We start from the raw sequence: 107,965 nt of genomic DNA on the forward strand, positions 1-107,965 counted from the left end.
TTCCACCTCTGCAGTCCAGGTCCTGAGAAGAGACTGACAGGTTTCCAGTAAGCTGGGAAGAGCAGAGAACAGGTGCAGGGGCGCCTCTGGGTGCCTGTCTGGGCCCCCCTCCGAGGACGGACAGAGCCTGGGCTACCCCGAGGCCCTACCCTCCACCGGATCTTGGCGTCCCACTGCGCCCCTAGCTGCCCGCTACGCGAGGCCCGACGCCCTCCGGGCCAGGCTACAGGGGGAGGGGCGAAAGGCCAGGGCGTCCTGGAGTGGGGGCAGAAAGGAAAGCGAAACCGCCCGCCCAGACTTTCGCTTTCGCCGCCTCCGCGCGCCAGCCAGGTGTCCCCGCGATCCCCTTTCGCGCTGGGGTCCAGTCGCCGCGCCCGAGACCTGGCCCCCGGCGCATTACGTCCCCGATGGCCGGCGACCCCTGGCGGAGAGAGGAAGGGAAGGTCCCCGACGGCAGGCGACGCAAGGTGGGGGCCAGGGGTCCCCTGCGCCTCCGCGACTGGCTGGTGGCGCAGATCGAGAGCGGGCACTACGAGGGGTTGCGCTGGGAGGACGAGGGCAAGACCCTCTTCCGCATCCCCTGGAAGCACGCAGCCAAGCAGGGCTACCGGGCGCAGCAGGACGCGGCGCTCTTCAGGGTAAGGGGGCGGGGGACGCCCCGGGAGGGCTCTGGATGCGCATGGTCCCAGCGCCCGGACTGACCGACGCGCTGTGTGACCTCGGCCACTCGCTCGGCCCTTGAACTCAGTTGTCTCTAGGTTGAGGGTAGTGCTCTCCTAATGCGGGAGACCCTCAGACACCCTCTTAAAACGGAATCACCATGGCTGCGTGACCTGCACCATCCCCACCTCTCAGGGGGCCTCTGCTCCCTCTCCACGGGGAGATCAGAAGCCACCCATGGGAATTCCCTCCACTTCCCCGCCCCAAACCACCAAGCCCGGCAACTTGGGGACATTTTCTGTGCTTCCCAACACCAGCCCTTCTCAGGGACCTCCTCCAGGGATGCCTTCCCTTCCTCAGTCATCATTAACTTCCTCCAAACTGGCGCTCTCCCATCGACGTTTAAACTCTGAAGTCTCTCTGCTGAGCAATAAGGAACCAATCGCATAGCAGGCCGCTGCCACACCCCAAACACTGCAGCGCCTCCAGCTCCTGCTTCTCCCGCCTGCTCTCTCCTTTCACAGGGTGGAGCACCTGGAAAGGGTCTTGGTTATCAACTCCCTCACTCATAGCCCCCCAATTCCTTCTCCCTACCACCACCCCTAGTCTGGCTTCTGTCCTTCCTGCAAATGTCTCTAGTTGCCAAATCCAAGGATGCCGTCACCGTCTCCATCTTCTTTGACCTCTTGGTGGGTCTGGGCCTGGTGGACGTTCCTTCTTCATTGAAACATCTCACTCGTTTCCAGAATCTCTGCTTCCCACCCCATCCCCCACATTGCCCCCCATTTTCCTCCTACCTCCCTGGCCCCTGCTTCTCAGCCTCCACTCCGTCCCCTCCTCTTTTGCAGCTCACTCCTGGACCTCCCTCCTCATGTCCCACTCTCCCCTTTCACCACTTCAGCATGGAGCCCCAAGCCTGCTGGTCTGGCGGCCCCCAGACCCCGCAAACTCAGCACACCCTCAATACCACACTCATTAGCTCGCCCCTACAAACGTCTGTATTTCCCAAAGTAGAAGATGGCACCAGTTGCCACCCAGACCCCAGAGCCAAGCACCTGAACCCTGGCTGCTCGCCTCTCTTCCAGTCTCATTCTACTCCATCACCAAGGCCTGCTGGCTCTTCCTGTGGATTTTATCTTCAGTCCATCTACTTGGACCCATTTCCACCATCTCTCACCAGGACAGCTGCAGGGACCTCACTGAGATTCCTGCTTCCCCCGTCCCTTAGCTCTCCCCTCAGTCCTCTGGAGGGATCTTTCTAAGTGTAAATCTTGCCGTGACCCTCCACTGCTCAGAATCCTTCCATGGCTCCCCATTGCCCTTGTGATAAAGTCCTGACTCAAAGTCCTGCGTGAACTGCCCCTCGGTGGCTTCGTCTCTCTCCACTCCCTCTCCTCCCCAACTTTAGGCCTGGCCTGATAGTGCTTCCAGTTTCTAAATGCTTCATGTCTCCCGCACCATTAGACCTTTGCACATGCTCTTCCCCTGCCTGGGACACCCTCTTCTCTTCACTTTCACCTAGCCAACTCCCATCGTGCTCAGCTTAAACATCTCCTCCTCAAGAGAGCCTTCCCTGATGCATTCATTTGTTTAGTGCATTTATTAAACTCTACCTCAGTGCTTCTCGCAAGTCATCCCTGATCTTTCTGCTTCCTGCATTGGAACAACTTTCCCGATGAATTTTAACTGCCTTGTATGTCTCCATCAGCAGACTCCCTCCTGCTGCTCGAGGGTGGTGACAATGAGCACAGTGTTGAACAGATGGTTGCGTGGCCTGTCTCTTAAGACTATGTGCTGTTTGGAGGAGGGAGATTCTGGGGGCTGGCCCTCCTCATCCCTCTGGCTGCTTTCACCCATCCCTCAACCCACCACTGACGCACACATGTGACTTCCTGGCTTCACACCCTCGGTGCCCTAAAGCCCATGGGGTAAAGCTTGGCCTTCGAGGACGTTCATGATCCAGCTTCAGTCTGTCTCATCTTCCTTAATTCCTCTTCTCCTTTCCCCCACCACAGACAGTTGATCCTCATTATTCATGGATTCCATATTTGCAAATTTGCTTACTTGCTAAAATTTGTAATCCCCAAATCAATACTCAAGGCACCTTTGCAGCCATTCACAGACATGTTCAGAATGGCAAGAACTTTGAGTCACTGGACGTGCACATTCCTAGCTGGGGCTGAACGAGGTGATGCTCTGCCTTCTAGTTTTAGCTCTCCTACTGTAAACAAGGGTCCTTTTCACAGTCTATTTAGTGCCATGTTTTTAATATTTTTGTGCGCTTTTTTTGATGATTTCACTGTTTAAAATGGCCCCAAGCATAGTGCTGAAGCACTGTCTAGTGTTCATAAGCACAAGAAGGCTGTGATGTGCCTTGCACATCAGAGAACACACGTGTGTTAGATAAGCTTCGTTCAGATGTGAGTTACGCTGCTGCTGGCTGTGAGTTCAGTATGAATGAATCAACGGTTTATATTAAATCAGGTGTCCTTAAACAGAAACACACACAAAACAAGGTTATGTACTGATCTGTTGATGAAAATGGTGTAACCAGAGGATCACAGGAACCCAGTCCTGTATTTTCCCTGGGACAATGGTTCAGTATTCACCAGTTCAGTGTTTGTGTAGATTTTATAGCAAGAATAAGACGAATTGACTGTCCACATACCCTCGGACACACATACCCAGCTCCGGCAACACCAGGCTGCTCACCATGCCCTGAATGCACCATGCCCTTTCACACCTCCAGGCCTTTGATCAAGCTGTTCCCCGACCAGGAACGCCACTCCACCTGGCAACTTCCTACTCACCCGTCAAGGCCCAGCTCAAGTCAGTCCACAAATATTTATTGAGCGTCTCCCGTGTGCTAGGCACCACTCCAGGTGCTTGGTGACACGGCAGGGAAAAAACAAAGATCCCTCTGTCATCATGGTGATGGCATCCTGTGCCCGGCGCCCAGGTTACCTTTGAGTTAGAGTATCCTTAGTATAATGCATAGGTACTGCAATAAATAAGCACTGACTATGTACCAGGCGCTGCGCTAGGCACTTTACATAGACAGCTCACCTTACCCTCACCACAACCACATGAGGTTAGGCATTATCAGCACTTTACAGACAACAGCAAGCCTGAAGGGTCTCATCACTGGCAAGTGGTACCAGCATAGGAACTGTGGCTTTTCTGTTTGGTTTCCCACCAGGCCTGGAATCTCTGAGGGTAATGACTAAATGTGATTCATCACTGCAATCCCCCCCAGCCCTGAATGTGATCAATGCAAGCAGCACATCTCCTACTGCCCTCCCCTTTGACCGCTCAACTCTAGCCACACTGGCCTTCCTGGAATCTATCCATCTCTTCCCGCCTCAGGACCTTTGCACTTGCTATTCCTTCTACCTAGAACACCCTTCCCCCAGCTCTCTGTCAGATTCCATCCTTTTCATTCAGGCTTCAGCTCAAACGCCACTTCCTCCAAGAAGCCTTTTCTGATCACCTTCTCTAAAGTAGTCTCTCCTATTTCTTATGTATTTAGTCCCTCTACAACCACAAGCAGTCATTCTAATGTATTTAATGAATATCTTTGGTTTTCTTGCAAAGTGGGCATTGCTGTTTTGTGTGCGTTCTTATCTCTTGCACATCATATTGTCTGCAGATCTCCTGTGGGAGTCTTACTTTTTTTCACTCAGGATCATGCTCTGAAGATCTGTTCTTGTTCTCTGCACATCTAATTTGTTGCTCCTAGATGCTTCTACACGCTGCATAGGCTCTGCAGTGGGCATCCATTATACACACACTCCCACCCACTTTCCCACGGATGGACACAAGTTTGCTTTTCAGCACAAGTAATGCTGCTGTGGGGATCCTTGCCCTCGGCCCCTCAGGAGCCTCTGTGAGAATTCCTTTGGAATTGGCATTTCTGCTCATGGGGTATGTTTATACTTAATTTGACTAGGTGTGCCAGATTACTACCCAGAGGCTCTGCCCCCATTCCACGCCCCTAACAGTGTCCACATCCCCATCAACCCTTGGCATTATCCACTAGTTAAATTCTGCCTGCTTACAGGTGATATCCCATATTTTTATTTGCATTTCTCTGACACTAATGAGTTTAAGGACTTCCTCATATGCTCATGGGCTTCTGGTTTCCTCTTCTGTAAACCACCCATTCTTGTCGTTTGATAAGATTTTTTTCTTTAGAAGATACTCTCTGTTTCTTGATGATTTGCAGAAGTTCCTTGTATGTTCTAGACCTTAGCCTCTTGCGAATTTCAGACGTGATTTTTTTTGCCTTATAGTTCATGCCTTTGAAGTTTTGTTTAAGAAGGATTCTCTGCCCCTAGAAGATTTTCTCCTATATTATCTTCTTTTAATTTTACAGTTTTACCTCTTAGTTTGGTTTTTTTAATCATCTGGACTCCACTTTGTATGCGGCAATAGGTAGGGATTGAGTTTTATGGTTCTCCAGACAGCAAATCACTGCCATTATTTTATATCCCATCATCCTATTTATTTTTTATCACAATCCATAATTTGGAATATAGTTATTTCCGTTCAGCTGTTTGCAGCTGTATTCTCCCATTAGATTTGAGTTCCTTGAGAGCAGGGCCATGTCTGTCTTGTTCCCAATTCAATCCCTAGCTTGGGACTGGCACATAGCAGGAACTCAAGGTATATGTGTTGGATGGAAGGAGGGCGGAAGAGAAGGAAGGATGGAGGGGCGGAGGGGCAGAGGGGCAGAGGGGCAGAGAGGCAGAGAGCAAGGTGGGAGGCAAGGCAGGCCCTCACCCCTTTGCAGAGCACCAGCCCCCTCTCCCGGGCTTCTCCTCCCCAAGTCCCCCTGCTCATCCCCAGGCCTGGGCCATATACAAGGGCAAGCACATAGAGGGCATTGACAAGGAGGACCCCTCCACCTGGAAGACACGGCTCCGCTGTGCCCTCAACAAGAGTGCCGACTTCTGTGAGGTGCATGCGCGCAGCCAGCTGGACATCTCCAACCCCTACAAGGTCTACCGGATTGTGTCCGTCGGTGCCCATGGCCCAGGTACCATCCTGCCCCTGGAGGTATTGGCCAAGGATGGCTCTCTGGGCAACAAGGACCTCACTTTGCCCATCTGTAAAATGGGAAATGGTGGACTTACTGAGCTTAAACTCAGGGGCTGGTAAACAGAGGACACTTAGACCACCCAGGTTATCTCCCCACTTGAAAAGGAGGAGACTGAGGCCCAGAGAGAGGTGGGCCTTGCCTGCGATCACGCAGTAAGCTGGGGTACTCTTGTCTAGGACCATCTTGGTTGAGGGGGTTCCCCTTGGGGCCCAGGAAACAACAGGCTTTCTCTTGCTCCATCCAGTTACCAAGGCTTCTGCTCCCCCTGAAGAGAAAGGCATTGTGCAGAGCCAGGAGGAGCCCCCTGGAGAAGTGACGGAGCCGGCCTGCAGGACAGACCAGGTCAGTGTGTCCTTCCAGCCCCTGCAGCCTTGCCAGCTTGCTTACCTCTCACCCAAACCACCCTTTCTATGATCTCCAGCACATTTATCTCAACCCCACCATCAGCTCCTGCTCCCCTGTCCCCATCCCTCCCATCAGCTCCACTTCTTACCTCCACTCCATCTCCGCCACCATTTTCAGCTCCATCATTCTATTCCCTTCACCCCCATCATCTCTGTCTCCCTCACTGTTCCCATCACCTCCATCATCTTCAGCTCCATCACTCTGTCTGCATCAGCTCTATTTTCTCCAAATTCACCCCCTCTCCCCTCTCATCGCTGGGTCCATCACTCTGTCCTCACTCACCCTGTCAGATCCAGTTCCATCACTGTATTCCCTTCATCTTCATCACCCCCCTCATCTCTATCTCCATCGCTCTGTCTGTATCACCCTTATTATCTCCACCCCATCACCTCTCCCCCATCATCAATGGTGCATTGCTCTGTGCCTGTCTACCCATCAGCCTGGTCCATTCCACTGTCCCCAGTGCCCCCATCAGCATCTGTTCCATTGCTCTGTCCCCCATCTCTATCACCTCTGTTTCCCATCTCCTCATTCACTCCCAGCACTTCTCTCCCTATCACAGGAACTTCATCTCTGACACCATCACCTCCAACAACCCCATCAACTCTCTCTTTACCTCTATGGGGGGAAGAGTCTTGAGCTCTGAAACCTCGAAACCCCTATCAACCCTCAGCTGGCCTTCAGTCTGTCCAGACATCCCCCCGCCCCAGTGCGGACAGTCTGGGAACTCCTGTGGCCCACAGGTCTCCTCTCCCACCCTCACGACCCTCTCTCCCAATGCTCAGGATGGCTCCGGATTAGCCACAGAGGATAAGGACAAGGAGCAGCCCCCCAGGCTGGCCCAGCAGGGATCCCTGCCACCAGCCACCCTGCTCCTGAGCCCTTTGGCTGACCACAGTAAGGACTGGGTCTCCTCACCCACCCCTGCCTCCTCCCCAGCCTCCTCTGGGACCTTAGTCCTGGGTGGAGGGACCTAGGGTGAGGTGGCACCTGACTACTCCCCCTCCTTCCCCAGGGTACCAGGCACAGGACCCGGCACACCCCTGGAGCCCCTCGCCCCCTGAGGACTTCAGCAACCCCGGTAAGAAATCTGAAGGCCTTCCCCTCTGACCACTGTGCATCCCAGGGTTGGGGCTGGCTAGCCTCTGTCTCCCCCACAGAGCCCCAGACTCCCAAAAACAACAACAGCCAACATTTGTTGAGGACTTAGTTTACGCCAAGCATCGTTCTAAGCTCTCCCCATAGCCCTGTGAGATAGATACTGTCATTATCCCCCTTTTCCAGATGCAGAAAATGGACATGGATGTTTGTTAAGAACGTTGTCCAAGGTCACTCAGCTAGTTACCCTAGGAAAGTTATTAATAGGTCACAGGTCCTAAGTGGCAGAGAGAGATTAGAATTCAAGGGCCTAGCTGCAGAGCCCACTGCCCTATCCATTGAGCATGGTACTGGCTCTTCATGCGGGAGGCTGCTGTGTTGTTGTTGTTGTCATTGTTATTATTATTATTTCTACCAGCATTAAAATATTTGCTGAGAAGAAGCTCCTAAAATCCCAGAAGCTGGGGCTGGGAGGGCCTCAGTGTCAGGCCCCCATTGCACAGATGGCTCCCAACCTTATGCTTTTGAAGCTCAACTACCACTTCGTTTATACTGGAAGCTGCTACTATTTACCATTACTACCACCACCACCACCACCACTACTACTAGAACCATTACTATCAATTATTGTGAGGGAGCGCCAAAAATTCCCTAGGTGGGGCCTGGAGGACCTCGGGGTCCCCTGCCCTGTTGTTGGGGGAGGGGGGAGCGGGTGCCGCCAACGCCTGGCGCACGGGCCTGGTCTCCCCTTTCCGCAGATTGCTGGCTGCACGTGCGGCTGTTCTACGGTGCTGAGCTGGTGCGCGAAGCCACCGCGCGCACCGCCGAGGGCTGCCGCCTGAGCCCGCGGGCAGCCGCCGCCGCCGCCGAGCGCCTGCTGGGGCCGCCACCGCGCATCGCGCAGGTTCGCTTCCCCGAGCCGCCGCCCGGCGCCCGCGTGCTGCAGCGCCTGCTGCCGCACCTGGAGCGCGGCGTGCTGCTGTGGGTGGCGCCCGAGGGCGTATTCGCCAAGCGCCTGTGCCAAGGCCGCGTGTACTGGCGCGGCCCGCTCGCCCCGCACCGCGCGCAGCCCAACAAACTGGAGCGCGAGCGCACCTGCCAGCTGCTCGACACGCGCCGCTTCCTCGCGGGTAAGAGCGCGACGGTGGGGCCGCTGGGGGCGCGGGGCAGGGTGGCCTACAAGGGTGGGCAAAGGGACGTGGATAGAGGACAGTGGGCACACGAGATGTGGGCGCAGGGGAACGGACTTAAGGATGCTGGGCATGGGGTGGATATCAAAACAAAGGACACGACACAGAAGCACCGGGAGTGGGAACGAATATGGGCATCAGGAGGGCTGGACACAGATATGGACATAGGCATATGGGAGGTGTAGGCACGAGGCAGGCTTGGGGCATTGGGTGTGGGGCATAAGCATAGGACTTGGGCACGTGTTGTCATAGGGTGCTAAGCATGGGGTTGACATCAGAGGCACTGGGCACAAGGTGGGCATAGGTGAGTGGCAGTGGGCATGGGGTGAGCATCAAGGCGTGATAGTGAGCATAGGGGCACAAGGCGAGGGGCATGAGCACTGGAAGTGGGCACAGATGTGGGACATGAGACAGGCATCGGGACATGGAAGTGGGCACAGGGCATGGGTACACAATGAGGGGTGGGCTTACAGGACGTGGGCATGGGATATGAGCACAAGGGGGGTACCGGGTGGGATGCCCCGTCTTGGCCCAGCCCCCACAGTCTCGGTGCCCGTAGAACTACGCGCCCACCTGCAGGATGGTCGCCCGGAGCCTGAGTACCAGATCCGTCTGTGCTTTGGCGAGGAGTACCCAGGGCCCCCAGACCAGCCGGAGGAGCGGCTCATCATGGCCCACGTGAGTCACCGCCCACTCCAGAGGATAACCACACCCTCCAGTCCCCTCTGAACGGCCCCTCACTGCTCCCTCAGTCCCAGCTCCGCCCCTGACCTGCTGTACGACCTCTGGTCTGTATGACCCTGTATGTAAAATGCGTGTGGGGAGGCGGCGGTCACTAGGGCTGTGACTTCCCACCAGAACATAGAGGGCGCGTAACGGAGATGGTTGGCTCATTGCCCGCCACCCCCCGTCCCCCATGCCCCCCGCAGGTGGAGCCAGTCTTCGCCCGGGAGCTCGTCCTGCACTCGAAGCGCCACGGCCACGGGGCCCGGGCGGCGGGTCCCCAGCCGCGCATCCCCCGCAGCGTCACTCACCGGCTGACGCAGCTGAGTCAGCCCTAAGCGGCCGCTTCCTTTTCTCGTACCCTCTATAAAGTCAGCCCCCTACAGGGTGCAGACCGCACCCCGGCCCTGCCCAAACTGAGCCAGAGGACTTGGGGCCTCCCCCCACCCATCGCCCAGGTGGGTTGGGACAGCGGAAGCCGACGGCGTCCTTCAGCCTCAGCCGCGGAGATGGAGCCCTGGAACGCGGCGCGCGGGCGGGCGGCCGGGCAGCTGGGCCTGGGGCGTCAGGCGGTAACCGAGCGCGACCTTGAGGTTCCGGGAACAGCGATGAGGTCAGAAACAAGACTTCGTCTCTCTGCTGAGAGCCCAGCATGCCTATAGCGGTTTCCTTAAAGCAGACCTTACCTGTGGTTGATGGTAAGGTTTGCTTAAAGCTGAGTTTACCAGTAATTAGATCCTCAGGGTTCTTCAGAGTGGGGCTAGCCAGTGACAGAACTGTCCCGCCTCTGAGGGGCTCTGAGTTTCCAGACCTTCCTCCCACCTGCCACTCGTCTCTCTTCTTCTTGGGTGTGTGGTGGGGGTGGGGTCCTAAGACAGAAGACGGCGGCAACCTGGGCCTGTGGATGCTAACCACTGAACCACCAGCACTGGTAGATACTGTCATTGGAGAAACTGAGGCAGGCCCCCAAACAGGGCCCTAAGGCAGAAGCCAAGTTGGGAACCAAGAGTCCAACCATCCCCAAGCCCCGCCCATCTTTGCAAACCATACGTTGAGGGAGTCCTTGAGACTTGGGAGGGAGCACCTCCACCAGGAAGGCAGTTGACCCTGCCTTGTCAGGAGAGTCACTGTTTTCCACTCCAGAAATCAGACCTTTTTTCCTTTTCTGATTTCTGACTTTATTTATAAGAATCCTCTTACAGATGGCAGCTTAATAAATCTTTTAGTGATACAATAATAAGCCACTTTTATGGGGGGAAACTGTATGATTCAACAAAGACCAGAAGTCAATCAGATCACTGTTCTTTTAATTTGTTCAACAACTGTTTATTGAGCATCTGCTCTGTTCCAGGCCAATGCTGGACACTGAACTTAGAGCAAAACAGCGTGGTCCCTACTCTCTTGGGGCTCACAGCCTGTTTTCCAGTGGGGGCCCAGTGACTGTTCTCTACCCCTGCCCCTCACAGAAAGGGTGGTGGTAAGGAGTTACAGACTCCTGGGTTGAAATCTCAGCTTTGTCACTCACTAGCTGTGTGACCTCAGGCAAGTCACTTAACTTCTCTGAGCCTCAAATTTCTCATCCATTCAAAAGAAGCTGTGAAGGCCTCTGGAGCAGGATTAGTCTGAGAAGTAAATGTAGGGAGGGGATGGGAGCTGGCCTGGCATGGAGAGTAGCACACGGTAGGTGCCCACTGACTTGGTTACTTGTGGGTTCGAGAGCATGGAGGAGGCTGCCCCATCCTTCAGAAGGTCTGACTGTCTGCCCTGGGCTTCGCTGCACCCCTAGCCCACGGCTTCAGCTGGCGGGGGGGGGGGGGGCTCAGTTCAGAGTGACAGTCCAAACCCCTAGTCTGTGCTAGGGAATCTGCGGCTCAGCCAGGGTCAGGGCCTCACTTGAGACGCGTCTCGTGAGGATGGATGCCTCTGCCTAGATGTCTATCCTCCCCACACCAGTCACTAGAGGGCGCTGGGGGCTCAGCAGACCGAGTGTGGGCGCCCTCATCACCATCCCAGGCACCCCTCCCAGCTTACACACTTACATCCCAGGCCTAGGAGGGCAGGAATAGTGTGACCTCGAGGGCTTTGCACTGCGAGGAGGAGAAAGTAGACCGGAGGCCTGGGAGGAGGAGAAGGGGAGGAACAGGGAACTAGAGGTGGGGACTGAAGAGGTCCCTGGGGCCTTTCTCACGGGGACTCCCAGTTCCCCAGCTCAGCCACTTAGAGTCCACCCCTCGTGAGTGTGTCTCTCTGCCCTCTCTTGTGTCTGTATCTGTGTCTCTCTATCTCCCTCTTTCTCTCTGTCTCTGTAGATTTCATTTCTCTCTTTCAGTGAGTCTAACTTTTTCTGTGTGTGTGTGTGTGTGTGTGTATCTGGGTGCTGTGTGTCTCTATTTTTTCTGTCTCTGTCTTATTTTTGTCTCTCTCTCTCCCTCTCTCCCTCTCTCTCTCTCTCTGTTCCTATCTCTCTTGTTATGTCTCTACCTCTCTCTGTCTCTGTCTCTCTGTCTTTTTTTCACTGCCTCTTTCTCTTTACATCTCTGCCACTGTCTCTTTTTGTTTCTGTCTCTGTCTCGCTCGGTTTCACATCCTGTCACTCCCTAGCCACCACCACCCAGCACATGTGGGCTGAGGGTCTCAGTCCCTTCCCTCCCATCTCCTCACCCCTGGCAGCTGCTCACAGCTTCCCAATCCTGGCCTCTCCTGCCCGCCCCTCTTGGGCCTTGGAGGAGGGGGGCAAAGGAGGAAGGGAGGGCAGCCTGGTGGGCCCACCCCTTTTTGCCTTTCCAGGCTGGGAGGCTGGGCCAGTGGGCCTTTTAACCAGCCCTGGCAGGCTGTGCCGGACACCAGCCCTGGACGCCGTGCCTGGCCCCTGTGGTCCCGCCAGCCCGGCCAGCCCGGCCAGCATGCAGCAGCAGCCCCCACCCGGGCCCCTGGCCCCTGCTGCCGAGCCGACCAAGCCGCCCTACAGCTACATAGCCCTGATAGCCATGGCCATCCAGAGCTCCCCGGGGCAGCGGGCCACCCTCAGCGGCATCTACCGCTACATCATGGGCCGCTTTGCCTTCTACCGCCACAACCGGCCCGGCTGGCAGAACAGCATCCGCCACAACCTGTCGCTCAACGAGTGCTTTGTCAAGGTGCCCCGCGATGACCGAAAGCCAGGCAAGGGCAGCTACTGGACGCTGGACCCCGACTGCCACGACATGTTCGAGCACGGCAGCTTCCTGCGCCGCCGCCGCCGCTTCACCCGGCGGGCAGGTGCCGAGGGCGCCAAGGGCCCCGCCAAGGCACGCCGTGGACCCCTCAGAGTGACAAACCAGGACCCAGGAGTCCCCGACGCCACGACTGGCAGGCAGTGCCCGTTCCCGCCAGAGCTGCCAGAGCCCAAGGGCCTAAGCTTTGGGGGGATGGTGGGGGCCTTGCCAGCCAGCATGTGCCCGGCAATGACCGATGCCAGGCCTCGGCCACCCGCGGAGCCCAAAGAGATGCTCACACCCAAGCCTGCCGGCCCAGGGGAGTTCCCCGTGGCCACCTCGTCTTCCCCATGCCCAGCATTTGGCTTTCCTGCTGGCTTCTCTGAGGCTGAGGGTTTTAGCAAGGCTCCTACGCCCATCTTGCCCCCCGAGGCGGGCATTGGGAGCAGCTACCAGTGCCGGCTGCAGGCACTGAATTTCTGCATGGGGCCTGACTCAGGCCTTGAGCACCTCTTGGCCTCAGCGGCCCCCTCCCCTGCACCACCCACCCCTCCAGCCTCACTCCGGGCCCCACTGCCCCTGCCGGCTGACCCCAAGGAACCCTGGGTTGCAGGCAGCTTCCCTGTCCAGGGAGGATCTGGCTACCCGTTGGGGCTGACCCCCTGCCTATACCGGACACCAGGAATGTTCTTCTTTGAGTGAAGCCAGCCGGACCTCGGGCATCCCTGCAGGGCGCCTGCCAACTACACCCTCCAGGCTGAGCCTGCCTCTAGGATCTGGGGAGCTCTCACAGGACCCAGGCCTACAAGCCAATGACAGCTGGAACAGGAAGCCAAGACTGGAGTGATGAACATTCGGCCAACCCCCAGGGCCTCCGGACAGACTTGGGGGTGAGGGGATGCGGAGCCCACTTGAGATTTAGCATGTGGCTCTCGGGGCCAATAAAGCCAGTGTGATGATGAGGGTCAGCTTGCTGGATGGTTGGGGGCTGAGGGCCGCAAGCCTGGTTCTGTGTGGGGTGGCTGTGGCTGTGGGGTTGTGTGGCAGGGGTGGAGGACCCCGGATGGAAGTGTCCCCATGAGGCCTCCTCCTGCTGGGGACTTTCTTAGGGAGTTTCCCAAGAAGGCAGAGGAATGGGGGAGAGAGGAGGATGCAGCCAAGAGAGACACCAGGCAGAGGGTGAGGCTGGGCTGGCTGGAGGGGCTGACTCTGTGACCCAGCAGTCCCCGGTAGGAGCAGTCGTAGTAACTGGGATCATGCATGGCATTTATTCTGTCCTGGGCTTGTAGATATCCACTCACTGAGTCCTGTGTGATGCAGAATGTTATCCCCGTTTTACAGTGGTGGAAACTGAGGCTCAGAGAGTTTGGGGTCCCCTAGCTCCAACTCCAGATGGCGGGTGACTGGCAGAGAGGAAATCAGAACCAGGTCTGTGTGGCTCTACCCCCGGCCCCAGCCCTGCAGTTTGAGTGAGGGTGCAGGGGAGACACACAGAGTAGGAGCGGAGCTGGTGGTGACCCCCAGAGGGGGCGGGCTTTTTTGGAATCCTGGAATTCGTCACCCCTACACAGACCGAGAACCCAAGGCTGGAAAGGCAGGCACCAATCCCCTTGTCTGGATTTCCCACACAGAACAGGGACCTCCCTGAGCCCCCAGCTCTCTGAGGTCTCCTGGTGACTCTTGAAGAGAGCATATCTCTCACAGGGGAAGGGGGGTGGCTGTCCTGGGTACAGATCAGAAGTGACTGAGCCCTGACCTTTGGCCTCCTCTAGCTCCCCCCTGGATGGAAGCAGGAGAAATGGGTGTATTCATGGCCTCCATCAGAGGAACAGACTTAGGGACCTGAAACCTCACTGTCCTTGCACCTTCCAGTGCCAGAATTGCTGAGGCAAATGGCTTCGTTCTGGAGCCTCGGTCCCCCCATCTGGATCATATATATAGGGAGAGAAGAGAGGGGCCAGTGACACTGGGGGAACCCCCTTTCTTGTCTTTGGTGTGGGGACCTGGAGGGTCTTATGTCCTACAAGGTGACACCCAGGGGGCTGGAGACCCCTTTGTCAGGCAGGCAGCCCAGTCCCTCCAGAGGCCCTCCTTCGGGCAGGCGGCCACACTGACTTCAGTCTCTGCTGCTCCCTCCTCCCTCGGCACGTCCCCTGGGGCCTGGGAGGAAGCGAGCCCGGCTGGACAGCCCCAACTAACTGTCTGGTTCCCACAGACTCCAGAGCCGGGGTGGAGGGGGGACCTGCAGGGTGGGGGCTCACTGTGGCCGGAAGGGGTTGGGAAAATGCCTGACCAGCTGTGGGGCCCCTCCCCACTACACCCTCCGGACCCCGGCCTGGAACCCATGGAGCGATGGGGAGAAGGAGAGAGGGTCTGTCCTGTGGTGTCCGGGCAGCCTCCCTGGTGAAGGGGGCGGAGAAAGGCGTGGGGGCGGGGGCAGGGGCCAGGAGAGGAAAGGAGGTGACTGTGTGGGTCAGTATGTCTCTGGTGTGTGTGTGTGTATGTGTGTGTGTGTGTGTGTGTGTGTGATGCAGGGAGACAGACAGAGAGTTGTAGAGACAGGGACAAACAGATTCAGGGGGTTTGGGTTCTTTCTTAGTTGGGTCAGGGAAAGAGGCCTTTGCTGGGCACAGTTCCCTGTGGTGCATTCCTGTGGCGACCTGGTGACCTCGGTCCTTTCCCAGCCTGTGTCCTGAGCTAGTAGGAGGATGGGGAGGCTGGCTTGCTTGGGGGAGCCCAGGCCTCTGCATCCTGCCCCGCCCACCCCTTGAGGAGGCTTAGCATCTGAACTGGGCAGGGGGCTTGGGGAGAAGAAAGCTGCATCCCCTGCCCACCTTCCACTCTGGGGGAACATGCAAAAGGGTCAACCACACCCAGGTGCACAGATTCAGCTCTGGGCATGAGACCCCTCTCCATGTCCCTCTCTGGCCCCCAACATGGCTGAGAAGTGAAGACAGGCCCCCTCAGCTCCAATCCCCAAGCAGGACACTGGGCGCAGTGCCTGCCTTGGACTTGCACTATGAGCCTGGACCAGTGCCCATGTCTCTGGGCCCTGATTTCACTCTCTTTGCCCAGTGGGAGGTGGGCAGCTTGACTCTCTGAGTCTGGGTCCTAGGGGAGGGTCTGACCTGGGGGACGGCCTGGAGGAGATCCCATCCTCAGAGGTGCTGGACCAGGAGGCCCAGACACTATGATCTCACATTGCCCTGTGCTCTCTGCCCAGCCCGGGGACCCCACCCACTGGGCCTCCTGCCCTCACATTCTTTCCATGGCCAACCGACACCCTCTGGCTCCTGCCTGGCCACCCCAATCTGGGGGGTGGGGGTGGTGGACAGTGCTTAGCAAGGATTCAGAGTGCTTAAACTGGGCCAACCCAGAGAGAGCGCCTTGGCACAGATGGAGAGACCAAGGGCAGAGAAGGTAAGTGAGGTCACACAGCCCAAGGTCACAGAGTCAGGCAGGAGCAGGTACCCCCTTTGCTGCCTTAACTCTATAGGTTTTAGGGGACAGTGGCCATCCCATCTGACTCTACCTCAGGGACCCTCCTCACTGAAGACTTGTCTGTCTCCACAAGGGGATCCCAGCACCCACTCCTCCTCCTCAGCAGGTTAGAGTGAAAAAGGGTGTTGAGTCGCCTTGTAGAGTTAGGCTAAATCAAAATCTAAAATGGTAGAATTGGTGTTATTTCAGAATATTCCAGAACTTTTAATCACAGCAGCTCAGATTCTTGGAATATCCGAGTTGAAAGGGCGTCTCCTGCCCGATGTCTGAATCCCCTCTACACCAAGTAGTGCCCGTCACGTGGGGCTCCAGGAACGAGGAGCCGCCTTCAGAGGAGGCCCCTTCCCACCCCAGTTTGGCAGCTCTGAGGGACCGTCAGGAAGTTCTTCACCTGCCGCTCCTTTGGTGTCTGCTCTCCCTGCCCCCCAGGAGGCCACCCCCACCCACAGGGCTGGGCCTTCCTCCGAGGCTCCTCCACCCTCCACATCTTATCTCCCCACTCTCCCGCCCACCCGCTTCCTTCCCTGGTTTATGGCATTCCACTGCCCAGAGTTCAACACTCCTTCCCACACCCCAGACAGAGCATGCGCCAGGGGTGGGGAGACCCTCTCCTGCGGAGGGTGGGGCACTCCAAGGCCGCCACGGTGATGAGGAAGAAGGGGGAGGTTTTGTCAGCCAGCCTGGCATGTCCGCCTGCAGATAGCGTACAGAACCCAGGAAACCAGGGCTCGGCCAGAACATCCCCTCCCCACACAGGCTCTCAGCACTCCTGAAGGCCAGGCTGCCAGAGGCAGTAGGTACAACGGCTATGAGCAGGAGCTCTGGAGCCCAACTGCCTGGGTTCAGATCCCAGCTCTGTCACTTCCTAGCTGTGTGACCTTGGGCAAGTTGCTTCCCCTCTCTGTGTTTTCCTCATCTATAAAATATGGACACTACCAGCACCTACCCCCGTGGGGTTGTTGTGAGGATTACATGAGTTAATATTTGCAAAGTGCTTAGAACAGGGTCTGGCACATGGAAACTGCAATAGAAGTGTTTGTTAAGCAAAATAAAAAGATATTTGGGTGCTGGAGGCATATCCCCTTAACCTGATTTACCCCCAGGGGAAGGTCCAGCTGCTGTGGAGGTAGGGAGTGCAGGGGGAGGGAAGATTGTTATATAGACAGGCTTTGGAGTCAATTCTGGCATCTCCACTTCCTTGCTGTGTAAGCTTGAGCAAGTGGATTCACCTCTCTGGGTACTGGTTTCTTCATCTGTAAAATGTGGGCAAAGATTTCAGCCCCCAGGACTCACAGAAACCTGTCCTGCATACTTCATGTACAGTTCAGTCAACGAGAATGAAATTGGAGCATGAAACAGCCCCCCAGAGGGTGTCATACCCTCAGCCCAGTCCTGTCTGTCCCTTCCTTCACACGTGGCAGAACCTCCATGCCGCAGGTCCAGAGGAGCCTAACTCCCGTTCCTGCCGTGCTGGTAACTGGGTGGTGACTCAGGGAGGCAACTGGTGGGGCCAAGGAAGTGGTTCCAGGCTAAAAACAGGCCGGAGGCCCATTTGGTCACACAGTCTGCCAGACCCTGCCTGGGGCCCCTTGGAGAGCCCTCCTGACCACAGCTCTCAGGGTGCCCTGAGCTCTCTTGGATACAAATGAGAGGCTGCCCTCCTGCTCTGAGTGAAGACAGCCGACTCCCTCTTTTCCACCTCCAGGCCTTTCTTCCCTGCTGTTCCCTCTGCCCAGAATCCTCACTCCCCACGGCTGACTTCTCAACATCACCTCCTCAGGGAAGCTCCCCTCAACCCCTTATCTGATTAGATGCTCTAGATTACTCTCCATCTCTGCGCCCTGTTTGTTTCCTCCACGCGGCACCTGCTGCAATGTGGAATTATGCATTTCCACGTGTCTTCCCTTTTTATTGTGTCTTTGCCTTAGAATGTAAGCTTCAGGGGGCAGGGTCGGGTCTGCCTTACTCATTTTATCCACTTCCCTAGCGGATGACCAGCACCTAGCAGGTCCTCAGTAAAGGCTTGCTGAGTGGACAGATGGAGTCGTGGTCCCCATTCCTCCTTTCACCATGGATTAAATCTCAGAGAACCCCTAGGGCTCCCTGGCTCCCTGGCTTCGTCCCCTCCTGCCCTCCCCTCACTCACTCCAAATAGCCTTGCAGGTCCTCGTCCTTCTGCCTGGAACAGTCTTCCACTAACACCCTCAGGGCTCCCTCCATCACGTCCTTCAGTCCTGTCCAAACGTCCTCAGAGAAGCCCTCCCGACCGCCGTGGCCCCCTTCTGCCCACCAACAGTCTGAATTCGTTATTGCTGCTCAGTCTGTCTCCCCCGATAGAATGAAGTCCACGAGGCTGGGGATTTTTGTCTACTGGCTGCTCATCCCTAGCACCTGGAACAGTGTCTGGTACACAGTAGGAGCTGAGGAAATAGTTGTGGAACAAACACAAGCTCAGCGACCTGTGCCAGGAGCTCTATCTGCGTGTCTCATGGAACTTTGCACTGGCCCTGGGAGGCAGGTGCTGTTACTACCCCATCTTACAGACAGGAAACTGAGGCTCAAAGAGGGCAGATAAGGAGATTTGAACTCTATTCTGTTTGCTTGCACCCAGTCTCTCTGTCATCAGCCTGTCTCCCCAGAGCTGTGTGAGATCTGTGTCTCTCTCCTCCGGTCCCTGCAGTTCTCACAGCCTCTCCAGCAGACACGGCCCAGCCTCCCTCTGGTCTCCCTGCCTCCGGTCTCTCTCTCTCCCACCCACTTCCCTGGCTGCAGGGATCCTTCTAAACCACAGATCTGACCATGTCCCTCCTTTGCTCAAAACCCTTCCATGGCTCCCTATGGCCCTTATTCAGCCTGGCATTTGGGGGCCCTGCCAACTTCTCCAGACTTATTTCCTGCTACATCCTATGTCAAAGCCCCACTGGAATGCTCCAAGATAAGCTTGTTCTCAGCTCCAAGTCTTCGGACATGCGATCCCCTCTGCCTGGAACACCCTTCTCGCTCTATCTGGAAACGGTCTGCTCTTATTTGCTCTGGGCTTGGATGTCACTCCCACTGGAGAGAAGAGAATAGGGGTTAATGTCTTCTTCCATGTCCTTCCAGTTTCACCCTGATCCCCAACCTCCCCACCCTCTGGGACTCCAGAGGCCATGAGCTCCCTGAAGGCGGGACCATGACTTACTCGTCTCCAGCCCTAGATTGGGGCCAGGCCCAGAGCAGGGACTCAACAACTAGCTGTGAAGTGATTGGATGTGTCAGAAGTCAGACTACCTGCTTTGCACCCTGACTCCCCTGCTTACTGGCTGGGAACTTGTGGACTTGTCCATCAACTCCCTGTGCCTCAGTTTCCTCATCTGTGAAATGCTGGTGATGCAGGTACCCACCCTTCGGGCAGGGATGAGTTCACACAGAGGAATCACTTGGTACCGTGCCAGGTGCTCAGTGACTAACACCCAGTGGCGTCAAGGAAGGAACAGGTGTGTGGGTAGCTGCATGAAAGGGAGCGTGGTCCAGGTGGCCACATCCTTCAGGACAACCCCAGCTGCTTCACGCCCTCCAGGCAGCCCTGTCACTGGCTGCATCTTTTCCCACCGCTGCCCTGCTGGGCCCAAGGTGGCCAGTGGAATTCGAGGCCACTGGACGCAGACAGGAAAAGGCAGCGTCACCAGCCCTGGTGTAATCCAAACCAGATGCGGCCTCGGACCCATGGGGGTGGTCACTGCAGGCCTGGCCGAGGCCCAGAGGCAGGAAATAGTCTTGGAGGAACGCTCTCTGGGCTGGGACCAGCCAGAAGGAGTTGTCCCATTGAGAGTGTTAACCCTTCTTAGCCCACAGCGGGGCCCAGGATACCGTGCAGAGCATACCCACGCGGCACAGAGCACCTGGCAGGGCAGGTCACAGCGTTGTCATTGTGATGTGCACCATGCAGGAGGAGCCCACAACAACTCAGGAGGAGGTATTGAGGCAGGCAGGGCACCCCCAGCAAGGGGCAGGGGACGCTCACAGCCTGGCCCTGGGACTTGCAGAACCCCACACCCAGAACCTTGGCCCTGGCCCCCGCAGAGCCCAGCTGGCAGGCCCAAACCCGCTGAGGATTCACTCCCTCCATCAGGGTGGCTCCTAGGGTGAAAAAGCTTTTTCCCCCGAGGCTGCTGGGTGTGCGAGCTCTAGTGAAAGGGAGGGGCTGGGCCCAGGCCTGCAGAGAGGCAGACTCGGTCCCACACCAGGGCTGCCATCCCAGCTTTTCCTGGGTGTGCTCTGTGGCCTTTGGAGGGAGCAAAATCTCTCTGAACCCCTATTTCCTCATTCATATTATTCCCTCCAGGGACCAGTGGAGGCCCAAAGGAGGCACCTGATGAATCAAAAAGAACTTTCTACATGGTGCTCCTGGGAGGGATGGGGGCAGAGGCAGTGATCAGCCTTGTTCCACGGTTCTGGGTGGGCTTCCTGCCCAGGACATGTTAATTTGCTGCATGGCCTTGGGCAAGTCACTTTCCTCTCTGAACCTGATTCCTCACCTGTGAAACATGGTGAATGGGCACCCTGTTCCACTCTCGATTGTTACAGTGGCCCTACAAGTGGCGGAGGAGAGCAGAGCTGAGGTGGTCATTTTCATATGATAGAGGAGGAAATTGAGGCTTGTCCTGGACGGCGGGAGTCCTGGGTTCTAGTCCCAGCTGTGCGGTCTCTGCTGAGGGGCTTTCCTCATTTTGGCCTCGGTTTCCCCTGCTGGATCCAGGCCCTGGATCTCTGCTCTCACTGGACCTCATTTTCTCCCCCAACCACGGTGGTGACTCATCCCTCATCATCACGCTGTGTGGCCGAGGCTCAGCCTGGGTGGGGGCCAGCGAGGCCACGAGAACTCAGAGGAAACCACAGGCCCGGCCCAGCTGGCAGGTGGCGGGCGGGCGGGCAGGCGAGCAGGGATCCACGGCCCTGGGGGCCTTGCCCGTAAGCACATCTCCCGCCAGGAGCCCAACAGGCTCCCCAGGCCCCAGCCCTGCTGGCTCTGACCCCAGAGTCCCCACAATCCAGCCCATGTGGCACCTGCGGCAGCAGGACTCTGCACACACGTGCTGGAAGAGGGCAGGGTGGGGGTGAATACCCTGACCTCGCCCTCCAGCCAGTGTTCAAGGAGGCAGGGAGGGGCGGGATGAACCGTCAAGGTCTCGGTTGGTGGGCAACCCTTAGGCCAGTCCCCCTTCTGACTCCGTTGTCCTCACAGCCAGAAAGGCTGCACCCTGTTAGGGTTAAGCTCTCTTGCCCTGCTCCTCCAGGAGCACCCTGCCTCTGCATCGCAGGCCTGGGGTGAGGCGGGCTGTGGCCAGCGAGAAACAGCAGAGAACAGCTCTGTGCCTGCAAGCCTCCTGGGAGACCCCACCACTGCAGGCCCAGCAAAGGTGTCACAGACTCAGAGACTCTGCTTTCTGCTTACACCTTGTTCTGGCGAGCAGCAGGGTGGGCTCGTGGGCAGAGCCTTGCTCTGGGAGACAGAAGAGCTCATTTCAAGCCTCAGTTTCTGACTTGTTGAGTAGCCTTCAAGTTCCTTCCCCTCTCTGAGCCTCAGTTTTCCCCTCTGTAAAATAGGAATAATAAGAATATCCACCTCAACCTTTCTGTGAGGAGTAAATGAGTTAATATACATACAAGTGCTTAAATAGAGCCTGGCACACAGTAATCACTCAATAAATGTTGGCTGGTGCTCTGACCTCCCTCTCACGATGAGGAAACTGAGGCACAAAGTAGGGAAGCCACTTGCCCAGATCACGCACTGGGCAGTCTGGCTGCTGAGGCCGCATCGGTCACCACCATACCGCATACTGACGGGCGTCACTGAAGTGCCTGGCACGCAGCAGTGCTCAGGGAACAGCGGTCATCTGGGACTCCACCCAAGGGTGTGCACACGGAGGGAAGGAGACCACGTCCAACCTGTACATTTATTTACAAGGCAAGAGCTGAGAGCAGATTGGGGGCTGCCCAACGGCCTTCCCACTCCTCCTGGGCCTGCTGACCCCATCATCTGAGGCCGTGGGGGACCCCTGGGAGGGGGGCCTGGAGTGGTGGGTTGGGCCGGCCTGGCCCTTAGGCAAGCTCGGGGGTGGTCTCCCGTGTCCCCCAGGCCCCTCCCCTCCCCCTCCGGCAGGCCTGGGCTGGGCGTCCTCTCTCTCACAGAGAGTTCCTGTGTGTTGGTGGTCGCAAGGAAGGTGGGCGGGGGGCCGGGCCTGGGCCAGATGGTGTGTGCTAGGCCTTATCTGCCGGGAGTGGGGAGGCGGGCAGGGGCATGGAGGTCCTCTTTCACAAAGCCTGCTCTGTCTCCCCTGGCAGCTGGGCCTCGGGAGCCGGCCTCACTGCTTTCCTGCCCCACCGAGAGCCTCCTGTCCACAACCGCAGAAACCCCACACACTGGGACCCCCAGCCCTCCCACTCCAGCTAGGAGCAAGCCCAGGCCAGGGATGCCCCAGTGGGGCCAAGCAGGGGTCACCAGGGCAGCAGTTCCAAGAGGAGGAGCTGGGCAGGGAACAAGGGGCCCCTGCGTCTGGGCTGTGGCTGGTGGGCAGAGCCCTGTCCGGGGAGGCATTAGCAGGATGGAGTCAGGCCACATCCGAGCGGCTCACGTCGGGGAAGCAGTCGCTGCGCGGGGGCGTGGGGAGCCCCGAGCCTCCCAGCCTGGTGCAGCCTTGTCCCGGCCAGCCCGCCCTGGGGATCTGGCCTGTCTGCTCGGGCCTTCTGGGCTGTGTGGCCTCAGCCCTGGCCGCTGTGCGGCTGCGTCCAGGCCTCAGCCGCTCCCGGGGCTCAGACCCCCAGAGCCATCAGTGCCCCCGAGCTGCTGATCTTCTTGAAGCGGTTGGCAGCACTGACGGCAATGAAGTTTTTCTGGGGGATGAGGGAGAGGGGTCCCAGTCAGCACCAGGGCAGGGGAGAAGCTGTGAGACAGCTGAGCATCTCCTAAGGTCCCCTTCGTTCCAGGAGGGCCAGAGGCCAGGGAGGGTGGAATGCCCAAAATGGCCACAGGAGGCACCATGGCACTGCACCCTCCAGGATTCCTTCATTCAACAGATAGGTCAGCCAGACCTGAGTACCCCTCTGCTCAAGATGCTCCAATGGCTCCTATTTCCTTCCAAGTATAAGATAAACCCCTCGCCATGGTCAACAAGTCCCTTCTCGCCCTGCCTTCCGCTCCTCTCCGACCTCATCTCCCCTGCCCCCTTGCTCATTCCACTCTAGCTGTACTGGCCTCCTACCTGTTCCTCACACTCATCAACTGTGCTTCTGCCTCAGGGCCTTTGCACTGGCTGTTCCCTCTGCCAGGGACACTCTTCCCTCCCAGTCCCGGAATGGCTCACCCCTCAGCTCCCTCAGGTCTTTGTTCACACGCTCCTTCTCAGGGAGCCCTCCCTGACCACCCCCACTTAGAAGTACGACCTCTCCCCTGGCACTCTTGACCATCCTTATATTTTTCTAGAGCCCTTCCTTAATCCCTTTTAATTTTTTTTTTAATTTTATTTATTTTTTTTTCCCCCAAAGCCCCAGTAGACAGTTGTATGTCGTAGCTGCACATCCTTCTAGTTGCTGTATGTGGGACACGGCCTCAGCATGGCCGGAGAAGCGGTGCGTTGGTGCGTGCCCGGGATCCGAACCCGGGCCGCCAGCAGCGGAGCGCGCGCACTTACCGCTAAGCCACGGGGCTGGCCCCTTTTAACCCCTTTTAATAACTCCCCTCCACCTACCAAAAGTAAGTCCACAAAGACTGAAATCCTTATCTTTTTGTCCACTAGTGCATCCCCAGTGCCTAGAAGTGGTGCATGCCCAATAAATATTTGTAAAATGAAGGGAGGAGGCCTGGGATGGGGTCAGAGACCTTTTCCTGAGCCCAAGCCCCAGATGGACGCCCCTCCCTAGGGTGGAGGGGGCGGGTGGAGGGTCAGGAGACAGCCCAGGACAAAGAGAGAAAGCCAACCCTGTTTTCCAGACAGGGCCAGGCCTGGTCGACAGAATCTGCCAAGGCAGGGCTGGTGGGGCCCGGGACCTGGCGCCAGGAGCTCGGCCCGCCTTGCAGCCCCTCCCTCCTCCCCACCCCCCGTCCAGCAGTACCTTCCAGCGCCTCTTCATGAGGTATTTCTTAAGCAAGATCTGGGACTTGAGGCGTCGGTTACAGCGCTTGGCTTTCTCCGCCAGGTTGTTGAGCCAGGGGTGGGCGAGGCACTGGGCAGCGCTCATGCGGCCCCTGTGGGGAGGGTGAGGGTGGGCGGCATGTCCTTAGGGAACCGGAGCCCAGCCAGCCTCCTGGCCCTGTTCCCGCCCTGACGGCACCCACATGCACTGGGCTCGCACACACGGGGTTCGCGTCCTGTGGGGAGCCTCACCTCTGGTCCTTGACAATGAGGTTGGAGACAAAGTCTTTGGCCTCATCTGACACGGCCTCGAAGGTCTCCTCGTCAAAGTACCAGTTGCCAGATAGAACATTGTTTAGGGTCTCTGTGTCGTCATCTCCCAGGAAGGGGGAGAGGCCGCTCAGTCTGGAGGGAGGGAATGGCAGGGGGCAGGGAGGTGAGATTGGAGATGCTGAGTCACCTTTGGGGGATCAGGGGATGGGGGCAGATCCTAAGAGGCAGCACCATGTGCTGAAAAGACCCCCAGCCTTTCCAGTGGGACAGACCTGGGTTTCAATCTGGCTGGGTGACCTTTGGCAAGTCACTTCCCCTTTCTGAGCCTCATTCTTCTCATCTGTAAAATGGGCATAATCATCCCAGCTTCCCAGGGTTACAATGAAGAAGAGGAATGATGAATGCACAAAAAATGCCCACTACCCCTCTGCCCCTACCCTGGGTCATAAAGATCTGCTGTCCAGAGCCCTGGGCTGGGATGGTATGCCTTTAGGAGCCTTGGTTTCTCTGTCTATAAAATGGCTCCAAAGTTCACCTTTCCTGGTTCTCCCTAGCACTCCCAACCCCAGCAAACCCCTGACTGAGAGAGCGGGAAAGTGGGTCCACCTCACGGAGACCCGAGGCCAATCTTGGCCTCAGCTGCCCACGCATGTGCCCCAACCCTGTGAACAGCGTGCTCCCTCAGGGCTCACAGCATGTAGGTGATGACCCCCATACTCCACATGTCTGTCTTATCCGAAATGTGGTCGTAATTCACCACCTCAGGCGACAGGAACTCCGGGGTCCCAAAATTCACCTTCAGCTTCTCTTTGGGGTTGTACCTGGGGATGAGACCAAGAGCTCAGAGCACAGCTCCCAGCCCGTCCCCAGGTGCCCTCTACCCCTCCCCTGCCCCCGGCCCACCTCAGAGGCTCACTCTGCCCTCCCCACCCACCAGGTGGTACCTCCGTGCCAGGCCGAAGTCAATGATCTTCACCAAATGGCCCGTGGTGTTGACGCACAGGATGTTCTCTGGCTGAGGAGAGGGGGGTGGCTGGCATTGGCCTCTGACCCAGCTCCCCCTCCCTCCCCGTCCAGGTCCACCCAAGTCCCAGGCTCCCTGAACAGAGGCCCAAGCCACCAGAACAGACAGCCATTGGAGACCCTGGGACCTGCCGGCTCCAGGCACAGATGAGGATCCCGAGGCCCCCAGAGGGACTCGTACAAGTCCTGCAGCACAAGGCTTCTGAGGGGGGAATTTCCTTCATTTAAGGCCATGAAAGAACAACAATGTTCTAGCAATTCTGAGGATGGAGAAACTGAAGGCTGCAGAGGAGAGCTGTGCCCCAGGTGGGAGGCCAGTTCAGGGCCAGAGCTCCAGAGACCAGAGACCAGAGAAAGAAACCACCAGCTCCGGGCTCCCAGAGGAAGCCCCTGGGAACAGAGGGCTTCACACTGCTCCGTGTGCACTCTCGGCTGTGCTACTCCTTCCTCCCAGTTAGAGATGAGGACACCTACAAACGTCAGGCCCGGGTCAATCACTTTCTGCTTGTTAGCTCATCAGTCCTCTCAACAGCTTTAGGAGGCAGGTGCTGTCACCATCCATCCCCATTTCACAGTTGAGAAAACCGAGGCTCAGACACAGAAGGGACTTGGCCACAGTCACCCAGTAAGTAAGTGGCAGAGCCAGGACTTGACCCCAGGACCGTCTGACTCTAGCACTGGTCTCCTGACATCACTCTGCCTGCCACCGGGCAACAACCCACAGTGCACTCCGTGGTGTGGGGGTGGGGTGGACAGGCCGCAAGTGGGCTGGCTCTTTCAGGACAGGGATCGTCTTCTCCCAGCCTCTTTGCTCCCCACCCTCAGTGTCCAACAAAGGCGCCCCCTAGGTATTCAGCCAAGGCTCCCAGGAATCCTGGGCCCAAGCACAGGTGAGCGTGTGAATGGACTTACTACGAGGCTGGTCCCTCCCCGCTCTGGGCCTCCATTTTCTCTTCATAGAACACAAGGACACAGGACTAATCTGAGGTTGCAGGGCAGAAACACTTTAAACAGTTAACAATGGTTAAAAGGCAGGAGATTTCACACAAAACCCCTGATTTCCTGATTTCCAGCACCTCCTGGAACACCGGAAGCCCCAGCCACACGGCCACACACTGCTTGGAGTGAGTTGCTGCTGACCCCTGAGACAGAGCAAAAGTCCTCCGGTCCCCGGGGGCCGCCACCACCCCGACCTGGCCCTTGCACACGGTTTTGTTATTTTCGGGGCTCTGTGGGCATTTGAGTCAAGGCCTCTAAGGAAAGGCTGTCTGAAGGCCCTTGTTGAACTGCTGCCTTCAGTCAGAGCAGGACACTGATGACTTAATAGCTCGACCTGACCTCCCACCAAAACAGGGAAGAAAGAAAGGTCCCAGGGTACATCGTCTGGGGAAACGAGGCAGACTCAGACCTCCTTTCGGAGGACACGGGACTTCCTGAGAAGCTTTGCGTCCAGGAGGCCTGGAAAATGGCTCACCCAACTTCCTTGACTGTGAAAACCCCTTTTCTGATTTAAAAAAAAAAACATTGCTATCCTGAAAAAAACACATTTTAGGATACAGAGGTTTAAGGCTGAGCTTCTTCCCAGGGCACTGCATTTTAATCGGGGACCCGGCTCTACTCCCAAAGACAGTGGCTTTCATGGGGGAATGGCAGGCCTCCAATACCACAACACAGGCACCGGCTCCGCCCAGAAACTCAGGAGGCCCCCTTCCTCTTTCCTTCCCTAACCCCCACCCCATCCAAACGTCAGATCTGCTCTGTTTCCAGAAGGCGTCCATCATCTGGCTACTCCCCTTCCTCCCTACTGCCCCTCTGGCTCCAGCCCCTACCACCTACCTCTCTCCTGGCTCATTACAACAGCCCCCTAACTTCCCTGCTGCCACGTTGGCCCCATTGAAAGCCATCTCCTTACCGCCTCACTTCCTCACTTGTCAGTGGGGATGATACTAGCACACCTGTCCCAGCGGGCTGTTGGGAGGAGTCCGCACTCTGTGCAGCTCTGACCCCTCAGAAGCACGGTGTGGGGTTAGCCCACAGCAGCAGCGTCTCCCTGGCCTGCTTTAGACCTCCAAGCTCTGCCCCTTGCCTGCTTCTCCAAGTTCACCTTACACGTCTCCCCGTTGCTCACATGTACTTCATCACACTTTCAACCTTTTAAAATGACCTATTTATTTGGTTATTATTTTATACGTCTGTTTCCCCCACTAGCCTGTAGACTCCGTTAAACAGGGGTGTGTTCTTTGTCGTGCCTACAGTAACGCCTGTGCCCAGCACAACGCACGAGAGCACAGGAGCAGGTACTCGGTACATGTTTATCAAATGAATGAATGAAAGCACTGTCCACTTAGCTGATGGGTGCTAACCCACCCCAGTGTTCACATTTCATCTCCCCCACTGGCCTTGCCACTTACCCTACAGACATTAACACTCGCCATAAGGACGCTGCTCCCACCTACTCCACACCATGGCTGACGTCACTAAGCTCCAGGCAGCCACTACCAGTTGATAGGAGCTGTTGTGACACATAAAACCTATTTGCTCTCCCTGACCTGCTACATGCAAGGTACTGAGCAGAGCCACAAGAGGGATAGAAATATTCTTTCATTAAACATTTTCGTTAGCGCCTATCACATGGGTATTGCTGCGCTGACACTATACTTATTGATTTGTTTTTCTGACTCCCCTTTGAGAGCCTAAGCTCCAGGAGGGCAGGCATTTTTTATCTATTTTGTTCATCACTGGGTCTCCATCACCTAGAACACTGCCTGGCATACCATGGGCCCTCAACAAATACTTGTTGAATAAATGAACATTCTCAGTGCCTCTCGGGGGCCAGCACTGAGGCAGGTGCTTGTGCAACACCTACTAGCAAGTTCTATGTGTGAGACACCCAGCTGGGGGCTCACGGGACTGCAAGACCCTGTCAACAAGTACTTAGCACTGGACTAGGAGTCCTGAGAGCTAGGACTAAGTCTTTTTTTGCTCTCTGTTGTATCCCCGGCTCCTGGTACTTAGTAAGTGCTCAATAAACCCTTTTTGAATCTACAGATGGAAGGATGGATGGAGGAAGAGAAGGAAGGATGGGAGGATGGAGGGATGGCTGGTTGCAACACTGATTTCAGGTGGTCGGATGCTGCTCCCGACCCCTCCTGGGAGGCCCCAGCCCCAGTACCTTGAGGTCCAGGTGTAGAACCCTCATCTTGTGCATGAAGAGGATCCCGTCGCAGATCTGCCTGACAAACACCATGGTGTCCACCTCAGTCAGATGGTAGTCCTCATCCACAATCCTCTCGAAGAGCTCGCCGCCCTCGATGCTGTGTGCACAGACCCCTCTACAGGCTTGCTTCTGGGCCCACTGGCACCCTCACCCGGCCCCCACTCCCACTGCCGGCACTCACTATTCCATGAACAGGACAATCTCGTGCGAGGTCTCGATGGCCGCATATAGCTGGATCAGATTGCGGTGGTTCAGCTGGTTCATAACCTCAATCTCCAGCTTCACCATTTCCTGGGAACCAGGGGAGACAAGGCTGCCATGCAAGCATCATCACTCCCTGCCCTCTACCCGCCATACCTGCGCCCTAGACCAGACCTCTCAGGCCTTGCCTCGACCACTGCTAGCCTCCTCCCCTCTGGCTCCTTGCCTCCCATCTCCCCACCTCCAAGCCTGTGTGCTCACCACACTCAGTCATTCCTGGTGGGACACCTTTCCTTTGCTGGTTTCCTCTCCTCTTCCTGAGTGAATATCAGGGCACCCAAGGGCCCAGTCCTCCCCGCTCATCCCTCCCCTCTCTACAGTCTCCCTGTCCCATGACTTGACATTCCATCCCAACATGATTGACTCCCAAATACATCTCTCCACCTCCAAGTGCTCTCTTGAACTCCAGACACCCACATCTCCATCTGCCGAACTGCCATTCCCCTGGGATGTCTATAGGCATCTCAAATCTACCATGTCCAACATTAAACCCTTGGTACCTCTTCCCCACAGTTGAGTTGCCCATCAGCAGAAGGACAGCACTCTTCACCCAGGTGGGCAGGACACAAAGTTAGGAGCTATCCCAGATTCCTCTCTTATCCTCGCTTCCTCACACCCCACATCAGTAAATCCTTTCACACTACCTTCAAAATGGATTACAAATCCAGTAATTTCTCACCTCCTCCACCTCTGCCTTCCAAGTCTAAGCCATCATTATTTGTCACTTTCAGAAACTTTGCAAGCCAGTTGTCACATTGGTAGCTTGAAATCAGCCATGGTGGGAATATTTACACCCGGGAAATTGGCAAATACTACAAATCAAGGCTCTCCCAACCCGTTCCCCTAGAGCATCCTGTTGCTGCTCCTTTTCTCCCATTATTCCATTGCTTCGTTCATAGCTCATCTTCCATGCCACTTCCCTGGAGAGGCCTGACCTCACCACCCTATCAGAACGGCCCCATCGGCCCCACACTCCCTATACCTTACCTGGCTTTATTTTTCTTCCTGGCACTTCTCTGTTCCTGACACTCTGCTTTTTGCTTTGTTTGTTTTTTAACTCTCTCCCTCCTCTGAAGCATGTCAGCCTATGAGGACACGGACTTTTTTTAATTCACTACCATTTCCCTAGCACCCGGCAGGGTGAATGGCATGGAAAAAGTGCTCAGTAATTATTTAACCAATAGCTGACTCCAATCAGTGTAGACAGCCCATATGTCTTGAGCATCTATGCTGAGCCAGGTCCATGATAGAGACCTGGGAACCCAGCAGTCAATAACACAAGTCCAGGCGATGTCAAGCGGAAGAGGCAGAGAAAGACAGAGCCACAGAAAATACAGGCCTTCCAGATGTGCTTAGTGCTCTGATGGGAAGTCAGGGCTGCAGCACTCTGGAGCTGTTTCTCAGGCTCTTTCTGGGCTCCGGGCCACTGCCCGTGCTGCGGTCTCTGCCTGGAGTGCCCGTAACCTCACTCCTGGGCTCTCCCCGCCTCAGCTCAAGGGTTCCCAGCAGGTACCTGCTGTTCTAGCCCTCAGGCCTTTCCTCCCACAGTCCCCTCTGCTTGAAACTCTCCTTCCCACCTTCTCCACTGGAAAATAGTTCTTCCTTCTTCAAAGCCTTCGTTCAGCAGACAGCCCGTCCAGGAAGCTCCCCTGACCCCACAGACTGTGTCAGGAGCCTCCTCTGCCCACCTCCTGACCCCCGCCCCAGCTTTCCTGTTACAGCTCTCACCAGACCAGGTTCTAGGTTGTCATCACCTCCTCACACACCCGGTTCCCTCACTCCATGTGAGCCTCTGCTTTTATTCATTCATTCATTCTTTAAACAGACGTTGCTCTCAGCCTCCTCTGAATGACTCCCAGGCTGGGTGCTGGAGGCAGAGCCCTGGACTGGGCCTGTGTACCCAGGGCGGGGTCCACGTTCCCTCCACTTTGGGACCCCCAGTGCCCAGCCTGGGGCCTGGCCCAGACCCCACACTTATCAGTGTTTGCTGAATTGAACCAAACAGAGAGCATGACTATCCCTTGCCTAGAAGGGGAAGTCCCCAGGATAAGTTCACTAACTGAGGTGTCCGGTTTATGGTGAGGGGTGTCAGGCCTGTGGCAGGGCTGTCTGTCTGTTCATGTGTCTATCCATGTGACATCTCTGGGGCATCAGGGTTGGCACACAAGAGCCCTAGTGCAGACACGTGGGCAGAGGGAGGCAAGAGGCACCCACTCCAAGGATCCCTTCCCCTTTCTGTGGAGCCAGCCCCACTACCTTGTCTTTGGGCGTCTGTTTCTTGATAACCTTGGCTGCCAACTTGAGGCCTGTGGATTTCTCTGTGCAGGTACAGACTGCTCCAAACTTGCCGCTGAAGAGAGAAGAGGCTGGGAGCGAGGGGGTCGCAAGGGGCACAGGGCTGCAGGGGACCTGTGCTCTGTTCCCGTCTGGATCCCTGATGTGAGATGCGGGCACTCGCCCCAGCCAGCCATGACTCGCTCCTGAAGCTCTGAGCTCTACTGCAGGGACAATGGCTGAACCACACAAACCATGGGCACAAGAAGGGTAGGCTCATCTGAAGGACGGCCCCTGATGTGACAGCTCACAGGCTTGTGGCCGACAGGGGCCTTGGGGCTCTGGGCCCCCGGGGAGGGCACCTTCAGGGCTTTTTACCAAGCAGGAATCACCTTGAGGGGGTCAGTGTGGTGCCTGAAACTGAGACAGACAGGAAAACACTGTGCGTTTCCTATGGAAAACACTGAGTGACCGATGGTGTGTCTGTGTGAGTGACAGTGACATGAGTGTATATCAGCCTGTGTGACAGCAAGCACATGGTGGGTGTGACCACCTAGAAGAATTATGTCCACATGTCCAATTGGGGTGTGTCTGGGTCTTGCACAGAGAAGATGTGAGGCCCCGGGGGCTCGATGCCCTCCTACCCGTGGGCCGGGGGCTCGGGGTCCCAGCTCTCACCCGCCCAGCGCCTCCTTGGAGTTCAGGCTGAATTGACTGCTGACATTCCCGGGCCTCAGCTCCACGATGCGGTGGGGGAAGGGGGCCGGGGGTGGCGGGCAATCATCTGAGGATGCAGAGCAGTACCATCACAGTCAGTGCTGGGGGCTGTTGAGGATTCACCCTGGCACCACCCCCTCCTGCCTGGCCTGGGTCTCATCCAGGGAAGTTCACTGAGTGATACCTGGGGGACAGCTGGCTCCAGAACAGGGCTAAGGGGCCCAGTTTCCAATTTCAGCTCTGCGACCAACACACAAAATGGCCTTGGGAGGCCTCTGCCTCCGTCAGAGCGGGGCTCAGCTTCTCCCAGCACAACAATGGGGATGGCTGATTGGACTTCTCCGACCCTCTTGCATTATAAGGTATGAAGACCCCATCCCAAGCTATCTGTATTTCCATTAAAGAAAAAAAAAGCAGCTATAATGGTGGAGTGTCAGATCGGGGTTACTAGGTCTGAATGATGCGGTAGGTGGTGGGATCTGCCTACCGTCCTCTCGAACACCACCCACAAGTTGGCCCGACCTGTGGAACGGGTGTCCAACCTGGGCCCCGGGGAGGAGACAGGGACGGAGATGTTTAGTAGGGAGTGGCTGCCACCTAGTGGCAACCATGGGGAACAGCGGTTCCTGGCTGCCGACAGGCTGAGTCATCGGGAATGGAAACCTCTTTATAAATAGCAAGAGGCTGCAGGGAAGCCGGGATGGTGATAAATCAGACGGCTCTTGGAGGTTGTTCAGGTCCTGTTACCCCGAGGATGTGATTTCTGGGCGGGGCGGAGCGGGGCGGAGGTCTCTGCCGCTGCTCAGGGGAGGAGGCAGGGCTCCTGGCTGCCTCCCAGCCGCCAGGCCCTCCCACCCTGTCTGGGTGGCTCTGTGCCGCTCACCAGGCAGGCTGGCGGGGCTCCCAGGGCACCTCAGCCTGGAGAAGGGGGGGTGTCAGGACATTCTGGGCTCTCCTGACCCCATCTCACCCCACCCCCAACCCTGCCACCCCCCTGCCCAGGCCTCTCCCTATTCACCTGTTGGCCAACTCAGTCATGCTCAATGGCTCCCTGCTGTCGGCTGAAAAATCTACCGGCTCCTTGTCTGACCGTCAGTTAAGGCCACTCCACAGTCCTGCCCTATCTCAAGTGCCCAGCTTCCCTGGTCACTGCTCCCACACACAGACACCTGCGCTCCTCAGCTCATGAGCCCTCTATGGCTCCCTTGACCCTCCTCACCCCCTCCAGAATGTAGTTTAAGGACCAAAGCCTGGCATTGGAGCCCTTCTACAGACTGACTTCATATTCCACTGTCGAGAGAGTTGGTGTTGCTCCAGTACCTGACTGATTTTCTTCAAAACCCCATTGTGGACAAAGGAGAAGAAAGTCAAAAGTGAGTCTAGAGTCAGGCTTGTTCCAACAGGTTCAAATCCTGTCCTAGCTATGGATTTTTGAGCCCTCACTCCATTTCCCCTTCTCTGAGCCTCTGTTTCCTCATCTAGCAAAAAGGAACAGGAAGTCGTACTTCCTGGGGTTGTGGACACTTGGATGAATGTGCCTGGGTGAGGCGTGGCTCAGAGCAGTTCAGTCCTCCAAACAGGGAGACATGGGGAGACGTGGAGCCCCTTTCCCTCCTCCCTGGGCCCCAGGGAGCCCCAGCGCCCCCCTGCCCCTGGCCTACCCAAAATCTGGAAGCAGTCTTCCTCCCTGGCTGTGGGACAGAGGGCCTGCCCCACCTCTGATCGCTCCGAGGGAACAGCCTGGAACTCGATCCCCCTCGAGGTGTCCTCTTGCTCTTGAGCTTCACCAGCCTGGTCTGGGGCCTTCTCTCCTGCTTCCTTCTGGCTGCCTTCCAGGATGCTCTTCCCTCCTGCTGCTGCATTGGCTAGCCCAGGATCTGTGGGGCCAGGGGTCTCCGGCACCCCTTCAAAGATGAGCTCCAATGCCTCATCTGGGGGCTTCTCGGCCAGTAGCTTCTTAGAGCTGGAAGGTGAGAACACGGAGGTGATGCCCTTAGCAGCCACAGCCCCGCTGCGGCCTCCAGCAGGTCTCGATGCTTCCAGATCCTCATCTGCAATCTGGGGTTAATACAACCATGCCCCTCTCCCCAAACACATGGGGTAATGCATCTGAAGTCACTTTATTGCAAAATCAAGAGACATTAATAATACCATAAATGTCTGTGGTCATTATCTTGACTACCAAAGCATTAATAAATATTAGTAGGAATGTTGATTTGGTTAATCATTATGTAGACTCAATTAGGGAGATTACGTAGCTCTTGATTCATAAAAACTGTGGCGATACAACTGATATTAGTACATAAATCAAACTGATACAGTGTGTTATTATTGTGGTTTACAATATATCACTAATAACCTCATTAATATGATTAGCATTCAGGTAAGTATAACTGATTGCATCATAAGACTGGTGCTATATTATGGTTATGCAAGTGTTAGTAATGATCTACCAATCCCATTATTAGTCATCTTTCCACATAATACTGATAATTATATTAAGAAGGGTTTTCCTTTCCTCCTGACATCTCAGCCCTGCCCTGGCTAGACCCAAGTTCATGGAGTAAGGGGAAGTCTGAACTCCAGATGCCCAGAAAAGAGGTCTTTGAGGACATCTCCCGTGTGACATTTTGGGCTTCTTTGAATTATCACAAAGTCCTGGTTTCTGCAGGGGGACAAGGAGGTCAGGCCAATGCCCAGAACAGAGGAAGTGATTGTCAGAACTACCCAATCCAGCACTGAATGTGATGACAATGATGCCCAAGACAGAGGAGCTAAGCACAGCCCCTGGGGACAGAGCCACAGGACACCTCTCCGCTCCCAGGCAGGGGGTCTTCACCTTGAGATAGCAGCAGGGCAGCTGGGACTGTGCAGAAAGGCAGGTGAGCCCCTCCTGGCCGCTGCTTGGCCCTCTGCCTCCTTCTTGCGCACCTGGGGCTCTCCGGGGTCCTGGCTGCCTGAGGTCCCCTGCTCGGCATTGGGCTTCCTGACACCAGCCTCGGCTGTTACAGTCTGCTGGGGCAGGGCTGCAGGCTGCCCAGCACTGCCCTCCGCAGGCCCCCCACCCAGGTCGCCTTCTCCCTCAGGGCCCTGGCTGCTAGTTGAGGGCTGGGCCAGGGCACCTCCTCCCTTCTCTAGGGTGGGGGCTTTGGCATCTTTCTTCAGGGGGAGTGGATCAGCTTCTTTCTTTGCGTCTGAGGGGCCAGGTTCTTCCTTTGAGTCTGGGGGGCCAGGTTCTTCCTTTGAGTCTGGGGGGCCAGGTTCTTTCTTTGAGTCTGGGGGGCCAGGTTCTTTCTTTGCGTCTGGGGGACCAGGTTCTTCCTTTGAGTCTGGGGGGCCAGGTTCTTTCTTTGCATCTGGGGGCCCAGGATCCTTCTCTGGGTCTGGAGGAGCAGGGTCTTTCTCTGGAGCTGGGAGTCCTTCGCCTGCTGCCCCTTCGCCAGGTGCCTTGTCTGCAAAAGTGGTGAGACACCAGTCAGGATCCACCCTTCTGCCCCTCCTTCCCCAGCCAGGCTGGCCAGAGACCAGCTCTGGGCCCAGGTCCCCACCCCGGCAACAATTTGCAAATGCTTGTCCCACGGAGCCTCTGGGGCCACCTGATGGGCTCTAGAAATGGGCTGCCGGGACATTGGAGGCCTCGTGTGGGAGGCCTCTGGTCCTCTGGTGGGCCTTGACGCCCCCCCACCCCACCCCATCCCTTGTTCTGAGTGGTTAGGTACCATCCATGGGGGCTTCACATTTTCCCAGTCTCTCAGGGAGGGCTTCATGTAGGCCCTTGAACCAGCCCAACCCTACCTAGAGGTAATTCTAATTTCTGGGTCCCCCATGTGCCATACAAAGAGGCCTCAGGCACAGAACTCCCACTGAAGACCTGGCCCAACCCAGGATTCAAACACCCCTTCCCAAGCCCCTCCCTCCGTCCCCTGCCCCAGCTTGGCACCTGTTGATGGGCTCTGGATTCCCAGCTCGACTGCTCCGTTTTCTGTCGCCATGAGGTAGGGAGGCGTGTGCTTCTGCTTGTCTAACTCAAGTCTTTCTAGCTGCAGAAAGAAGAGTGAGGTATGTCCGGCTGTTGGATTCCTCCTCTTACCTGGCCAAGAGGAGGCCAGGGCTAGCTGACTGAGGGGAGAGACGTACCTGGAGCAGAGAAGGGCAACCTGGTGGCCGTCTGTCTTGCAGCGGCTACCCGGGAGCAGTCCTGGGGCAGTTGTAAAGGATTGGGCCGGGTGGGCAGAGGCGGAGGCAGGGGCGCAGGCAGGGGAGGCGGGGCCGGGGGAGAGGATCTCTTACACCAGGGGCCATGCAGCTCCGACTGCCACCACCTGTCACTCTTGGCCCCCGTTCAGAGGACACAGCATTCTTCCCATGGACCGACTGGGGAGAGAGTGGTGTTGGAACAAGCAGGAAGAGAAAAGGGAGGGGGCACCTGGGGCCCTGGGGGAGCAGCCTTTTCCCAGGCCTTGCTGGGTATCACTGGTTGGACAGGGTCAGGGAGGGGGCCTGCAAGAAGAGGGGCTCCCGGGCAGGGCTGACAGGCCAGACTCTGCCCAGGCTGGGCCCTGGCTCTGCCCACCTGCATGCCACATCTCCTGGGGTCTCCCAGAACCTGATTAGAGCCACGCAGGCCCAGGGATAATCACCCTGGCCCCAGTGCCCGGCTCTGTGCCCATGAGCCCTGGCCCTGGCATCGGACCTCCTTGGAGCATCTTTGGGTAAGAAATTGTCTTGGGGGCACTTGCTCAACATGTCCAAAAGCCTTTTCTTTTGAAAATGTCTGTTTTTGGTCTCCTGGGGGGATGGAGCTTGCCCCAAGCAGCTGTGGGAGATGGTCAGTGCTCTTATGCCCCTCTGCGGAGCTGGGCCAGGTCTCTCCAATGGCCCACCTGGAAGTAGGGAGCTGATGGAGTCTTTTCCAAGGATCCTCCACAACACTGGTGACCCGGGGGCCGCTCCAGCCTGAGGTGTACAACCTGAGATGGGCCAGGGTGAGGTATGATGCAAAGGGCCTTCCATCACCCAGGGGCTCTCCGCCCAGACCTTTTCTCTGAGGGGGACTTTGAAAACTAGCCTGAGCCCAGTGCATTGGAATAGCTCTGGAATGGGCGTCTGGGTTCGGGTCCTGACTGTGACAAGCCTCAGCCCCTCTAAGTATCAAATGGAGGAAACAACCCCTGCCCTCCGAGGGGAGAAGGGGGGGTGGGAAATGACTTAAGAATGCAGCACGTCTAAGTGATGGGAAATTAGGTTGCTGTAAAAAAGAGTGAGGAACCTGTGAATGAACTGATATGAGGCAACCTCCAAAGTGGAAAAAAAAAAAAGTAAAGCCAGGTGCAGAATAGCATGTAGAGTATGTTATCATTTGGGCAAAAGGGGGTAAAATATATAATATTTGACGTTATTATATACGTAATAATATATAAATTTTCACTTTATATGCATAAGAATTTCTTTGGCAGGATAAGCAAGACACTGGGGACCAGGGGTGGGAGGGAGACGTCACTACATACACTTTTACTTCTTTATTTGAACCATGAACTATGTGATTATTCAAAATGAGTGATTTTTTTTTACGTAAGCAATTGTTGGGCGTGTTGGTGCAGGCTAGCAATGACCAGAGTTGGAGCTCCTTCCTCAGTCTTGTCCACTTTTGCTCTGCCTGGCCGTCCTCTCCTGACCTGTCCCTCCCCTCCTCCATTTCTCTCCTTCAAGGTCTAGTTGACAGCCTGCCTCCTCCAGGAAGCCAAAATATTTACTAATGCCTGTAGAGCACTTGCCAGGCCCCTCCTTGAGTGCTCTTATGTAGCTTCACTCATGTGATCTTCACAGCAACCTCATGAGGTAGGCACGATTACAGATGGGGAAACTGAGGCACAGAGAGGTTAGGTAACTTACCCAGAGCCATTCAGCTTGTAAGGGACTGAGCCAGGATCTGAACCCAGGCTCTCCGAAGGGAAGGGAGCTCCTGTTTTCTGAGTGCCTGCTGTTAGATTTATTATGCTTTCCTAAAACATCGTCTTGGTAATAACCTGGTGGGGCGCTTTCCTCCTATTTTCTAGGTGAAGATGGGGAGGATCCAAATGGTGGGTAACGTGCCCAGACCTCCACAAGGAAGAGAGTTGAGCCAGAAAGGTCTGTCTTTTTTCCCTGAAATTTCCCAGCCTGTGCCTCGCCCCCTCTCCCCGCTAGGTACCTCTTTTATGGGTCTCATAGCATTCTGAAGGTTGAAATGCTTTCTGAGCCTATTATCCAGACCCCCTGGCCCTCTATTTGGTCGTCACAACATATTCTGGTTTAGCTTGAAATGTCGGACTCCCCTCCTCTGGCCTCCTTCAGCTCCAGGTTGATCCCACCACTGACACTGTCTGGGAGCCTCTCTAGGGCAGGAGCTGTTCAACGATGCCCACGTGTGTCCCCAGCCAATCAGTGTTTGGTGAGTAAATAACTGAGTGACCAGCAACGCTGTGGACTGGGTTTGTGGGATTTCTCTACCGTGACGGCCCTGGCTGACGTCCCTTTGTTACTGTGGTTGTCAATACCGATCGTTTATTGAGTGAGTGCGCCGCTAAGGGCCGTGCCTGGCTCTGCCGAGGGCTTTATCCAGCGCATTGGATCTTCACACGGGACTTTAGGGGCCAAGTGTTAGATCATTTTTTTTGTGTGTGTGAGGAAGATCAGCCCTGAGCTAACATCCATGACAGTCCTCCTCTTTTTGCTGAGGAAGACTGGCCCTGGGCTAACATCTGTGCCTATCTTCCTCCACTTTATGTGGGACGCCGCCACAGCACGGCCTGACAAGCGGTGCGTCAGTGCACGCCTGGGATCCGAACCCGGGTCGCCAGCAGCAGAGCGCGAGCACTTAACCGCTACTCCACGGGGCCGGCCCCTTAGATCATTTTAAAGGTGCAGAAACTGATGCTGAGAGAGGGTAAAAGGCTTGTCCCTAAAGTTGCACAGCTATCGAACAGCCTCAAACTACCCAAGTTTAAATCCAGAGCCACCTCCCAATGAGACCAAAATCCAGGCTGGGACAACGTAAGGGGCTTTATTTGCTACATGTGTTACTGTTATGATTCCCAAATAATAACTAGCATTTCTTGAACTTTTACTAAATGGGCCAGGCCCTGGGGTAAGCGACTTCATGAGTGTCCTCCATTCAATCCTTACAACAGTCCTACCGAGGAGTGGTTAAGGAGCTCTCTGGGTGAAGCTCTGAGACTAATAACTGTGAGGCTCAGGCAAATGCCTTCACTTGTCTCCTCATCTGTAGGGCAAGACCCTCCTCACAGGGGGAGGTATATAAAGCATTTAGAACAGTGCATGGGTACTTAGTAAGTGCTGTATAAATGTCAGCTATTTCATCCCCATTTCACAGATGTGACAGGAAAACTGAGTCACAGGGCAAAGTCACAGAGTTGGATGTGAACCATCTAACCCAAGGCTCAGCTCATAACCACTCTGCCTGGTTGCCTCTCTCCTAGGGCTGCTGGGAGCATTTAGTGAGCACATGTACCGTAGAGTGCTTGGCAGTACCCACGGCACCGTGGGATCTCAAATATTGTGGACACCCCGGATAGAGGGCTCAACCTGTCCCTACAGGCTCCTCCACAGTCCCTCCCACTGGGATGAGACGCTGGCCTGGTTCCGCATCCACACAACTGCCTGCAGCTTGCTTGCCCTCCCAGGCTGAGCTCAGCTCCACCAGCTGCTCCCTGGGCATCCCCGAGCTTCTTCTCAGCGGTCCCTTGGAGGCACAGGGGTGGGGCACAGGGAAACCTCCTCCACCCAGCTGGGGGCTGCCAGAGCCCCTGCCCACCCTTAAGAAGGGGCTTTCCCTTCCTGCACCAGCTGTGCAGCCACCCTCCTTGCCTCTACAGGGGCAGGGCAGGAAATTGGGCAATGCCAGGACCAATTAAAGCCGCCAGGGGAATTAAGGTCAGCAGGATGCAATTATGCTGTTGGATTTAACAAGACCAGAGGGAAGGTTTCTCCAGCCAGAGTTCGCGGCTCCTTAGGCCTCTTGCCCTGGATGGCTCTGCATTCCAGAAGCCTGCGCTCCCAGGCTCACCCATCTCTGAGAGAATTCCTTGGGAGTGGAGGAGTTAACTCCACCCTGGCACTGCTTCCCTGGCTCCTGGGAGGAAATTGATCCAGCCAAGAGGCTTTAAAAGGACCTGTTCAGAGGAGACATTTCCCAGCCTGACCCTCTCCCATTCGTCTGTGATGGAAAATCCAGGGAGTTGAGCAACGACCTTTCTGACTCCAGAGAGCAGCCAGCCAGCTCCCCTCACAACTTTCCTCTGGTGCTGATATGGGAGCCTCTCAGGGCTGTTTTCTCCTGCCCTCTCCCACCTTGGGCCCCGAAGCCCGGGGCTTTGGCAAACCCTCCTGGGTCTCTGGGAAAGCCCTGGGTAAGGCTGCTTCCTTACAGCAGACCCAAGGCCACTAAGCAGAGGTCTGTGGTCAACTCTGTGTGACAAGTTGGATGCTGATTTCTCTGGGAGCTCAAATGACACATTGTTTTGTCCCAGAATTGTAGAGTTTTATTGCTAAGATTGTTTACAGAATGCTCTACTCTGTGGCAACGACTAAACTGGTCACTTTAGGGACACAAGAGATGAAGTTGAGGACAAGCTATAGAATCATCACATAGTGCATTTTATTTTTTTTATTTTATAATTTTTTATTTATTTTTTCCCCCAAAGCCCCAGTAGACAGTTGTATGCCATAGCTGCACATCCTTCCAGTTGCTGTACATGGGATGCGGCCTCAGCATGGCCGTAGAAGTGGTGCGTCAGTGCGCGCCGGGGATCCGAACCCGGGCCGCCAGCAGCGGAGCACGCGCACTTAACCACTAAGCCACAGGGCCGGCCCTACATAGTGCATTTTAGGTGAAAAAGATTGTAAAATCATTCATGAAGTAGGATCCTTTAACAAAAACATTTATAGACCAGGCTGTCCCGTGGCTTAGCGGTTAAGTGCACACGCTCCGCTACTGACGGCCTGGGTTTGGATCCCGGGCGTGCACCGACGGACCACTTCTCTGGCCATGTTGAGGCCGCGTCCCACATACAGCAACTAGAAGGATCAGCAACTATGACATACAACTATCTACTGGGGCTTTGGGGTGGGGGGGAAAGGAGGAGGATTGGCAATAGATGTTAGCTCAGAGCTGGTCTTCCTCAGCAAAGAGGATTAGCATGGATGTTAACTCAGGGCTGATCTTCCTCACACACACACACAAAAAAAACATTTATAGAGAAAATGTCTGAAGGGATATAAATATACATATTAACGGGTGTGGGAGTGGAGATGATTTTTATTCTTTGGATTTTCCAATTTTTTTGAAATGACCATTTGTAACTCTGAGCAGATTGATAAATAATTAGAAACATATCAATATGGACACAGATTTCTACAATTCGAGACAGAAAGTGCTAAGAGCTTATATGAGATATAAAATACTAAGGGATTTCAGAGGCGGAGTCTTTGGGACTGATAGTCAGGGATGACTTCTCAGCTGAAGGCATGGCTATGGCAGGCTTCCTCAATGCCTAGGCCCCAGAGTTTGTTTAAAATGATCCTTGGAATCCTCCTTGGAATGGGGCTCCCGGAATCTACCTCTATAACCAGCATTTCAGGTGGTTTTCATGCACACCCACGTCTGAGAACCCCCGAGTCAGAGGGGCAGCTTTGAGGCACTCCTGATGGAGTCCCGCCTGTGCAGCCGGCAGAGTACTTCCGGGTCACGTATCCCTCTAGAGCCCAGGCCATGCTTCTCAAGCCTGACGCACATGAGAAATGCCTGGAGAGCTTTTACAACTTGGGAAGGCTGAGCCCCTCCTGAGCTCAGACCAATTAACTCAGAACATTTGGAGGTGGGGCCCAGAATGTTGGTATTTTTTAAATCTCCCCAGAAGATTCTGGTGTGCAGTCAGGGTTGAGAGGCACTGCTCTGAGGCTCTCCCAGGACAGGAACCTCACCTTGTTTCCCTGGAATGCCCCCACAGGTTAGGGTAAAGCAGTGCACATGGCAGGTATTGTGTTCTGTTCTGACCTGCTGTATTGACTGTGCGCATTGTCCCAGTATCTGGGGCTCTAGAGATCCAGATGCCAGCTCAGAACAGAGACCATGTCGGTCAACTTTGTATCCCAAGGACCTAGTACAAAAAGTGGTGCTGCTGTCAATAGTAATAGCCACTAGTATTTATTGTGTATTTACTATGTGCCAGACAGATATTAACTCCTTTAATCTTCATAGCAACCTAATGAGGTAGATACTATTATCATTCCCATTTCCAAGAGGAAACTGAGGCACAGAGAAGTAACTTGCCCAAGGTTTCAGAGATAGTATTCCAGTGGGACTGGAATTCAAACCCAAGCCGTCTGGCTCCAGAGCCCTCATGCTTAATTACTACTCCATACCACAAAGTAAATGCCCACTGAAAAGGAACTCATGAGTGAATACTTAGACTATGACATCAACTTCATAGCGCCAGGGCCTGACATTCAGTAGGTGCTGTATAAATGCTGAAGAATAAATGCTCCTACTTGGGTAGGGCCCTGGGACAATGGGAAACCAAGACCAGCATCTCCTTCACTTTCTGTCTCTCCCCCATCCCAGCCCAACTTCTCTGCAGCATAAACAGAGAAGCCAAAAATAGCTATCTAATGACGTCAGAGGAACAAGGTCATCTGAAAATTGCCCACGGCCACTGGACACCTCCCTATAGGATCAAGTAGCAGGAGGGTACCCCAGGCTGGTGCAGCTGTTCCAAGAACAGGAAACGTCCCAGGAACAGACTTGGAAGCACCACCTCAGGAAGGCAGTGCCACTGGGGGCAGGAGACAAATGCAAACACATAAAAAAGCAAAAGCAAGACCCAAGTACAGAGCACAGACCCCAGAGTTGGGAGTAATCGACTTAATCTGCACAAGAAGTCACTCCTGTCACACGATCCCAGGAAACGGCTCAAAAAACAGGGAATGTATGTTCTGTCCTGTTGCACAGGACAGCTTCCTGGCCTACCATTGCGCTATTTATAAAACTTCAGGTCCGTTTGCTAAACTGGGTTACCATAAGAACCAGAGGGTGCATGGCGAGCTCTGAGTGGCTGCTGGGAGAAGAGGGTCCTGTCTGGGATGGTGGGGGGGGCGTCCTAATTAAAGGATGAGGAGTGGGCCAGGGCGAAGCAACTCCTGGCTGCAGTTACTTGGCCCTTTGACCACCTTGGCTATCATTCAGGCCTGCCGAGGCTTGTGACTTAATTGGCTGGCAGCTGCCGCATCTCTGACAGGAACCCAAGCATCCGGCACGGTCTGAGGAGATGCCTGCTGTGTGCAATGGAGGAGAGGATCTGCCTCCCAGCCTCGGGAAAGCTTAGCCGAGGTTCCCATAGCAAGGTCAAGAGTTCATTGAGGCTCCAGCCCAAACTGCAACCTTCACAAGACACTTGCTCCAAAGTCCCGAGTTGCTGGCCCTGTAGGGTGACAGAAACAATCTTTTCTTCATCCAGGGGTCTTTGATGGAGTGTCACTCAGTTCCAAAAAGAGCCAGGAGCTCTTGAGAATGCCCATCCCTTACAGCTGGTTCCACTCAGGGATGCAACTGGTGTGCTGGAAAGGGCACCTGAGGGCAGACAGACCTGGATCCAAATTCTGACTCTGCCACTTACTAGCAGTGTGACTTTGGGAAAGTAACTTAAACTCTGAGCCTCAGTTTCCTCATCTGTCATATGACTTGTTGGAAGGACATACGGAAAAGTATTCTTCCCTCCATCTTCATTCTGGTAGTGGAGTCTTGGCTAAGGAGATAAATACCTACTCAACAAACTCAGCAGCTCTCCCGTGTAACATGAACAGACTGCACAAAGATGACTCCCCAGGGAGCTCTGGTGGGGAGGAGTGTTCTGGCCCTCCAGATCAGCTCCTGTTTGTCCTGGGCACTGACGGTCACAGAACAAGATGGCTGCTGGCTCCCCTGAGTTGGGAGACCTGTTGTCCCTCAGGACCTGTAGGTCCCTCTTCCGGCACAGTGGTCCTCACACTTGGGCATGCATCGCAGTCCCCTGGAGGGCTTCTTAAAACACCCATTGCTGGGCCCCACATCCAGAGTGTCTGACTCAGGAGGTCTGGAGTGGGGCTGGAGAATTTGCATTTCTAGTCCTGGTAATGCTGATCTGCAGACCATACTCTGAGGACCACTGTCCTAGAAAAAACTCCCCTAGCCCAAGTTGCTGAGCTGCCAGCCTGCTGATTCCTTACAATTTTCATGAGGCCTCTGGGTAGTAGGAGTGTTTTGGCATATGTAAGAGGAAAACACAGAAATACTTAGACTCAATCAGTACAGCTAGTGTTTCAAGTTAAGCTGTTTAGTGAAGGGGGAGGGTACCGGCAGCCCCTTCCAGCTCCAATCTGACTAGCTGCTTGCTCTGAGTTGCTTCCTGTATTAGTTTTCTATTGCTGCAGTAACAAATTACCACAAATGAGAGAAAAAGGCTAAGGAGCGAATAAGAATCAGTGAGCCTACAGCATAGACATCAACCTCCAGCCAGTAAGAATGAGATTTCTACAAGCACAACCTGAATCCCTTGCCTTTCTTGCTTGCACAAGCTCTTGTGGAGCCTCCTCCCTGAGAAGCCTCCCTGATCCTTTCACAGGTTGTTAACTAGCACCTGCTGGCCCTGTCCTGTCCGGTTGTTAGCTTTGGGTAAACAGAAGGGGCTTTTGGCAACCCCTGGTGACATATACCCATTGTCAATACTGAATATATGACTCAAGCGTGGTCACACTGACCAACAGGAATGAATAAGTGCTGCACGGAGTGCCTTTGGACCATGTTAAAGCTGGGAGCAAATTCTCATCCAGAGAGCTGGAGGAAACGTCCTTTCGGAAACCGTTCTAACTTCTAACATGAGGAAATTGAGCCTAGAGATTTCAAATGACATGTTCAAGGTCACAAAGCCAGAAGCCAGCCACTCTCCCAATTCCCAATCTAGGGCTCATTCCACTAAATAATTTTGTGTTCCTCCTAAACCCCATGACAATGATCCCAAAACAATCCAAGTCCCTTTGACCACAAACATTGTAAAAACTGAATTGTGGTGAAGAGAAAAAGAAGAGCAGCAAGGCAAGGTTTTACTGTGATGTCCTTAAACTGCCTCCAACAATAGAAGAACCATGACTAGACAGCCTCACATCCTGGAAAAGCCAAGGATGGGAGGGACTTCCTTGCACTGTCTGTAAGAATTCATTGAACATTCTGTGCAGTCTTTAACCGGTTCCAAGGTCAAGAGAAACATTAGAAAATATGTCTGTGTGTCAGAGGACATTATTCAGGGATTAGTCCCCTGGAGTGATCTGGGCTAGATTTCCGCTTCCAGAACAACCCTTGGAAAGTCCTCAACGAGATACCACACCGGTCTCCAACATACTTCATTGAAGTTCAAATGGCAATCCAGGGGCAGAAGAGCTTGCTAGAGGTGCCCTCTTGCAGTGATTGAGCAGCTGGCTACAGAAAAATATAAATATGCCTGGTATGGCATATTTATATTTATAGAAAAATTTCTTCAAATATTCAAGCTGGAAAGAGCCTTATTAATCTTTCTAGTTCAGTCTCCTCATTTGACAGATATGGCAACTGAGGTCCAGGAAAGGGGAGTGACTTGTTACAGCTCACCCAGTGTGTTAGTGACAGAAGCAAGATTATATTCTCTTTCCCTGGTAGTCCCAAAAGACACATCACAGCCCCAGATAGAGTTAAAAAAGACAAAGGGCTCCCAAATCTGATCTGAAGGCTTCGAGACAATAATGCATGTGTAAGTCTGTCTGAAAATGTAGGGTTCCAAGACTTTAAGATAACATAACTAGAGTTCTCTCCAGAAAGGCTTTGCTAAAGGCCAATAAACGAATTTTTTCATTGGGCATGAGTGACAGTAACATTGACATCACATTAGCCAAAAGGAGCTTTCCATTTTGCAAATGTGTATGCCAGAATGTCATTAACTCTGCTTTTGAGGGGCTTATATATCCTTTTAATATTTTAATTACACAGATTGACTGATAAATGGTTTGAAACAGCCATTTAAAGTTTAGAGGCAGACATGATATATTAGGGGGATGAACAAATCTGTCCTATAAATAGAGTCTAGAAAAATCCTTTGCAAAACAAGCATTTTCAACAGGGAGAAGCAAACTCAGAACAATGGAATAGTATGCTGCTATTAAAATTGGTATTTACAAAGTATGCAGTAATGTAGGAAAAATATTTGAGTTACTACTATGCTAAGTGAAAAAAGCAAAACATATATATATACAGAAAAACCCTACAATGTAGAAAAACAGGCTGAAGTTTAATACAAGAAAAAAATAGATTATACAAAGAAGCACCAGTGTTCAAGGTGGGTGATGGATGTTTTTTCTTTCTTTCTATTACCAGGTATTTTCTGAACTGTATATAATTAACAATAAGTCCCAATTTAAAAGCTGAAAACAAGCATATTGCAAAACCCAGTTGAGATTTTTGCATGGAGCAAATTCAAAGTCACTTTCTAGTCACTTAGTCGGTTATCTGTATGACTGAGTGTGCGTCTATGCTCTTGAGGGGGAGTATGGCAGTGTCAGCCTAGAGACTTTTCATCTCTCCTTACCACCAAGCAAGCTTGAACAATGCTGCCCCAAACTGCTTACAATATCACAATTTACAACCATTGACTATTTAGTACCTTGACCCACTGAAAACTACGTCTCCCACCCTTACTCCTGAAAGACCTGAGAACACCATCAGTGCCAAAACCAGCTGGGCAACAGCACCTGGCTACAATTCTTAGCCCCTTCACATGCCCACCTGTGATATTTTGGGACAGCAGTCCCATAACTACGTGGGTCTCAGCAGAATAGACAGGCCGGTTTTTATTTCCTTTCTGTCTAATAAAATTTTAAGAAAAAGGGAGAGAGCAATTGATGCCTTTAGGTCAGGCTTAGTCTGGTGAAATTTCCTGATAAAACCTAGTATTTTCCTAAACCTTTTTTACCCCTGCCCCTCCAACTATGGTTTCTCCAAGTGGAATGTCAGCATTTGTCAAGCCCTTTCAGGAAGCTGATACCTTCAGTACATATAAGCCATGCTTTGACCTGAGCCCAGCCTCTTATTCTCTTGCAAGAAAGAGAGGAGCAAATACCATCAGACATTTTCAATGTCAGTAACCTTCACTAAGCACTAGAAAACAGATTGGATATGCAAGAAAACAAAAGAAACAAGGAAAAAATATGTTTCTGTCCTTGGGCTTCTTTTTTGTAGCAACTATACTGGCTTCAGATGGACAACAAATTGTCCTGGAATTCTTGGCGTTGGAGCAAACACGTCAGCTCCCTGGTTACGCCTTCGTCACTGCTCAAAGTACCATGCCCTTTAACCTTCCTGCTCTTTCCATAGGCCTGGGTTTGTCTCGTGTCCAGGAAACTTTATATGTTGTCTAAACTGAGCATCCCAGCAGGCTGCAAGGCAGATGGCAGCTCAGGATTCAGAATGTTGACCAATTCCTACCTGGATCCAAACCACGAAGCTGTAACTCAGCCTGCCAGTGCAGAAATAGGAGCACAGCCACGTGGCTAACAGCTTTTTTAACTGCTACTCTCAGCAATGAGGAACCTCCTAAGCAGACAAGATTAGGGAGAGAACTGAAAAGGAAGCAATGTCAAGATTTATCTAAGGGGATACACAGGTTTAACAAGAGAGTCAAGCCAATAAGCCCCCAACGCTCAGCTAAGCCAGGAGGAGCTAAAAGACCAGGTGTTGCTGACCTGTCCTGAGTCCTTGGGACCTCAGGTCACTAGCCCAGGATTTCATGTGGAGGAACTAGACCCCACTACAGGTCTCCCTCCACGTCACTAGATTCTCATAAGAGGCTTCACACTTCAGTCAGGGAGGAAGCCAGAACATGCCCAAGGTAGCACCTGAACCACATCATTCAATGCAGAACACATATGAAACGAGCAAGGTACAGAGAGTAAAGATGACACTATTTGTGTAAAAATAAAAAGAAAGAGGGGTGGGAATACGTATATGCAGAAGCTATCCCTGGAAGAGAATATACCTGGCAGCACTGACTGTCTCTACGGAGGGGAACTGAGCGGTTGGGGGAAAAGGTAGAAGACTTTACCTTTGTAGCTTTTGCATTTTGAACGATGTGAATCCATAACATTTCAAACAACAAATTAAAATTAAAAACAAATGCAGAATGCTAGAATCTTATTGTTATGAAAAAAGAAAAATACTCTATAAATCTGTGTGTGTACATAAAAAACATTCTGGGGGCCAGCCTGGTTGTCTAGTGGTTAAGCTCACGCGCTCCGCTTCAGCAGCCCAGGGTTCACGGGTTCAGATCCCAGGCACGGACCTACACACAGCTCATCAAGCCATGCTATGACAGCGTCCCAAGTACAAAATAGAGAAAGATTGGCACGGATGTTAGCTCAGGGCCAATCTTCCTCACAAAAAAACAAATGAAAAAAAATCTGGAAGAATAAACAACTGTTAACAAGGGGTTCCTCCTGGGGAATGGGAGGAGGCAAAGTAAGGAGACTTCCATGTTTTATTTTATATAGACTATATTGTTTCAATTGTTTCCAAAAGGCAGTACTACTTTCATATCTATTACTTTAAAAAAGAAACATCTTTAAGAACTGCAATCTCACCTCCAACAAGAATCTTAAACTCCTGTAGTACTTTTTCTGTCTGTCTCATGTTACTCAATCACATCCTATCTGTGTTATAATTATCTGTGCACAGGTCTCATCTCTGTTAAATGCTCGAGCAACTGCAACCTGTCTACCACTCAAGCTCCACTTTCCAGAGACAAAACTCTATGGAAAAGAACCAGTAAGGAATAAAAGAGCAGTCAAGATAGCAACAAGGCAGTTACACAAGAACAAAACCATCAACTGAAGTGAAAGTGAGCAGTAATCTTATATTAATTAGCACAAGACTATTAGCAATGGGAAACCACAACCAAGTCAAAATAACACTGAAAACAGAGTCCTTCCCAGAAATTGTGGGAATTCCAACAATCTGTGTGTGTGCGTGTGGTAGAAGCTTTGCAAATAACCAAGCAAAGTGTGACAGCCAAATTTCTCAGCAGAATTCAGTAAATTCCTGTCAGAGGACATGTTCTTTGTTTAGGAAAATTCTGAAGTGACCTCTGAGTGTTGAAAGAGAGGTTCCCTCTAGGACATGGCCTGAAGGGATAAAGAACCTGAATTTCTCTGTAAATAAAAGCAGAGAGTTTGAATTTCAGGGGAAATGGGAGGCTATACTAGAAAAATGAAGGTCATGTGAGGTGGTCCCAAAGAGAGGACTCAATACTAGACAGACTGTGCTGAGGAGGCATAGATAGCCACCGGGAAATTGAGAAATTCTGGGAAGCAAGAGGTAATGAATGTCTACGTCTTGATTTTGAGCTATTTGCTCTGAAGTAATGTAATCCCTCCCTGTTGCCTCTAACAGACTGCCATACGTTACCACCCTGACGTGTGTGTGTCTGGAGGGGGTGATTCACAATGGAGCAAATGGGGTAGAAGGATCCCATAGGTCCACAATGCTCAATAACACGTTTTCCAAAATCCCCAAGTTGAGGGCTGGATTTATTCCCCTACCTGAAACAACCAAAAACAAAAAATCGATGAAATATATGAAAAAATGACACCAGATGAAATATACGAATGATAATGAACTGTCAGGGAACTGCTGATACAAGAGAGGGAGAAAAGCAACACAGGACAGATGCAGAGAGGGGATCAAGGGATGAACAGAAGTGGAAAAACCAAAGCAAAAGGTGACCAGAAAAAAATGAAAGTCCCCCAACAATCCACAAGAGATATGAGGACTGCGGTAGAACTAGATTTCTCACAGTACAAGGGATGGAGAACTCTGTCTATTTGGGGCTGATATGGGTGCCCTCCTTAACCACTTTCTCTCACTCTCCACGTCCACTCTGTTAGCAAGTCTTGTCAGTTACAACTTCAAACTGCATTCAGAATCCAACCGTTTCTCACCACCTCCACTGCTACCACCCTAGCCCAAGCCACTACCAGCTCTCACCTGGACAACAGCAAAAACCTCCTCACCTTCCTGTTTCCAATCTCACATGCCCCTCACTCCCCATCCCAGTCTATTCTCCACACAGCAGTCAGTCAGAAAAACATTTATCACTTGACAGATGAGAACAGTTACTTGCTTATTGTCTGTCTCCCCTCCTCAGACAAGCTCCATGAAGGCAAGGTCTTCGATTTCTGTTCATTGCTGTATTCCCAGAGACTAGAACAGTGTCAAGGTATATATAGGTAGCACCAAATAAATATTTGTTAAATGAACTACATAAGCAGTTATGGAACTGTATACCATATACCTCTACAAAATGAACAAAGGAACTGCATTTTGCATCAATTTGTGGGCCTTCAGGAGGCCCAGGGATCTGCAAATCATATCATGCTTTGTCATCCATCACTGACTCTACAATGGCTTGTACATAGCGCTTACTGAATGAATCAACAAAAGGAATATAAAATAAGTTTAATATCACGTATGGTGCCTAGGACTGGCCTGGACAGAATATGGATGCTTTTATAGCTCCTGGCACAGAAGTAGATGACTGGTACAGAGTAGAATTCATAAATTATGTCAAGTCCAAAAGAAAATACACTATTTAACATGGACCTAGCATATTCTGTGCCAGCTAAGAGAACTACAGAGGTGACTAAGGTAATTTTTGTCTTCAAAGGACTAAGATAATTTTAGATATCTGCGTCTCTATAATTTGTGAACGAGCACAACTAACTCAGTGGTATCATTATTCTACTAGAGATTTTCTTGTGTATATCTTGTGTATATACACAAGAAACATTCAGGAGGCACAAAGAAGGAAGTGATCATCCTTACCTGAGGAGGTCAGATGGTCAAGGAAGGATTTATGAAAAAGATTTCATTTGAGCTGAGTCTTATAAGGAAGAGTTTACCAGATGAGAAAAAACACATTTAGGGAAGAAGGCATAATCTGTGTGAAAGTCTAACACACGACTGCCTTCCAGAAGGGTTCCTGAGAGGGAGTTAACAAAATATGGAAGGACATTCTGAATAAGACAGAAAAAATGTACAAAGCACTTTCCTTTAAAGACAGAGCCTGTGCTTTTAAAAGTTCCTGGACCCTCCTCTCAAAGTACCCATTTTCCCAATAAGATGTGACCTCCAAAGGGACTTGACAGATTTAAAAACATCAAATAACAAAATCAAGGAGGGGAAGACAAACATTAACAAAATCAAGGAGGGGAAGACAAACATTTATTCCAGTCCAGGTTGCTAGAGGACTTCAAGTGAGAGCTGCACGGCATTCTCTGTTATTATCAGCACCGACAGGGGAAGAATGTACCTTACCAGCAGCTCTGCCCAAAGCTTGCCGATGGCTGTGAGGTTCCCAGTCACGCAGACTTCTCCTTCCGTATGCAGTTAACGAGGCCTTCCCCGCTCGTAGTGAAGGTCTCCTTAAGTTTAAATTCATTTTGTGCAGAGAAAAGAATCTAATATACTGATTGCTCCTCATGTAAGCCATGACTTAAATCCTACCTCAGTATTTAACTATCTTTATTTTCTGATTAAAATAGAAAAAAAGGGAGGAAGGGAAGGGGCAATAGAAATTACACTGTGCTGATACAGAGACTTTAAATTCTAGTTAGAGTTAAGACTCATAATAAAGGTTAAATGATGGTCCAAAGGAAGTAACTACATGGAGTCTGATGGAGACATACATGAGTTGAGTTTCATCATTAGCCTCAATAATGAAAACAATTCTCAGCAAAATTGGAGTCCACACTTGTTAGGTATGCTCTGTTGGGCACGGGTAGGTAAAAGTCTGGAGAAATGGGTTCTCTCCACACCCCAGTGACAGAGAAAGAAGGCCCCTGGTTGATGGAAAGAGCAGCTCTTGTTCCCAGGTGGCGTCTGCAGCTCCCAGCTGAGTTTAGCAGTGGAACCGAGTGGAGAAATTGGGAGATACGGGCACAGTCAGAGACTGGCCACTTGACTTGATCTCCACACTCTGGTACTTTCGTATTGGATTTGCCTTGTGCACCTGCCGAGTGAGGAAAATAAAGTTACCACTGATAAGGATGTTAGAGAACTACACTTATAATTGTTTTTATTTTTTCTTCTTGAGAAAACGTTTGTGTAGTTTTACAAATCCGTCACTAATTCAAAGAAAAAAAACAAAAGCAACACTATCATGAAAAAGCACATGAGCTTTGGAACCCAACCAAGTAGGTTTCTATTTAGGTCTTGTTGGGTCTCTCAGCTGGCACTGAAGAATGTCAAACCTATCTCCAGTTTGATTGTTTATTAGTAGGGTGTAATGGGGATGTGCTCAATTGCAGCAGAGAAGAGATACATAATAAGAATTTGCCAGAGTACAATCTTAAGCTTACTGAGACTTAATATTCACCAAAAGCATGGAAAAAAAACACAATAACCAGAAAGTGTTGCTGAGAGAAGGCAGTGTCCCATCCATCCTTCTGGGCAGTCTAAAATCAACCCTGAATCAAGGCAGATTAGTAGAGAGCTAACTAGTATTGACTGAACTGTGCTTTAGAATGTGGCCATCAGCTCACACTGAGAATCGCTGTAAGAAATAGCTCTATGATGGGGACAAACACAAGAGACAGGTACCAAGTGTTGAAGAAAAATCAAAGAACTTGAGGCTGGAAAAAAGACTGGTTTTGGGAGTATATCTGGAGTGAGGACTGTATTGTTTTTTCATCCAATCAGAAAATGGTAGCTTGGATTTTGCCAAGAAGCTAGTCCCTTTAATAGTTTGTCCCTAGAGCCTTCCTGCAGCCACAGTCTCCCCTGCCAACAGCTGTATCAGCTGCTGGCCTAGCACTTTTAGACAAAACCTCAACAACTTATGTATTTCTATATTCATCCTTTTATTTTATTTTTTTTTTGTGAGGAAGATTGGCCCTGAGCTAACATCTGCCAATCCTCCTCTTTTTGCTGGGGAAGACTGGCCTCGGGCTAACATCCATGCCCATCTTCCTCCACTTTATATGGGACACCGCCACAGCATGGCTTGCCAAGTGGTGCGTCGGTGCGCACCCAGGATCTGAACCGGCGGCCCGCCGCAGTGGAGCTCGCACACTTAACCACTTGCACCACCGGGCTGGCCCCTATATTCATCCTTTTATTAATCATATGAAGTTCCATCTATAACTGTGTTCTTCATTAATGCAGTTAACGTGGCTTGCTGTCCTCCTAGTAAAAGGTCCTTAATGTGAATTAAGCTTTCTTTTTGGATAACTAACTTCTAAATCATTATGCTAGTGTTGGCATGGAGGGTCACCTGGACCGATATGCACTATAACCCAAGGAATTTGAGTGAAGTATTAAGAGGAAAATGAAAATACAGTTGCCACACAACTCCCATGTCCTTCCCTACCTATGTATTCTTGTCTAATTGTAAAACACATTGGCTTTCTTAAGCCTTAACCAAATAATAAAAATAAGTTAAATAAATAAAAAGAGTCCTATGAATGCATCACTGTGCATGGTTATACCACGTGATTTCCTCCTTATGAGGATTCCTGGAAGAAATTCTGTCTGAATTCAATATCAAGAATAAATTTTTTTTTTTTTTAACAACTAGCTTGTATATATGTCATGAACATTGTAAGTTTTGTAACTGACAGGTTGGTTCGCTAAAAGGGCCAAAATCATGGCTCAAACTTAGCAGATATGTGTGTGGATCACAATGTTCACATCTTTAGCCTTGTTCACGTCTCAACTTTGTCACCACCCTTGGTTTGTGTGATTTCCTGCTTTAATTCGTCTTTGATGTGTCCTGTAGGCCACCTTAGATCCTTTCTGGAGTAAGGCAAGGCACAGATAAAACAAAACAGAGACAACCACGGGCTAGTCAGTGCTCGTGCTGCTCGGTTACCAGCTCTTTCCGCAGCCTCGCTAGCTCCTCCTTCTGCTGCTCTTCCTCCTGCTGCCTGGCCTCCTCCAACTGCTGCGCTTTCTGAGCTTCCACCTCAGCCATTCTCTTCTCCAGCTCCTGCCGCTCCTTGGCTCTCTTCTCAGTGGCCAGCTGAAAAGGTTCCTGAACTAAAGAACCAGAGAGGCCCTCTGAGTACAGAAAAAGAGAGAATATCGGTGCACAAGGAGGACGTGCATAAACCTAGCCCTCACGGATCCATGCATGGCAACAGAAAGGCTGAGCTCTAAGGCAGCCTTGTTGGGGTAAAGGTGGAGTAAACCACAAAGTCTTAGAATTTTAGGGGTTGGAAGGGCCCCTGGAAATCATCTAATTAGGAGAAAAGCAAAACCTACATAGGTGAAATAGCTTGCTGAAAACCACATAGTGATTTTGAGACAGATGTAGGAGAAGAATCCCAATTTTCTGACACCTTGCCCAGTGCTTAAGGAATCAAATATTTTGTATCTAAGGCTTGCTTCAGGATGAACTCCGGAAAGAAGTCCTGGCTCTCCCTCCCTCACTTACTTGCTACTTTCTGGGTGGGGAAAGCCTATAACTGTTGTTGAAATGCCAGCTGCTCTGCCCAGGCTCTTATTCTATGAATCTGGCCCTAACACATTCTGCAACCCAACATAGCTGCTGGGTTCAACAAAGGCAAAAGAGTGGGTTTAGGGGGAGAAAAACTAGATTCTCTAAAGGCAAATGCTTCTGACATAGCATTATACTGACAATCGAGTCCCAGGCATCCCCTGTAGGAAGTCTTACAATTCTGCCCCAAACCCCCAAGGGTACATATAATACTACCAGCAAAGGATTTTTTCTCTTTCTTGGGAACAAAGGGCTCCTGGCAGATGATGGTGTTTGGACGAGCCTTGAAACAAGCTGCTTCTTTCTGCTGTTTCAGTTCTTCCTCCAGCTGTTAGAAAGAAAGTCTGTCAGATAAGCAACGACACAACTCTCCATGACTGCTGCCTCAATGACTCGAGTTCTCATGTATCTAAACTGCTTCATCCATAAAGACAGCAGATGATTTAATACAAACCCCAGTTAAAACTCCTCACACAGACTTTACACTGAGTAGATTATTAGACTGACAACATCTGACTCTACTGAGAACTAGAAAGTATCTTGAAGATACTCTTAAGGCCTATCTTAACATCACAAAAATAAACAAGCAGATATTATATACCCCAGGATGTGATCACCTATAAAGTATTCTCCCTCTCAGCCCCCAAAATTACCAGAATTGAATCAAGCCTCTAGATTTAACTACTCATTTATAGGAAATACAGGAGATAGAGGAACATATTAAACAACACCATGGGAATGCAATCACCAAAATCCAGATGGTCGAAAACCTTTAGGACAAACAATCCAGTTTATTCAACAAATAAAATGCAAGCAGAGGAGCCTACAGATTAAAAGGGATTTAGAGATTTTCCAACAAATGTAATATGTGGACCTTATTTGGATCCTGATTTGAACAATTCAACTGTTTAAAAAATTATGAGAGATTTGGGGATATATGAATGCTGACTATTTGTCACTATTAAGGGATTACTGTTCATCTTTTTAAGTGTGAAAATAGTATTGGGGTTATTTTTTTTTAATCTTTATATTTTAAAGATATATACTCAAGTATTTTTGGATGAAATGAGATGATACCTAGGTTTTGCTTCAAAGTAAACTTGTATAGGTAGAAGTATCCCATGTAGAGAAAAGTAGATAGAAGTATAGATGAAATAAGATTTTCCATGTTTTGATCATTATAGAACCAGGTGACAGGTTCATGGAAATCCATTATACTATTCTCTCTACTTTTGTCTATGTCTAAAAAACTTTAAAAAAAATTTTAGGGCCGGCCCAGTGGCTTAGCGGTTAAGTGCGTGTGCTCCGCTGCTGGCAGCTTGGGTTCGGATCCCGGGCGCGCACCGACACACCGCTTTTCCGGCCATGCTGAGGCCGCGTCCCACATACAGCAACTGGAAGGATGTGCAGCTATGACATGCAACTATCTACTGGGGCTTTGGGGGGAAAAATAAATAAATAAATAAAATTACAAAACTTATAAAAAAAAATTTTTTTATTATGGAAAATACCCCACACAGACATTCTGTGTCATGGTCCCTGAAAGACAGATTTACTCCTAATTCCAAAGCAACAGTCCTAAGTTTTCTTAGAGAACAACACCAACAAAGGACCTACGTTCAGTCATGTAAGCAACCACATCCCTTGGGCTTCAAGAGGGGTGACTGTCTATAAACAAAGATTAGCCCAGAGCTCCTTTTAGAGAGTCCAAAATGTGGTGAAAATATAAGAACACTGACAAACTGAGGGATTCAGGGGAATTTTTTTCCAGATAGGGCAGAATTAGATCTCCATTAAACCAGCCAACAACTAATTAATTATTTCTAATCACCTGTCATCTATAAACAGCAAATAGCACACTATGTTGAGAAAACAGCATACCATATTGAGAATCTATTCTCACTATACTGTTTCTTATCACAACAGAAAGGAAGGAACAGTTAATGAGCAGTCTAATAGATAAAACAGATGAGATCTTAAAGAAGCCTGTCAGTTCTCACATTCCCCAGATGATCAGATCACAGAGCAGGAATCAGCAAACTTCAGCCTACAGGCCCCCCCAGCTTGCAATCTCTTTTTGTACAGCCTTTGAGCCAAGAATGGTTTTTACATTTTTAAAGGGTTCACACACACCCACACAATACACACAGAACATGTAATAGAGACCATATGTAACCTACAAAACCTAAAATATTTACTATCTAGTCTTTTATAGAAAAAGTTTACTCAGCCCTGATTTGGAGTGAGAGCCCCTGAAATAATTCAATATGTTAGTTCCCAGATGAATTTCAGTGTAGTGCGCCTACCTATTCTAACAAATCAACAATCAAGCAATAAACATTTTAGCGGCTCTCCCCATCCCCCACCTGGTGCTTCCAAGTCTGTGCCTTCAGAGCACCTCTTTTTTCAGTCTCCAAGCAGAAAGGCTCAATCTGGGTTGCAGTCTTCACCTTCTTCTCTGGCAGGTTAATGGTGTCAAAATGAGGCAAAGGAAGTGCCTTAAACTTGGGCACCTAATAGAAAAGAAAACATAAGATTTAAGATAAGGCCTCTCTCACCAGAAAGCAATAGCTGCTCCAGAATATTTGGATGAATCTGAAAAACAGGAAAGGCCAGTTTTCAAAGCAGCATGGTGTAGCAGAAAAAGTAATGGGGTCAAAAGGAAATCTACGTTTTCCTACCAATATCGCCAATAACTGGCAGAATGATCATAGGCAAGTCACTTAACTTCCTTGTACCAGAAGGGTTATGAAAATTACTTGCCCTATTTCTACTCATAAAATTCTTAGAGGAATCAAAGGAAGTCAGTGATTTTCTAGTTAAAAGTGCAAAATCAGAGATTATCTTTGAGAGATCAAAGAATAGTATTCTGCTACTTACAGAAATGGAAACACCTACCTCTTCTTTCTGCAGTTCTTTTATTTTCTTCTCCTTCTGTAACTGACGTTCTTTGTCCCGAGAATCAAAAGAGAAAGCGCATATTTCCACGGTTCTTGCCTCTGAGATTTGGGGCTTAAAAGGCACCCCATAATGTGGCACAGGTAAAGCTCTTATCACTACCGGCTCTTCCTCTTCCTAAGAGAAAAATTGCAGTCTAGAAACAAGACTCCTCACCCTCTCTCACCTCCTTAGAATGGGGAGTCAGAGGACATTATATGAAAGAAGTCATTAATTAAGGCAAGTCACTCAACCTCTTGGGTGTCTTAGCTTACTTTTCTATCAAAGAGGGATAATATCTAAGTCACCTACCAATTCACAGGGGTGAGACCAATGTGAAAGCATTTGATAAAGGACTAACACAATTACTCTTCAAGGATCTAATGTTTTTCACAGGAAGGTTGTAAAAACTAAATGAGATCAAACAGTGTGAATAAAATGAAGAACAGAAGAAAGGTACTAACCAAGCATATACCTTGGCCTCTTCTTTGATCCAGCCTCTAAGACTCCACTAAAACCTGTGACTGGGAGTTAATGGTTGCCAAACCCAGAATAGACGGAAGTAAGTTGTTTGGGTTCAAGCTGGTAACATAAGATTACTGTGTATTTTAGTTTTAAGTGAACCTTAAAAAGGCTTGTGCTTGAGATCTGCTATAAAATTACCCTAACTCTGAATATTTATAGATAAAATGGGAGATGTAACAAGAAACTAGCCTGATCAATGACAGTTTATGTATTCCAATTTCATAAACCATCACCACACAACCCTTGGGTTAATGGAGATAGTTCAGGGTGGATGCAATGGCTTAGTATGAATTTTAAAAGTCCCTCAGCAAATGATGACAATAGCTCAGGCAAAATAGAGAATAGGGCTTGGCAACTTTTGATCCATGTTACAACAGGTCGATTTTCAATGCCATAGAAATGGACAAGCCTCCAATAAGTTACAACCAGTTACCACTGACAGCCAGAAGATTCATACCCTTACCAACATTATCCTTACCCATACCCTTGCTCCTCTTGGAGGAGCAAAAAAGATGATCAAATGTTCATACCCATTGTTAAAGACAACTCCAAACAAGAGTGCCTTTGAATTCCATTAAGTTTAAGAAAGAGTAATGCTTTGATTATGCAGAAGGACGAAGAAACTCCCTATCCCAGGGAATCACCTCATCTTCTTTGGTAGGCAATCGGACTCTGTTCTTCAATGCAAAGGCCGGTGACTTGGGGACAGTGACTGGAAGTACTTTCTTTTCAGGAACACCCTGGAAGGAGTAAGCAACTCAATCAGACAGCCCAGAACAATCTCCACGAGGCTGTGTGATAAGATTAAATCCCTTTCTTAAAAGGAAGTTCATATACCAGGACACAAAAAAAGGCTAGTATTTCAGTATTGTTGTTTACCCAATTAAGACAAAGGCATATCTGGTATACAGTAGCACTCCAAAGGTGGATTATTATGACAGATGAGCAGCAAATAACAAGGACATAGTTTGAGTTGTATATTTAGTAAAAATAAGATTCATCGAAATCTTTTTTGGTATTTATGAGAAATACTCACCATAACAGAAAACAAACTAATGCCAATATTGTATTGTTTCTCTCCCTTTCTATACCCCAATCTCTCAAAAACAACATCAAAAAAGACTTCCAAATATATCTAGGATCAGAATAAATACTGTCCATTCTATTAAACCTATTTCACATTCAGCTCCACAATGAGAACTTATGTTCAAAAACATTACCCTCAAAAGGCAAATGGGAAAAGGTATTGGGCAAGGGCTTTTTAAATTTCCTTTTGCCAAATAAATGGGCAAAGAACAAGAACAAGCAGTTCGCAAAGACATACAGGAGGCTCAATTTCAATAATTTTCAAAAATATAAATTAAAACATGGTATTTTCACCTGTAAGACTGAGTAATATTTAAAACACTGATTAAGGGACCAGCCTGTTGGCATAGGGTTAAGTTCAGCATGCTCCACTCCGGTGGCACAGGTTCGCAGGTTCGGATCCTGGGTGCAGACATACACCACTCATCAAGCCATACTGTGGTGGCGTCCCACATACAAAATAGAGTAAGATGGGCACAGATGTTAGCTCAGGGCCACTCTTCCTCAAGCAAAAAGAGGAAGATTGGCAACAGGTGTTAGCTCAGGGCCAATCTTCCTCACCAAAAAAAAACACAAGAAAACTGATCACTACCATTGCTGGCATGTGTGGATAGAAGTGGGCACTCACATACAGTTGGGTAAAGGTACAGGTTATAAATTGGTACAAGCTTTGGGAATTAGCTATTAAATTTTTAAATGGTCATATTCTTTCACCCAATATTATACCTCTAGTATTTGATCTCTTGTTTAGTTTAGTTTAGTTTTTAGGTATATTTCAATACAACATTTTTTTAAAAGCATAAAAAGTTGTAAAAAACTCGATTATTTATCAAGAAAGGATCAGTTAAATCCTTTCTTAAATTATAGCATATCCACACGATATTATATAGCCATCAAAAAGAATAAAATAAATCTTTTATTACTGACATAGAACAGTGTTCATAATATTGAGGGGGAAGAGACAAGTTGCTGAGACAAAGAATACTGTGTGTGTGTGTGTGTGTGTGTGTGTGTGTGTGTGTGTGTGTGTGTGTTTAAAATGTTATATAACTAATTTAAGCATAGAAAATAAAATCTGGAAAGAACACCAAAGTATTAACTCTCATATCTCTTTGAGAGGGAAGTGAGAGGCATTTAATTTTCTATCTTCCATAATTCTAATACATTCAACTACTCCAAAGATTTTTTCCTTCATAATTCCAAAACACTGCCAACATTTCAAATCCTTGCAGACTGAATTACACGTACCATCCTGTGCACATCATTCAAAACTAACACATTTTAGAAAGTTGTTCCATAAGCATTTTTTGATTCTCATAGAATTTATACTCTATCACAAATCTGGCAATTAATCCTAACTGCAAAATGGTATCTCTTGGGCTGTTGTTTTGAATGACGTGTATGATCAGATCAATTAAAAAAAAAAAATCAAAACAACCCTGAGACATCCTCAGTAACTCCTTATTTGTTACACTCACGTGCATATGCTACCCCTATCAACTCCCTATTCTGCTCCCTCTCTAATTCTTCACTGCCCTACCATAGGCCACATCATTGATTGCCTGTGCCATTTCACTAGCCTGCTAATTGTCTTTCAGCTTCTCTTCTCATTCCTCCAATCCATCTTCTGTATATAGTCAGAATCATTTTTCTAAAACGCATCTCATCACGTTACTTCCTGACTTAAAATTCTTTAATGGCTCCTATTGTATGCCCACAACAGTATAACAAATTCCTTGGCATGAAATACAAGGCCCTTCATAATCTGGCACCCTGCCTGACTCTCCAGCCTTCTCTCTCACCCCTCTTTACACATCGCCCTCCAACCACGATGAACTACTGGCAGCTGTCAAAATGTAACACTGGTTCTCAGCTTAGTACCTTTGCTTGTGCTTTCTCTCTCTCTCTGAAACGCCCTGGCTGCTTGGAAGCACCTAACCCTTCTTTTCAAGCCTCCACTGAAGCCTCTTCTAAAGGCTTTCAATAGATCTCTCCACTCCTAGAACCTATAGAACTGACCTCTCTCTCTCCTGTATATAGTTCTATCACAGTACATACAAAACTTCACTGCACTTGTCTACTTAGATGGTCATCTCCTCCTGCTAGCATATGAGTGCTTCGAGAGTGAGGACTGTTATTCCATTAATCCCTAGCACCTAACATAGACCTTGGCAAGTATAAGGCATTCAGTAAATGTTTGCTGAATGAATGTAGTAAGAATGAATAACAGAATTTATATCTTGGACTCTAAGACTCTTGGACTCTAATTTATACCATGGGAGACTTCTTAATCCCAACAACATTGCAACTGCTCAAAACATGTTTGGAATGTCTTTCTTGGAGTGGCTTTCAAAGCCAGTTTTTAGGCTATATAAGGTAGTTGCTTAATCTTTACTTTTTCGGGTTTTTTTTGCTGAGGAAGATTTGCCCTGAGATAACATCTGTTGCCAATCCTCCTCTATTTCGTATGTGAGTAGCCGCTACATGATGGCCGCTGACAAGTGGTGTAGGTATGTGCCCGGGAACTGAACCTGGGCCACCAAGGCAGAGCACACCGAACTTAACCACTAGGCCACTGGGCTGACCCTACTCAATCTTTACTTTTAATTTAAAAAACTGTTTCCAGATCTATTATCCTGGATTACTCAGAAGTTTTAGTTCCAAATGACTTTAGACCAGCTCCTAAAAGCAAATTAATCTTTAAAATATGAAGATTTGCCATTGTTGAAGAGATCCGAAAGACTGTGCCACAGTATCCAAGTGGCTTTTCCGAAATGCTTTGTATAATATCAATCATTGGATAGAATTTATACCCTCCGAAGGTGACCACTGTAAAGGGAATGCTCATTCTGCTGTGAAAGTTCTTATATGTTTTCTAAACAAAGTCAAGGTCACTAGCATAGTGAAATCCAACATAGCATAACTTGGAATCAGACAAAAGTCCGTGAAATGGGTTTTCAAATAATGCTTACCATAAAACAACAAAAATCTGTTGTTCTACACATCTTGGACTGGTGGGAACGTGAAGAACACCCAGCAGGGAGTCAGAGGTCTGTTCCAGTCCAGCTCTGATTCTAATCTGTATAACCTTGGGCACAGTAGATCGCTTTCTATAGAGGCATTGGGTTTTTGTTTTTGTTTTGTTCTTTTCATAAAATAATGAAAATAAATATCTAAGGACTCATTTAGTTCTAAAATATTCCCTCTTTTCCTATTTTTCCCCTCTCTATGTATCCACCCAGCAGAGACATGTGCATTTTAAAAGAAGAACAATGGAAATCTCTAATAAGTAAGCTATGAAAGAGATATTTATGAGTAGAATCAATCCTCTTAATTAGTTGGGGAAGAGGGAAAAGGGATTTATGAAAATCAACTTTGCAGCAACTATCCACCTTACACTCCCATCTCTACTGCAATCAAAGCCAACTGAGGGCCCAATCAGAAATAAAGAAAAGGAAATTGAATTTCTAGTAATAGAGGAGGCTTCTTGTTTTGCTATTTTAAGATTTTTTAGTTATAAACTCCTTGCGGGCAGGGATTTTGCCATTTGCATTTTTTGCATTTTCCACAGCACCTACATTTTGTTCAATGAACAAAAATGTTGATTAATATTACCGTCCTTATTTGTTTACATGTCAATCTGCTCTACAAGATTGTGAAAGCTTTGAGGACAACGGTTGTGTCTTATTCCATCTTTGAATACCCAAAGTCTAACACAGGCTGGTGCATTTCAGCTTGTTTTGTCACTCACTCAGTTATCCAGTATTGGAGCGCCTATGCTGTGATGCTAGGTGCTGGGGATACAGAAGTGAACAATACAGACATATACAGTCCCTACTCTCAGGGAGCTCACATTCTAGTGGAGGAAAGAGATGATGAAAAAGTAACAAACCAAGTATTTCCTGATTTTCACAGGTGCTCTGAAGAAACCTCGCAGAACGTGGAGCTAAAGGATAATGGGGGGAAGCTCCAATGGGAAGCTCATGGAAGGTATCTCTAAAGAGGTGATGTGTGGTTAGAAGAGGACAATGTGGATAGATAGAGGACACATTTAGGAAAAGCAACCCAGGAGGGGAGATGGGGGTGTTAGGGGTGAGCACTTCTCCATAAGGCAGGATATGCACCCAAGTGCCCCGGGAAAGTTCTCAGGCCTCTTCCAGAGCAGTTAGTAAATTACTGTGAAGCAATGTTATCTCAGGGAGTATGAAAAAAAAAGCTTGCTGGTCTACCCAAGTCATCCCTAAAATATCGCTACTAAAATTACTCACTGGCCTCTCTGACACCACATCCACCTCTGTGGTGCCCCAGTTCCCCATCAGATGTCGGCACCAAGTTCACATTTCACACCCTTGTGCTCCAGGCTTTCATCACTCCACCTCCGCCCGAAGAGCCCTTTTTCATCTCTGCCTCATGACCCACTGCTGCCCAAGCCCATCTCTCATCAGCCCCGTTGTCTCCTTGCCACCTATCAACCACAGTGGGAGAGCACAAGAAATACCATAAGGACACATGGAAAGAGAGCTTTGGCACCAAGGGGACATGGGTGGGGAACAACAGTGGCAGACAGACAAGCTGCATTCGGGCTATAGGAGGCAGGCTCCTCTGTTCTGCTGTAAGAGTCCAAGACTAGAAGTTAAGAGACCTGAGCTCAGCTGTGCCATCAACTTTTAAAAATATTTCCATGGGCAAACCACATTCCCTTTTCAAAGCCTTCCTTTCTGAAAAATGAAGAGAGAAGAGAATACATCTAATGTTTCCTTCTATGCTTTGCTTCTCTAGAAACCAAGAATTGAAGAGACATCATTCGAAATTTTAGTAGGGAGAGCTGCAAACAGACAGCATCAAACTCAAAAACTGCGTTTGCCAAAACAAACAATAACAGTTAGCATTGTGGGGTAGAATAATATAGGGTTTAAGGAGATGATGGGTTCCAATTCCGATTCTGCATACTAGATATCTCTTAGTGCCTCTTTCCTCATCTGAAAAAGCGGGATAAAAACAGCAGCTCTCTCTTAAGAGTTGTTATGAGAAATAAATAAGATAATCTACATAAAACACTTAATACAATGGAAGCCTGCAATAAAATGACAGTTATTACTATTAACAACATAACTGCTTATTGTATGTCAGGCACTAAGTTCTTCACAGGCACTCTCTCTAATCTACACTGCACCTAACAAATCAAAACTCCAGGGGTAGGACCCAGGAATCTGTTTATGTAATAAGATCCTCAGAGGATTCTGACAACCAGTTGGATTTGGCACTTCCCTCCAGCACACCACATCAATTCAGCCGCATCTTACTTACTTACCTAGTGCTTTGCTGATCTGCTTATCCAGAATTCTCAACAAGGCATAACCTGGTACAGTGACACTCTAAGACCTCACTTAACTAACTCCTAATGAATTCAAGTCACCCTTCCCCACTTACCACTTCACCAGAGCATTTCCAAAGTGCAACAAACTGCCAAACCAATTTCTTAAACCAGTGTTTCTAAAAATCATCAGGCGTGACTGGTGATATGGTAGAGGATGTTAGGTGGGTTATGGACTTTTTAAAAATAATCACATATTTTCCTAAGAACCTTCTGTTTTAATACAAGAGCATGGACCCTGGAACCGTACTACCCAGATTCACATTCCAGCTCTATCATTGGCTAGTTTGTGATCTTGGGCAAGTTATTTAACCTCTATGTTTCCTAACTGTAAAACGGAGTGATAATAGTACCTATAGTGTCTACCTATAGAGTTATTATGAGAATTAAGTAAGTTATTATATAAAGTAAAGAGCTTAGACTAAAACTTGGCACACAACAAGCTTTATATAAATATTAGCTATTATTGTTGTTATTTATGGCAAAAAGTATCAGCTTTCCATTTAAATGTTGCCTTTAAAATTATTTTAGGGCCGGCCCCGTGGCTTAGCGGTTAAGTGCTCGCGCTCTGCTGCTGGCGGCCCAGGTTCGGATCCCAGGCGCGCACCGACACGCCACTTCTCCGGCTATGCTGAGGCCGCGTCCCACATACAGCAACTAGAAGGATGTGCAGCTGTGACATACAACTATCTACTGGGGCTTTGGGGGGAAAAAAAATAAATAAATAAAATCTTTAAAAAAATAAATGTTGCCTTTAAAATTATTTTAAAAATGAGTTGAATTTAAGAATATATAAAGTCAATATTGGTATATGAGATACAAGGATATAGTAAAAATAGAGAGGGTGGTATGTTAATTAAATAAAAAACAAAAACTTATAGCATGGGGAAGAGCCAGGAGCTTAGAGAAAAAGATGTTATTAAAAGCAAGGTGCCAAATGAATGTTACAGAAGCCTTGAGGAAGTCATTTTTCTTCTCTGGGCCTCTGTTTTTTTAGTGTGTAAAATTGAAACATTAAGCCCTTCTGACTCTAGGATTCTGAAGTTTGCATATGACCTACATTTCCCTTGCTGTATGCAGAACATTGTTTCCTCAGCAGGTAATGACAAAGGCAGCACAGTTCTTGGAGACCAATCACTTGGGTGGGGAGAGGTTTCTTGAAAGTTTATGTAACAGAGTTTGGCCTATAGTACATGTGCATCAGAGCAAAAAAAAAGAAAACAGTAAAAAGCATTGTAAATAGAAAAGAGGTCTCACATGCAGAAAGCTCTCAATTGAAAGAAGAGGGGAAGAACCATTTCTAAGCATTATTATGCTTTTTTAAAGTCTGGAAAATATAACTTCAGATTGCTTCTGACTTAGTGCTAAGAAAACAGAATATACAAAACTAAGTAGTGCTAAGAAAATAGAATATACAAAACTAAGTCCCCAGTTGAAGGCAATATTTTGGTACACAGCTTCACTTAAAACCATGGTGACTCTAAAGGACAAGCAAAAAGAAAGAGGACAGAAAAACAGACTTCCTCTAGTGGCTGGACATAAGCCAATCCAAATTAGGGAGAGACGGTGTTTCCCCATCAGCATGGAAATACATCTAAACACCATCACTGCACTTATGCAGGTGAACTCCATTACTTAACTTTGACTGTGGCATCTCTTCCTGATTGTACATTTTCTCTAAAAACGTGACAGTGAGCCCACCATCAAACTACAACCCACTTCTCTAATCTAGTTTCTGGTTGCTCCTCTTGATCAACTTCTTTTTCTTTTGTGCCTCAACTGCCTCATCTGAAACTGCTGATAATTAGAGTAAACCACCTGAAAGAGTTGTGGTCAAAATGAATGGGTTTATATATGAAAAGGGCTTAGAGCAGCACCTGGCACAAAGTGCAAGTGTCAGCTATTATGACAGTGACAACAACATGATGATGACAACGATGACTACTACACACTGTCAAGGCTCAGGTCAAATGCTTCCGCCTCCACAAAGCGTTCCCTGAACGTTTTATCAGGAAGAAATCGTCTCCTTTGAATTCCTGTAGTATTTTTAACTGTATCTCTCTTAGAACACTTATGTCTCATTTTATATTACTTAAACATATGTTGTCTCCCTTACTGGACTTTAAGTTTCCTGAGAGCAAAATCCACCTCTGATATGTCTTTTTATCACCTACAGCTCCTAGTATGATGCCCTGATTATAGCATCTACTTGAACATTTGTGAATGGGTGGATATTTCGTCATGAGCAGGGCACTTCTGCCAGTTTGCAGAACCTCAACCATTCTTACCACAACATCTTCCAAGATCTTAGTAGGGCAAGGTCTGGAATGAAATTCAAAGTGTTCATCCTCTGATTTCTTCTTTGACTCTCGCTCTTGGATTCTCTTCTCAATTTCCAAATCAAAGCCAAGAGGCTGAGTAGGTGGCTTCACAGGCGGTTTCTTGGGCAAGATGGGCCCACCTTCAAGAATTCTGGGATCAAGTTCCCGTGCTTTGAATTTGTATCTGGTAAGGTAAGAGTTTAAATGACAACCACAAAAAAAATTTTTTTAATAAGATGAAAACGACACAAACAACAAAGTAGGCCAAAAACAGAAAAATAATAATTAAGATAACCCATCTTGTACAGCAAAATTTCAGTTCTCTCCATAGCCCTTATTTCTACCTCTAGAGCAAAGAATAAATGAGACAGTTCTAATATTCTCACTACTTTAAAGATTGGGGGTTTTCTTCACAGAGGAAGCTCCCCCTTCTCAAAAGAAGTATAAAAAGGAATGGAAGGAGGATACAGGAGACAAACTCCAGTACTCCACATTAAGTCCAGTTTCCTCCACTGACAGCAGCTATAAGAATCCCTTGGGTAGCCATAAAAGGGTGGGATCTACCTAAACTCACCTCAAAGGATACTCCTTAATTGGAATCCTAAGTAAGTTCTCCCACCCCAACCTCTGCCTTAGTTTTTTACCAGTTTACACTCTAGGACATCGCCATTTTCCCACTTTCAATCCTCTAATCATAGAGGCAGGGGCACAGCCTACAGATCCTCTAACTCAAATGTCATAAATTCTCATGGCAAGAAAAATAGCAACTGTCCCCCTTATACTGAAAAGAAAGTAGACAGGTTCTTGGAATTCTTCCTCAAATACTGCCAAATACTGGGACTTACTGTTGCAGTTTCTCAAGCTCCTCGGCCTCCTGTTCTGCTGCACTTTTGCAGGTCACAGGCCTTGCACGCTGTTTGGTTTGCAGCACGGGAGTCTGTGGGTCTCTGGATATCTTGGCCACAGCAGATTTGGAGGGTAACAGAGCTGTAAACCAAAGTGACAGACATTCACCTAGCTCCCCAAGACGCCATTTACCTGTAGGTGCTGACTCAGCTAGGCAGCCCAGAGATGCCAAACCACAGAGTGGCTGGCCCTCCACTCAGCTCAGGTCACGTCAGTCAACCTGACAAATATTCAGTCCCTTCTTCTCTATCACTCTTTACTGAAGGGTATGATGAGCCTTTGGGTAAAGTCTGCTATCATCTTCTGAACTTAAAATCTATTCATGTCTGAGGGATTCCTTATCGCTGCACAGGTCTGTATTTCCTTTCTACTGACAATGCCAACTATTTTGCTTGTTATTGACAAATAAGATTTTTTTTTTTCTTTGTGAGGAAGATCAGCCCTGAGCTAACATCTGATGCCAATCCTCCTCTTTTTGCTGAGGAAGCCTGGCCCTGAGCTAACATCCATGCCCATCCTCCTCCACGTTATATGGGATGCCGCCACAGCATGGCCCGACAAGCAGTGCGTCGGTGCATGCCCGGGATCTGAACCTGCAAACCCCGGGCTGCCGCAGCGGAGGGCGCACACTTAACCACTTGCGCCACTGGGCTGGCCCCAACAAATAAGATTTTTGCTTATTCCAGCTTTAAAATAAGGCCTTTCCAAGTAATATCTCCCAATTTTATAAACTCTCTAAAAGCATGTACATCAAAGTATCAAGACCACCTCTCACAGAAAGTAAATGCAGAAAATAAAAAAACTAGGTCAAAGTATCAATATTAAGACTATCACCACCACTCAGAGAAAATATTGATTTACCTGGCGAGGGGCAACCTTATCAATTTTCATAATTATATAAAATGAATCCTCTAATTTAGATCTTATCACATAAGATAAGAAGATAGAAACCAAATCTATTTATTTTATAAATAAGCCAGGCTTCAAGTATACATATAACCATTATTTAGCTAGAACTGTACAAAGTTTTAAATAAAAATTGCAGAAAATAATTTTTCTTTCTATTTGCCAGGACTGGGATTCTAGGAGCAGGGCATATCAGACTCTAAGAGTCATATATTATTTGAAAAGTCACGTTTAATATTTAAATTTCCATTAGGATAAAAAAAGACATTTCATTATTTTCATAATATAAAATTTGACAAATGGCTATTGGAACATAATAACAATACTAAGAAATGCTGTATTTAAAGGAACTTGTCTGGCTACCTAACACAGCACTAAAAGAGGCCTGTGCAAGGGCCTAGAAAAAACAGACTTTCAAAGCCAAAATGACCAGATTCTTCTTTAACCAGAATACTAGCCCTATACTCTTGACAACTATTTTATACCACTTCCATTTCTCAAACTTCTTTACCCTCCTTCTTATAGTAATTATTTTCATAATGGTAGAAGTCTTTAGATTAGAACCCTCTCGTCTGTTCACCACCAAATCTACAAATCCACCAGATTTGCACCCACTCCTCTCACTCTTCCACCTCCATTCAAAGAATAACCACTCCTCCTGTGCTAAGTATCCCTTCCCTACCAGCCTGCACAGAGACTTAATCATTGGTTATCCCCTTTCTCTCCTGTATCTTCCACTCCTTTCTCTGTCAGGGACTTAGCATACAGACATGCTCTACCCATCTCCCACTCCCTTGACTCTAACAGCTCACTCCACATTCATAGCACTTACATAGTCTGTAATGATCTATTTCTCTCTCTCACCGAATTAGAAATTCGATGTTGAGTAGCACTAAGTCCATTTTGTTTACTTCTATACCCCCTACACCCAACACAGTGCCTGGTGTCTATTGGTAAAAAAAATGTGTTGAGTTACTGAACAAAAAGCACACAACCTTGAATGAATGGAATGTCTTCATTTTCTATAGGTAAGTAAATGCACTGTGACACTTTGACACATAGCAAAGATAGCCTTGATGTGTAACGACATCTCAGGTTACCTTAATTCCTCTTTGGCCAATTACTGACCAGAAGGATCAAAGTGGTTGATGGTTATAAGTGGACAGATAGCAGGGTGGTTTGAGAAATGCTCAACTATACATTTGAAGTCTGTATACAGGCACATACCATACTTTAGTTCAAAAGCTAGGATTTCAACTAAAGGCAAATTTGTGCCTAAGATGTAAGCAAAGGGAGTTCTAGAGGAGGCTCCAGCCAGCTTTGATATTGGTAAGAAACTTACGTATTTCATCCTTCTTGCTCCTCAAGTGATATCTGTTAGGGGTTCGTTTATGGAAGGCTTCAACCTGCTGTGCAAGGGGCACATAGGTAGAAGCTGTTTCATCAAATGTTCTTTTCTTTCCTTGGGACAGGTTGAAAGGCTTAATAACGGTGCATCCCTTAATCACTCCAGCCTGTAAAGAAAGAGGTTGTTCCCCAAATGAAGTGTTATAGAAGAGCTCACATCTACCACAAGCCATATATTCAGCACAGAGGATCAAAAGAAAAGGGTCTGCATAAAGCCAAGATTATTATTCTTAAGTTTGCCAGTCCTTGAGCAAGGGTTATTCCCATCTCTATTCCCATCTCTCTCTCTTCTTTTTTTTTTTTTTTTTTTTTGGTGAGGAAGATTGGCCCTGAGCTAACATCTGTGCCCATCTTCCTCTATTTTGTATATGGGTCACTGCCACAGCATGGCTTGATGAGTGGTGTAGGTCCACACCCGGGATCTGAACCCATGAGCCTGGGCCGCTGAAGCGGAGTATGCCAAACTTAACCACTACGGCACCGAGCTAGCCCCAATTCCCATCTTTTAAAGAGGGAGAGAAAGGACCTAGCACTTAACAAATTGTCTGTTCTACAACAGTACATAAGGTGATTTTTCCCAAGCATGTTAATGTTTTGAAGCAATCAAGAGCAACTTTTCTTAGAATTAGAAGGAAAAGAAAGCTGCAAAAGTATCCCACCACAAATCCCATTAAAAAAATTGATTGGGCTTCTAGGTCTAGATCAGGTCAGGTAGTCGTCAGATCTCTCCACACATCCTCCCCAAAACTGACTGATGAAGAAGCCTACTCCTTGGATCATTAGTTTTTATAAAATTGGTCTCTGATTGGAAACACTCTTCAAGCACCTATGTCACAAAGGAAGAAATACAACCCCAGGGTTTAAGACTGCAAAAGACTGACTCCAACAAACGACGCTGCTGACTGCAAACGCAAGGAGAAATTCTTAGTATTAGAATTTTTATTTAGGAGTGTTACTGTTTTTGTTAGTGCTCTGGTAACAAAACCGCACAGGATTTAAGTGGTCTGCCCCAACCTCGTTTTTCCCATAAACCCTCTCATATTTTGTATACAATTTTGCAGACACAAGATTTTTTTAAGAATTTTGTAACAGCAAAGCTGTAACAAGACTGTACCTACAATTTGCCACATATAATTCTATGTGTTTTATGTACATTCTCAATTCAGTTTTCACAGCAACTTGGTAGATCCTTCCCAGAGAGATAGACTGATTTATCTAAGGTCACACAGCTAACAGAGGATTTAGATCTATCTTAAATCAAAAACATACCCTTCTCTCAATTGTATTTTTTTTTTTTTTTTTGTGAGGAGATCAGCCCTGTGCTAACATCCGCCAATCCTCCTCTTTTTTTGCCGAGGAAGATGGCCCTGGGCTAACATCCGTGCCCATCCTCCTCCACTTTATATGGGACACCGCCACAGCATGGCTTGCCAAAGCAGTGCGTTGGTGCGCGCCCAGGATCCGAACCAGCGAACCCCGGGCCGCCGCAGCAGAGCGCGCACACCCAACCGCTTGCGCCACCGGGCCGGCCCCTCAATTGTATTTTTATAAGTAGTTACCACAAATACTACACCTGAAATCCTCACTGAATTAGTAACAAGAATATTCAATTAGTCCATCAACTTACAGGAGATGGAGGATGCTTTCGCAGTTCAGATGTAAAGTTCACTTCCTTATATTCCTCCTGGTTCTTAGGATGTTGTTTGATTCGCTCATCTGTGCGGAAGTGGAAGTCAACTGATTTGGTTACCTGGCTCACTGACTTCTTCACAGGTTGCCCTGAATGAGAAGCAGAGTAAAACACACATGTAACGCTAAGAATAGAGAAATCAGTAAATCCTTTTTCATTCAGTCCCTTTGGTATTTCTATTACCATGGATCTAACTTTGTTCACTCTTTACATATAACCCAAAACTTGAAACAGTCTTCAGGGACATGAATATATGTGCTTTATTCATTGAGTACTATTGGGTTTGAGGCCCTTCGGTCAGATGCAAAGTGTAAAGAGGTAGGAGAAGTGTAAGAGGGAAACCCTATAAACTCCAGAAGTGCTTTTCCAACCCAGTAAGCGGGCTTTAGAGCTTTGACTCCACCAATAATACCTCTGCCAGAGCAAAGCAGAACTCTGAGCCCTTCTGCTCCCTCAGTCATACTTTTCCTCCAGCTACAACTGGACTTTCTCAGCTTTCTTTTCCTCTGCCTAGGGTAAAATGGGAAAACAACAACAAAAAAGTGGCCTGCCCAACTGCTTTATCTTCTGTTTCAATCCTAGTCCCTTCTTTTTCTAATACAAAGAAAAAGAATAAGGAGGAAAAATGAAGAAGGAATTAATTCTACTTCAAGAAATGAGGGGGGCCCACGCGGTGGCGCAAGTGGTTAAGTGCACGCGCTCCACTGCGGCGGCCCAGGGTTCGCCGGTTCGGATCCCGGGTGCACACAGACCCATCGCTTGGCAAGCCATGCTGTGGCGGCGTCCCATATAAAGTGGAGGAAGATAGGCACGGATGTTAGCCCAGGGCCAGTCTTCCTCAGCAAAAAAAAAAGAGGAGGATTGGCAGATGTTAGCACAGAGCTGATCTTCCTCACCAAAAAAAAAAAAAAAAAAAATAGAAATGAGGGAAGTCCTCAGGGAAAAAGGCCTCAAAAGATGGATGTGACTTCTATGCTTAGAGATGAAGAGAAACAGCATGCTCTAAGACAGGGCTAACGTATGTAAAGCATTCTAGGGAATGATCATTGGGATATAAATGGTACCCGTGTCCAGCCTTCTAAATAAACACATCTTTTTACGCTGACTACTGACCAAGAAAGACTTTTTTTGCCTTAGAGACTTCAAAAAACCGTACACTAAGATTATGGGAAGCACCCCTCATAAATCAGACTCAACCAGAGCTGAGCTGACCTGCTCCTGCAAGAGCAAGTTTCTTGAATTCTTCATTCTTTTTCCGCATCTCCACCACCTCCTGCTGCATTTTCATTCTCTTCTCCAACTCTTGCTCCTCAGTACTTTTTAGAATCTTCCGTCTAAGTGGCAAATCAGTAAAAGAGATAAGAGAAGAAAGGACAAAGAGGCTCAATGATTCAAAATAATGTAAAGGCATTATATAGATTAGATTTTTAACCTGTGAGAAAATAACCATCAAAACCAAAAGTATTATCTAGTAAATCAATGCTGAATATGATAACACTATGAAAAAAAAAAATCAAGATGCACAGTTTGTACCAAAATATTGAAAAAATTTCAGAAAAAATAGTTAAAACAGACTATACAATATATTACAAAAGATCCATAAATTTGACTATAAAATGATTAGCTCTTATGCCAGAAGAAAAACTAAAATTAAAATACCAGTAGAATGGGGAAAACATTAGCAACAAATATGGCAAAAGGTTAATATACACAAAATATATACTGTGATAGAGAGGACAGACTTAGGAGTAAAGCCAACTATGAGTTCAAATCTCAGCCCTGTTATTTCATTTTCTGCCTATGCAATCTTGAGAAAACTATTTAACCTGAGCCTCAGTTTTCTACACTGTAAGATGAGGAATATAAATACTCATCCTCACAGAATATTTGTGACTCTTACATCAGACAATGTTTCTGAAGTACTCGACAGCAAATGTTCAATTTAAAGTAGCCATTCTTAGTAACGACAACATCGCTAAGACCACTTATAAATAAATAGAAAAGGAAACAGACAATTCACCCAAGAAGAAATATGGAAGACATGTTTATAATAACAGCAATATAACCTTGTTAGCAAACAGATAAAAATTAAAATAATTTAACACCATCAACATTATATCAATTAAATTTGAAATAATTTTAAAAGCCAAAAATAATTCAAAGCAGATGAGACAAGAAAATAAAATATTCATTCAAAGCCGATGGCACTGTAAATTCATTTCAGAAGTAAAATTGGCAATGAATATCAATAGCCATAAAACTAGTCGCACTCTTTGATCAAGGGATTTCTCGTTCCTTATCTTGAGGAGACTAAAAGAAAGGAGGAGACTCAAAGAAAAGGCTCTGCCTATAAAGATGTTCACTGATTACTTATAATAGTGAAAAACTGGAAACTGCATTTTCCACAAGAAATGGTTAAATATAATTTGATAGAATATTAACAATCTATCAAAAAAGGATAAATGTGAAGATTTCGTAGCAGTACAAGAAAAAACATATGGCAAGTGAATAAAGCAGAACTCAAAGGTTGTTTATACACTGATTGTGAAAATATTTTTTTACTTGAGTAAAGACCACAAGGGAGCTTGGCAAAATAAAAATTGTTCAATTTGGTAGTAAGAATCTTTACTTTTTTTCCTTTTATATTTTTTTTAATTTGCTTTAATAGTATATTTTTCTCAATGTTTAAGACCTGAGCACCCACCAAGACATAAAACAATTCACTTCACCATGGTTACAGCTTTAGGAGTTTCCCAAGCTCCACGTGCACCAAACAGACTGCAGACATACCCATTTGTCATTTTACTCTATTGACTCTAAAGTCTAAATTCAGGAAAGAAGCATACCTTACAGGTGGTATACAAGATACAGTATGTCTGCTCTTGACTTTCTCTGGGGAAGACTCATTCTTTTCAGAAGTATCTTGATGAGCATTGCCTTCTTCCTCTCCCTCTGGCTTCTTTTTATTGCTAGAACTTGAGTTCAAAAGGACAAAAAATATCCCCTCAATTCCCTAAAGCATACCCAGGTTCTACCCTCCTCCCCAAATCCAGCACACATAGCTTACATTTTCTCATTCTTTAGGACAACAAGCATGCTTCAACTGCAAGAGTCTTCTAATAGTATCATCAGATCATATATACCAACAACTACGATGGGTAAACTTTGAGAACACCAATAGAAGCCAATGTTAAGAATTGTCTGCTGAGGTTCAGGAGGGTGGGGAGGGATTCCAACTGCTCATCATCAAATGCACAACCGGCATTGCATAACTGGCACAAATGTATAACTGGCAGACAGCTAATTACCTTCCCAATATCTATTCCACTTTCTTTCTTATTAATACAACTCCAATTTTGTTTGGGGTGGCAACGTACAAAGGCTAAAGTATTGTACTTGCTTCAACAGCCTCTACTGCAACTAAGCAGTATCCAAGTGACACAGTTGGGCAAGCGAGATATAACAGGGGTATCTGGAAAATATCTCACTTTCGTGATATGAGTGCTGCCCTTCTTCCTTTGCCATAGCCTCCTTCTTCTTCTCTTGAACATAGATGTGATAGCTGAGATATAGCAGCTATAATGTGATAATGAGGCAACAAGCACAAGGAAGAAGCTAAGAAACATAGAGCAGCCATCTTGAGCAACAAGTATGAAAAAAAAGCTAAGACTCACAGAGATGCTGCCCTGGCATTTTTTAGTCACTGAACCAAAGCGAACAGCAACCAAACTTCTGTGAAGCAAATAAATCACTATTCTTTAAAACACTCTAGCTGAATAGGCTATTATTTACAGTAAAATACAGTCCTAACTGATAAGAATAAGAACAAGCACCGTGTATTCTGCTTGCTATTAACTATAGGAGCAAACAACAGCTTCTGTCAGTTGTGGCAGAAGCTGTGGCTACTTACACTTTCATTTTTTTGGATGGTGGAATCTCAATGATCACAGGAGTAGCACATCTCTTGGCTTTCATTTTTACATGGTGTTTTTCTTTCTGTTCCAAATCCTTCTGAGCAGAGAGTCTAACAGATCTTCTGTGTAGAGGAATTGACAAAATTTATCTGAAATGAATACATCTACTACAGATACCCAAATGTCCCTCAGAAATGTGAAAGTATGTCAAATTGCAAAGGGCTATACAAAGTTCAGCGGCATCATTTCCACCCTAAAAATCTAATCTCTTCTTGTCTTACTGATAGTTTTTGAAATTTCATCATAAAGTGTTGGTACTTAAATGTGTTTTGGTATTTATAAATTAGACCTCAATAAAGCTATTTTTTTTTTTTGAAAAGGCACTGGCAAACACCTCATACAACTCCCTCCTTTTATAGGTAAAAGTCAAAAAAGATGAAGTGACCCTGTTACATACCTAATTGCTGTCAGATTTGAAATTAGAGACCAGATCTCCTGGAAATTGACTAAGATATTTATTTTCTCCTTTTTCTTTTAGCCACACACCCCTTTTCATGTCAAAATATAACACATACCAAAAAGTACACAAAACAAAGTTAAATGATTACAAAGTGAAGACTCATGAAATCACCTAAGCTAAGAAACAAAACACTGGAAGCAGCTGCTATCTTGACTTGTTTTACAGTAATCATTACTTTTTCTTTTTTTTTTTTCTGGTGAGGAAGATCAGCCCTGAGCTAACATCCGTGCTAATCCTCCTCTTTTTTTTTGCTGAGGAAGACCGACTCTGAGCTATCATCTATTGTCAATCCTCCTCCTTTTTTTTTCCCCAAAGCCCCAGCAGATAGCTGTATGCCACAGTTGCACATCCTTCTAGTTGCTGTACGTGGGACGCGGCTTCAGCATGGCCGGAGAAGCGGTGCGTTGGTGCGCGGCCAGGATCCGAACCCGGGCCGCCAGTAGCGGAGAGCACACACTTAACCGCTACGCCACGGGGCCGGCCCCATTATTTTTTCTTTATCATTTTACCATATAAACATGCATTCCATAAACATGGTACATTAGTTTAGAAAGAAAGTAAAAAACAAACAAAAAACTTTATATGACATAATCAGACTACTATAAGTATTTTTTTCTGTCTGGTTTATTTCACTCCACATTAGGCTTATGAGATTCAACCACACTGATTCACGTAGCTTTAATTCATTGATTTTCAATGCTATATGACATTTATTGTAGGAATGTACCGCTATTTACCCAGTCTACTGTTGATTCTCCTATATGTCTCTGGGTGCACATGTGCACACATGGCTGTTGGGTATGCTAAGTCGTAAGATTGCTAGGTCATAGGACATTGGTTATGTCAACTGAAGTGTTTTCCAAAGTGCTTGTACCAATTTATGCTTACACTGGCAAGTTTATTAAAGTCTGCTTTGTTCTACATCCTCCTGAACACTTGGTGTTGTCAGATGATTTAATTTTAGCCATATTAGTTGGTGTGTAGTAGAACTTCATTGTGGTTTTAATTTGCTTTTCCCTGATTACCAGTAAGACTGAGCAACTTTTCATGTTTACTGGCCATTTGGTTATCCTCTTTCATAAAGTGCTAGTTCAAGTCTCTTGCTTGTTTTCTAGTGAGTTGTCAATCTTTCTCTAATTTATTAGTAAGAATGCTTTATGTACCATGAATATGAGCCCTTTGAAGGTCTTATGTGTTACAAATATCTTCTCCCACTATGGGGTAAGGCTTATTACTCTCTTTATAGGATCATTAGATTAGATAAATGTGCTCAAATACATCAAACCCCATCCCCATTATGGTCAGTGCTTTAACTGTGTGTATCTTATTTAAGAAATCTTTCCCTATTCCAAGGTCATGAAGATATATTCTCCTATATTTCCTAATATGAGTTTTAGCTTTCACATTTAGATCTACAATCCCCCTAGAACTGACTGTTTTATATGGAGTGAGGTAGGGGCCAATTTTCATGTTGTTCTATTTGGATATCCATTGTCCAAGCATTATTTATTGAAGGGGGTAAAAAAAACATCCTGGGGGCCGGCCCCGTGGCTTAGCGGTTAGGTGCGTGCGCTCCGCTGCCGGCGGCCCGGGTTCGGATCCCGGGTGCGCACCGAGGCACCGCTCCTCCAGCCATGCTGAGGCCGCGTCCCACATACAGCAACTAGAAGGATGTGCAGCTATGACAGACAACTACGTACTGGGGCTTTGGGGGAAAAATAAATAAATAAAATCTTTAAAAAAAAAAAAAAAAAAAAAAAAATCCTGTCCCCATAGGTCTGTAGTACCACTTTTGTCATATACCGTGTCCATATAGGCGAGAGTGAGTTACTATGTGATTCCACTAGTCTCACTGATCCTTGAGTAATACCACAAAGCTTTAATTACTGTGCTTTATAATATGTCTTGTTATCTACTAGACATTTGAAAAGTATCTTGGCTATTCTTGGACTTTTGTATTTCTGTATAAATTTTAGCATTAATTTATCAATGTCCCAAATGAAAACCATTGGGGTTTTTATGGGTATCGCACTGAATCAGATCAGTTAGAGAGAACTGACATCTTTACAATACTGAGTCTCCTAATCCATGAATATGGTATGTCCTGCCATTTATTTAGATTTTAATTTCTCTCAACACTTCCTGTATAAAAGTCCTAAACACTGTAAGACATTATTATATTTTCAATTTTTTATGCTATTGTATAGAGTACCTAATTTTTAAATCTTTATTATGGAGAATTTCAAACATATTAAAAAATGAAGAGAATAATATAATGAGCTTCCAGGTACTCATCATTCAGCTTCAAAAATTATGAACTCACAGCCAATCATGTATTAATTTTCCCTCCATCCACTCCCCTAGATTTTGAAGCAAATCTCAAACTTCATATCTTTAATCTGCAAATATTTTCATATTAATCTCTAAAAGAAAGTACTCATAAAAAAATACATGGAGTAATGAAGAATGAATTCTTCAGGCAAATCTACCTGCATTTTATTACAAAATGTAGACAAAATACAACAATATGACTATCTGAAGGCACTGGAGAAAGTGACCAAAAGCAGGCAGAAAACAGAGGAACGTGTATCCATGATAAATAGCAACTGCAAAGGGTAAGAATTATGAGTTAGTAGCTTTTTTGCCTGAAGGTGTTCCCCAAACATGGCAGCTCCAGCAGCAGAAAATTCCAGTCTCACTTGCTAAAGATAACAGAAAATAGAATCAAGGCCAGTACAGCAGCTGGAAATTTAGGAGGAAAATCCTGGAAGTGAAAGAGCTACAGAAAAGATGTCACCCAAAATCGGAGCAAAAACTCTGCACAAATTCCTGCTTGGCTGCTAAACAATGTATGTTAGGGGGTAACTGAAATCCATGCAGTTTTCCAATTCATCAAATTAGCCCCCAGCATCCGGGGGTAAAATGAAAAAGCAAGCAGAACATGGTGAGTTGTCCATCCTTAAAAGATTACTGCACTAGGGAAGGCTAGTGAGTCCGCTGCTGCTTTTATTAAGTGTATTCCCCAGTGTGTGTATAGTAGGAATGGCACAAAGCTAAAGTCTACTAGCTTGAGGTGTCAGAAGCCAAACATTGGGGCTGGCAAAACAGCTGGAAATTTAAAGGCAAAACTCCACAAGCAAGAGAACCACAGAGAGGATGAACACTTAAACCTGAGTATAAACTCTACTCAAAGTCTTGGCTGAACACTAACTTCACAGGCACAGGGGAGACTCCAGGAAGCCAGACTAAAAAAGCAGCAGATACATGAATGGCCAATAATCACATGAAAATGTCATCAATATCCTTAGTAATCAGAAAAATGCAAATTAAAAACCCAATGAAATATCATTAAAAAGACTGGTAATACCAAGTGTTGGCTAGGATGTGGAGCAGCTGAAACTCTCATATATTGCTAGCCGGAATGTATAATGTTACAGTCACTTTGGAAAACATTCTGGCTGTTTCTTATAAACATAAACTTAACAGTATGGCCCAGTGATTCCATTCCTAGGCATTTACCCAAGAGAAACACATGTCCTCACAAAGACCAATAGGCAACTACTCATAGCAGCTTTATTCATAATAGCTCCAAACTGAAAACAACTCAAATGTCCACCAACCAGTGAATGGATTAAATATATATGGTATATCTATTCAATAGAATTTATTATCAGCAACAAAAAGAAACAAAATACTAATACATGCAATGAGACATGGATGAATCTCAAAAGTACATACTAAGTGAAAGAAGTCAAATGTAAAAGAGTACATATTATATAATTCCATTTATAAAAATATCTAGAAAAGGCAAAATTAATCTATGGTGACAGAAACCAGAACAGTGGTTACCTCTGGGTGGGAGAGTGAGAAGGTAGAAAGATCAGTAAGGATTGACTGCAAAAGAGTAGGGACGAGAGAACTTTCTGAAGTGATAGAAATGTCCTATGTATTTTGATCATGGTGTTGTGGTTGCATAGTGGTATATATTTGTCAAAAGGAATCAGACTATACACTCAAGATCTGTACATTTTACTATATGCAAATTAGACCCCAATAAACTTATTAATTTTAAAAAATGGACTAGAAATCATAAAAATTAGAAAGAAAGAAGGCAAAGCACATGAAGAAATGACCATTTTGAACCATTACTTAAAGTCAACATACAATGATGTTATAAAGTCAAGAGAAGACTTGCTGGATGTCTTGAGGGAGAAATGACTAGCAGATGAGATTCGAAAAATTAAAACATATATTTGTGCTAAAGCAATATTTCCATGGAAAAATTATTATTACAGACTAAGGCCTTGTTGACACTTAACTATTCTGTGTCAAAGAAGTTTTGGCCATCTTTTAGCCTATCCATGGAAACCATGTGAAAATAAAACGGTAGGGAATTTATACAATTATCCACACTTCCTATTCCATCTGCTGTTCCTTTCTAGATTAGGTATCTTTGGACTAAGATAAATATGAGAGCTGAGATAAATGGCGCTAATGTTTTACCTCTTATTATGCATTCTCATAATGCAGTATCATTTGCAAAGTACTGTCACATATTATCTTATTTGTCCCTTTCTTATAATAAGCCTGAGAGATAGAAAAGATATGGTTATTCTCAGTATACTGAAGTTTTTGAGTGGTAGAAGTACCTGCCTTTAAAACAAAATAAAACAAAAAACCATTCAGGTCTTCTGACTCTGAGAGCAGCTAGCTTCCTGTCATACCATTATTTCCAAAATTCAGTCAAGATGAGGGACAATTTTAGTAATTATATACATATACAAAATGGAGAAGCCAAGACACTAACACTTTCTTGTATTCTGAAGGAATCTATAGGACACTGGGCCCCTTTTTCGTAGGCCTCACTTCACAGTCTAAGCATGGAACAGAAATCATAGAATCAACCAACAGCAATCTCTTAAGACTCCTGTGATATATACCTAGCTGGTTGAAATTTCATAGAATTCTTTGATTAAAATTAGCTTTTTTACCAGAAAAGATTAGGATAAGCTTGCATAATTCCATCCTCAAAAGGTGATACCCTTATGCCAGCATGAGGCTTTGCAAGGATAATTTCATCACTTCTGAGCAATAATATTATAAATACTCTGCCATTCCTCTTCCTTGAGGATATTCCAGGTGACATTAAAGTATAAAGTAATAAACAGTCCTGCAATTTAAACACTATGTGAGTGGTAATTATTAGACAGCAAAAATTTTAAAAACCCTAATTTGAACAGATAAGTTTTTGATTAGTGCCTTCTGAAGGCAACTAATATTAAGACTGACAGCTCCCAAACACTGTGTTTTTATTATCAAAAAAAGAATACTGACACAAAATGCAACATTCAAAGACAGATGTCCGAGATCACTAGAGCCAAGGGTGCAGCTTAACCCACACATGCATCCATTTGTTCATTCATCAAGTATTTTTTTTTTTTAAAGATTTTTATTTATTTTATTTTTCCCCCCAAAGCCCCAGTGGATAGTTGTATGTCATAGCTGCACATCCTTCTAGTTGCTGTATGTGGGACTCGGCCCCAGGATGAACGGAGAAGCGGTGCCTCGATGCGCGCCCGGGATCCGAACCCGGGCCACCAGCATCGCAGCGCGCGCACTTAACCACCAAGCCACAGGGCCGGCCATTCATCAAGTATTTATTCAGCTTCTGCTCCTGCCAGACACTGTTAGGCACCAGTGATATATGATACATGATACTTGCCCTTATAAAGTTTACTTACAACCTATAAACATGGGGAAAAAAAATCTGTCCAAATCCACATGAATAAATGTAAAATTACAACCCATGTTAATGGTGCAAACAGCAAGGGCTTTGGAACCAAACTGATCAGTTTGAATCCTGGCTCTACAATAAACTTGCCTTGGGCAAGCAACTTAGTACCTCTGAGCCATTGTCTATAAATTAAGCATATTACCTACAACTCATAAATGTTAGGAAGATTAAATAAGGTAACATAAAGAGTCTAATACAGTATGGGACACCTAGTAGGTGCTCTGTTCAGTAACTATTCTTTGAACATTATTTATATGACTGCCACTTTTGAGGCCAAAACAGTCTTACCTCCGAGGCTGAGCTGGAATGTTTTTTGATGTAGTTCTCTCAACTTCCAGGGAAGAATAAGCATTTGATGGAATGGATTGTTCCACCAGATTTTCTTTTTCTGCCTCTTTGTAGTAAGTGTTGTCAACTGCAGGACAGCAAAAACTAGTCAGCACTCAAATCTCAAGGAAATAAGTTGGAGATGAGACACACATCTATATATATATATATGACTTAATACAGAACTCTAGATTGAAAATTTTATGTATGTGTGTATGTCTATATATATAGCCCTCCTAAGCAGTGGAACCTTTAGTTCCAGTGAAATCTTATGTAGATGACCGATTTATAAAAGCTACTTTGGTTGAAGCAGAAATGAAGTATCCAGGGCCCTGCCTATTTGTCAGCCTAAGGAACCGTCTCAGAAAAAAACATCCCAAACACACCCTCATGACATTTTAAAAAGATAAAATTCTGACTACTCTCAGCCATAAAAAAAGATAATCGTCCCATTTGCAACAACATGGATGGGCCTGGAGGGTATTATGTTAAGTGAAATAAGCCAGAAAGAGAAAGACAAACACTGTGTGATCTCACTCATATGTGGAATATAAACCAACACATGGACAGAGAAAACTGTATTGTGGTTACCAGGGGCAATGGGAGTAGGGGGTGGGCACAAAGGGTGAAGGGAGACATGTATACGGTGATGGACAAACAAAAATGTACAAGCCCAAATTTCACAATGTTATAAACTATTAAAACATCAATAAAAAAAAAAAGATAAAACTCTGAAAGCTTCCATAGAGAAAAAGAAATTACCTAAGATGTAAAGAAAATAGGATAAGCGGAACTCCTCATCAGCAACACAGAATGATAGAATATGAAAGAACAATGCCTTCAGAGTAGCCAAGAAAAAAATTTTTTAATCTACAACTCTATATTAAGTCAAACTTTCAATTGTATATGAAGGTGGAACAGAGACATTTTCAGACATGCGAGAACTTCAAGTTCTCTTCTGCCATACCTAATCTTAGGAAGCTCCCTAAGGATGTACTCCTGCAAAATGAAGTACAAATGAAAGAATACAAGAAAGAAGACATAAGATCCAGCAAACAAGGCAGCAAAGATATTAAGACGATATTAAGAAAAATAATGCCCTCTGAAAAAAAAAAAGCAGTTATAACTTCCAAGGATCATTGTCCAATATGAAGCAAGCTAAAGTATGAGAAAAATTTAAGTAATTGATGAAGTTTAAAGAAAAGAGAATCCACCTGACCTTGATGAAATGATCATCTTTATGTGGCCCAGGGGTTGTGACAATGGAACTGAGGAGAACCAAGCAGAAATGAGAAGGAATACAGTTACATCACACTAACTGATCTGGCATCGAACAATATTTACATAATCATAATAGTGTAAATATTGCTGATATAGTCATTTTATCAGGCATTATGGGTATAACCACCTGTTCAATTCAAAACAGTAAGAGTTGAAAGATGTAGCATTTGAGAAAGGAGACTGGGTATAGGTGTGGGAAGGGGTAGGAGATATTTTATCAAAAAGTATTCTGATGATACCATGGCCATCATGATACAGAAACAGAAAAAAGTGCTATGAGAATAATGAGAAAGGAACAAACAAGTAAAGGCTTCATGGAGGAAATAGCATGTGACGGTATAGCTTATGAACTGAGCCTTGATAAAAGAAGAAAACTCGAACCAGATAAAGGGGAAGAAAAGTCAGGCCATTAAAACACATTTCATGCATTATTTATTCCAGAGAACAATCATTTGGCTCATTCTTTAAAGAAATTTTTTTTATGGAGGGGAGAAAAAGATGTAGAAACAAAAAAATGATAGTATATTATGTCAAGGCTACAGTAGAGGCACTTATCCCAATTAAAAGGCAGAGATGATTATATTAAACAAAAAAGCAAGACCAAACTATATAGTGCCTACAAAAAATGCACTTAAAACAAAAAGACACATCATGTTAACACTAATCAAAAGAAAGCTAGAGTGACTATATTAATAACAGACAAAGTAGATTTCAGAGCAAAGAATCTTATCAGAGATAAAGAAGAGCATTTCAAAATGGTAAAGTGGTCAATTCATGAAGATGACAAAGCAACCTAAATATTTATGTATCTGGGCCATAAAACAAGTCTCAATACATTTAAAAGGATTCAAGTCACAGAAGCACGGTCTTTGACCACAATGGAATTAAATCCCTCAAGAAATCACTAACAGAAAAGATTTCTGGAACCCCCTCCCCAAATATTTGGAAATTAAATACATTTCTAAATAACACATAGGTAACTTGCAACTAGTAGATAAATAAGTCATGGAGATCAAAGAAGATCTCAAAAGAGAAATTAAAAGTATTTTGAATGGAACGAAAATGAAAACAGCATATCAAATTTGTGGGATGTCACTAAAGCAGTACTTAGGGGGAAATTTACAGCAGTAAACACATTAAAAAAGAAGAAAGATCACAAATCAATGACTTCAGGTGTCACCATAAGAAACTGAAAAAAAAAGCATATTAAACCTAAAGTAAGTAGAAGAAGGGAAACAATAAAGATCAGAACGGAAACCAATGAAATAGGAAAATAGGAAACAAACAAACAAAAAAAAATCAGGGGCCAGCCCGGTGGCATAGCAGTTAAGAGCGCGTGCTCCACTGCGGCAGCCGGGGATTCGGATCCTGGGCGCCCACCACGGCACCACTTGTCAAGCCAATGCTGTAGCGGCGTCCCATATAAAGTGCAGGAAGATGGGCACGGATGTTAGCTCAGGGCCAATCTTCCTCAGCAAAAAGAGGAGTATTGGCGACAGACGTTAGCTCAGGGCTAATCTTCCTCACACATACACAAAAAAACAACAACAAAAAAAATCAATGAAATCAAAAGCTGGTTCTTTGAGAAGATTAATAACACTGATAAATCTCTAGCCAGACTGATTAGGAAAATAAATAGAGATGACACAGATTACCAATATCAGAAATGAGAGAGGTGACACCACTACAGAATCTATAAATATTAAAAGGATAATAAGGAAACATTATAAACAAATTTTGCTTATAAATTCAACAACTTAGATGAAATGGACAAATTACTTGAAAGGCAAACTACCAAAGCACAGTCAAGAAGAAACAGATCATCTATATCTGCTAAAGACATTGAATTTGGGGCCAGCTCAGTGGTGTAGTGGTTAAGTTAAAATGCCCCACTTTGGTGGCCTGAGGGTTTGCAGGTTCGGATCCTGGGCGCCGACCTACGCACTGCTCGTCAAGCCGTGCTATGGTGGCATCCCATATACAAAATAAAGGAAGATGGACACAGATGTTATCTCAGGGCTAATCTTCCTCAGCAATGAGGAAGATTGGCAACGGATGTTAGCTCAGGGCCGATCTTCCTCACAAAGAAAAAAAAAAGAAAGAAATTGAATTTGTAGTCAAAAACCTTCCCACAAAGAAACCTCCAGACCCAAATGTCTTCACTGGTGAATTCTACCAAGCATTTATGAAAGCTATAATATCAATTCTACACAAATTCTTCCAGAAAAATTAAGAAAAGGGAATATTTATAGAGTAAGGCCAGCATTACTCTACCAAAATCAAACAAAGGCATCACAAGAAAGGAAAACTACACACTGATATCACTCATGAATAATAGATGCAAACATTCTTAACAAAAATGTAGCAAACTGAACCTAAAAATATATAAAAAGAAAAATACCATCATGACCAATTGGAGTTCATCCCAGAAATGCAAGGTTGGCTTAACATTGGAAAATCAGTGTAATTCAACATATTAACAGACTGGAAAAAAAAAATCATATAATCATCTCAATATATGCAGAAAAGGCATTTGACAAAATGCAGCATCCATTACTGATAAAAATTATCAGCGAAACAGGAATAGAAGAGAACTTTCTCAGCCAGATAAAGGGTATCTACAAAAAAAACTACAGTTAACATCATACTTAATGGTAAAAGCCTGAATGCTTTCACCCTAAGATCAGGAATGAAACAAGCAGGTCTACTCTTTCCACTCCTATCCAACATCCTACTAAAGGTTCTAGCCAGTACAATATGCAAGAAAAAGAAATAAAAGGCATATTTGCAGATGACATGATCATCTGTGTAGAAATCTGATGGAAACTCCAAAAAGCTACTAAAACTAATAAGTGAGTTTAGAAGGTTGCAGGATAAAAGATCAATATATAAAAATTAATTTTATTTCTTTGAACTAGGAACACAATAGGAAATTGAAATTAAAATAGAGGTATGAAAAGTGGTTTGAGAACACAAATAAGGGAATCAGAGAAAAAAGGATATTTGAGCTGGACCTTGAATGATGAGTAGGAACTTTGGACCTTGAGTGATGAGCAGGAACTTTTGAGTTAGATTAAGGGTATTCTAGGCAGAGGGACCAACACTAATAGACAGGTGGGAATGTATAATAAGAAAGAACATCAAGACTCTGAGGTGCCTAAGGGGCATGCATGCAAGCAGTGTGCATGGTCTTTGCCACATAATGGGCCCAGCAGAGGTCTCTTGCTCTGGGGCCTACTGTTACCAAAACAATCATAAACTGAAAGTGGTCCAGAGAAACTAGGTAACATTACATCCCTTTTCAATTCAAGAAGAGCACAAAGACCATCAACGCAACAGAAAATCTGCCGCACTTAATGAACTAATGAAATTCACCTGAGGATACAGCACTCAGGCCACAGGCATTCCAAACACGTCAAGTGAAACATGCCACACAGTTCTAATCCCTTGTGCAAGAAAGACGGATGCAAAAGTTCAGGGCCCTTGTCCAGAGCCTAAATTCAATAGATATCATCTGTACTCATGAATTATTTGAAAGTCAGCCTAGCAGCTCAGACTCTGCAAACTAGAGAAGTTTCCTGAAAATACAGCTATTTCCTGATACAGCTCCTCTAGTTAATGGTGTAATTGAGGCCAATTTCAGATTTACCCATAAGAGTAATTTTAAAATGCTCTAAATTGATTGTAGTGGTGGTTGCACAACAACTCTATGAATACACTATAAAAAACACTGAAATGTACACTTTAGGTGAATTGTATATGTGAGTTATATATAAACACAGCTATTTCAAGAAAAAAATCATTTTCAAGGATTTATGACCTCTTAAAGAATGCTTCTTTTGTTCTGACCAAATAGACAATATTCTGCAGATTTAGTAACCACCAGTTTAAATGTCATTATCTTTTAAAATCAGGTACATGACTCAAAGAACTCTTGTACAATGGCAAGCAGTACATTCTTCTCTCCTGCTATTTTGTTTCCCAGCCAGACCCTGGTTAGGTTACATTAAATCTTGTCATAAAAAGAAAACAGTTCTGTTTCTGGCAATAAAATTCTATGTTAGCTTAAGTTCCAAGAGATTAAAAAAAAAAAGTGTAGTACATCACTAGTTTCACCTACACCATGAAATAAATTAGCCCATTTTACCAATAATAAACGAAGGGATACAGCATTTAGGTAATTCCTCAGATCCCTCAGGCAGGCTCCTAACTCCATCATTCTGCCAAGAAGCTTTTTTCTAAGATATTCTTTCTTACCTGGTCTCAGAGGTGTGACAATAGCTTGCTGAGGATTAGCCTTCCTCAGCGGAGTTTTGCCCTGAAAAAGCCCTCTTGCCCCATTCTTCCCAGGAAATGTATTCTCCAAATTGGCCTTCTCCTCTGTGAAAAGGTAAGAGCATTGTCATCTAAACAATCAGCAAGAAAGCAAAATAAATCAGGGCCATGCACTTAAAACGCAGCCTAAAGCCCCCTACCAAGTACACTTCCAACTCATTTGGCAAGTACAAGCAAAGTTAAAATGATCAAAAGGAACTGAGTACACATTATACAACAGAGATAGAGACTGTAAAAACTATCACTAAAACACTGGCAACACTGAACAATGTATTAGAGAAAAGGAGGAGAAGTGCAGATTCTGCATTGTGAATAGCTCCTTATCTTTGCCTGATACACATTTAGGACAATACAAGCATGAACTGACCTTATCCACCACCTAAATACATCATGTTCCTCTTAAATCAAACTGTAGCCACCAAGATCTACAAGACTTATGAGTGACATCTTATAGTCTATTTGAGGTGAGGTTCTTTCTCAGCTAGCGTGGTGAGAGGGGAGTGTGGGGTGTGTGAGGATGGAGTAGAACTAGGCTCTCTCAAGGAATTATATCTTAGGTTCTGCTGTGCCCGAAAGTCAGAGCAAAGCACTGAAATGTCTGTTCTACCAACAGCCTACTGATAGAAGCTTCAGGAATGCAGTGAGCCCCAGGAATAACACTGTGCATGTACACTGATAGCAACTGTGTAAAAAGATGTGATTATTTGGAAGAAAACTAGAAAGTAATATATTAGAACTAAGGTGGTTTTGAAAAAATAGTGGGATTAATTTTTTTCTTCCAAACTTGAATAGTATTGTTATACTAATACAATAGTCCCCCCTTATCTATGGTTTCACTTTCCACGGTCTCAGTTACCTGCAGTCAACCGTAGTTCAAAAATATTAAATGGAAAATTCCAGAAATAAATAATCATAAGTTTTAAATTGTGTGCTCTTCTGAATAGCATGATGAAATCTTGCACAGTTCCGCTGTCCTGCCCAGGACAAGAATCATCCCTTTGTCCAGTGTATCCACTCTGTATACGCTGCCTCAGTTATCAAATCTGTCATGGTATCGCAGTGCTTGTGCTCAAGTAACCCTTATTTTACCTAATAATGGCCCCAAAGCACAAGAATAGTGATGCTGGCAATTTGGATATGCCAAAGAGAAGTTATTGTTGTTAACATATATATGTATACAGCCTTCTCCTCTGTGAAGAAGAGCATCATCATCTAAATAATCAACAAGGAACATATTCCTCAGGGACAAGGGGGGACCACTGTATTTCCTTTTTTAGTTTTAAAAACCATAGAAAAAGAGGTAGTCAGACAACCCAGCCTTTTCCTCAGGGTTTCAGTGAAGCAGGGGCATGGGGAAGACTCCTATAGGGCAGCTGGCCCTCTTACCCACTCTTTCTCCCATGCCACTTCCAACAGACACCTCCTCTCAGGATCCCCACTGGACAACATTAAAGTCCTTTTCCAAGAGAATGGCATAGGCCATCACATTTGGACACTGTACTATAAGTGATAAGTGCAGCTGCAATGAACTCATTTTTGTCCCCCATCACATATTGATTTCTCTTAATAAGGAGGATAAGGACATGAGAAAGAATAAAATGAAGGGGCTCCAGCAACTACTAGCCTGACATACCACTGGTCTCACGTATTATTCCAAAGTAATATAAAAACATAATCACATCCTCATTTATTGTTGGCCTGGTGTCAGGGTTTGTGCCATATTACATGACCCAACATCAGGCAATCCTACCTCTGTTTGGGGATTGAGTTAAGAGTAGCATAATCCCTCCATTTAAAAATGAATTGGAGAGATGTAGCAAGAGGGAGGTGAGTGTAGTTATAAAAGGGCAACACTAGGATCCTTGTGACGTTAGAACTGTTCGATATGTTGACTGTGGTGGTGGATACACGAACCTACACAGGTGATAAAATTGCATAAACTTAATACACATAAACAAAAATGAGTACAAGTGAAACTGGGGAAATCTGAGTAAGACTGGTGAATTGTATCAATGTCAATATCCTAGCTGTAATATTATATTCTATGCCCAATGACAGTAGAGCAAGTTTTTATGTGACTGTCATCACTACAGACATGCTTTGAGTCCTAGAATTTCACTTAACTTAGTTTCATCTGGATTTTCCCATATGTCCCTAAAGCTTAAATATTTGTTATTCTTAACTGCAAAATAACATTGATTTGTACTGACAGTCCATTCCCAAAATACTGGGCATTTCAATTATTTCTATCTCATCATGGATGACAAAGTATCTTGGTGCAGGAAGGAATTTATACTTTAGTTATTTTCTTGCAACTCCTATTTTTTGAAAGGTCCTCAGAGCAAAGCAAGCCACTAACCCTTAAAATGGCCAGAGAAAGCAGACACTTACCAAACCAAGAATCTACGTTTTGGGTATCTTCCTCATCATCCAAAGATGTAAAATTGATGAAGTCCATGGGAGCATCATAGGAATAAGAGGTTTTAACTTGTGACATCATGCCCCCCCTTGGTGCACAAGAGCAGGTTTTTCCCAGTATTCGTGTCACTTTTCTCAACAGCTCACCTTCTAAGGAAAGAAATGGTTCAGAAACTTGGCTGCACATTAATCTAACGTACTGATTCTCTAGCAATTACTTTGCTTTGACTACCACATTTGCAATTCTGAAAATCACTTGGATGATATGTCTTACTTTTCAAATCAAACAAAAGTTAACCTTTCTTTTTTGGTAACTTGAAGACACCTCTTGAGGTAAATATGCTGGAATTAGAAAGAGGCAAAGTTTGATGAGTACCTACAACAGGTCATGCCCTGTGCTAGATGTTTTACATTCATTATTTTCCCTCAATCTACTGTTTTCTCATCTCTAGCCTCCCCCACATCCAATTTACTCTCTCTCTGCCCTGAATTACCCAATTTCTGAAACACACCATTAAATTTTATACCTACCAACCAAAATCTTACTCATCATTCAATTCAGCTCTCTATAAACTCTTTCCAATTCCCAACTATCATACATAATTGTTACCTCTCCAAAGCCATAGTGCTTTGTTTACCATCCAATTTTATATGAGTTAACCTATGCAGATGTCTCTCCCAGTACACTGCAAGTTCCTGAGGACAAGGATGGATTTTACTCACTTGTGTATACCTCATCCATCAAGGTGCTTAGAACAGTCTCTCATACATAGTAAGAGCTCAATACAGTTTTGCCAAGTACAGGTTCTCTTTCCTTAGAAATATTTTCATAGAAATACTATTCCTGGGCATGAAGAAAAAGACTTTAAAAAATGCATAAAAGGCAGCACATGATTAGGTAAAAGGAATAAGTCAAAGATATGGGCTCATCCCTACTCCTGTGTACAAAGTTCTACACTCTGTCCTGTGGAAATCTGTGTAGATTTAAAGTCAGCCTCCAGGGGCCGGCCCGGTGGCACAAGCGGTTAAGTGCACGCACTCTGCTGCGGCGGCCCAGGGTTCGCCGGTTCGATCCTGGGCGCGCACCGACGCACGGCTTGTCAAGCCATGCTGTGGCGGCCTCCCATATCAAGTGGAGGAAGATAGGCACAGATGTTAGCCCAGGGCCAGGCTTCCTCAGCAAAAAAAGAGGAGGATTGGCAGATGTTAGCTCAGGGCCAATCTTCCTCACACACAAAAAAAATAAAATAAAAAAATATAAAGTCAGCCTCCACTCCAGCACTGTATGGTTAAGAAAACAGCTGGAAGTAGTCTGAAAAATAGCCTAGAGGCCACACTCCCTGGCAAATAATTTCCCTATGAAACCCAATGAGCCATTTGTCTTCATCCAGGGAACGACATGTACTTAAAGTATTCTCTATCTTGGAAGAGAAGTAGATACCAGTAATCACTTGCATACATGTTTATTAAATTATGTACCTTTCTTTAAGCTCTTATTTTATTATAAAAATACATGCTCTTTAAAAAAATTAGATCACAAAAAGCTTTTATAAAAAAAATAGTAATCCACAATGTCACACTATTCCAGACCCTCTCCCTCTCTCTGTATATATATACACATACAAACTTTTTTTTTAAATGGGATCATTGACATTTTAAATCAACTTCACACATTGTGAGCATTTCCCATGTCAATAAATATAGATATATCATCAATTGATGGCTGTATCATAATTTATTTATCCCTTATTTTTAAGCTTTTCCCAATATTTTTAAGATACAACCAGAATAATATTCTTTTTTTTTTTTTTTGTGAGGAAGATCAGCCCTGAGCTAACATCCACGCCAATCCTCCTCTTTTTGCTGAGGAAGACTGGCCCTGGGCTAACATCTGGGCCTATCTTCCTCCACTTTATATGGGACGCCGCTACAGCATGGCCTGACAAGCAGTGCGTCCATGCGCTCCCGGGATCAGAACCCGGGCTGCCAGCAGCGGAGCGCGCGCACTTAACCACTACACCAGGGGGCCGGCCTCCAGAATAATATTCTTGTAGCTCAATTTCTGTAAACATCCATAATTCTTCCCTTAAGATAAATTCTTAAAGATGGAATTGCTGGCTCTTGATACATACTGTGAAAATGTTCCTCAGAAAAAGAGTAATACCCACTTACATTATCAGAGAGGTGTGCCACTTCCCCAAACCTCCACTAATTCTGGGCACTAACAGTCCTCAGTGCTCATTTTCTCTGTATTATACCACTATACCTACACTCTGAATCATGAGATTAGTTACACTCAACCTTTTTGCTGCTCAGTGGTTTGGCCACCATTTCATTACCTTCTCTCAGTGGACTGGGTTAATTCAGAAGGCACTTCAGTGCCTCAGAAACATTAGTTCTAACAAATATTTGGTTTACATAGTGACATCAATCTGTACATCAGAGAACTTCATCTTCCCATGGCCTCGCCTATGGACTCACTCACTGCTGCCAGAACTCCATAGATACCTTTATAACAATGCCCTAATTGAGGTACTTGGCATAGAAACATGACATTTTTGGAATTGGGAGGAATCTTAGATAATATCTAACTTTTGCAGTTTATAGATAAGTATTAATTAAAGCAAAAAGTGTCCTCCAAGATCATACAACAATAATACTAATGATCACGGTAAAAACAGTTACCAAAGATGCTCATATGTGCCAGGTGCCATGAAGTACTAAATACATACTATTTCTAATACTCTCAACAATCCTGTAAAGCAGCAATTATTACCCCTATCCTAGAAGAGGAAGCTGAAGGTAAGAGAGATTAAGTGACTTGCCCAATATCACACAGTTATGTCAAGGCAGAACTAGATCTAGAACTGAGGCTCCTGACTTCAGTACAATGTTCTCTCCACATCGTTCTGCCCTCTCTCTCTGTGAATTAGAGAAGTATGTTGATGTAGTTAAGGATCTATTTGCATAGAAAATAGTACTATATTTATTTCCAAGTAGATCCATTCTCCATTGTCTTTTGCCCTGAACAGAGGATTCTTTATTATCCTCAGTCTAAATTTTTCATTCTCCCCCATTTCTACTTTCATTATTCAATTTAACTCAATAAGCTATTATTAGCAGTCCACTCATATTATACACTTGCTAGCACCCATCAAATGTGGGCTTGATGACATCTGAGCTCCTTTCTCACTAACATTCAAGGATGAGACTCTATGTGTCGTACAAAAAGTAGATCTGTCTCAGACACAAAGGAATTTAAAATCTAGACAGGAGCTAAACTCCTATCACACTCAATAAATAAGATAAAATAGTATACAACATTTAAATTATACAGTATGAACTATAAGTTTAAAGAGAATTAGAGATTCACATGGCTTAAGTCAAGCCAAGATTAAATATTTTTCATTGAGCATCATCAAAACAGTAGGAAGCACACTATAACGAAAGTCACCTCCCAGATCACCACCTTGCAAGCTCTAGAGTAGCTGTGGACAGTTCTGGGCAATGAGAACGAAGTAGGAATCTCCTGAGGGATTCATAGGAAAACTCTTACTTTAATGATACAGCTACAGCCCTTGTTTCTGCCCTTTCCCTTCACCTTTCTTCTTGCCTTGAAGGCAGATTTAATGGCTAGAGCTATAGCAGCCATTATGTACACATGAGTGGATGGCCAAGAGAGTAAGAGACATTGGCCCTAACATCACTGAGCTACTGATCATTGATGATTAAATATCAGCAACCACCAACCTCCAGACAGTAATTCTCTTTTTGTATAAGCCATTTTAGTCACATTTTCTGTCACTTATAGCCAAAAATAATGCCAACTAACATAGAAGTCCAGAATTCTAGCCCTGTCTCTGGCATTTACTAGATGTATATGACAATAAGCAAGTTACTCTACCTTTCTGCCTACCTACTTCCCATAAACAAATGACAAGGCATTTTGAGTGCCATGAAATATGCTACTGTAAGATATTATCACTGCCTTTTGACCTACCGATACCTTTCTTCTCCTTGATAACACTTGTATTCAAAGGTTCCTTACTGAAAGATTCCCCAGTGACTGACAGTAGTTAAAATTCCCCTGCTACAAGGAGGAAGTTTTCGTGTTCTTGTGAACAAACATGCTGGAAGACATGGGAAAATCTTGGATTCCCATGATCTTAATGCCTAACCCAGGTCACTGGGAACACTTCCCAGGCAGGAATGTAATGAAGATAACTAAAGCTGGGGGAGGGAAGAGACTGGAATGTAACATGCAGCAATTCCACTTAGCCTCCTAAAAACCAAGATTCCACCAAAGCATGCTGCTGAAAACCACCTGGAAAGTATTCAAATTTAACCCCCTCACACTCCTTTCTTTTTTTAGTTATGGAGCTACACTGCTAGCCTCTTTGAAGGGCAATTTGCATGTTTCTTTTGGATAGATCTTGCCAAATGTAGAAATTTATCTTACAGATATGTATTTATGCATATGTAAGTATAAGCAAGTTTACTATAGCATTGTCTATGAGCCAAAACACTGAAAACCCAAATTCCACCAATAGGAGATGGGTTGAATAAACATGGCACAACCATATAATAAAATATTACGTAACTTTAATATTAGGTAACTGCATATGTGATGATATGTACAGAATGAGCTCCAAGAGCTATTAAGTGAGAGAAGCAAAATGCAGAAGTACGTGCTCTCATTCACGTTAAAAGGAGAGAAAGGGGTAACATATACTCATATCTACATTCGTACATACATAGACTACTGTGGAAGGAGACACAAAAGTATTAACAGTATTTGGGTCCGGGAAGAGAGCTGGGAGTTCTGGGTCAGGGGAAGACTTTTAACTATGTGATCTTTTATATTCTTTGAATATGTTTTATTATATAAATGCATACCTTTTCAGCTTAAAGAACTAGTTAAGCAGTATTTATTTCCTCCTAAATCTATATTTACAGTCCAGAAGTCACTGGGCTTCCTGGAATTTTTATTAAGTATTCTTGATAACCCAGCAATAATTGTTAAACCTCTTGATTTTTGCAAATAATGCTTTCATATACATGTCTGTAAATTGGCTGCTAACTTCACTTACCCAAATGCTACACATTCTCTTTCTTTTTTAATGTTTCTGTACAAAAACAAAATGTTCCTGGGTATTGATTTAATAAAAACGTATATGAACTTAAAAAGAAGTTACAATAATAATAGCTATTAATTACTGAGTATTTATGACATGCCAGACACTGTTGGCAGTGTTTTACATGTATTAACTCACCAAATCCTCACAACAATCCTATGAAGTACTGTTATTATCTTCATTTTACAGATGAGGAAACTGAGGCACAGAGAGATTTACTACTTGTTCACAGTCACGCAGCTAAGAAGTAACAGAGCCAGGATTTGAACCCAGATAGGCCCTAAAGGGTGTGTTCTTATCGACTGTACTATCCACTGCTTCTCATATTTATTTAAAAATATTTATATAGATCAATATCAAATGTCAAGAAGCAAGAGACAAAACCATTTATAGATTATAACAACTTCCAAATACTGTCTACTACAGGCCAAGCACCTTACCAGACACTTCACATAAATCATCTCATTTAAACTGCATTAACAGGGCCGGCCTGTGGCTTAGCGGTTAGGTGCCCGCGCTCGGTTACTGGCAGCCAGGGTTCGGATCCTGGGCGCGCACCAACGCACCGCTTCTCTGGCCATGCTGGGGCCGCGTCCCATATACAGCAACTGGAAGGATGCGCAACTGTGGCATGCAACTGTCTACTGGGGCTTTGGGGAAAAAGAAAAGGAGGAGGATTGGCAATAGATGTTAGCTCAGAGCTGGTCTTCCTCAGCAAAAAAGAGGAGGATTAGCATGGATGTTAGCTCAGGGCTGATCTTCCTCACAAAATGAATAAATAAATAAATAAATAAAATAAACTGCATTAACAATATAGAAGGTAGATGTCATCATCACCATTTTACAAATAAGGATACAGGCTTCAAGAAGTTAAACTACTCCAAGATCATCAACCAGTAGGTAGCAGTGTTGAGTTTTAAGACCAGATCTATAGGATTCTAAAATCTGGAATCACTATAATGTACAGAGTTTTCCTATAAATATTCCTTCAAAAATGACGTAGGGGGCCGGCCCGGTGGCTCAAGCGGTTAAGTGCGCTCGCTCTGCTACGGTGGCCCGGGGTTCGCCAGTTCAGATCTGGGGCGCGCACCAACACACCGCTTGGCAAGCCATACTGTGCCGGCATCCCATATAAAGTGGAGGAAGATGGGCACAGATGTTAGCCCAGGGCCAGTCTTCCTCAGCAAAAAAAGAGGAGGATTGGCAGATGTTAGCACAGGGCTGATCTTCCTCACAGGAAAAAAAAAAAAAATGACGTAGATAACCAAATCATACTAACCTATTAGAAAAATGCAAAAATAAACTCTGCTCTACACAAAAACTAAGTTGTTTTTAGTTGTTCATAAAGTTGTTCATAAAGAACACTTTGGAAAATTAAAAACTCTATTCTAAATATACTAAGAAAGCTCTGAGCTCAATTGTCCCATAAAGTAAAACATTACCCCTTAATTTCTGTTTTTTTAAATTTGTACTCTTGCATATAAAGTTTTTGCTATATATAAGATGGAGGTTAGTCTGAACCTCTTAGTGGATATTCTAGAGTAGAAGAGACTATGAAGAGGGTATTCAAGTATCAAAGGAGGTATGTCCTCTGAGGTCTAGGACTGCATTTGATTGGTGGGGGTTAAAAGGCAAGGAGCTCAAACCTAAACACACCTAATCTTTATTTAAGTGCATTAAAACCAAAGTACTATTTTTCTAACATGACCTCTTTTTAAAAAAGCTTCTTTTGAGCTGTTCTTTTGGCCTCGTATGGCCAACTCAGGAAACCATTCCCCCTCCCGGCCCCCCCCAAAAAAGGAACAAATAAATAAATAAATACAGACCCACTGAGAAGTCTGACTCTTCTCAGTAAAGGGTGATAGCACATACACCTGAACAAAACCAAAAGTAACTGCTGGGTTATGCCAGTTTCACCACACTGCCTCTCCCACAAATAATCAATATTAGGATGTGAAACCTTCAAAATTTAAAGAGCACAAGGCCTAATGGGAAATGCAATAGGCCAGGGCCAAAGCCAACCATTTAAATGAGAGAGCCCCAGCATGGTGGGAACTGGATGCCTTCCTGCACCCCTTAATCAAGATTGAATTTCTGTCAACAGGTCTCACTAAAAAAAAAAAAAAAAAAAAAAAGCACATGCGTCAAACACATTCCCCCAAACAGATTAAGCTGCCAAGAAAGAGAATCAGCTTCACATTTCAGAATTATCTGAATCCACCACAGCTTCAGACTCCTAAAAATATTGGAAACGTTCTGAGTGAAGAAATAGTTCTTTCTGACCAATAATCCTACAATGGACCTGAGGAAAAAGCCTCTCTCATATGCTATGAACTAGTTAGGTTCCTTTTAAAACTGCCTATTAAGTGCCATCCACCATATCACATAGCTCATTTTTGTTTCCAAAAACAAAGACTGAGGGGATATATATAAATCCCTTCTCTTAAGAGACACACAATTGAATGGAGAATACAGAAAATTATGATAGAGGATGATCCTTCCTATAAGGAGGATAAGCAAAGGGCACTATGGAAGCGCAGAGAAGGGGAACAGGGTAAAGGAGGGTCAGAGAAGCCTTCCTGGTGGAAGTGACACCTTAAAGATACAGACAGACCTGCAGAGTTCTACAGGCTAACAATGAATGTTGACTTTTTCTAGGGGAAGAGATCAATGGAAAGGGGAAACGAATGGGGGAAGAGTACGCAATTGAGGAAGACCGCAGAAGAAGCAATGCAACCTGTTTCTACCTTCATCTGAAATTAACCTCCATTGCCCCCTGTGTCTCTTCACTCTCAAACCAAAAATAACTAGCCGTGACAAGCTCTATAAATCATAAGATGCAGGTTCGGGGAGGGGGGGAGCTGCAATAGGGTGCATTCTAAGCAGGGCTGAAGCAGTGGACTAGCAGCTCCTAAGCAAAACAAAGACATTGGTGTGGTAGATGTTCTCAAGCACCTCACTATCCAGCTTGTGAGCTGTGTCCTGCCTATTTCTATTCGAGGAAAAATCATGAGTTAAACAATTGGTAACGTAAGAGAATAAACAGAGTTAAGTGAAGACTTTATTAACTAGAAGCGTAGTCAGTTAAGATAGTCCCATCCTAGCAGTGCCATTTCCCCAGGGACACCGTCTTCTACTTTTACAAGGGATAGAAGATCCTGTTACAGAACCACAAGGTAAATCGAGTTGAGTCATTTTCATCTTACCCAGGGAGAAAACACCTACTTTTTTTTTTTTGTACATAAGAGATTAGCAGGAGTCAGTAAATGGCTAGATAATCCAGCATGCAATTTTAACTGTTAATCAAAGTCACAAACTAAGTCAGAAGGAAGTTAATGGACTGTGTGTTTCCACATTTATGTTTGCTAACTTCCATGTGGAAATTGGATCTGTTTACAGAAACAGATCTATGAAGCTTCCAAAATTGGGTCAATTTAAAATCCAGTGACAATCCCTCACTGTCCAAGCACTCAGAAGTCAGCACAGGACACATGGACACTTGTTCTAATTCATCACTGTCCAGAAACCTCAAGCAAATATATTTTCTATCATTTCTCTCCCAAACTATCAAGTTTCATATTACTCTTTTTCAAAGATTACAAACTCAGTTCTGCTTCATTTAATTTATCCATAGAACTCTATAAACCACAATCCAGTCTTATATGACTAATAGGACCTGGATAGAAATCAATCATGCTCTTTACCTCCAGGTCAAATAATGACACAGATCTTTGTAGATTACTAAAAGGAAATCTTTGTACAATATCAAAGCATTCTGATGTTCCATTAGTAAAAAGCTGAAAAAGTTTGTAAGGGTTGACAGTGGGGCTGCAAGAGGAACAATCCTACTCAAATCTCAATCAATCAGTCTTGTAGAAATTTATATCCTTCAAAATGTATCTGTTTTGGGAAACAGGCACACACACACAAACCCAAGAACCTAAAAAAGTGATTATTATGGGGTGGTAGGGAGTGAGGTGGACAGTGACAGGGTTGGAAGATTTTTAACTATAGATCTTTTTATATAATTTTTATTTTTGCACCATGTAAACATATTACATATTTTAAATATATATATTTGTGCCTGTGTGAATATACACTGTTATATAAATCAGCATAATTTTCCCTTGAGGCAATTTGGCATTATGTATCAAAAGTCTTAAAAATATACATTCTTTTTTTACCAGTGGTAAAATACTATGGTAGAACCATATAATAGAATACCTTAAGACCATAAAATTATGTTGTAGAAAATTTTAATGACATGAAAAAAATGTTCATAATCTATTAAATGAAAAAAAAGGTTTTTAGTGTATGATTTTTAAAATCAAATACAGGCACAGAAAAAAATTGGAAAGAAACCTATCAGAATATTACCCATAGTTTGTCTGAGAGGTGGGATAGTGGGTAATACTATTTTTTTGCTTTTCCATATTAAATAAATTTCTTCCAAAATATGTGTTACTTTATAAAGATGTTAAAGTTATTTAAACACTTTTGAAGCTGATATATTAATATTAATGTTTCCTTATTCCTTTTTAATGTAATTTACTGTGGACACAGCCTTACCTCTAGTTTAATCGGTCTGCCAGTCCACCTCACTACAGGCTTGACTCAAAGTTACAATATACTCTTTCACCACTCTTCTGAAATCTTGAAGTCTAGCGAGTGCTTCTTATCAAGAAACTGGAAGAAGCAGAAAGGTGATGAAACAGGTTCAAGTTCTCTGTAATTAAAAAGGTTAACAGAGAACAGGAAGGGGCTAGAGAAGACCAAGGATACCCACCCTCAAAACCAAAGAATGCTTCTGAGAGCTAAGGTCTAAATAGTGTGGCTCCCCCTAAATGCCAAACTTCTTAACAGATTGTTGTTTCATCAGTGTAAAAATGTTCTTAGTGTACATTTGCTGTCTCCTGGTGTCTTTGATATTACATAATTCCACTTTAAAGTAACCTTTTCAAAACCTGCAATTTAGAAAGACTGACACCAACGGTGGTAGTGTGCACTTCTATTCTATTCAAACATCAGGACAAATAGTAGGCACACTTAAAATATGAAAAAAACTTTTACTATCTTTTTTTAATTTAAAAAAGTAAAAATAGCATTAAAAAAAATTTCTGAAGTAAGCTCCCACATACAATTTTATAGCTTCCTCACTAATCTTAATCCCCTTAATCAAGTTTCTCTATGCAAACAAACAAAAACAGAACCCCTTCCAGTTATCTATACTTTTTTCACAAAGTGAAAAAAAGAGACCCAGGAAATGCTGAAGAAAAAAATATATAGGGGATATAGAAGAACTCTGAACCTCTCCTGGTACCCAAACAAGAAATGAAGGACCTTCCCACATAATCCTGTCTCCTGGAGAAGCTTAATTGCAACTGTAGGGTAAATAAACTTGATTAAAGTTGGAATACACAGACTTAAGTATAAGCCTGGCCAAAACAACCCTATTTTATTTAAATAATTTTAAAGTTTAAACAAATTTACCAATCTAGTTGAATAAATCCAGTTTTCCATACCTGCAATTTCATAGTCAATTTAGATAATGCCTCCCGCCTATCCAATTCAACAGATATTTAGTGGGTGATTTCTGTGCACCAGGACTGTTCTAGTCCCTTTCTCACCAAACTCTGCTTATCAAGAGCCAATGTGTCCCACCTGCTTCACAAAGCCACCCTTGCCCATTTTAAGCCTCATTGATCTCCCTCACCTCTGAACTGCCAGGGCACTTACAATACAAAACAGTAGAGCACTCAGATGCTGTCATGTCTTGTTCTGATTGTCACTTGTCAATTTCAATCAGTCTTTTGTCCTCAAGCATACCAGAAAACCCTTGAGTACATCATACACCTGTATACCCACGGTATCTAACACCAATCTCAGCTCACACTACACCCTCAAAGGTCAATTAATTAGCAAAGTAAGCCGGGGGCCACGATAATTTTGATCCCAAGAGTGACAATACTGAACTGACACACCCAACAGTACTCCTCCAAAGCAACCAAGGGCACTCAAGTTCGATTTAGGGGTGGCTTAACAAGGGGTGTGATCCACTGAGGCTACAACACAAGAATATCTTTATTATAGCAGCAAACAGTTCAATTTTTGACATCAGATGAGTGAGACAAATTCGAAGAAAAACCAAGATGTCAAGACAAGGCTGAACCTGGAAGTACACAAAGCGATGATCTTAAAGAAAATCAGTAGAACACTCAGATGCTGTCTTGTCCTGAGCAGGACTAATCTGGGGGAAGTCCTTGGTACTTAACTTACTGTACTAGAAAACTGTACGGAAAAAAAACGTATATCAGGAAAATAGGGGGAGTAAAACAATCCTACAATATTATAACCTGATTTACACTTTTCCTTCCCCTCCAATCTATAAATGTTCTAGGATAGGAAATTAGGCAATAATACCTAGTGATTCCATACAAAAGGGAACGGCTGAGTAGACACGGATAAAACAGAATGAATTTAAAACCCCAAATAGAAAGACAACTCCAAGCGGAACTACTCTCCCTCAATTACGTTCTCACTCCACCTCATTTACCTCTCTTACACAGTAGTTCTAAAATGTAGTTGTTTGTGACTGCATCTGTTTTCCCCCACAAACGCCGCACTTCTTGAGGGCGGGGCTCCCGTTTCACCCATTTCTCGCAATGTATCCGGACTGCGGGCTTCGGTTTCCTCTTCCATAAAGAGGCCTAGGAATAGCACCTCCTTCATTGGCTTGGTGCGAAAATTAAATGAGAAAACGCACGCAGAGTGCTCAGTTCACGCGTGCGTGGTAATAACTGTCGTCACGGTTGTTATCAGCCTACAGCCTCCCGCAACTCCTTCTTCCCCCTATTTCCCACGGCCGGCCTCTGCCTCTACCTCCAGACGCAGCCCGCTAGACCCGTTCCCGAAAGAATTCAGGGGAAAATCCTGTCACGGAGAGAAGAGTGGCCCAAGCCCGGCTCCCCCTCCGCCCCGCCAGGACGGCGTCCCAACCTCCAGAGAAGCCCGGGCCTAGAGGCGCGAACCGCGCTAGGGGCTTGGAGGCGACCTCTAGCCGTTCAAAAATTAGAGACAGACAGCCCGCGCCCCAGCTGCTCCCAGTTTCTCCCCACGGCTCACCTCACCTCAGCTCTGACAACTGAACGCCCGCAAGACCCGCCGCGGGATTCATTCAGTACCGTTGAAAATTTGAAACCAGGCGCTCTAGTCGAATGCACCAATCAGGGTGCCGGAAATGGGCAATCCCAGCCTCCCGATTGGCCCTAGAGAGCGCACCGACGCCGGAAGTCAGGGTGAGGTACAAGCAAACAACCGGCCCGGGAGGCTCCTGGGAAATGTAGTCTCATGCATTGCGTGAGCCCATTGGAACAATTCTAGTAAAGAAATTACTACAAAGCCCAGAATGCTCGGCTCCACACTAATTGGGAAAGATGGTACTAACTGAAGAGATGGGGAATCGCTTTAGATAACAGAACGGCGTGCATCCTGGGCCTCCCTAAGACTTTCCTGGAAGAAAATCATTTATTTTGTTTTTTATTATTCTCTATGTAGTTGTGCATCGTGCCTTAAATGTGCATAGGAACTCACTTCGCTTTAACATGGAGTCCCCTGTGTGCAACATAGATTCGCCCCCAGCTTCTCTACCAAACGTGAAGGAGTCTGTCAAACCTTTATCCCGTCCACGCCCTGATGTTACTGGCTTAAAAACGCGGTTTGCTGGGTACTTCCTCCCTGGGTTTACCATCCTCATATTGTAGAAGAGAAAACAAAGGCTCGGAGAAGTTGAGTAAGCTTGTCTAAAATCACGTAATAAGTAGAGGAGATGTGGTTTGAATTAAGAATGTCTGGTCCTATACATGATCATAATCAATTACAAAATAACAGCGACAATGAGAACAAAAAGATTGTGGTTCATAGTAACAACAAAAACTACAAAGTTAAAAAACAAAATAAGCCTAAGACCTTTATGGGAAAATTAAAAACTGTAAAACTTCATTGAATAACTATAAAAATAATTGAATGAGGTTATAAACCTCATTAATGAATTGTTGTTAGCGCCCTTGAGTCCCCTCCGACTCCCTAATGACCTTGTATACAGCAGAGTGGGACCCTGCCCGGTCTTTTTGCGCCATCCTCTCACCTTCTGGTGCTGTATCAGACATGCTCTGCTGCTATTCATGGGGTTTTCCTGGCCAATTTATAAGTGGGTGGCCAGGTCCTTCTTCATAGTCTGGAAGCTCTCCTGAAACCGGTCCACCTATGGGTGACCCTGCTGGCGTTTGAAATACCAGTGTCATAGCTTTCAGCATCACAGCAACACGTAACCAACACAGTATGACAACTGACAGATGGGCATGTGGTTTCCTGACAGGGAAACAAACCCTAGCTGCTGTGGTGAGAGCACTGAATCTTAACCACTAGACCACCAGGGCTGGCTGTTAATGGATGGGGACAACCAATGTTGTAAAGATGTTAATTCTCTATATTAAAAGTTCAAGGCAATTCCAATGAAAACCTCAATAGGTTTTGTCATGGAACTTACCAAGTTGATTATAAAATTCATTTGGAAGAGGAAAAACACAAGAAGTGGCGTCTGAATTTTGAAAAATAATAGGGGGTAATTGCCACACCAGATCTCATAAACATTAACATTATGAAATTATAGTAATTTTTAAAGTATGGTTAATTGACTCCATGGGGATACAATCAGCAAAATCCAGACAGGAAGACTCTACAGGACAAAAGATCTAGTTTCTTCAAAATATAAACTGCAAGGGTTTTTTTGTTTGTTTAAAACTATTTATGTTTTAGAGATACATATAGAAATGGTAGGGATGAAATGACTCTAGAATTTGCTTCAAAATAATCAGGAGTATGCAGGGGAGGGAAGTAGGTGGGAATATAGATGAAACAAGAGTAGCCACAAATTGATAATTGTTAAAGCTGAGTGACAGAGTCATGATACATATACACATACATATATGCACTTCTTACATGCACTTGAAATTTTCCACAAAGTTTTTTTTCTTAAGTAGGGTATTGCCATAGGAATTTTTTTAAAACAACAAGAAAATCAGTAGAAGAGTTTAAGAGTGCAGAAACCGACCCATGTATATCAGAGTTTAGTAAATGCTGAGTAGAATTTCAAATCAGATGGAGACAAACAAATAATGGAGTTGGGACATTTGCTTTTCATTTGGGGATAATATTATGTTAGATTTTTATCCCACACCATTTACAAAAACAAATTTTGGATAAAAACCATAAAGATATTTTTTAAAATTAAAAATTTTTTAATTTTAAAAGAGTATGTATATGATGCTGGGGTAGGAAATTTTTAAGTAAGACATAAGGAGAAGGCTAAGACATAAAGGAAAAGACTGATCAAGCCAAAATTTTAATATTCTGTTTGACAAAAGAAAAACAAGCCTGAGGGCCGAACTATTTCTAACACATATAACAAAGGATTAGAACCCAGAATTTTAACAAACAAAAATCTCCTATGAATCAGGGAGAAAAGGATAAAAATTCAATAGAAAAAAATGGGAAAAATAAGCAATTCTTAGAAAGAAAACTGGCCGTCAAACACATGAAAAAATGTTTGGTCTCACTACTAATAAGGGAAATTTAAACAAGGAGGTACCATTTTTCACCCATCAGATTGACCAAAATTAAAAGTTTGACGGAGGGCCGGCCCCATGGCTTAGCGGTTAAGTGCGTGCGCTCCGCTGCTGGCGGCCTGGGTTTGGATCCCAGGTGCGCAGCGACGCACCGCTTCTCTGGCCATGCTGAGGCCGCGTCCCACATACAGCACCTAGAAGGATGTGCAGCTATGACATACAACTATCTACTGGGGCTTTGGGGGAAAAATAAATAAATAAAATTATTAAAAAAAAAAAGTTTGATGGTATCAAGGATTCACAAGGTAACTCAACAGGTAGGAGGATGGATGAATTTGACCACTTTAGAGGGCAAGTTGGCAACATGTATTAAAATGTCAAACATGTGTGCCCTGCGACCTAGGACTTCTGTTTCTAGGTTTAGCTCCAAGAGACATACTCATCCATTTTCATGCAGAGGCACTGAGGCACAGTCACTGCAGCGCTTACTGACCGCCTATTGTGTGTTAGTCACTGTGCTAAGTGTGGAGATACAGCAGTGGTAAGACATACAAAATCTCGGTTCTCAGGGAGCTGACATTCTAGTGGAGAAGACAGACACTAAACAAGGTAAATAAATAAATGATGTAGTGTATTAGGAGGTGATAAATGCAAAGCCATTTGCTCTCCAGCCCCTGAAGTGTGGATGGAAATAAGAGGAGGAAGGCAGGAGCTGGACAGAGACAAAGGGAGGGCCCACTTTCAGCAGAGACATGACTGGAGACCACCAGGCACGTGCAGGGCCGTGGAGTAGCTAGGCCCGGGTGGGGTGGGGGTAGCTCCATTTATATTAGGAGGGAAGGGGCATCGGAGCCAGGCTGTGTCCGGGACCTACTAGGCAGATGGTGCTCAGTGAGTGAGTGAGGCAGTGCCAGGAGGCCAGGACTGTGCGCAAGGACTTCTCAAGTCCTTCCAAACTAACAAGAGGTAAGCCTGGTCCAAGGGATTCCTCTCATGTCATTCCTTCTGGCTCTATTACATTCTAGGCAGAGTCTCAAGTTCCCATTCTTCATGAATGGGAGACGTGAGGTCTGAAATCACTAAAGCGGAATTTCAGAGCTGGAAGGAAGCACAGCCACACCCGGTCCACTCTTCCCACAATTGCAGCTATCACCGTTCGGGCCTTAACTATGTGAAAGGAATTTGAAATTTTCATTACGGTAGTTCAGGGACATTTGGGCAAAGACCTGAAAAAGGTGAAGGAGTGAGCCATGCAGATATCTGAAGGAAGAGTGTCGCAGGCAGAGGGAACAGCAAGTGCAAAGGTAGGAGCATAGCAGACATGTTTTAGAAATAGCTAGGAAGTCAGGGTGGCTGGATCAAATGGACAAGGAAGAGAGTTATCAGGAGATGAGCCCAGAGATATTCTGGGGCAGGAGGCAGACCAACTGGGCCATTGTAAAGACTTCGACCTTGACTCTGAATTAAGTGGGAGTCCTGGGAGGGTTTTGAGCATTGATTTACTCTCTGATTTTAATGGGATAATTTTGGCTGCTGTGCTGAAAACAGAAGGAAGGGAACAAGAGTGGAAATAGGGAAATCAATTAGTAGCCTGTCCCATTGTGGTTGTGAGAAATTGGAAACCACCTAAATGTCCATAAGTAGGGGAATATTTCAATAAACTGCCTTAGAATGGAATACTAAGCATCAGTTCAAAGAGAATTCGATAGATCTGGACTGACAGCGGGGTGTCTTTGAGACACATTTTTGAGTTAAAAAACAAATTACTAATTGATATAAATTCACTATGAGACCATTGTTTTTTAAAAATATGCGAAACGATGCTCCATTTGAGCCATGGGTGTGTACAAGTAATAACAGCTAGCACTTCTCTGACACTTAGCATTTGCCAGGCACTGTTTGAAGTACTTTACATGTATTAACTCATTTCTTCCTAATAATTACCCTATGAGGTAGGAAATGTTATCATTTCCATTTTATAGATTGAGGAACTTGAGGCTCAAAGAGGTTAGACAACTTTTCCACGTTCACAGTTTGTATGTGACAGAGGCAAGATGTGAACTCAGGAATGTCAGCTCCAGATTCCAGACCCTTAACCATTGCCCTATGCTGCCTGACCTAGACATGGATGTATATATAGAGAGAAAGGGTATAGGAGAATTCACAACAAACTGACAAGTGTGGGAGCTTCAGAGGGGAGGAGCTACACTGGACTTGTGGACAGACAGGATAGATAATTTGAGCTTTATCTTTAATTTTTTTTAAAAAAGAATGTAGCCATGTATTATTTGTATGATTCGGATTTGTTATTTTTTATAATGGAAATCTGGTAGGGGAGAGAAGTCTGCAAAGGAGAGAAAAGGAGGAGCCAGTGAGGTAGAAAGTTATTCAGGCTCTCCAAGCTCTATTTTTAAAAAGTGAGGGGGCCGGCCCCGTGGCTTAGCGGTTAAGTGCGCGTGCTCTGATACTGGCGGCCCGGGTTCGGATCCGGTGAACACCCACGCCCCACTTGTCTGGCCATGCTAGGGCGGCGTCCCACATACAGCAACTAGAAGGATGTGCAACTATGACATACAACTATCTACTGGGGCTTTGGGGAGAAAAAGGGGAAAAAAAGGAGGATTGGCAATAGATGTTAGCTTAAGGCTGGTCTTCCTCAGCAAAAAGAGGAGGATTGGCATGGATGTTAGCTCAGGGCTGATCTTCCTCACAAAACAAACAAACAAACAAACAAAAATGAGAGAGAAAGAAAGAACCGACGTCTCCCCCTGCCCCTTCCAAATCTGCTCCTTCACTCTGTATCTCAGCCCCTCCACCATCTAACCAGTGATCCCCAGGCCAGAAACTTGAACCTGCCTTCCAGCTTGGTGGAGGCCTCCTACCTCACAGATACAGACGCCATCATATCGTTGGCTCTGGGTGGTGACATAACTCTTGGATGCCTCCAGGCAAGGGGGCTGCAATCCCCCAAAGACACTCCCCTGAAGAAGGTTGCAGATGTAAGCCATTGGTGACAGCCATCAAAAGGATCCCTGGGGGAGGGGCCATCACTCTGTCTTGCACAATTCCCATCCAACCAAGCAAAGAGAGCTCTGCAGGTGTTTCCTGGTCTCT

General features: G+C 46.1%; 4 protein-coding genes across 9 annotated transcripts; 2 read left to right on the forward strand and 2 right to left on the reverse strand.

Annotated features, from left to right (window-relative positions):
• The first annotated feature begins 322 nt into the window (after window positions 1–322).
• LOC101396604 (interferon regulatory factor 4-like) lies at window positions 323–9,519 on the forward strand. Its single transcript, XM_087445434.1, has 8 exons — window positions 323–638; window positions 5,509–5,698; window positions 6,006–6,103; window positions 6,952–7,063; window positions 7,182–7,247; window positions 8,023–8,394; window positions 9,014–9,132; window positions 9,384–9,519. The coding sequence occupies exons 1-8, from the start codon at window positions 408–410 to the stop codon at window positions 9,513–9,515; spliced, it is 1,320 nt and encodes a 439-aa protein (XP_087301560.1). The 5' UTR covers window positions 323–407; the 3' UTR covers window positions 9,516–9,519.
• Window positions 9,520–11,648: 2,129 nt separating this feature from the next.
• On the forward strand, window positions 11,649–13,352 carry FOXS1 (forkhead box S1). Its single transcript, XM_004442492.3, has one exon. The coding sequence runs from the start codon at window positions 11,649–11,651 to the stop codon at window positions 13,071–13,073; it is 1,425 nt and encodes a 474-aa protein (XP_004442549.2). The 3' UTR covers window positions 13,074–13,352.
• An 8,453-nt stretch (window positions 13,353–21,805) lies between these two features.
• MYLK2 (myosin light chain kinase 2) lies at window positions 21,806–51,209 on the reverse strand. The gene is made up of 12 exons (XM_087445440.1): window positions 35,689–51,209; window positions 34,588–35,200; window positions 33,410–33,711; window positions 31,710–31,815; window positions 31,014–31,107; window positions 28,678–28,787; window positions 28,452–28,593; window positions 25,201–25,271; window positions 24,949–25,077; window positions 24,236–24,388; window positions 23,964–24,096; window positions 21,806–22,745 (listed from the first exon to the last, which is right to left on the reverse strand). Exons 1-12 carry the CDS (start codon window positions 35,738–35,740, stop codon window positions 22,665–22,667), a joined length of 1,986 nt encoding a protein of 661 aa, XP_087301566.1. The 5' UTR covers window positions 35,741–51,209; the 3' UTR covers window positions 21,806–22,664.
• A 152-nt stretch (window positions 51,210–51,361) lies between these two features.
• On the reverse strand, window positions 51,362–102,466 carry TPX2 (TPX2 microtubule nucleation factor). Of its 6 annotated transcripts, none has more exons than XM_004442494.3 (18): window positions 102,351–102,445; window positions 99,798–99,914; window positions 90,067–90,243; window positions 87,598–87,720; window positions 82,021–82,147; window positions 75,415–75,540; window positions 74,351–74,479; window positions 72,717–72,838; window positions 71,442–71,593; window positions 69,750–69,921; window positions 67,441–67,582; window positions 66,563–66,779; window positions 58,459–58,554; window positions 57,251–57,427; window positions 56,719–56,865; window positions 54,569–54,680; window positions 53,726–53,913; window positions 51,362–51,865 (listed from the first exon to the last, which is right to left on the reverse strand). In XM_004442494.3, exons 3-18 carry the CDS (start codon window positions 90,173–90,175, stop codon window positions 51,755–51,757), a joined length of 2,250 nt encoding a protein of 749 aa, XP_004442551.2. In that variant the 5' UTR covers window positions 90,176–90,243; window positions 99,798–99,914; window positions 102,351–102,445; the 3' UTR covers window positions 51,362–51,754. The 6 variants fall into 6 exon arrangements, with proteins under 6 accessions (XP_004442551.2, XP_014652301.1, XP_087301562.1 ...); XM_014796815.2 differs by having other exon boundaries at window positions 53,726–53,892; window positions 102,351–102,444; XM_087445436.1 differs by having other exon boundaries at window positions 102,356–102,437.
• Window positions 102,467–107,965: the final 5,499 nt, after the last annotated feature.

This window comes from Ceratotherium simum, chromosome 21 (genome assembly GCF_057802395.1).
Source record: "Ceratotherium simum simum isolate JZ-2026a chromosome 21, ASM5780239v1, whole genome shotgun sequence".
NCBI classification, from domain to species: Eukaryota; Metazoa; Chordata; class Mammalia; order Perissodactyla; family Rhinocerotidae; genus Ceratotherium; species Ceratotherium simum.

Bases quoted from the DNA above. Each gene is read 5' to 3' on its own strand.
- TPX2 (XM_087445439.1), bottom strand. From the start codon at position 90,175: ATGATGTCACAAGTTAAAACCTCTTATTCCTATGATGCTCCCATGGAC. The intron at 69,922-71,441 runs GTAAGTTGATGG...CTTTCTTTACAG, and splicing joins GAAAGCATCCTCCATCTCCT to GCTGGAGTGATTAAGGGATG. The intron at 56,866-57,250 runs GTAGGTGTTTCC...CTTTTCTATTAG, and splicing joins AAGAACTGCAGAAAGAAGAG to GTGCCCAAGTTTAAGGCACT.
- MYLK2 (XM_087445440.1), bottom strand. From the start codon at position 35,740: ATGGCGACAGAAAACGGAGCAGTCGAGCTGGGAATCCAGAGCCCATCA. The intron at 35,201-35,688 runs GTGCCAAGCTGG...CCACTTTTGCAG, and splicing joins AATCCAGAGCCCATCAACAG to ACAAGGCACCTGGCGAAGGG. The intron at 28,788-31,013 runs GTAGTGGGGCTG...CCTGGTTCCCAG, and splicing joins AACAGACGCCCAAAGACAAG to GAAATGGTGAAGCTGGAGAT.
- FOXS1 (XM_004442492.3), top strand. From the start codon at position 11,649: ATGTCTCTACCTCTCTCTGTCTCTGTCTCTCTGTCTTTTTTTCACTGC.
- LOC101396604 (XM_087445434.1), top strand. From the start codon at position 408: ATGGCCGGCGACCCCTGGCGGAGAGAGGAAGGGAAGGTCCCCGACGGC. The intron at 639-5,508 runs GTAAGGGGGCGG...GCTCATCCCCAG, and splicing joins AGGACGCGGCGCTCTTCAGG to GCCTGGGCCATATACAAGGG. The intron at 6,104-6,951 runs GTCAGTGTGTCC...CCCAATGCTCAG, and splicing joins CGGCCTGCAGGACAGACCAG to GATGGCTCCGGATTAGCCAC.